At 42.7% G+C, this 144,179-nt stretch overlaps 1 protein-coding gene, 3 long non-coding RNA genes and 1 other non-coding gene across 5 annotated transcripts; all 5 read right to left on the bottom strand.

Moving 5' to 3' along the window:
• Positions 1–12,953: 12,953 nt before the first annotated feature.
• Positions 12,954–27,367, bottom strand: LOC132542787 (uncharacterized). Its single transcript, XR_009553761.1, has 2 exons — positions 26,612–27,367; positions 12,954–15,066 (listed from the first exon to the last, which is right to left on the bottom strand). It is a non-coding gene; the product is annotated as an uncharacterized LOC132542787 (long non-coding RNA).
• A 21,057-nt stretch (positions 27,368–48,424) lies between these two features.
• On the bottom strand, positions 48,425–88,159 carry KHDRBS1 (KH RNA binding domain containing, signal transduction associated 1). Its single transcript, XM_007534176.2, has 9 exons — positions 87,495–88,159; positions 65,729–65,853; positions 63,959–64,075; positions 60,476–60,622; positions 57,192–57,325; positions 55,096–55,297; positions 54,574–54,641; positions 53,107–53,165; positions 48,425–49,779 (listed from the first exon to the last, which is right to left on the bottom strand). Exons 1-9 carry the CDS (start codon positions 87,874–87,876, stop codon positions 49,682–49,684), a joined length of 1,332 nt encoding a protein of 443 aa, XP_007534238.1. The 5' UTR covers positions 87,877–88,159; the 3' UTR covers positions 48,425–49,681.
• Positions 88,160–110,881: 22,722 nt separating this feature from the next.
• LOC132542518 (uncharacterized) lies at positions 110,882–112,228 on the bottom strand. Its single transcript, XR_009553524.1, has 2 exons — positions 112,127–112,228; positions 110,882–111,225 (listed from the first exon to the last, which is right to left on the bottom strand). It is a non-coding gene; the product is annotated as an uncharacterized LOC132542518 (long non-coding RNA).
• Positions 112,229–114,650: 2,422 nt separating this feature from the next.
• Positions 114,651–119,312, bottom strand: LOC132542517 (uncharacterized). Its single transcript, XR_009553523.1, has 3 exons — positions 119,084–119,312; positions 116,017–116,085; positions 114,651–115,052 (listed from the first exon to the last, which is right to left on the bottom strand). It is a non-coding gene; the product is annotated as an uncharacterized LOC132542517 (long non-coding RNA).
• An 18,916-nt stretch (positions 119,313–138,228) lies between these two features.
• On the bottom strand, positions 138,229–138,335 carry LOC132532483 (U6 spliceosomal RNA). The gene has a single exon (XR_009544437.1). It is a non-coding gene; the product is annotated as a U6 spliceosomal RNA (small nuclear RNA).
• Positions 138,336–144,179: the final 5,844 nt, after the last annotated feature.

Genomic DNA, 144,179 nt, shown 5'->3' with positions numbered 1-144,179 from the left:
GCTGGGTGGTGGTGTACCTGCTTAAGTGCAGATGCAAGAATGAACAAAGACCCAGGTTCAGGACCTCTTTTCACAACCTTCAGGAGGGAAGCTTCATGGTGATGAAGCAGTTATCTCTCCGTCCTAGCTAGTAAAATTTTTTTTAAATGGGGTGGAGGATAGACAGCATAATAGTTATGCAAACAGATTCTCATGCCTGAAGCTCCAAAGTCCCAGGTTCAATCCCCTGCACCACCATATGCCAGAGTTAAACAGTGCTCTGGTAAAAAAAAAAAAAAAAATTCAAAAAATGTTTTAAAAACATTTAATTAATTCATCCTTGCACATTGTAACATGCTCTCAACAGGGTGTGTCACCACCTGGCCCCTAACAAACATGCAATTTTTTTTTTTTTATTTCTTGGGGGCCGGGCAATAGCGCAGCGGGTTAAACGTACATGACACAAAGTGCAAGGGCCAGCATAAAGATCCTGGTTCAAGCCTCTGGCTCCCCACCTGTAGGGGTGTTGCTTCACAGGCAGTGAAGGAGGTCTGCAGGTATCTGTCTTTCTCTCTCCATCTCTGTCTTCCCATCCTCGCTTGATTTCTCTTTGTCCTATCCAACAGCAATGACAATAATGACAACAACAATAATGACAACAACAAGGGCAACATAATGGGAAAAAGTGGCCTCCAGGAGCAGTGAATTTGTAGTGCAGGCACCTTCTTCTTCTAGCGTTTGCCCTTCTTCCGTAGCCAGTCAACAGCGTCAGGTTGAGCCTGATGTCTGCTTGTTGCTGGCTTTGAAAGTGACTGGGATCCATGTGGATTCAGTCGGCTAGGAAGGATCGTCAGTTTCCCCAATAAATGGGTACTCACGGGAAGCACCACGAGAAGGTCGATCCAATGCATCCCATGTGCAGGCACCGAGACCCAGCAATAACCCTGGAGGCAAAAATAAATAAACAAATAAATAATGAAAATGAAAAAATAAAAAAAAATTACTTTTTTTTTTTTACCAGAGCACTACTCGGCTCTGGCTTATGGTGGGGTGGGGGGTTTGAATCTGGGACCTTGGTGCCTCAGGCATGAGAGTCTTTTACATAACCATTAGGCTATCTCACTGCTGCCCAGATTTTAATTTATTTTCCAGAGCACTGCAGAGCTCTGGCTATGGTGGTGTCTCAGGCATAGAAGGTTTTTGAGAACCATTATGATATTTACCCCAACATAACATTTTAAAAAATGATTTACTGGGCTAGAGACAGCATAGTGGTTATTCAAAAAAAAATTTTTTTCTTTTCTGGGTATTGAGCCTGGGACCTCAGATCCTCAGGCATGAAAGTCATTTTCATTAACCACTGTGCTGTCTCCCCAGTCCCCAGTCCCCAAGAGTTTCCTTTTCTTTTCTTTTTTTTTTTTTTTTTAGTATTTTTCCCTTATTGGGGGATTAATGTTATACATGTGACAGTGTCAAAAATGCTTTTATGCATGAGGCATCAGACGTACCAGGTTCAATCCCCAGCACCATCATAAGCCAGAGTTGAGCAGTGGTGATTTAAAAAACAAACAAACTTTTTCCCCCCTCTTGTTGCCCTAGTTTTTTTTTTATTTTTATTTAAGAAAGGATTAATTAACAAAACCATAGGGTAGGAGGGGTACAACTCCACACAATTCCCACCGCCCAATCTCCATATCCCACCCCTCCCCCGATAGCTTTCCCATTCTCTATCCCTCTGGGAGCATGGACCCAGGGTCATTGTGGGTTGCAGAAGGAAGAAGGTATAGCTTCTGTAATTGCTTCCCCGCTGAACATGGGTGTTGACTGGTCGGTCCATACTCCCAGTCTGCCTCTCTCTTTCCCTAGTAGGGTGGGTCTCTGGGGAAGCTGAGCTCCAGGACATATTGGTGGGGTCTTCAATCCAGGGAAATCTGGCCGGCATCCTGATGACACCTGGAACCTGGTGACTGAAAAGAGAGTTAACATACAAAGCCAAACAAATTGTTGAGCAATCATGGACCCAAAGCTTGGAAAAGTGGAGAGGAAGTATTAGGGAGGTACTCACTGTAAACTCTAGTGTACTTCTGCTTTCTTACTTTGGTGCCATACTCCAAACTCAGTCAATTTCTGCTTTGCGTTTCTACTTCTTTTTTTTTTTTTTTACATGCATAACATTCCCCAGATTCCCATTTAACAATACAACCCCCACTATTTCATTCATCATTTTTCATGGACCTGTATTCTCCCCATCCACCTACCCACCCCAGAGTCTTTTACTTTGGTGTAATACTCCAATTCCATTTTAGGTTCGACTTGTGTTTTCTTTTCTAATCTTGTTTTTCAACTTCGGCCTGAGAGTGAGATCATCCCGTATTCATCCTTCTGTTTCTGACTTATTTCACTCAACATGATTTTTTCAAGGTCCATCCAAGATCGGCTGAAAACGGTGAAGTCACCATTTTTTACAGCTGAGTAGTATTCCATTGTGTATATATACCACAACTTGCTCAGCCACTCATCTGTTGTTGGACACCTGGGTTGCTTCCAGGTTTTGGCTATTACAAATTGTGCTGCCAAGAACATATGTGTACACAGATCTTTGTGGATGGATGTGTTGGGTTCCTTAGGATATATCCCCAGGTTCCTTAGGATAGATCCCCAGGGTCATAGGGTAGGTCCATTTCTAGCCTTCTGAGAGTTCTCCAGACTGTTCTCCACAGAGGTTGGACCAATTGACATTCCCACCAGCAGTGTAGGAGGGTTCCTTTGACCCCACACCCTCTCCAGCATTTGCTGCTGTTACCTTTTCTGATGTGTGACATTCTCACAGGAGTGAAGTGATATCTCATTGTTGTCTTGATTTGCATTTCTCTGACAATCAGAGACTTGGAGCATTTTTTCATGTGTTTCTTGGCCTTTTGGATCTCTTCTGTGGCGAATATTCTGTCCAAGTCCTCCCCCCATTTTTGTATGGGGTTATTTGTTGTCTTGTTGTTGAGTCTGGCAAGCTCTTTATATATGTTGGTTATTAAACTCTTATCTGATGTATGGCATGTAAAGATCTTCTCCCATTCTGTGAGGGGTCTCTTGATTTGGGTAGTGGTTTCTTTTGCTGTGAAGAAGCTTTTTAATTTGATGTAGTCCCATAGGTTTATACTTGCCTTAGTCTTCCTTGTAATTGGATTCGTTTCATTGAAAATGTCTTTAAAATTTATGCGGAAAAAAGTTCTTCCAATATTTTCCTCTAAGTATCTGATAGTTTCTGGTCTATCATCCAAGTCCTTGATCCACTTGGAATTTACTTTTGTATTTGGTGAAATACAGTGATTCAGTTTTATTCTTCTGCATGTTTCAACCCATTGTTTCCAACACCATTTGTTGAAGAGACTCTGCTTCCCCCATATAATAGTCTGGGCCCCTTTGTCAAAGATTAGATGTCCATACTTGTGGGGCCTGTTGCCCTAGTTTTCATTCTTGTAGTTATTAGTGTTGCTGATGTCATCATTGTTGGATAGAACAGAGAGAAATGGAGAGAGGAGGGAAGACAGAGAGGGGGAGAGAAAGACAGACACCTGCAGACCTGCTTCACCGCCTATGAAGTGACCCTCCCCCCCCCGCAGGTGGGGTGCTGGGGGGCTCGAACTGGAATCCGTAAGCCGGTCCTTGTGCTTTGCACCATGTGTGCTTAACCCGCTGCTCTACCGCCCCCCCCCAACATTTTTTTTTTGCCTTCAGGGTTATCACTGGGGCTCAATGCCTGCACTCAGTGCCTGCACTACAAATCCACTGATCCTGGAGGTTATTTTTCCCATTTTGTTGTTGTTATTGGCTAGGACAGAGAGAAATGGAGAGAGGAGGGGAAGACAGAGAGGGGGAGAGAAAGACACCTGCAGACCTGCTTCACTGCTTGAGAAGCTATGTCCCCCCTGCAGGTGGGGAGCCGGGGCCTCCAAAGGGGATTCTTATACTGGTCCTTGAGCTTTGCACTATGTGTGCTTAGCCCTCTTCACTAATGTCCAGCCCCCAAACCTTTTTGTTGTTGTTGTTGTTGTTAATGAGGAAGGGAGGGAGAGATAGATAGAGAACGACCATTAGATCATCACTCTGGCACATATGATATGATGCAAGAGACTGAATTTATGATGTATGCTCCATACTCCAAAGCTTTATCCACTGTACCACTTCCCAGGCCACAATAAACTTACTTACTTTCTCTCTCACTATCTTATTTTACTTTATTTTATTTTACCTCCAGGGTTATTGCTGGGCTCACTGCCTGCACTATGAATCCACTGCTCCCGGAGGCTATTTTTTCCCTTTTGTTGCCATTGTTGCTTATCATTGTTATTGTTATTATGTTATTGCTATCGTTGTTGGATAGGACAGAGAAAAATTGAGAGAGGAGGGGAAGACAGAGAGGGGGAAAGAAAGACACTTGCAGACCTGCTTCACAGCTTGTGAAGTGATCCTCCTGCAGGTGGGAACCGGGGCTTGAACCAGATCCTCCCACCAGTCCTTGTGCTTCTGTGCTGTGTGCGCTTAACCCAGTGCAGTCACCACCCAGCCCCCTCTTTTAATTTTTTTATTATCTTTATTTATTTGATAGAGACAGCCAGAAATCAAGAAGGAAGAGGGTGATAGAAAGTGTGAGAGGGCGGGGGGTAGATAACATAATGGGTATGCAACAAGACTGTCATGACGGAGGCTCCAAAGTCCCAGGTTCAATCCCCCTCACCACCACAAACCAGAACTGAGCAGTTCTCTGGTTAAAAAAAAAAAAAAGTGTGAGAGAGAGACACCTGCAACAACTGCTTCATGGCGAGCAAAGCTTTCCCCCTGCAGGAACTAGGGGACTAGGGGCTGTAACCTGGGTCCTTGCACATTGGAACATGTGCTTTCAACAAGGTGTGCCATCACCCTACGCCTCTTTCTTTTCCTTCCTTCCTTTATTCCTGGAAGACAATACAGTGCAAAGAGCCTTTCTGAGGTGCCTGAGGTGCCAAAGGCCCCAGGTTCAATCTCTAGTACCATCATAAGCCAAAGCTGAGCAGTGATTTGTTAAACATAATTAAAAAGTTATTTATTTATTTACTTTATCAAAGAGAGATATAGAGACCAGAACACTGCTCAGCTCTGGTTTATGGTGCTGCAGGGAACTGAACCTGGGACTTCAGAGCCTCTGTGTTAAAGTCTTTAGTATAACCATTAGCTGTCTCCTCAGCCCTATGAGCATATTAAAAAAGATTTCTAGGGGTCAGGCGGTAGTGCAGCTGGGTTAAGCACAAGGACCAGTGTAAGGATCCCGATTCGAGTCCCTGGCTCCCCACCTGTAGGAAGGTCGGCTTCCCCTCCTCTCTCCATTTCTCTCTGTCCTATCCAACAACAATGACAACAACAACAACAACAACAACAACAACAATAACAATAACAACAATGATGGCACAACAAGGGCAACAAAAATGGAAAAAATGGTCTCCAGGAGCAGTGGATTCACAGTTCAGGCACCCAGCCTTAGCAATAACCCTGGAGGCAAAAAAAAAAAATCCACCTCTCTCTTTTTTTTTTTTATTTAATTATTTATTATTTATTTATTTTGTTGCCCTTGTTGTTTTGTTGTTGTAGTTATTATTGATGTCATTGTTGTTGGATAGGACAGAGAGAAATGGAGAGAGGAGGGGAAGACAGAGAGAGGGAGAGAAAGACAGACACCTGCAGACCTGCTTCACCGCCTGTGAAGTGACTCCCCTGCAGATGGGAAGCTGGGGGCTTGAACAGGGATCCTTCCACTGGTCCTTGTGCTTAGCACCACCTGCGCTTAACCCGCTGCGTTACCGCCCGACTCCCTCACCTCTCTCTTTCTATCTCTCTCTCTTTCTCGTGTGTGTGTGTGTGTGTGTGTGTGTGTGTGTGTGTGTGTACGGGAGAGAGAAAACAACAGAGCATCACTCTGGCAGGTGAGATGCCAGGGATCAAAGTCCATACCCCAACATTTCCATTCACTGTGCAATCTCCCAAGACACTGCAATCAGCAATTTTTTTTTTTGCCTCCAGGGTTATCGCTGGGGCTAGGTGCCTGCACTACAAATCCACTGCTCCTGGAGGCTATTTTTCCCCTTTTGTTGCCCTTGTTGTTTATTGCTACTATCATTGTTACTGCTGCCATTGTTGTTGGATAGAACAGAGAGAAATCAAGAGAGGAGAGGAAGACAGGGGGGGAGAGAAAGATAGACACCTGCAGATCTGCTTCACCACTTGTGAAGTGACCCCCCTGCAGATGGGGAGCTGGGGGCTCAAACTGGGATCCTTAGGCGGTCCTTGTGCTTTGTGCCATGTGCACTTAACCCTCTGCGCTACCGCCCGGTCCCAATAAGCAATTTTTTTTTTAAGTAGGAAGTGTTTTAAATGTATTTAATGAGAGAGATACAGAAAGAAAGATACACACAGAGAGAGACCAGAGCACTGTTCAGCTCTGGTTTATGGTGCTGGGGACTGAATTTGGGGCCTTTGGTACCACAGGCATGAAAGGCTCTTTGCATTGTACTGTCTTAAGGTGGTGTGGGGGATTGAACCTGTGACTTTGGAGCCTCAGGTATGAAACTCTTTTTGCATAATAATTATTCTGTCTCCCCAGCCAGCAATAAACATTTTTGAGGAGCCAGGAGATGGTGAACCTGATAGAACACACATTTTGCCACACAGGAGACTCAGCTTGAAGTTCAAGAGTCTGTCTTATATGGAATCAACTTCTGGCTCCATCCTTAACTAGCTGAATAATCTTAGAAAGTTACTTAGAGGGAGCCGGGAGGTAGCGCAGCAGGTTAAGCGCACGTGGCACAAAGCACAAAGCACAAGGACCAGTGTAAGGATCAGGGTTCCAGCCCCCGGCTCCCAACTTGCAGGGGAGTCGCTTCACAGACAGTGAAGCAGGTCTGCAGGTGTGTATCTTTCTCTCCCCCTCTCTGTCTTCCCCTCCCCTCTCAATTTCTCTCTGTCGTGTCCAACAACAATGATAACAATAATGGTAACAACAACACCGATAAACAACAAGGACAACAAAAGGGAAAAAAAAAAAATTCAATTCCAGGGATCAAACTCAAGACTGTGTTTACTTATTTAGCCTCCAGTGTTATTACTGCTGGGGCTCAGTGCCTACACACATCTACTGCTTCCAGTCGCCTTGTTTTGACAGAGGACGAGGCACAGCGCAGCACTGCTCTACTGCTCGTTTCCCCGTGAGTGGGGATGGGAGCCTGAGCCCAGGTTACTCATGGCCATGTACGAGCTCTACTGGGTGTACAGCCATTCAACCCCTTAGCTGTTATTAAACTGAAAAACATTTTAAAAAAAATATTTATTTATGTGGTCCATGAGGTGGCGCAATGGCTAAGGCACTAGACTCTCAAGCATGAGGTCCTGAGTTCGATCCCTGGCAGCACATGTACCAGAATGATGGCTGGTTCTTTCTCTCCTCCTATCTTCCTCGTGAATAAATAAATAAATTATTTTAAAAATATTTATTTATTCTCTTTTGTTGCCCTTGTTGTTTTATTGTTGTAGGATTATCACTAGGACTTGGTGACTGCATCACAAATCCACTGATCTGGTGACACTTTTTTCTTTCCTTTTCTTTTTTTCTTAAAGATTTTATTTATTGAGAAAGAGAGAGAGAGAGAGAGAGAGAGAGAGAGAGAGAGGGAACCAGATATCACTCTGGTACATGTGCTGCCGGGGATTGAACTCAGGACCTCATGCTTGAGAATTCAATGCTTTATCCATTGTGCCACCTACTGGACCACTTCTTCTTCTTCTTTTTAAATATTTATTTCTTCCCTTTTGTTGCCCTTATTTTATTGTTGTTGTTATTACTGTTGTTATTGTTGTTGCTGTTGTTGGATAGGACAGAGAGAAATAGAGAGAGGAGGGGAAGACAGAGAGGGGAAGAGAAAAATAGACACCTGCAGACCTGCTTCACCGCCTGTGAAGCGACTCCCCTGCACGTGGGGAGCCGGGGGCTGGAACCGGGATCCTTACGCTGGTCCTTGTGCTTTGTACCACCTGCACTTAACCTGCTGCACTACTGCCTGACTCCCTTTTCTTTCCTTTTCTTTCTTATTTTGGATAGAGACAGAGCTGAACTGAGGGAAGGGGGGAGCTTAGAGAGCAAAAGGTAAACTTACCTGTAGCATTGCTTCATCAGTTATGAAGCACCCACTGACCACTGCAGGTAGGGACTGGGGGCTTGAACCTGGCTTCTTGCACATTGTAATGTCTGCTTTCTACCCAGTGCACCACTATATGACCCCTTTAACTATTATTTTTATTTTTTATTTATTCCCTTTTGTTGTCCTTGTTCTTCTTCTTCTAGCGTTTGCCCTTCTTCCGTAGCCAGTCAACAGCGTCAGGTTGAGCCTGATGTAAAGTTTCGAGACCTCCTTTGAATCTGGAGAGGTGGCAGTCGTTGACTATGTGGGTCATAGTCTGTCTGGAGCCGCAGGGGCAGTTCGGGTCGTCCCTTGCCCCCCAGCGATGGAACATAGCGGCGCACCGGCCATGGCCTGTTCGATAGCGATTGAGGAGGGCCCAATCATAACATGCTAGGTCAAAGCCGGGTTGACGCTTGCAGGGGTCTGTGATGAGGTGTTTGTTCTTTACCTCAGCTGACTGCCAACTCTGTTTCCAAGAGTCTGGAACAGAGAAGTTCAGTGTAGGCATAGGAGACCAGATTGGATGACGAGACGTTGTCCTTGTTATTTTATTGTAGTTATTTTAAATTATTTATTTATTTATTTTCCCTTTTGTTGCCCTTTTTATTGTTGTTGTAGTTATTATTGTTGTTGTTATTGATGTTGTCGTTGTTGGATAAGACAGATAAATGGAAAGGGGAGGGGAAGACAGAGAGGGGGAAAGATAGATACCTGCAGACCTGCTTCACCACCTGTGAAGGGAGACACCCCTACAGGTGGGCAGGAAGATAGACAGACCTGCTTCACAGTTTGTGAAGCGACTCCCCTGTAAGTGGGGAACCGGGGGCTCGAACCGAGAACCTTACAGTCCTTGTGCTTTGCACCACATGCGCTTAATTCGTTGCACTACCACCCGACTCCCCCTGTTGTAGTTATTATTGTTGTTATTGATGTCGTTGCTGGATAGGACAGAAAGAAATGGAGAGAGGAGGGGAAGACAGAGGGGGAGAGAAAGACAGACACCTGCAGACCTGCTTCACCACCTGTGAAGTGACTTCCCTGCTGTTGGGGAGCCGGGGGCTCGAACCAGGATCCTTACACGGGACCTTATGCTTTGTGCCACACGCGCTTAACCCACTGCATGACCACTCGACTCCCCCCCAACACACACTTTAACTATTATTAAAACATGGATATATTATGAGATACACAGAAAAGGAGAGTTTGAGGAATCTGAAGACATGGTACTGGCAGCTTTGTTCCAGTTTCCTAATGCTTTTTGTTTCTTCTGACAAGAAGAATACTTCATCTGATTTTTGCTACAAGGTGCCTGTCTTCTGATTTCCTTTTGTTTACTTATTTATTGATTGCTGGGGCTCAGTGCCAACACTATGAGTCCACTGCTCCTGGAGGCCATTTTTCCACTTAATTGTTTTTTTTTTTTACTTATTGGATAGAGACAACCAGAAATTGAGAGGGAAGGGGCGGTAGAGAGACAGACAACTGCAACACTGCTTCACCACTTGCAAAGCTTTCCCCCAGCAGGTGGGGAGCAAGGGCTCGAACCTGGGTCCTTACACTTAGTACTATGTGCTCTTAACCATGTGTGCCACCACCCAGCCCCCTATTCTCCTAATTTCCTGGGCCATTTTTCTTTCTTGTGTACACTAATCTCATTCAGCTGCTACATGGCAAGGTCACCCATCTACCCATTTTTTGTTGCACATTTGTCTTTCTCTGTCTCATTGCAGTTATTAAAATAGAACATGCAAAAACTTTGGAAAAAAACACTGCATTGTTTAGTGCAGGAGGTAGAGAGGTAGAGTGAAGTGCTGGGTGGTGGCACACATTACAGTGCTGGGTTAAGTGCACACATTACAGTGCGCGACGACCTGGTCCCCATCTGCACAGGAAAAGCTTCACGAGCAGTGGAGTGGTGTTGCAGTTATCTCTGTCTCTGTCCCTCTATCTTCCCCCTCCACTCTCCATTTATTTTAAATTTATGTTTAAGAATTTTATTTTTTTAATTAATTTTTTATTATCTTTATTTATTGGATAGAGACAACCAGAAATCAAGATGGGAGGGAGAGTTATGGAGGGTGAGAGAGAAAGAGACATCTGCAGCACTGCTTTGCCACTTGCAAAGCTTTCCCCCTACTGGTGGGGACCAGGGACTCAAACCCAGGTCCTTGTGTATTGTAACATGTGTGCTCAACAAAGTGTGCTACCACCTGGCCCCTCCACTCTCCATTTCTGTCTCTATCCAATAAATAAATACACTGACCAAGAGGTGAGAAATATCTGCTACATTCTTTACCTTTCTTGAAGCTTCCTCCCTACAATGGTCAGATAACTAGGCTTGGAAGCATGAAGTCCTGAGTGCCATATCCAGTACTTCATGTGCCAGAGTAATGCTCTGATTTCCTCTCTATTCTCTTGTGTTTATAAGTAAATAAAATCTTTAGGAGTTGGGAACAAGAAGTCTTCTCCTTGGTCTACAGTAAACCATTCAGGGTGGACAATTCAGTCTTACATTTGAGATTTTTTCTGCAATGCATATCTACACCAGCAGATGGAGCTCCACACAAAGGAATCAAAAGTCTCAGTCATGCAGGGAATTGAAATCTTGGACCCAATCCAGAGCTTCTCAAAAGGAACAGTAGGGAAGCAATCTAGGCACAGGAGCCTCTCTTCTTCCTTCCCCTCATGCTAGAGAGTGAGGTGTACCACCATAACATAGAGCTTAGAATTAGGTTTAATTAGTGGCTGCAGAGATGGCGCAGTAGGTAGAAAGCCAGATTTGCGTGCACTGGTGGTGATGGTGGGGGGCTTCCAGGTTAGATTCCTGGCATCACACATGCCAGAGTGATGCTCAAGGTTGTTTTTTTCCCCCTCTCTCATTAGTAAAAGCCTGGTTACAGTAAAGACCTCTATGATGGGGGTTAGAGGGTGAGGGCCAGATGTCATATGAGAGTCTGAGTTTCTGTATCTCAAGCTTAAAAAATAAAAAAAGCCACTTGTGCCAGACCAGGAAGGGGAAGTTGAAGGGAAGGCAGTGAAATATCTGGAATCTGAAGGGAAGGCAGTGAAATATCTGGAAGCTGAAGGGAAGGCAGTGAAATATCTGGAATCTGAAGGGAAGGCAGTGAAATATCTGGAATCTGAAGGGAAGGCAGTGAAATATCTGGAAGCTGAAGGGAAGGCAGTGAAATATCTGGAAGCTGAAGGGAAGGCAGTGAAATATCTGGAAGCTGAAGGGAAGGCAGTGAAATATCAGGAAGCTGAAGGGAAGGCAGTGAAATATCTGGAAGCTGAAGGGAAGGCAGTGAAATATCTGGAAGCTGAAGGGAAGGCAGTGAAATATCAGGAAGCTGAAGGGAAGGCAGTGAAATATCTGGAAGCTGAAGGGAAGGCAGTGAAATATCTGGAAGCTGAAGGGAAGGCAGTGAAATATCTGGAAGCTGAAGGGAAGGCAGTGAAATATCAGGAAGCTGAAGGGAAGGCAGTGAAATATCTGGCATATTTGGAGCAGCATATCCACATTGCACTAGGGCCCCGACCTAAATTTTAAAAACCTAGTAGAATGGGTCATGGGTCTAGCTCCTCTGATGACTCACTCACTCACCACCTTGTTAAAACTCTTGTACTTCTTCCTCAATGAGTTGACAAGCAGTGATTCTTCTGTTGCAGGTTTTCAAAAGGCCCAGAAATATTTACTTACTGAAGATCCAGGAGCTACTCAAGGTCAATTCTGGGCCTGAAGGAGTAGTAACAGCTCTGAGGGGCTCAGGAAAGGGAAGGTAGACAGAGCATCAGCTTGCAGAACTGCGGCAGCAAACACTGGCTCTCAGCCAAGTTTCATACTTGCTCCCCCAGGGTTGGCTCTGCTGCTAGGCCCTAGGCTGCCAGCCCCGCCTCCACACTCCCACCCCAGTCCCCTGAGAGCCTATCACCCTGGCAACAGCCAGAGAAAGGCCCAGCTAAAATATTTATGGCTCAAAACAGTCCAGATAGTAGGGGGAGAAGAAACTTGATATCATCGCCTCTGCTTGCTGGGGAGGTAACTGACATGCAAGGTAGCAGGGTGGGTGGATCAAGCCTACAAGTCAGGGTTCTTAAAATGAAGGTGGCAAGGAGGGAGGCTGTGTGTGACAGACATGACAGATGACAGGACTGGGTAAGGAATACAAGCTGCAAAAAAGAAGGATGGAAGCTCGAGTGTTGAGAGAGAGCATGTAGAGACTGCTCAGTATTTCATATGCTTCTCAGATCCTGTTCAGTTGATAGGATTAGCCTCTTTTATGGAGTAAACAGGCCCAGAAAAGTACACAGCAAGTGAACCAGGATTTGAATACAGATTTAGCTTTAGCCTGTAAGCATTCTTTAAAATTCTGTAGCTTCCAAGCAGATCGCTGTCATTTGGAGCTGAGGATATTGCTGCCTGGGAACCCAGAGCTGGCTCCTCAGTGCAACACAGGCTTGGCATCTCCATTTGTCTATGACTATGATGCCATCTGATTACCTTTTTGTTTTAAGAATTTGTTTATTTGTTAAGCGCAGGTGGCGTAAAGTGCAAGGACTGGCATAAGGATCCCAGTTCGAGCCCCAGCTTCCCACCTGCAGGGGAGTCACTTCACAAGCGGTGAAGCAGGTCTGCAGGTGTCTTTCTCTCCCCCTCTCTGTCTTCCCCTCCTCTCTCATTCTCTCTCTGTCCTATCCAACAACGACAACAATAATAACTACAACAATAAAACAAGGACAACAAAAAGGGAATGAATAAATAAATAAATATTTTTTAAAAGAATTTGTTTATTTATTCATTAGAAAGATAGGCAGAGAGAGAAAGAACTAGACACCACTCTGGCACATGTGCTGCCGGAGATTGAACTCGGGACCTCATGGTTGAGAATCCAATGCTTTATACACCGCGCCACCTCCCAGACCATGCCATCTGATTATCTAACTTACTACTTCAAACTCTTTCCCTGCCTGCTGAACTGAAACAGATTCTTGAATTTTAGATTAAGGAACACTGACCACAAAGTAGGCCCAGGAGAACAAGCAGTCAAGACAAATATGGCCTCAGTGTCCAGTCATGGACTGAATCTAAGTGTAAACATGGGGTGGCAAACTGGGTAACCTGGCACTTTTCTTAGTTTTAGCACTAAAGGCTCCATATTCTAGGAGACATATCAATCCTGGGTAAATCAAGATGTCCTGTTTATTCCTTTAGATAAACCTTTAACTCAAATATAATGCTTTACTGTATATGGCTGTGAGAGGTACAAACAGGTTAGTAGCATGACCTATAAAATTTGGTAGTACCTTTTTTTGTTGTTGTTGTTTGCTTGTTTTGTTTTTAATTCAGGTCAGTTATTTATCTTTCTTTTCTTTTTAAAATGTTTTATTTATTGATTCATGAGAAATGATAGGAGAGAGAGAAAGAACCAAACATCACTCTGGTACATGTGTTGCTGGGGATTGAACTCAGGACCTCATGCTTGAGAGTCCAGTGCCTTATCCACTGTGCCACCTCCCGGACCACTATTCATCTCTCTTGATCCTTGTTGCTCTGAGTACAAGGGACAGGATTAAGTTAAACAGTGCAAATAAATGCTTGATATAGTAGCTCATACAAAGCACCTAATCAATTAGGTGTATTTTATTTTATTTTATTTTATTTTATTTTATTTTATTTTATTTTATTTTATCAGAGCACTACTCAGCTCTGGCTTATGGTGGTGCTCTCAACTGAACCTGGGACTTCTGCAGATAGAGATAGTATAATGGTTATATGGTAAAAGGACTTTCATGCCTAAGGCACCAGAAGTCCCAGGCTCAGTCCCCAGCACCATCATAGTGGTTTATAAGATCAACATGCTGCATAAACCACTGTGTTGTTCCCCTACCCCTAAGTCAGCTATTACTTATAGCACTCAATAAGATAAAACAGGTGCAAGAGGTTAAATAAAAAAAAAAAAAGCAAATCAACGGACTTTAACTTCTCTTTCTGTTATACCTCAGAGTCTGCTAAGAATGAATCCAAACTCACTAGAATGTCTGTCTGTTTCTCCAAATTGTCTTTACCCTTGGATTCCCAATAGAAGAGTTAGACATTTCTAACTTCTCAAGAATCTCAGAGAAAAATAGGCCTAGGGTTTGGGTTATAGGAAACCAGAAGTCTATCAAAGGCTGATTTTCCAATATTTAAAGAGAAAACGTTAGGACAAACAGTTCAAGGAGCTACCAGAGTGGGACTATTCATCACTCGACCAAATCTTTACTCAGTTCCTCTGTGGCATATAATTTACTGGGGAAGGGCTATAGTACAGAGGTGTAACAGAAAAGACTTACCCTCCAGTATTTTCTTGGACAAGATTAGTAATCAACAATAAAGATTTAAAAAAAAAAAAAACAACCTTAGAGGTTAAATAACTTGCCTAGAGTAAATGAAATGTCCCACTTGGCTTTCCTCAGTCTGTTACAGAATTGGTAAGCAGTTGTTCCTCCCTTTGGTATTGCCCTCGGGTTTCTACACTGGCCTCCACTATGGCAAGGTAGACTGGTGGTTAGCCATTGCAGTCAATTTTGCTAGACTTTTATAAGGCAAGTAGACTAGGAGTGGCACAGTGAGGTTTGCCAGTTTCTTCAGATCTAGGTTATATTGGGGATACTGTTAGCACCCTTCAGCTCTTTAAAGTCTAAGTAGGTTTAACTCTTAACTCCATTTTGGGCCTAGAAACCTTAGAGGATTCTGGCTGGCTTTTCTATGGGTCCATCAAGCAGATTAAAGAGGAAAAGCAGGAAAAGATTGTTGATCTCCTGGGTTTCTCTTTGCTCAGCAAATGTCCTCAAGTCAGCCTTGACACAGCAGGTAGTACTGGTTTGCAGAGTCCTCTGATTACTGCAAAGACACAGGCAGGAAATTAAATATGAAGCTGCCATGTCAGGGGGGTTCCCAGTCTCCCATTTGGCCCGCTGCCTCCCTCATAATCTCATTCCATAGCACAATTCTAGTTGTTTCTTCAGTATCTGTAGGTATATAGATGGGTAGAAAATAGAAAACCGTAATTGCTGAGTTCTCGTTGCTATGTGTTAGGTAATGAAAACAGGAACTCTGGGTAGTGTGCTTGCTCTGTCCCGGGCACCACTCAGGCTGGAGTCTGATCCCCACCACACTGAAGGAAGCTTTGGTGACTTAGTGTCTCTTTCTTCCTTCCTTCCTTCCTTTCCTTCTTTCTTTCTTTCTTTCTTTCTTTCTTTCTTTCTTTCTTTCTTTCTTTCTTTCTTTCTTATTTCTTTTCTTTCCTCCAGGGTTATTGCTGGGACTCGGTGCCTGCACTATGAATCCACTGCTCCTGGAGGCCATTTTTTCCCATTGGTTGCCCTTGTTTCATTGTTGTAGTCATTATTGTTGTTGTTATTATTGATGTTGTCATTGTTGGACAGGACAGAGAGAAATGGAAAGAGGAGGGGAAGACAGAGAGGGGGAGAGAAAGACACCTGCAGACCTGCTTCACAAGTGACTCCCCTGCAGGTGGGGAGCTGGTGGCTCGAACTGGTCCTTATGCAGGTCCTTGCACTTTGCGCCACATGAGCTTAACCTGCTGCGCCACCGCCCAGCCCCGTCTGTCTTTGTCTTTCTACCAAAAAAGTCAGCCTGGAACAGTGAAGACCCAGTGACAAGAAAGCAAGGAAGGAAGGAAAGGAGGAAGAAGAGAGGGTAGGAAAGGGAGGAAGGAAATGAAGGATCAAATCTCATATTATTCATTCTTGGGCATGATCAATCCATTACAGAATCAATTTTTAGGACCTCTAGATATAAAAAGGGGGGAAATTTGCCTTCTTTGGTGTATTGAACCAAAGTAAAAGACTCTGGGGTGGGTGCGGGGGGAGAGTACAGGTCCTGGAAAAGGAAGACAGAGGACTAGTGGAGGTTGTATTGTTATGTGGAAACAACCTGCTTAGTGTCTGTCTTAATTACACTGTAAAGTTCATGAGATTGGGGATTGTCTTATTCAGCTACCACCAAATCTCTACTACCTAGTATACAATAGTGTTTCTTTTTCTTTCTTCTTCTTTCCTGTTGTCACAGGGGCTTTTACTGCTCCAGGTGAATGAGAGATAGAGGAAGATACCACAGCACTGTAATTCCCTTCAGTGCCATGAGTGCGGGTCCTGAACCTGGGTTGTGGACATGACAGTAAGCACACTGTCCAAGTGAGTTATCTTGCCAGCTGGCAGTAGTATTTAATTTATAACAGTGAATGGGAAAAAAGAGAGAAAGAAAGGAAGGAAGAAAGAAAGAAAAAAAGAAAGGAAAGAAGGAAGACATGAAAGGGGCTAGATGCACAAATCTCCTGAGAGCAGCTTTTAAACTATCATATTAATGGTCCAGTAGGTGTTGCAATATGCAAAGTGTTGGCTCTCAAGCATGAGGTCCCAACTTTGACCCCTGGCTGCACATGTAACAGAATGATATCTGGTTCTCTCTCTCTCCCTCTCTCTCTCTCTCCCTCATTAATAAAGAAATATGGGAGTCAGGAGGTAGCGCAGTGGGTTAAGCGCACATGGCGCAAAGCGCAAGGACCGGTGTAAAGATCTGGTTCAAGCCCTCGGCTCCCCACCTGCAGGGGAGTAGTTTCACAGGTGGTGAAGCAGGTCTGCAGGTGTCTATCTTTCTCTCCCCCTCTCTGTCTTCCCCTTCTCTCTCCATTTCTCTCTGTCCTATCCAATGATGATGATGTCAATAACAACAATAACTACAACAATAAAACAAGGGCAACAAAAGGGAATGAATGAATGAATGTATGAATGAATGAATGAATGAATTAGAATGTTTTAAAAAATAAAGAAATATAAGAAAAAAATCATATCAGAGCACAAGGTAAGTTTCTTATTTATTTATTTGTTTCTTATTTTTATTTATTTACTGGAAAGACACAGCCAAAATGGAGAGGGAAGGGGGTGATATGGCCAGAAGACAATAGAGTAGAAGGTCTCTAGTGTATGGATCTTCTATGCCAGTGAAGATTATCAGCTTCTCATTAAGGCCCTCCCCCCAAGAAAGGGGTTGGTTTGCTACATAAGCATAGTCTCTTACAGCAATCAGGACATAACTGGCATAAAAATCAGGACTAGGTACAAGTGCTCAACATAGGTCTTTGCTCTGAAGGCACTGGCAAAGACTAGACCAGGATACATAGGAACAAGCAGTTAGGCAGTGCAGTGCATTTCCCTCCTCCCCTCCCCCCCCACAACAGCGGCTGTCTCAGAGAGCTGTATCCAGCTTGTCTGCTCAAGGATATTAAATATTCATCAGATGCTTGCTAGCTTCAAACATGCGAGGACTATTAAACTGAAAGTAAGAGGTACTTAAGGGTCTGAAGAGAAGGCGATGGTTCTAATTCTTTTAAATTCCAGGATTCTGGAAACTAAGCAATAGGCATGCATCCACCCACTATGGACACCAAAGCTGGAACTACTTTCAGTATAATCTTGTGATCACTCTTTGTAGAGGAGAGATGAGAAAGTAGCTAAGTTTAAGTAGAAATATTGGGGTGTAAACTTAAGCTGTATGACCTTGCCCTTCATGTAGAACAGTGGTAGAAATTGCCCCACTCTCCAAAAGGAGGCTGGATCAACATACTCTGCCACTCGAGGAAGACAGGTCCTGAAATGAGTGCAGCTTAGAATGCTCCTAGCTCTGACCATGGAATGTGAGCTCAGACTGGTAGAGATGTAGAGGTTACACAGACTCCTGTGCGAAATATGAATAGTCATGGGCTCCAGGTAGGATTGATGGGGTTTACAGTTAATGGTATGTATATGCTTTTCATATATTTGGGAGTTACTTTCTGCCCTGATCCACCTTTCTGGTCCTATTCCCAACTCTGATACAATCTTTCCAGACAATTAAAAAAAAAATTTTTTTTTATTAATAAGAAAGAGGAGGAGAGGGAGTTGGGTGGTAGTGCAGCGGGTTAAGTGCATGTGGTGCAAAGAGCAAGGATTGGCGCAAGGATCCTGGTTCGAGGCCCCGGCTCCCCACCTGCAGGGGAGTCGCTTCACAGGTGGTGAAGCAGGTCTGCAGGTGTCTGTCTTTCTCTACCCCTCTCTGTCTTCCCCTCCTCTCTCCATTTCTCTCTGTCTTATCCAACAATAATGACGTCAACAACAATAACTACAACAATAAAACAGCAAGGGCAATAAAAAGGGAATGAATAAACATAAAAAAAAAGAAAGAGAAGGAGAGAAAGAACCAGACATCACTCTGGTACACGTGCTGCAGGGGATTGAACTCAGGACCTCATGCTTGGGAATCCAGTGCTTTATCCAACTGTGCCACCTCCAGGACCACCAGGCAATAACTTAAAATATATTTTTTTACTTATTTATTATTGGATAGAAACAGAGAGAAATTGAGATCGGTGAGGAAGGCAGAGAGGGAGAGAAATAGACACCTGCAGACCTGCTTCACTACTTGTGACGCTTTCCTCCTGCAGGTGGGGGACCAGGGGCCTGAACCTGTTTTCCTGTGCACTGTGATGTCGGTGCTTAACCAGGTCTGCTACCATCTGGTCTCCCTCTTCTTTTTCTAGCGTTTGCCCTTCTTCCGTAGCCAGTCAACAGCGTCAGGTTGAGCCTGATGTAAAGTTTCGAGACCTCCTTTGAATCTGGAGAAGTGGCAGTCGTTGACTATGTGGGTCATAGTCTGTCTGGAGCCGCAGGGGCAGTTCGGGTCGTCTCTGGCTCCCCAGCGATGGAACATAGCGGCGCACCAGCCATGGCCTGTTCGATAGCGATTGAGGAGGGCCTAATCATAACGTGCTAGGTCAAAGCCGGGTTGACGCTTGCAGGGGTCTGTGATGAGGTGTTTGTTCTTTACCTCAGCTGACTGCCAACTCTGTTTCCAAGAGTCTGGAACAGAGAAGTTCAGTGTAGGCGTAGGGGACCAGATTGGGTGACGAGACGTCAAGCGTTGGACAGGGTGGGCGAAGATATCCGCGTATATTGGCAGGTCCGGTCGAGCGTAGACGTGGGAAATGAACTTAGATGATGCCGCATCCCGACGAATATCTGGCGGGGCGATGTTGCTAAGAACCGGCAGCCATGGAACTGGGGTGGAATGGATGGTTCCAGAAATTATCCTTATGGAGGAATATAATTTGGAATCGACCAAGTGGACATGGGGGCTACGGAAGCATACTGGGGCACCCAGACAATAGTTAAAAAAATTTTTTCTTTTTTTTTTTTTTTACCAGAGCAGTGATCAGCTCTGGTTTACAGTGGTGCAGGGGACTGAATCTGGGACTTCGAAGCCTCAGGCATAACAGTCTGTTTGCATAACCATTATGCTATCTACCCCTGCCCAATAATTTTTTTTTAAAAAAAGAATTTATTCATGAGAGAGATAGGAGGGTAGAAAGAACCAGACATCACTCTGGTACATATCTTCCTGGGGACTGAACTCAGGACCTCATGCTTGAGAGTCTGATCCACTGTGCCACCTCCCGGACCGCAGCAATAATTTTTTTTTAAAAAAATTTATTTATAAAAAGGAAACACTCGGGAGTTGGGCGGTAGCGCAGTGGGTTAAGCATACATGGCGCGAAGAGCAAGGACCGGCATAATGATCCCAGTTCTAGCCCCCGGCTCCCCACCTGCAGGGGAGTCCTTTACTGTTGTTAAAATTCAGCAGGCTCTTGCTGGCCGGGCTAGCTTCATGGGCGGGTAACAGAGACGACCAGAGACATACGGCTGGGCAGGGAAGCTGTATTTCTTTATTCAGGAACAACGATTCATAAACTAAGACAAACTAATCACCAAACAGAACTCTGCTGTCTCTTTGCAGCGGCGCAAGCACTCTCTCTAACCCTTCAACTCTGGAACCCTCTCCAACTCTGGAACTCTCAAACTCTGGCGGGGTTCCTAGGGGCGGGGCCAAGTGGGCCCGCGAAACTAACTGGACTGATCCAATTCTCTTGGCGGGGGAGAACTAGAACCCAATGTAAAGCATACAACACTTTACAAGTGATGAAAAAGGTCTGCAAGTGTCTATCTTTCTCTCCCGTCTTCCCCTCCTCTCTCCATTTCTCTCTGTCCTATCCGATAATGACGACATCAACAACAATAACTACAACAATAATAAAAAGCAACAAGGGCAACAAAAGGAAATAAATAACTTTAAAAAAAAAAAAAAGGCAGTCCGGGAGGTGGCGCAGTGGCTAAGGGACTGGACTCTAAAGCATGAGGTCCTGAGTTTGATCCCCAGCAGTACATGTACCAGAGTGATGTCTGTTTTTTTCTCTCTTTCCTCCTATCTTTCTCATTGATAAATAAATAAAATCTAAAAAAAAAGGAAACACTCAAAAAAAAAAAAAAACATAGGATAAGAGGGGTACAACTCCACAGAATTCCTACCACTCCCAGACAATAATATTAGCCCACCTGCATGTTAGGTGTCCAGTCCAGGCAAAAATTTGTAAAGTCACAGGCCCATTGGAATATAGCTAAAATATACTTCCTAGCTTCTTCCAACATGAAGACCCCAAGTCTTTTTTTTTTAATTTTTTCAAAATATTTATTTGCCCTTTTTTTTTTTTTTATTGTTGTTGTAGTTACTGTTGTTGTCCTTGTTGGATAGGACAGAGAGAAATGGAGAGAGGAGGGGAAGACAGAGAGGGGGAGAGAAAGATAGCCACCTGCAGACCTGCTTTACCGCCCGTGAAATGACTCCCCTGCAGGTGGGGAGCTGGGGGCTCGAACCGGGATCCTTAAGCCGGTCCTTGTGTTTTGTGCCACGTGTGCTTAACCCGCTGCTACTGCCCGACTCCTAAAGACCCCAAGTCTTACCTGCTATACTTTTAGGTTCCTGATCATTAAACAATTTATTCTGCTTTATATCTTAATGCTTTTCAGCCACCAGTTGCAGATGCTACCATGATGCCAACCTGACTTCCCTGGGCAGATGATCCCACCAATGTGTCTTGGAACCCCACCTCTCCAGAGCCTTGCCCCACTAGGGAAAGATAGAAACAGGCTGGGAGTATGGATCAACCTTTCAATGTCTATGTTTAGCAGGGAAGCAATTTCAGAAACCAGACCTTCCACCTTCTGCACCCATAATGACCCTGGGTCCATGCTCCCAGAGGGATAAAGAAAAGGGAAGCTTCCAATGGAGGGAATGAGATGCGTAACTCTGGTGGTAGGAATTGTAGCCCTCTTATCCCACAATCTTGTCAATCATTATTAAATCACTTATAAATAAAAAATTAATTTATTGAGGAATAAAGTTATACATGTTTTAGTTTTTAATTTTTTTAAATATTTATTCACTTATTTCCCCTTTTGTTGCCCTTGTTTTATTGTTGTAGTTATTGATGTCGTTGTTGTTGGATAAGACAGAGAGAAATGGAGGGAGGAGGGGAAGACAGAGAGGGGGAGAGAAAGACAGACACCTGCAGACCTGCTTCACCGCTTGTGAAGTAACTCCCCTGCAGGTGAGGAATTTGTTTTCTTTTTTTTTTTTATTGGGGAATTAATGTTTTACATTCAATAGTAAGTACAATAGTTTGTACATGCATAACATTCCCCAGTTTCCCATATAACAATACAACTCCCACTAGGTCCTCTGAATCCTAGGTCCTCTGAATCCTTCTTGGACCTGTATTCTCCCCACCCACCCACCCCAGAGTCTTTTACTTTGGTGCGATACGCCAATTCCATTTCAGGTTCTACTTGTGTTTTCTTTTCTGATCTTGTTTTTCAACTTCTCCCTGAGAGTGAGATCATCCCATATTTGTTTTCTTTTTTTAAGAAAAGAAAAATAAATTAATAAAACACAATTACAGTAAAAATAAAATAAACAACAACAACAAGGGTAACATGGGCAACAAAATGGGAAAAATGGCCTCTAGGAGCAGTGGATTCAGAGTGCTGGCACTGAGCCCCAGTGATAACCCTGGAGGCAAAAAAATAAAATAAAATACTAAACAACCTATATGCATCAATTTACTGGCATAATTCTTCTCCTTTTTTAAAAAATTTGTTCGTGGAGATAGGAGGAGAGAAAGAGAAAGAACCAGATATCACTCTGTAACATGTGCAGCTAGGGATTGAACTTAGGACCTCACACTTGAGAATCTAATGCTTTATCCACTATGCCACCACTGGACCATGGGATAATTTTTTCTTCAAAGAGTTGTTTATGAGACATAAGTAGTGTCCTGCACATAACACTCAGAGCACAGAGTTAGAATTGAACTAAGAACTTAAATTATGATTATTTTTTTAAACCTGAGCACTGTTCAACTCTGGCTTATGGTGGTGCTGGAACTGAACCTGGCCATTTCTTACTTTTTTTTCCCCTTTCTTTCTTGTTTTTCTTTTTCTTTTTTTAAAGACTTTATTTATTCATGAGAAATGATGGGAGAAAGAACCAGACATCACTTTGGTACATGTGCTGCTGGGGACTGAACTCAGGACCTCATGCCTGAGAGTCTAGTCCCTTAGCCACTGAGCCACCTCCCAGACCACTCTTTTCCCCTATTTTTTATTTTATGTTTTTTATTGGATAGGGCAGAGAGTAATTGGGGGGGGGTGATAAAGAGGGAAGAGAAAAAGATAGTCATCTACAGACCTGCTTTACTGCTTATGAAACGAGCCCCCTGCAGGTGGGGGGCCAGGGGCTTGTTCTGCAATTCTTGTGCAGGTCCTTGCGCTTGATACTATGTGTGCTTAATGCAGTGTGTCACTGCCCTGTCGCGGTCCCCCTATTAACTTCTTTTGCATACCATTATGCTATATATCCCTATCCAGAAATAAGAGCTTAAAAATGAAGGGAGAAGGGGTGGGGTGGAGGCATAACTTGTTAAGTACATGTTATTACAGTGAACAAAGGACGGGGTTTAAGCCCCTGGCTCCCACTTGTAGAGGGAAAGTTTCATGAGTGGTGAAACAATGCTGCAGGTGTCTATCTTCCTCTTTCAATTTCTGGCTGTTTCTATCCAATAAATAAAAATAATAATAAACAAATGGAAAAGTGGCCTGGGAGGTAATGCAACAGATAAAGCACTGGAAATTAAAACATAAGGTTCTGAATTCAATCCCTAGCATCTCATGTGTCAGAGTGAAGTTTTGGTTCTCTTTTTCCTCCAGTCTCTCATAAATAAATAAATCTTTAACTGAAAATAAAAAATAACAATGAAGGGAGAAACTTTATTTAGAGTTTCATGTTTAAGGCACCAAAGGTTCCAGGTGCAATCCCTAGCATGACCATAAACCATAGTTGAGCAGTTCTTTTGGAAAAAGAGAGAAAAAAAAATTCCTCCAGGCGGCTCCCTGGCGGGGCCCTGGCAGAAGACTGGCTTTACCACTCTCCATTGGAATTAGCAGTAAAACCTGTGGCCAGAAGCTAGCTATTCTAGGGCCTATCAGTGGAATTGGCAGAAGAAAAACCTGTGGCCAGAGGCTAACAGGAGTCATCCTCTAAGTGGGAGAGACTTGGCCTAGCTAGCTAGTGCTGCAAATACCCAAGAACCATACAGGTCAAGAAGAAAAGAATGAAGGATGCCTGCATCCACCTAAGAGCCCTCCAGGCATTTGGTGTCTGGGCTGGCCTCCCTGCTCCAGAGGTACCTGACCTGGACTGGCAGTCAGCTAGGGCTTCCTGCAGAAGACAGCTGAGCTGAGCTGAGCCTTAAAGAGCAGCTGGGTGGCCTGGGGAACTTGATGGAAGGTGGAGTGGTGCAGTGGTGCATCTCCTGTCTGTCTGTCTGCTCTCCCTTTCTCACTCTGTATTTCACTCTAAAGAATAGAGCTGGAGAGATAGCATAATAGCTCTGCAAAATTTCATGCCTGAGGCTCCAAAGGACCCAGGTTGAATCTCCCACACCACCAGAAGTCACAGCTGAGCAGTGCTCTGGTGAAAGGGTGAAAGGAAGGGAGGAAGGAAGAACGAACTGGGTTGTCTTCTTCTATTTGTCTCAAAGACCAAAGAACCAGAAACCCCTTGCACATCTGGCTGTAGACCAGTGACTGAAGATGTTCCTGATTCTTCAAGCAGGGGCAGAGGGGAGGGGGCTCTTTAATGAAGAGAGCTGCAATCTCTCATTGTGGCGGGGGGAGGGTGGCACAGTGGATAAGCCACTGGGTTCTCCAGCACGTGGTAAATTCAATCCCTGGCACCACATATGCCAGAGTGATGCTCTGGTTCTCTATTTTTCTTTTCTTTTTTTTTTTTTTAAAGATTTTATTTATTTATTAATGAGAAAGATAGGAGAGAGAAAGAAAGAACCAGACATCACTCTGGTACATGTGCTGTTAGGGATTGAACTCAGGACCTCATGCTTAAGAGTCTAGTGCCTTAGCCACTGCACCACCTCCAGGACCACTGGTTCTCTATTTTTCAATCTCTCCTCCCCTGCCCTCCCCTTCCCTCACATACATAGATAAGAACTAATACTAAAAATGATAATGGTATATAGGAGGTAAATTCTCAAGCATGAGGTCCTGAGTTCTATCCCTGCTATCACGTGTACCTGAGTAATGCTCTGACCACCTCCCCATATTAATAAATAAAATCTTTTAAATAAATATAATTAAAATAATTATAAATAAAAAGACTTACTAATTCACAAGAGGGAGACAGAGCTAGAGCATCACTCTGGCATACGTGTTGCCAGGGATAGAACTAGAGCCCTCACCCCTGCAAGTCCTGTGCTCTCCCTGCTGAGTCACCACACAAGTTGCCAAGCTCTCCTTTAATGAAATTCAAAGAAACCACGTATCTCCTCCAAGATCACATAGGAAAGAGAGAGCAAAGTCTCCCATCCCCGAGCACAGAGCCAAGATGGCTGCATGAAGGCAAGCCCGGGGAACTTCTGCTCAAGAGACCTCTTCAGGTCCTGGTCTTCTTGACCAGAAAGGCGATTCCAGAGAACAAGAGGAGCCTAAGAAAAGGGAAGGCAAAGTCTCCCATCCCCATCTGCGAATCTCTAGTTTCTTTCTCAGGGACAATGGAATTTTCTTAGTATTTAACTAGATTTACTTATTATTTTGTGTGTGTGTGTGTGTGAGAGAGAGAGAGAGAGAGAAAGATAGAGAGCCAGGAGTATACCACTTAGCTATCCCCAAGGCTATGGTATTTATAGCCTTCTGGGTTTTTCCTGAGATATATATTTTTTTATTCCCTTTTGTTGCCCTTGTTGTCTTATTGTTGTAGTTATTATTGTTGTTGTCGTTGTTGGATAGGACAGAGAGAAATGGAGAGAGGGAGGGGAAGACAGAGAGTAGGAGAGAAAGATAGACACCTGCAGACCTGCTTCACCACCTATGAAGCGACTCCCCTGCAGGTGGGGAGCCAGGGTTCGAACCGGGATCCTTATGCCGGTCCTTGTGCTTTGCGCCACCTGCGCTTAGCCCGCTGCACTATAGCCTGACTCCCTTTCCTGAGATACTTTAAGCACCAGTGGCAGTCCAGAAAGCAGCACAGTGACTAGAGTACTGGATTTAAAATTACAACGTCTTGAATTCGATCCCAGGCAGCACACATGCCAGAATGATGGTCAGCTTCTCTCTTTCCTCTCTCTGGAGTTAATACTAATTACTTAAGAAGTACATAGAAACTTAAACATTCGGGAGTCAGGCGGTAGCACAGCAGGTTAAGCGCACATGGCGCAAAGAACAAGGACCAGCCTAAGGATCCCGGTTTGAGCCCCCGGCTCCCCATCTGCAGGGAAGTCATTTCACAGGCGGTGAAGCAGGTCTGCAGATGTCTGTCTTTCTCCCGGCACCCCCCCTCCCGTCTTCCCTTCCTCTCTCCATTTCTGTTCTATCTAACAACAATGACATCAATAACAACAATAATAACAATAAAACAACAAGGGCAACAAAAGGGAAAATAAATAAATATTAAAAAATTTAAAAAAAGAAACTTAAACATTCATCAATTAAACACAGATATCTTTTCTTAACATAATGGCGTTCCCACTATAATGGATTTTACCATATTTTTCTTCTTAATATTGTCATCAGGATCTTTGCCAGTTCAAAAAGTCTAAACTTGAAGGCTGGGGAGATAGCTTAATGTTTATGTAAAAAGCTGTCATGCAGGAGTCGGGCAGTAGTGCAGTGGGTTGAGCGCAGGTGGCCCAAAGTGCAAGGACCGGCATAAGGATCCTGGTTGAAGCCCCTGGCTTTCCACCTGCAGGGGAGTCACTTCACAGGCGGTGAAGCAGGTCTCCAGCTGTCTATCTTTCTCTCTTCCCCTCTCCTCTCCATTTCTCTCTGTCCTATCCAACAACAACGACATCAATAACAACAACAACAACAATAACTACAACAATAAAAAAAAACAAGGGCAACAAAAGGAAAAATTTTAAAAAGCCTTCCTGCCTGGATAGATATAGTCAGAAATTGAGAAGGTAAGAGGAGACAGAGAGAGACACCTGCAGCCTTGTTTCACCACTTGTGAAGCTTTCCCCTTGTAGGTGGGAACCGGGGACTCGAACCTGGGTCCTTGTGCATGGTAAGAATTTAAAGTGGAGAAGTAAAAGTTTTACTGAACAATTCCTTGGGAGCAAAGTTTCTATCAGTGAGACTCAAAAATTTTGTTGTGATTTAGTAGGCAGAGCTCAGAATTTGCAATATACAAGGTTTGATTCCTAGTGATACTTGCTACAGCAATGCTTTGGTTTCCACTCCCTTTTATTCATGAAGTAAATCTTTATTTTATTTTATTTTATTTACTTTAGTGAGAGATACAGAGAGCAGGGGAAGAGAGATCAGAGCACTGCTCTGGCTTATGGTGTTGCTGGGAATTGAACCTGGAACCTTGGAACCTCAGCCATGAAAGTCTCTTTGCATAATCATTAGGCTGTGCCCCCAGCCCGCATGAAGTTTTTTGTTGTTTTTTTTTTGCCTCCAGGGTCATTGCTAGGGCTTGGTGCCTGCATTACAAATCCACTGCTCCTGGAGGCCATTTTTCCCATTTTGTTGCCCCTGTTGTTACCCTTGTTGTTATTATTACTGTTGTCATTGCTGGATAGGACAGAGAGAAATCGAAAAGAGAGGAGACAGAAAGGGGGAGAGAAAGATAGATACCTGCAGACCTGCTTCAACTCCCCTGGACTTTTATGCTGGTCCTTGGGCTTCACACCATGTGCACTTAACCCACTGTGCTACCGCCTGACCCCCAAGAAGTAAATTTTAAAAAATAAAACCAAGTGGCCTGGGTGGTGACACAGTATGATAAAAGCATTAAAAAGTTTTTATTTGGGGGCCAGACAATGGCATACTTGGTTAAGTGCCCATATTACAAAACACAAGAGCCCATGCCCCAGCTCCCTACCTGCAGGGGGGACACTTCACAAGCAGCAAAGCAGGTCTGCAAGCGTCTGTCTTTCTTTCTATCTCCTCATCCCCTCTCAATTTCTGTCCTACCCAACAAAATAAAACAAAACAACCCCACCAGGAGCAGTGGATTATAGTGCAGAGCCCCAGCAACAACCCTTTTGATAAAGAGCAAGACAGAGAGATAGATGCGTACCTGTGGCACTGCTCCACTGCTTGTCAAACTCCTCCCCTGCTTGCTGGCTATAGTGACACATGTCCTCTACCAGGTGTGTCCACCACCTGGCCCACTAGATAAAGCACTGAACACAAAACTATGAGGTCCTGGGTTTGACACTGGTCCTGGCACTGCATATACCAGAGTGACGGACACACTGGTTCTCTCTCACCTTTCATCATAAATCTTTTTTTTTTTTTTGGCCTCCAAGGTTATTGCTGGGGCTTGGTGCCTGCACCATGAATCTACTGCTCCCGGAGGCTATTTTTTTCCCTTTTGTTGCCCTTGTTATTTTGTAGTTGTGGTTATTATTATTGTTGTCGTTTATGTCATTGTTGGATAGGACAGAGAGAAATGGAGACAGGAGGGGAAGGCAGAGAGGGGAGAGAAAGATAGACACCTGCAGACCTGCTTCACCACCTGTGAAGTGACTCCCCATGCAGGTGGGGAGCTGGAGGCTCAAACTGGGATCCTTATGCCAGTCCATGTGTTTTGCACCATGTGTGCTTAACCCGCTGCGCTACTGCCCGAATCCACCTTTCATAAATCTTAAACAAGAACAAGGGTGAGGGAGATAGCATGATTTTGTAAAATATTCACATGCCTGAGGCTCTTTAGTTCCAAGTTCAATCCCACCAAACTATTATAGACCAGAGCTAAGCAGTGCTCTGATTAAAAAACAAAACCAACCAACCAACCAAACAGGCTAGGCGACAGTCCACCTGGGAGAGCACACATTTTACCATGAGGACCTGGGTTTAAGCCCCTGGTGACAACAAGGAATCATTATGCAGTGGGGAAGCTTTACAAGCATTAATTTTTTAAAAAAAAAAAACTTTAAAAAAATATTTATTTATTCCTTTTTGTTGCCCTTGCCTTTTTTTTTTTTAATTGTTGTAGTTATTGTTGTTGTCATTGTTGGATAGGACAGAGAGAAATGGAGAGAGCAGGGGAAGACAGTGACACCTGCAAACCTGCTTCACTGCTTATGAAGTGACTCTCCTGCAGGTGGGTTGCCGGGGGCACGAACTGGGGTCCTTACGCCGGTCCTTGTGCTTTGTGCCACCTGCGCTTAACCCACTGCGCTACTGCCCGACTCCCACAAGCATTAAGTGGTGCTATGATGTCTTTCCTCTCTATCTGAAAACAAAAAGTCTGCTGGGAGCAGTGAAATCCCCCCAGTGACAAAAAACAAAAGGGGGCCAGAGATAGCTTACCAGCATATGCCTTGCCATGTGTCCACCCAGGTCTGAGCCCCAGAACCATATGGGAGATTCTATGGAAGTGGAAGAAACACCCATGCTGTGATGTCACTCCTTCTTTATCTGTAATAAATAAATCAATGAAAAATGTAAAAAAGGTGGCCTGGGAAGTGGTATAGTGGATAGAGTATCGAATTCTAAAGCATAAGGTCCCAAGTTTAATCTCTGACACTGCATGTGTCACTGATGTTCTGATTCTTTCAAATATATATATATATAAAAAGGGAGTTGGGCGATAGCACAGTGGGTTAAGCGCAGGTGGTGCAAAGATCAGGGTTCAAGCCCCCGGCTCCCTACCTGCAGGTGAGTCGCTTCACAAGAGGTGAAGCAGGTCTGCAGATGTTTATCTTTCTCTCTCCCTCTGTCTTCCCTTCCTCTCTCCATTTCTCTCTGTCCTATCCAACAACGACAACAATAACTGTCAGGCTGTGCTGTGGGGGAGAGAGAAGAGACCTAACAAATAACTACAACAATAAAAAACAAGGGCAACAAAAGGGAATAAATAAATATTTAAAAAAATAACAAGTGTCCTAGTTATGCATGCATGTATGTATCCCAGGCTATGCAAAAGCAAATAGGAGTTTTGGCCTTCAATTCAGGGTGGGTGAAAGAGATAGGCCTAGTATTCTACTGTCAAGTAGCTTATTTTACTATCAAGCAGCTCAAGTATCTGAGAAGGGATGATTCTCTTTTTTGAAAAGGTAAGGATGTTCAAATGGTCTTCAGGTATGAGGCAAAGAAGGAACATGAGGTAAGAGAATATTCCCTTTACTCTCCCACAAGAGTGGTATGGGAGGCTTATTCTTTTCTGTTTCTCTTATCTCCCTACTTGCCAGCATAATGGCAAACAGGTGCATTCAAGTCACTCTATTTCTAAAACCCCTAAATAGCACCCTGCACTTTATATCTAAAGTCCAAATTCCTTGCTTAACATGTGGCATTTTATAATCAGCACTAACCTACTCTTCCAGCCTCCAAATACAGCTAACATTTATTTGGTACTTACTGCATGTCACATTGAATGTTTTACATAAATTAGTTCACTCAATCTTTAAGACAATGCAATGCTAACCACTCTGTATGTACAGAATTTTTTTATATTTATTTATTTATTTTCCCTTTTGTTGCCCTTGTTGTCTTTTTATTGTTGCTGTAGTAGTTATTGTTATTGATACCATTGTTGGATAGGACAGAGAGAAATGGAGAGAGGAGGGGAAGACAGAGAGGGGGAGAGAAAGATAAGACACCTGCAGACCTGCTTCACTGCCTGTGAATCGACTCCCCTGTAGGTGGGGAGCCAGGGGCTCGGACCGGCATCCTTACACCGGTCATTGTGCTTCGCACCACCTGCATTTAAGCCACTGAGCTACCACCCGACTCCCGTATAGAATTTTTTTAAAAGATTTATTAGTGAGGAGGCAGAGAGAGAACCAGAGTATCACTCTGGATCATATATTGCCAGTGATTAAACTCGGGGTCTCTTTACACACTGTCACCTCCTAGGCCACAAGGCATAATCTGAACACTGTTCAACCCTGGCTTCTGTTGGTTCTAGGAATTGAACCTGGGACCTCTGAGAAATGGCTTAGCTGATACAGGACTTGCATGCCTGGGTTTGATGTCCACTATCACATAGGCTGCAATGGGGTTGAATTCTCTCAGTTATCAAACAAATACATGTTACTTGCAGTTCTACTGTTCCCTGGCTAACAATACCATTTGAGATGTTGAGAGACACAGGGAGAAAGAACATAGTACAATTATAACAACATGGGGCTTCCCCTTGTTCTATGACTAAAACCCAAAGCCATAGTTAAGGCCATACTCTACTGGGTGTCTCTCAGCTTCTAAAAAGAAAGATGAGTAAACCATGTAGTTTTTTTTTTAATATTTATTTATTCCCTTTTGTTGCCCTGGTTGTTTTTTATTGTTGTTGTTATTACTGTTGTTATTGATGTCGTCGTTGTTGGATAGGACAGAGAGAAATGAAGAGAGGAGGGGAAGACAGAGAGGGGGAGAGAAAGACAGACACCTGCAGATCTGCTTCACTGCCTTTGAAGTAACTCCCCTGCAGGTGGGGAGCCGGGGGCTCGAACTGGGATCCTTACGCCAGTCCTTGCACTTTGCGCCACGTGCACTTAACATGTTGCGCTACTGCCCAACTCCCAAGTCCATGTAGTTTTATGCTTTGCAGATGAAAGGCTTCAGGCCAGGAGGGAGTACATAAAATTTATCTGGAGGCAGGCAGGGAGGGAGAGACTGACTCACTCAGGGCCAGGGAGACAGTATAACGATTCTACAAAAGACTCTCATACTTGAGGCTTCACAGTCCCAGGTTGAATCCCCAGCACTTCCATCAGCCAGAGCTGAGCAGTGGCCTGGTTTCTCTCTGTAACTCTCATTAAGCATATACATGAAATATATTTCAAGACACACACCACAACACCAAAGCTTCCTTCAATATAGTGATGCACAGGCTCACACCCAGGTTGTGCACATGGCAAAGCAGAGCACTATCCACGTGAGCTAGTCCACTGACCCAGGAATTTATAAATTTAAAAAGTAAATTTATTGAGTTAAAGATTAAAGCAGGGCAGGGGTAGATAGCATAATGGTTATGCAAAGAAACTCTCAAGCCTGAGGCTCCAATATTCCAGGTTCAATCTCCCATACTACCATAAATCAGAGCTGAGCAGTGCTCTGGTTAAAAAAATAAAAATGAAAATAAAAAATAAAGCAAAGCACCTACCACCATTATCTCTACTCCCCTTATTTACCAGGTTCACACTGAGGAGCATTCTGCATGTATCTAAGCAAAATGTCCTTTGGATGCTAGGGAGACAGCACAGTAGTTATGCAAAAGACTGATGCATATGGCTCAGTTTCAACCCCCTGTATCACTGTGTGCCAAAACAGAACAGTGCTTTGGGAAAAACCAAAACCAACCAAACCCATCAACCAGCCAACCCCTTTGAATCCTAACTCTCAGGTTGCTGTCCTGAAACAAACTTTGAATCTGTTTATCTCTGATGACCAGACTCAAAGTTCCTGATGCATATTCTTTATCTTCGTTCGTTGAATAGCTTGGGGCAAAGGGATAAAAGGAGGCAAAAGTGAACAAATTCCAAGGCTATTTGAGTTATTTCTTTTCCTCCCTTTCTTCTTCTTTTTTTTTAAATTTAATTTTATATTTATTTATTTATTTATTCCCTTTTGTTGCCCTTGTTGTTTTATTGTTGTAGTTATTGATGTCGTCGTTGTTGGATAGGACAGAGAGAAGTGGAGAAAGGAGGGGAAGACAGAGAGGGGGAGAGAAAGACAGACACCTGCAGACCTGCTTCACCGCCTGTGAAGCGACTCCCCTGCAGGTGGGGAGCCGGGGCTCGAACCAGGATCCTTATGCCAGTCCTTGTGCTTTGTGCCACCTGCACTTAACCCGCTGAGCTACAGCCCGACTCCCCCTTTTTTTAAAATTATTTATTCATGAAAATGATAGGAGGAGAGAAAGAACCAGCCATCACTCTGGTACATGTGCTGCTGGGGATCAAACTCAGGACCTCATGCTTGGGAATCTAGTGCCTTAGCCACTGCACCACCTCCTGGACCACTATTTGAGTTATTTCTCTATCTCTAGGCAAGGAAGAGTGTCCCAAGCAGCAACCTTTATTGCTAAAAGCACCTTGAAGGCTTCATGAAAACTACAAAGGGGGAGGGGAGACAGGCATAGTGGAGCTCTGCCTCTGATTATCTGGAGAACTACATATGGCCAGCCATGAACAATCTCATTTTCACTTTAGCAACTTACAGAGTAACTCATAGGATAAAATGATATGGAGTCATGTCCTTGGATTTCATCCCTGACATCACATGAGATCACTAAGGGAATTCCAAGGACGGCGGAATAGTCCTGACATTACCTCTAACCTTCCTTCATCACTCCTCTAAAAGATAGAAACTCCCATTTCCTCTATAAAGCTTATATTTCCCACAGTCCTGGAACTTCTAGGGTGGGGCTCACTTTCCTGCATGCTTCTCTCAATTCATACCAAATGATATTGCATCAGCCGACCCCAACTAATCAATGTACCACCACAGCATGCTTCACTTCAGACTGTGTCCAGAGACATCAGGCATGGAATGTTAACCCTTAGCGGGCAGTCGCGCGGTAGCGCAAAGGGTTAAGTGTAGGTGGCACAAAGTGCAAAGACTGGCTTAAGGAATGTTAACCCTTCAGCCTCATTACTTGGGTGAGATCTTTCCTTTCATAGAATTCTCTAATTCCATTTCAGGTGAGGTTCACTTCCTAACAAAGTCCCAAAACCTAGATATAGACCAGGTCCCATGAGATAGGGCAAATGTTCACATGTATCCATAAATTAGGGCAAATATATACCTGAAAGCAAAAGTGTACAAGTCTGCACTGAGTCAGTATATGCAGCAAGTAGAAATACCCAAAAAGACATCATAAAATTCATAGTGTCTACTTAGACTTAGATACCCTCCTCACCTACTTCCTATTATACTTCCCTCCGTCACTCCAAAGCTAACCTTATCAAAGTAAGGACTACAAAAGCTGAAAAAGGGCAAGAGACTGGCATACTTTAACAATAACTACTTTAGTCACTCTCAGGCCACCCCATCAGCTGGGGCCCTAGTTAGGGAGTCCTGAGATTCCCAAGCAGACATGATGGGCCTCGACCTTGAATAAATCCCTCTCTCCATTGTTACTGGTCATCTCTATTAGGAACCACACAATAGACGCCTTTGTGGGCCCCGATGGGGTTGACAATATTTATACCTTTCCCGTATTTGGGAGATACTCTCTTCCCTGATCCAGTTTTCTGGTCCTTTTTCTAGCCATGACATCATCTCCCTAGACAATAACTTGGATCCACCTGCATATCAGATGTCAGGCTCAGAAAATAAAATAAAAATCTGTATAGTCATGAGCCCTTTGGAATATAACTAAAATAGGCCTACTAACTATCTACAAAATGGAGACTCCCTCCTCCCCCAACTCTTCATCTGAACTATTCCAGCCTTTAGGTTCATGGTTAATCAACAATTTAACTCTTTTTTCAGCCACCAGGTTCCAGATGCTAACATGATGCCAAGTGGACTTCCCTGGGCAGACGACGCCACCAATGTATCCTAGAGCCCCGCTTCCCCAAAGCCCTGCCCCACTAGGGAAAGAGACAGGCTGAGAATATGGATCGACCTGCCAATGCCCATGTTCTGCGGGGAAGCAATTACAGAAGCCTTCTACACCTCATACCCTGGGCCCATACTGCCAGAGGTATGAAGAATAGGAAAGCTATCAGGGGAGGGGATGGGATAGGGAGTTCTGGTGGTGGGAATTGCGTGGAGTTGTACCCCTCTTATCCTATGGTTTTTTTTTTTTTTTTATACATCCTATGGTTTTTGTCAGTGTTTCCTTTTTATAAATAAAAAAAAAAAAATTGGGCCAGGAAGTATAGTGTTATGCATGTGTAAGGTCCTGGACTCACTCCCTCATACCCACTGAAAACAAAACAAGGGGGGCCAGGTGGTAGCACAGTGGGTTAAGCGCACATGGCACGAAGTATAAGGACTGCCATAAAGATCCCGGTTCAAGCCCCTGGCTCGCTTCACAAGCGGTGAAGTTGGTCTGCTGGTGTCTTTCTCACCCCATCTTCCCATCCTCTCAATACCTCTGTCTTATCCAACAATAGCAATAACAATAATAACTATGATAGACAACAAGGGCAACAAAAGGGGAAAAATAGCCTCCAGGAGCAGTGGAATTGCACCAAGCCCCAGCAATAACCCTGGAGGCAAAAACCATAAAGGCAATAACCAGGAAATAGCTCAACTAGTAGAGCATTGGACTTGAAGCCTCAAGTTTTTTATTTGATCCCCAGCACTTGATGTGTCAGAGTGGTGCTTTGGCTTTTTTGCTCTCTTTTATCAAATCTAAAATGAAGAAAAGGTATAGGAAGAAAGATGGTAGCACACCCAATAAGGCACACGCATTACTATGTGCAAGAGCTCAGGTTCAAATTTCTGGAGTATGTAAATCTGAAGTCGAGGAGGACAGGGTCAAACTATTTTTTTGTTTTGTTTTGCCTCCAGGGTTATTGTTGGGGCTTGGTACCTGCACTATGAATCCACTGCTCCTGGAGGCTATTTCCCCCCTTTTGTTGCTTATTGTTATTGTTGTGGGGATCTGGGGGCTTGAACCAGGATCTTTATGCCGTTCCTTGCATTTTGTGCCATATGCGCTTAACCCACTGCGCTACCGCCCAGCCCCCCCAACTATTTCTTAAAGCCCCAGGAGTACTGCCTTGCCTAATTTGTTATTGAAAACCCTTGCCTTTTGGATGCATAATTTTACTGTGTTCATCTTCAAATGGCCATTTTCCTTCTCTTCCAAATTTCTGTCTTATGAGAACGTAAGTCCCTGGAGTCAAGGCAGTCTTTAGACCTTAGCATGACTTCATCTCAGTTCAATTACGTTGTCAGTGACATTTCAAAATCCAGTTAGGCTCATAGAAAATGGAGATGAGGATTCAAATGTGCTTTTGTTTGAACATAATTCAACTCATAATACCCTAAATACTACAGACTTTACCATATGTCTCGATCAATATAAACTCATACACAATTCAAACAAATCAAAATACTTTTTTATTCAGCCTTTCTTTAAACTTTTTATTTTTAAATTTGCTTTTCTGGTTGATGCAGGCATTTATTGATAAATCCTGAGAGGAACTGACAGGGAAGAGGGAGAGACACCTGCAGCAGTGCTTCATCATTCACAAAGCTTTCTTCTTTGCAGGTGGGGAGCAGTCTTTTTAAAAATTTTATTAATGAGAAACATAGGAAAGAGGAAGAACCAGATAGCACTCTGGTATTATGTGCTGCCAGGGATTGAACTTGGGACCTCATGCTTGAGAGTCCAATGCTTTATCCATTACATCAGCTCCTGGACCACAGGAGCAGAGGCTTGAATGCAGGTCCTTGTGCAAGGTAATGTGTGCTTTACTGGATGTACCATTGCCCAGCCCCCTTAAAAAAAATTTAGAGGCGGTTTTATTTTATTTATTAGAGACAGAAATTGAGAGGGGATAGGAGGTGAGAAAGGGAGAGACAACTGTAGCCCTGCTTCACCACTCATGAAGCTTTCCCCCTACAAGTGGGGACCAGGGGCTTGAACCTGGATCCTTGAGCACTGTAATGAGTGCTTAACCAGATGCGCCACCATCTAGCCCCTTAATTTTTTTTTTTTTACTATCACATGGTATTTTTTTATTTGTTTTTTTTGTTTGATGTCAAGTATGGGAATATTTCCTTCTCTTCTTTTTAACCACAGCCCTGCTCAGCTCTGGCTTATGATGGTGTGGGGGATTGATCCTGGGACCTCAGAGCCTCAAGACATGAGTCTATTTGCATAACCATTACACACTATCTCCTCTATCCTCTTCTAAAAAATATTTAATAATGAGAGGGGTAGTAGGGAGAGAGAGAGAGAAAAAAAAAAAAAAAAACACCAGACATCACTCTAGTACATGAACTGCCAGGGATCAAACTCCAGACCTCATGCTTGAAGAGTCCAATGCTTTACCCACTGTACCACCTCCTGGACCAAATAAGGAATTAAAAAAAATTTTTTTTTAATTTTTACTTGTTTATTGGATAGTGACAGCCAAAAATTGAGAGGGAAGGGGGAGAGAAATAAGAGACCTGCAGCACTGCTTCACCACTTGCAAAGCTTTCCCCCTGCTGGTGGGAACTGGGGGTTCAAACCCGAGTTCTTGTGCATCATAACTTGTGCTTAACCACTGTGCCACCACCTGGCCCCAAAAATATTTTGGACAGATGAAGCACTGCTTTTCCCCTGCAGGTGGGGACTGGGGGGCTCGAACCTTGGTCCCTGCACATTGTAGCATAGTGTGCACCACCATCCAGCCCAAGATACATTTTTTAATTTTTAAAAATTTATTCCCTTTTGTTGCCCTTGTTTTTTATTGTTGTAGTCATTATTGTTGTCGTCATCGTCAGACAGGACAGAAAGAAATGGAGAGAGGAGGGGAAGACAGAGGGGGAGAGAAAGATAAGAGACCTGTAGACCTGCTTCACTACTTGTGAAGCAACTTCCCTGCAGGTGGGGAGCTGGGGGCTCGAACCGGGAGCGCTTCACGCCACATGCGCTTAACCCACTGAGCTACAGTTCAACTCTCCCCTTACAATATTTTTTATTCTCTCCTCCTATCTTTCTCATAAATAAATTCTTTAAAAAAAAAAAGTGGTCCAGGAGGTGGCACAGTGGATAAATTGGACTCTGAAGCATGAGGTCCTGAGTTCAATCCCCAGCAGCACCTGTACCAGAGTGATGTCTGGTTCTTTCTCCTCCTATCTTCCTCATAAATAAATTCTTTAAAAAATTGTTTTAATGTTTTTAGTACTAGATTGTAAGATAACAATGTGTACTTCTATACTACACCCACTGCCAAAGTTTAGTAAATAGTTAATGGAAACAAGAACCATCAACAATTCTGTTCTTTCTACATTACATTTTTATAGGCCATTTACTACTGACTTTGGAAATAAGATTCCAGTTCAGGGAAAAGGAAAGTGAAGAATGAAATAATCAACAGCTGGTGGGGGAGATAGCATAGTTGGTATGGCCCCAGGTTTAATCGGATTAGCAAAGGTCACTACTTTAACTATGTTACAAGCTTTCTAAAGATTAATTCCCTATTTTATGCCTTTATAGTGCATAACTTGTCCATTTCTTTTCTTTTAAAAATATTTTATTTCGGGGCTAGGTGGTGGCATAGCTGGTTGAGTACATGTTGCAATGCACAAGGATCCAGTGATCCTGCAGGGGGAAAGCAGTGCTTCATCAGGGGAAAGGCTTCCTGAGTGGTGAAAAAGTGCTGCGGGTGTCTTTCCATTTCTCTCCTACTCTATAATCTCTTCCCTCACGATTTTTGGCTGCCTCTATCCAATAAATAAGTAAAGATAATAAAAAAAAAAAAATTTGCACCAAAGTAAAAGACTCTAGGGTGGGGGTAGGGGAGAGTTTAGGTCCTGGAATATTATGGCAGGAGGACCTAGAAGGGGTTAGTTTGTTATATGGAGGGGGTCAGGCAGTAGCACAGCGGGTTAAGTGCACATGGTGCAAAGCACAAGGACTGGCAAGGATCCTGGTTCGAGTCCCCAGCTCCTCCACCTGCAGGGGAGTCGTTTTCACAAGTGGTGAAGCAGGTCTGCAGGTGTCTGTCTTCTCTCCTCCACTGTCTCCCCCTCTTCATTTCTCTGTCCTATTCAACAACAATGACCAATAACAGTGACAATAATAACTACAACAATGATAAAACAACCAGGGCAACAAAAGGGAAAAAATGGCCTCCAGGAGCAGTGGATTCATGGTGTAGGCACTGAGCCCCAGCAATTACCCTGGAGGCAGAAAACAAAAACTGTTCTGTGGAAAACTGAGCAATGTTACACATGTACAAACTACTGTATTTTATTGTTGACTATAAACCATTAATCCCCACAATAAAGAAAAAAACATATTTTAGTTATTTTAGTGAGAGACCAGAGCACTGGTAAGCTGTGGTGCTTAGGATTGAATCTGGGACCTTAAACACCTCAGGTGAGTCTTTTTGCATAATCATATGCTCTCTCCCCATCCCGTCTCCTCAGCTCAGTTTATATCTTTCTGATATTAACATAGTCCTATAATCAAGGATCCATGTAGGAATAATTGCTCCCACTAAGTTTAAATGAAGTTTATTTCTTGTTCATTTTCAATCACTTGTTTCTGAGTATTTATTGCCAGTTATATGTCAAACACAAGGAAATAAAAATTTAAAATATGAATAAACCTATATCTAAGGATTTCTGATCATTTTCAAATTTGCTATATGTATATATATATATATATATTAAATAAATGTCTCCTTTTTAAAAATATTTACTCATTCCCTTTTGTTGCTCTGGTTGTTTTATTGTTGTAGGATAGGACAGAGAGAAATTGATAGAGGAGGGAAGACAGAGAGGGGAGAGAAAGGTAGACACCTGCAGACCTGCTTCACCATATGTGAAGTGACTCCCATGCAGGTGGGGAGCCGGGGGCTTGAACCGGAATCCTTACACCAATCCCTGCGCTTTGTGCCACTTGTGCTTAACCCGCTGCGCTACCGCCTGACTCCATATATATATATATTATCTCAAATTGCTGTTTGTTTTCTTTTGTTATATCAGTCACATTTTTTCTTGATTTTATTTATTCATGAACAATAAATCTTAAATCACTTTCACAGTAGTACCTTTCACATTTCAGGTTTTCATTTACTTGTGGTCATTCACAAGTCAGAAAATACAAACAAATGATATTTTGAAACAAAAGATATTTTGAAAGGAAAAAAATTCACATAACTTTGATTATAGTATGTCATTATAATAATTGTATTTTGTTTTGTCTTTTTTTTTTTCTTTGCCTCCAGGGTTACTGTTGGGCTCAGTGCTGCACTACAAATCTACTGCTCCTGTTGTTTTTGGATAGGACAGAGAGAAACTGAGACAGGAGGGGGAAGACAGAGACACTTGCAGACCTGCTTCAGTGCTTATGAAGCGACTCCCATCCCTTAAGGTGAGGAGCTGAGGGCTCGAACTCGTATCTTGCGCTGTTGCCTTTGCACTATATGTACTCAACCCAGTGTGCCACCATTCACCCCCCATAATCTGTATTTTGTTATTGGTGATTGCTATACTCCCAGTAAAGTTAGAAAGAACTTGGTAACTTGATTATTAGCCTGGGATTTAGTAGTGCACCAAGTTAAGTGCATATGGTGCCAAGTGCAGGGACCTGCACAAAGATCCCAGTTCAAGCCCCTGGCTCCCCACCTGCAGGAGGTTGCTTCACAAGCGGTGAAGCAGGTCTGAAGATGTTTGTCTTTCTCTCCCCTTCTCTCGATTTCTCTCTGTCCTATCCAACAATAACAAAAAAAGGCAACAAAATGAAAAAATGGCCTGCAGGATCAATGGATTCATAATGCAGCACCAATCCCCAGCAATAACCCTGGAGGCAAAAAAAATTTAAAATACAGCTTAATCAATAAATTCTAGACTGTACAACCTATTCTAAGTAGTTAGAATGTGAAAGACACAGCCAAACCTTTATCACTACAGGTTATCAAACAGAACACATCCATAAAAACAGAAAGTAGTAGCTAGGAGAATTGGGATTTACTACTGTGTGTTTTGGGATTTCTTTCTAGCATAACAAATGTTCTGCCATTAAATGATAGTTGTACAGTTTTGGGAATATTGAAAAATCTATTAAACATATTACTTTTTTATACATGTGAGATTTTACCTATACCACACTGATTTTTAAAAAAGATTTTATTTATTTATTAATGAGAAAGATAGGAGGAGAAAGAACCAGCCATCACTCTGGTACATTTGCTGCCGAGGACTGAACCCAGGACTTCATGCTTGAGAGTCCAATGCTTTATCCACTGCACCACCTCCTGGACCATGTGATTTTTTAATGTTTTATTCCTTTCTTATCGCCACAGGGTTGTTGCTGGGTTTTGGTCTTTGCATGACAAATCCACTATTCCTGGTGGCTATAATTACTATTTTTTTTACAATTTTTTATTTATTGGATAGAAACATAGAGAAATTGAGGGGGGAGATAGATACCTTCTGTATTGCTTCACTGTTCATCCCTTTTAGGTCGGGACTGGGGACTTGAACCAGTGTGTTCTTGTGCACTATAGCATGTGTTCATAACAAGGTGTGCCACTCACTGCCTGGCCTGGTTTTTTTTTTTATTATTATTTCTGATAAAAAGGACACACACACAGACACACACACACACACTGTACCAGTTTTCTTAGTGCTGTGGCACTCCAATATGGTGCTGGACTTTGATCCGAGGTTGAATGCATGTCAGAGACTACTGGGTAAGTTATCTTTTGGCCCAGAGCTTTAAATTGCTAAATTCTATATTACTGTAAATTTTATCTCTAAAAAGGCAGAACCAAACCAGATAATCCTTATTTACTGTTTATGATATTAAGATACACTCAGTAAGGGGCTGGGTGGTGGCACACCTGGTTGAGCGTACATTACAATGTGCAAGGGACCCAGGTTTGAGCCCCCCAGTCTCCAACTGTAAAGGGAAACCTATGTGAGTGGTGGTGATGCAGTGCTGCAGGTGTCTGTCTCTAGTCCTCTCTATCACCCCCTTCCCTCTCAACTTCTGTCTCTGTCTATCCAGTATTAAATAAAGTTATGGCCAATAGCTTTTTTTCGGCCTCTGGTTGCTGTGGCTTGATACTAGCACTATGAATCTACAGGTTCTGGGTGCTTCCCTCCACCCCCAATAGGAGAGAGAAATTGAGAGGGTAGAGGGAGAAAAAGATAAGACAACTGCAGACCTGCTTCACTGCTTATGAAGCGACATTTCCGCCCCTTGGCCCTCAGGTGGGGAGCCAGAGGCGTGAACCAGGATCCTTGCTTGGGTCATTAGGAATTGTACTATGTGTGCTTTTTCTTTTTTTTTTTTAACCTTTTGTTGCCCTTGTTTTTTATTATTATTATTATTGGATAATAATAATAATATTATTGGATAGGACAGACAGAAATGGAGGGGAAGACAGAGAGGGGGAAAGAGAAGACACTTGCAGACCTGCTTCACCACTTGTGAAGCCACTCCTCTGCAGGTAGGGAGCCGGCAGCTCAAACCGGGATCCTTATGCCGGTCCTTGTGCTTCGAGCCACGTGTGCTTAACCCACTGGGTTACCGCCCGAATCCCACTGTGTGCTTAACCTGGTGTGCTACCACCCGACCTCTCATGTCTTTTTTAAAAAACATATATTTTAAAAATATTTATTTATTCCCTTTTGTTGCCCTTGTTGTTTTATTGTTGTAGTTATTGATGTCGTTTTTGTTGGGTAGGACAGAGAGAAATGGAGAGAGGAGGGGAAGACAGAGAGGGGGGAAAGAAAGACACCTGCAGACCTGCTTCACCACCTGTGACGCGACTCCCCTGCAGGTGGGGAGCCGGAGGCTCAAACTGGGATCCTTACCCGGTTCTTGAGCTTTGCACTACATGTGCTTAACTCACTGCGCTACCAACTGACTCCCCTCATATGTCTTTTCTTCTTTTTTTTTTATTGCCACCAGGGTTATTGCTAGGGCTTGGTGTTGGCACTATGAAACCCAGCAGGCATTTTTCCCTTTATTTATTTTCCTTTTCTTTTGTTTCTTACTTGATAGGACAGAAAGAAATTGATAGGGGAGAGGTATAGACAGGGAGAAAAAGCTTGCTCGTAAAGCTTACCCTCCTGCTGGTGGGGAGTGGGGACTTGAACCCAGGTCCTTGAGCACGGTGTAGTGTGTGTGCTTAACTTGGTGCTCTACCGGCTGTCCCCTATCTCTCTCTCTCTTAAGCATGATCGTTAATTTATGATTTTATTGTCTTTGGAGGGGCCTTAAGATATTTTTGCCAGGACATATATATTTCTGTAACTTAAGTGCAAACCTTACATCCTGCCCTCTTTTAAAAATATTTTGTTTATTTGCTTTAATCAGAGAGAAAGAACAGAGGGGCAGGAGTAGATAGCATAATGGTTATGCAAAGAGACTCTCATGCCCGAGGCTCCAAAATTTCAGATTCAATCCCCCAGTACCACCATAAAAACCTTAGGTAATCTGTGAGAGAGAGGGAAGGGGAGGCGGAAGGGGAGGGAGAGGGAGAGACAACGAGAGAGAACAGAGCACTGCTTAGCTCTGGTTTATGGTGGTGCAGAGGATTGAACCTGGGACATCAGAGCCTCAGGCATGAAATTCATTTGCATAATCATTATGCTGTGTCCCCTGCCCATTCGTCTCCCTCTTTAGTGCTCAAAAATGTACAGTAAGGGGAGTCGGGCGGTGGCGCAGCGGATTAAGTGCAGGTGGCACAAAGTGCAAGGACCGGTGTAAGGGTCCCAGTTCGATCCCCCGGCTCGCTTCACAGGCGGTGAAGCAGGTCTGCAGGTGTTTTTATCTTTCTCTCCCCCTCCTCTCTCCATTTCTCTCTGTCCTACCCAATAATGATGATAAGAGCAACAAAAAGGAATAAATAAATAAATAAATAAATTTTTAAGTACAATAAGAAAAATAGATTAAAAAAATGGATTTTAGGGGGCCATGTGGTAGTGCACCTGGTAAAGCACACATAGTTTGAAATGCAAGGACCCACACAAGGATCCTGGTTTGAATCCCTGGCTCCCTACCTGTAGGGGGGGTTGCTTTGCCAAGTGGCAAAGCAAGTAAGTATGCAGGTGTGTCTATCCTTTCCCCTCCTCTCTCGATTCCTCTGTCCTACCCAATTAAAAAAATGGCCTCCAGAAGCAGAATTTGTAGTGCAGGCACTGAGCCCAGTGATAATCCTAGAGAGAGAAAAAAAAAAAAGGATTTTAGTGAGTGTTTTTTATTTTATTTTTTCATTTTTTAACCAGAGCACTGCTCAAGCTCTGGCTTATTGTGGTGCGGGGGACTGAACCTGGGACTTGACGGAGCCTCAGGCTTGAAAGTCTGTTTGCATAACCATTATGCTATCTACCCTCGCCCTGTTTTTTCCTAATAAATGTTATGCCATAATCCTCTTATGATCTGACACTGCTCCATTGCCATCCCATTCATAAAGATAATCTTTAATAAAAGAAGTTGAATTTATAAGCATCTTAAAATGGGGCAAGGCCAGGCAGGGGTGCATCTAGTTGGGCACAGACATTATCGGCGTCTAGGACCCAGGTTCAATCCCTCAGCCCCACAAGCAGGGGAAGCTGCATGAAGCAGTGCTGTAGTTGTCTCTGCCCCTCAATTTCTCTGTCCTATCAACAACAACAAAAAAGATAACTTGGTCCCTACCAGCAGGGGCAAAGTTTCACAAGGGTGAAGTAGTGCTGCAGGTATCTCTCTCTCCCTTTTTTTTTTCTTTCTTTACCAGAGCACTGCTCACCTCTGGCTTTTGATGGTGTGGGGGATTGAACCTCGAATTTAGGAGCCTCAGCCATGAGAGTCTCTTTGTATAACCAATATGCTATCTACCCCCACCATCTCTCTCTATATATCACCCCCTCCCTCTCAATTTCTGGCTATGTTTATCTAATAGAGACAATTAAAAAAAATTATTCAAAGAAAAAAAATTTTCAAAAAAGGTAACCTGGAGGATATGTAGTAAAAAAAATAATGTGTGTGTGTGGGGGGGTGGGCGGTAGCGCAGCAAGTTGGGCGCATGTGGTGCAAAGCACAAAGACCCATATCCCAGTTCAAGGCCCCAGCTCCCCAACTGCAGGGGAGTCACTTCATAAGTGGTGAAGCAGGTCTGCAGGTGTCGATCTATCTTTCTCTCCCCCTAAGTGTTCCCCTCTTCTCTCAAGTTCTCTGTCCTATCCAACAATGAACGACATCAACAACAATGATAACAATGACCACAACAAGGCTACAACAGCAAGGGCAACAAAAGGGGGGGAAAATGGCCTCCAGGAGCAATGGATTCATGGTGCAGGCACTGAGCTCCAGCAATAACCTTGGAGGCAAAAAAAAAAAAAAAAGAAGTATACAAATCACAAAGACTTTGCAAATGTGCAGTCAGTCCATCATGTCTTTGACAAAGATGCATATATTGCTTCTTAAAGCCTCGACATTTAGAGGCTCCTGTCTAACAGCAAGTTTTGGAAAATGATCTCTGAAGTATATTACACTGTCAATGACTTTATATTATTGTTAAATTTGATTACTTTATTAATGAGAAAGAGATAGAAAGTGGGGAAGAGAACCAGAGCATCACTCTGGCATATGTGAATCTGAGGACTGAACTCAAAAGACTTCATGCCTGCGGGGTCTAACAGTTCTAACTACTGCACTATCTCTGGGACTGTTATTTGTGCCTTTGCTTACTGAGTTAGATTTTCCCCCTTAGTATTCTTTTCACCCAAACAATCCACTAAATAACAGAGGGAAGTGGGTAGTGGCAGATAGCATAATTGTTGTGCAAAGAGACTCTCATACCTGAGCCTCCAAAGTCTCAGTTCCCGAGCACCACCACAAGCCAAAGCTTAGCAATGCTCTGGTAAACAAAAACAAATGGGGGGGTGGGGGTGGAGAGACGCAAAGGGAAAAGCCATTCAGTTGTTCCTGATGGTTTTAAGAATCAGGAATGATGGCATCAATAACAACAACAATAGTAAAATCAACAAGGGCAACAAAAGGGAAAATAAATAACTAACTATAAAAATTTTTTAAAAAAAAAAACGTTGTTTTGATAACAGATAACCTTGGGCTTGACTATATGTCATACCAATTAGGTCCTTGAAGTCATCATTTGTACTTTAAAATCACTTTTATTTTTAAATTATCTTTATTTATCGGATAGAGACAGCTAGAAATCAAGAGGGTAGGGGGAAGATAAGAGAGGGAGAAAGGGAGACACTTGCAACACTACTTCACCACTTGCAAAGCGTTCCCTCTGCAGGTGGGGACGGGGGCTCAAACCTGAGTCTTTGTGCTTTGGAACATGGGCTCCATCCAAATAACCCCCCCCCCCCGCCACACACACACTAAGCCCTAACCCCCACTTGTACATCCTTGAGAAATTTATTAAAATCTGCCAGCCAGTTACTTCTATAAGGCATGGACATTACTGGATAATTGCTTTTAGGCTACAGGGTATCTTCTTTACTTTCCTATTTTAATATCCTGATTTCCTTGAGGAAATTTTTCCTTGAGTTTCTTTTCCTACTACAAACTTGCAGAGTATGGGTATGTAATTCAAGTTAATCCATCCTGACACTGAGTCATTTAAACCCAAATTTTTAGTTGAGGGAGAAGGAAACCACACACAGCCTAAGCAGCAATACTTGTCTTCACAACCATTCCTTTGGTCGACCAATGCTGCCCTCATTGCTTGCAGCTACTCTTTTTACCAAACCAAATTCTCTAGCTTTCACACCTGGAGCCCCCAACATCTTTTTAATAAATTCTTGTTTAGTATGTTGAGAGATTGCATATTGTTGTTTTTTTTAATTGTTGTTGTAGCTAATGTTGATGTTGTCATTGTTGGATAGGACAGAGAGAAATGGAGAGAGGAGGGGAAGACAGAGGAGAGAAAGATAAGACACCTGCAGACCTGCTTCATTGTCTGTGAAGCAACCCATCTGCAGGTGGGGAGCCGGGGGCTCGAACCAGGATCCTTACGCAGGTCCTTGCACTTTGCACCACGTGAGCTTAACCGCTATGCTAGCGCCCGACTCCCTGCATAGTGGTTTATGCAACAGACTCTCCTGCCTGAGAGTTGGAGGTCCCTAGTTTAATCCTCAACACTTAAAAAAACCCAGAGTTGAGCAGTGCAGTAGCAAACAAAACAGAAACCTTTTGATTTATATTAGCCAGCTACTTGTTGCTTACAACCAATAAACTCCAAGTGAAACTCCTTATCAAGTTTATAGGGTAGAATAGAATTGGTCTCTAAGCTGACACTATCTAGTCATTACAAATAAACTCAGTATGAACTAAATGAGCACCACCTACTCATGGTCATGTTGTAAATATGGTACAAGTGACATGTAAAAAAAGATTTGGGGCCAGGTGGGTGGCGCACCTGGTTAAGTGCATGTTACAATGGGCAAGAACTCGGGTTCGAGTCCCCAGTCCCCACCTGCAGGGGGAGAGCTTTGTGATTGGTGAAGCAGTGTTGCAGTTGTCTCTCTCTCCCTATCATTCTTTCCCTCTTGATTTTTTGCTGTCTCTATCTAATAAATAAAGATTGAAAAAAAAAAAGACTTTTTTTCTTTTTCTACCAATTACCAGGTTACTTCCTGGCAAATGATTCTGTTAATGATAAAAAGTCCCACATTGTTAGTAGAAAACCTTAACGCACCTGACAAGGGTCTTCACCACCCATTCTAGTCCAGGAAATGCCTAAGGTGCCAATTACCTGAAAATGGAGAAGTAAGAGATCAGTCTTTTGAAGAGGAAATTTTAAAAGACATATATAATAAAAGATAGAGGTCCTGCATGCAGTTTATACATTACAGGAGAGAAACATGCAACTTTTAAAGAATTTTAAGTAACATTTCATTGTAAGTAACAGTATGGGAACCTGTAAGGGCTCATCTTTGTACATTTTTAAACAGCTGAGCAGAAAGCTTTACTTTGGGGAGCATCAGATCTAATCTATAGTCATTGAAATTTTACAATGTGTCATTTAAGATGTCAGACTCTGTGCCCAGGTTACATTACAGATCACTTGTGATGGGCAGGATTATTAAGAGTTATGGCTAATTTATGCGGCAGCATATGGTTTTTCTTTTTACAGCTATTTTTATTAAACAAGTTTTGCAAAGTTTTAACATTAAAATTAACAGCTAAAGAACTGTTTATGCAAGCTGCTGTCACAGTTTATGTAAAAGAGAAATATGTGCTATTAAAATCAGACATTTAGGTTACCTTTGGTTTTTTGCGATGCATGTTAGCTTTACACATCCTGATTCTCTTGCGATAATTTTCCTTTAAAAAGGGGGGTATAGAGTGATCTCTTTTCATCAAAACAAGACATAATGCCCTGAAAGCTGACTTCAAACCATGGTTGAAAATTCAGTTATTTACACTTTATCACAATCTACAAATACATTTTTGTTGGTGTGTTTTTAAAAGAAAAAAATGTTCATCATGCACTGCTGCAGGCAGCTTGGCACTTCATACAAGAGGATTTTTCACCCCCGAGCAGTTTAGGTGGCTCCCTTACGGAAGGCATGAGAACCTTGAGAATTAACAGAGGAATGGAAACAGGACCAACTAATTCCATCACTTCCTCTCTTGGTCTTTTAGGAAGGAATTCAGAGCCAGCCTGTAATGCCAGATCCTGCCCCAACCAGTTATTTAATAACAGCATTTCTGGGATTGGAAGGGAAACCATTAAGGGCACCCAGGGTTTGCTGCATTGTCATATCTAAAAGCAGGTACTACCTCTTTTCAAGCTTATAAAGATTATTTGGTGTCACTCTAAGAGCTCTAGGGGCTCTCCTCAAATGGTGCAAACTAGAGTGGCTGGCACTTTAAATAGTGAGGCCTATCCTCAATGGAAACCTATCCAAGTTTTGGCTCAACTGGGTTTTTCTCTTCAGAAATTATAACTATGATAAGGTTGGATAAAACTGCTTTCAACAACTTCCAGGGGGTGAAAAAGCTTTGGTTATTTTTAAACTAAAACTTAACAACTCAATAAACTTTTTTTTTGGTAAACTTAAAATAAAATCCCCACCACCACTTTTAAGAATGTCTCCAACTTTTAACAAGCCCATTAACTTTAGAGTTAATTTAAGTTTATTTGAAAGAGAAAACTATTTTATTGTCCACCCAAAAAAAATGACAATTCATCACATTTACTTTGATTAAAAAAGGACTAAACTTTATTGACAAACTGCTGCAGACATTTTGACATAAGTTTAAGCTACCTATTTAGGCAGACTTACACATGTAGCATTTAATCTTCCAAGAACAAAATGGGAGGACGGTACAAATCCAATTAGGACTTTAACGTATGTACAAAGTGGATTTTGATTCCTTTTTCATTCAGCTGCAGTGTCCCTTTTTATATCATGCTAGTGTTGAGACATACTTGACTAGCTACCCCAGAAACAGTTCAATATTGACAACCGTCAACTTGAGAAAATCATCAGCTTTTGGCCCCTATGTCCAAGTGAGTATTTTCATGGAGTGCAGATTCTCAGATGGACAAAATACTTTGTCTTTTTTAAATACTGAAAATTTACTTGTTAGTACTATTACTAAGAAAAAAACCTGTGCACTGTTGAAAAGCCCTGCATCAAATTCAATTCAGGTGGCCAGCCCCTCTCCCCCAATCAGTCTCTTCAAAACTTATTTCCCACTAAGTATCTCTCAACACTGTATGTCTGGGGCTAGATTTCAAAACCCACATAATGAAAAAGTCAGTTTTACAAACCTAATTTTGTTGTTGTCTTTTAAATCAATTAACGTTAAAAATTGCATCAACTATTTAATTCATGAGGATCTTTCATATTAAAACTTAACCTTAAGATTCAACCGCCAGGTGCTTTTAAAGGAAACATTTTTAGAAACATCTGAGCTCACTTTTACATGGTGGCACCTAATGCCGTTAACGTTTGTGATTTTAAATCTTAAACAGCCCTGAATTTTGAAATGTAGCCTAGTTTGGGATTCTGCAACTACAACTTTACGGGATTGCCTCAAATCAAAACTAAGAGAAAGTTAACAAGTCTTAACTTCAGAACCTTTAAGCAAGCAATGCCACTTTTGAAACTAACAGGTCTGTGTTTTTTTTTTTACTCAACTTTTTTTTTATTATAAAAGGTACATTTCTGTTTATATTTAAACAACAAAGAAAAAAAGCATCTACACACTTAAAAAATTAATTCGATATTCCTAAGTCTATTTTAACTCATTTTTAAAATACTACATACAGAAGCCAGAATGCAGAGTTAAGAATGGAGTAAGGTTGGGGAGAAGAAAGGGAGCACGAAGAAAAACACTTAGACAATTACTTGTCTGATGTGGGTAAAGCAACAGGAATCCTGGGAGATACAAGAAATCAGTAACAACTTTGCTCATAACTGATATTTTCCCCTCATGTTTGTTTTTAATAACGTCCATATGGGTGCTCTCTGTATGTCCCCTTCACTGGCCTAGCTGGAGGGGCCTTCAGCGATGGCCTGGTCCCATTCCAGTCGTCTTGGCCTGTGGGAAAAGCAAGAGCAGTTCATAAACTATGTGCCAAAGGTATTCTGGGATGAGCATGGGTAAGTAACCTATTAAGGAACAAAAAACTTTTACCCCCAATGTTTGCCACCTCCCTGCTGCCTTGATTTTCATTCTATTTTGCCTTTCTGAGTCACTCATTCAATTTCCCAGTTTTTTAAAAAGATTTTGTTTATTTATTTACCCTTTTGTTGCCCTTTTTAAAAAATTGTTGTTGTAGTTATTATTGCTATTGTTGGTGGATAGGATAGAGAGAAATGGAGAGAGATGGGGAAGAGAAAAATAGACACCTACAGACCTGTTTCACCACCTGTGAAGGGACTCCCCTGCAGGTGGGGAGCTGGGGGCTCGAACCGGGATCCTTATGCAGGTTCTTGCGCTTTGTGACGTACACTTAACCTGTTGCGCTACTGCCCAATTCCCCAATTTCCCAATTTGTTTTGAACAGGAGGACCCAGAAGGAAAATACTGCAGAAAAAGCCTGGAGTACTCATAAGACAAGAAGCCTTCCACAAGTAACAAATTCTACACTGGATCTAGCCCTCAAGCTGAATAAATTCAATACCTAGTTTGAGATAATGAAGAAATAAATCTCAGTGCATCTACAATGCCCTTTCCTGTTCCCAAATAAATTTAGCAGGAGCCTCCAGGTTAAAGTGTTAATATCTGGAAATCTTCTGGACTGGAATGAATAGCAATTTACTTTTCTCTGTGAAGCACTCTCTGACACTCTGGGAAAGCAAGCATGGGCTACAAACTTCATCTCTACCAGCAAAGCTTGTTGACTTCCTTGGCAGAGTAAAGGGACTATCAATTGTTGTCTATAGCAAATCTTTACTGATTAAGAAAATTCATAATGTCCTTTCTTATACCAATACTTCACAGGAGTCATACAACATGACTGATATCCTAAAAGTAGGTTGCTTCTGTTACAGGGGAAAAAAATGAGTGAGGACCACTTAGTTCCACAGAGCTGATATTTTTATGAAATTTGTTTATAAACTTATTTATACTTTACCTATACCAATTTCTCAAGTTTTTCAGTTCCCTACATTCAAAACATCTCTCTTCATCCTCTATGAATCTAAACTCACATGTTATTTGATTATTAATATTCCTAATATAATAAGTGATATGTCCATCACTTTCCAAGTGACTTTTGGGTACAGTATGACAGTTTACTTTCTAATTCTATTAACAAAGGCAGAAATCAGAACAGGTTAACCATGGCAACATCATACCAAGAGCCCAAAAACAGTCTTCCTCTTTCAATGTAACCTTTACTCTGGCAAAACAGAAATTTATTTCTGTTTTTAAATTTATTTCAGTCAAACATATACTGAGGCCCCATTGTGCTAACTCTCTGATGGAAGAAAATATCCAGCAGCAATCATACCATCCTTTTAAATAGTGGCATATGAGCAGAACAGTGCAGGATTATTGATGGCTAACTATCCAGTACCACTTAACTAGAGTGGGTGAAACAGTTTCATTGAACAAGCAGCTGCTTAGCTACTATATATTGTACTGAGGAATTGAGCTCAGCCTGTTTATTTGTAGAAGGTCCTAAGAAAACTTCCAACTTTTCAGCTAGGTGAAAGGGGAGACTATCAGCTAGTATTCTAAGGTGGACTGTTAACATCAGAGTCTCTCTCTCTCTTTTTGCCTCCAGGGTTATTGCTGGGGCTCAGTGCTGGCACTATGAATCCACTGCTCCTGGAGGCCATTTTTTCCCTTTTGTTGTCCTTATTGTTTTATCATTGTTGTTGTTATTGCTGTTGTTGTTGGATAGTTCAGAGAAATCGAGAGGAGGGGAAGACAGACAGAGGGAGAAAAAGATAGACACCTGCAGACCTGCTTCACCACTCGTGAAGCAACACCCCCCTGCAGGTGGGGAGCCAAGGGTTCAAACTGGGATCCTTATGCCAGCCATTGTGCTTTGCACCATGTGTGCTTGACTCCTGCGCTACTGCCCGGCCCCCTAGTATCTTTGGAATTCCCTTAGGTATATAGATAAAAAAACTCAGATTAAAAAGGCTCCTCTCTATATCGACTGCACTTCCTCTGGGGCCCATTAACACAGGGTTCTAGTGGACAATCCTGAGCTTGTGGCTCCAAGAAAACATCAGAGAAGAGAGTTTAGTTCTACTGCTGTTTCAGTATCTATGGGGATCACGAACTGAGCTAAGCTATATTCAAGCCAGCAGAATTGGGGCCTGGTACTGCCTGAAATTAGTTGTACCCACTCACACTCAGCCCATCCCCCAAATCTCTGATCTCAATTTAATAGGCATTATTTTCATCCCCTACTTGCTCTTACTAGCTATGTGCCATCTAGGTCACTTTCAGCTAGCAATTCCTCTGCACTGAGATTCTTGTGGTTTAAAACCATTTTCATTACTACTACCATTACTATTTTGACCAGAGCTCCACTTAGGTCTGGCTACTCTTGATGCCAGGAATCAACCCTGGGACCCCTCACAGGCCCACTTAAAAAAAAAGGGGGGGGTTGGGTGGTAGCGCAGCGGGTTAAGTGCAGGTGGTACAAAGGACCAGCATATGGATCTGGTTCAAACCTCCAGCTCCCCACCAGCAGGGGAGTTGCTTCACAGGTGGTGAAGCAGGTCTGCCGGGGTCTTTCTTTCTCTTCCCCATCTCTCTCGATTTCTCTCTGTCCTATCCAACAACGATGACATAAAAAACAATAATAACTACAATAAAAAAAGGGCAACAAAAGGGAATAAATAAAAAAGAGGTGAACATAAGAGTCGACTGAGATTAAGCTGTTATCTAGCAATGTGATCTAGTATCAGTAGCCAAGGCCTAACACCATAGCCGAGCAGCCCAAGCCATCTCTTCAAGTGGGTGCTGGGGTGGGGGAATCAACATTACTTTAGGCCTTCATGCAAGCAAGTCCTGTATTCCACCACTGAGCTATCTCCCCAATCAACTTATCTTAACTTTTTTCCTCCTCCAGGGTTCTTGCTGGGGCTCAGTGCCAGCACTACTCCTGGTGGCCATTTTTTTTTTTTTTTTTCTATTTTATTGGATAAGACAGAGAGAAACTGAGAGGGGAGGGGAAGATAGGGAGAGAGAAAGATCGTGAAGCATCCTTGCTGCAGGTGGGGAGTGGGGGCTTGCACCTGGATCTTTACACTTCATACTATGTGCACTTAACTGGATGTACTATTGCCCAGCTTTCTCTTAACTTTCTAAAAGTTTCTCCATAGGTATGACTGTCTGACCCCTCAATAATCTAGGCACTTAACTTGTACATTCTGCAAAACCATAGACATTAAAACATACCATAAGCTTCATAAGAATCTTGAACTTCCCCATGTCCATAGTCATAATATTCCGAGTCCCTAAAAGACAAAGACATAGTATTAGTTATTTTATTAGAATAACTGCTTAAATTTCACCTTTATCCCAACTATTTTCATCATTTCAGTCAGTCTAATATATGGATAATGTAGGAACATGTTCATCTGCACCATAAACAAACATGAAAATAACTACTGTTGCCACTTTAGAATTATGAAATGCTATTATTGTATTTTATTTTATTTATTAGACAGAGAAATCAAGATGGAAAGGGTAGATAAGGAGAAGGCCACGCTTGTAGCATTGCTTCACTGCTTGTGCCCCCTGCAAGTGGGAACCAAGAGGCATTGTAGCATTTATATTCTATTCTACCATGTGTGCCACCACCCAGCCCCTACACTGAAGCCTGAGATCCAATTATTAAAATTTGCAGATGCATGTGTATGCATTCCAGATACTAATAGCAGAGGAAATATCACAAAACAGGTGAGAAACCTTTTATTTAAATCTTTTATTCAAATATTTTTAACACCAACCATGGGGCCTTCAAATTACCAATTTAAAAATTATCACTGGGGGTCGAGCGGTAGCACAGTGGTGTTAAGCGCACGTGGTGCGAAGTGCAAGGACCAGCGTAAGGATCCCAGTTCGAGCCCCCAGTTCCCTACCTGCAAGGGAGTAGCTTCACAGACAATGAAGCAAGTCTGCAGGTGTCTATCTTTCTCTCCCCATCTGTCTTCCCCATCTCTCTCTATTTCTCTGTCCTGTCCAACAACAATATCATCAATGGCAATAATAATAATAACCACAACAATGATACAACAAGGGTAGCAAAAGGGAAGAAGAAGAAAAAAAAAGCCTCCAGGAGCAATGGATTCGCGGTGCAGGCACCAAAACCCATCGATAACCCTGGAGGCAAAAAAAAAAAAAAAAAAAAAAAAAAAAAAACCACTTAAGTGGTCTGGAAGGTACTGTATAAAGTGTTGCACTCTCATGCATGAGGTCTTGAGTTCGATCCCCCGGTAGCACATGTACCAGAGTAGTATCTGGTTCTTTCTCTCTCCTATTCCTCTCATTAAAAAACAAACAAAAGTGGTCCAGGAGATGGCATAGTGGATAAAGTATTGGACTCTCAAGCATGAGGTCCTGAGTTCAATCCCTGGCAGCACATGTACCAGAATGATGTCTGGTTCTTTCTCTTTAATAAATAAAATCTTTAAATAAATAAAACAAAACAAAAAAAAGCTTTGTAGTTATTAGCTTAACAAGTGTAAAATATATACACATATACAGATTTCACAGGCCATATGGGTGGACATTTCCCATGTCTGTCCTAAAAGATGAACTACACTAATCTTTAGATTTTTGCTGCATAAATCAGTTTCTTTGAATTCCCTATGACCCATCCAATAATAAAGCACAAAATAGCACTTTTATTGACTGACTCACCCTTGGCTCTGGCTATAGTAGCCTTCGTAGCCTTCATAACTCTGTTCTGCATATGTATCATCGTATCCCTAGAAAAATAAAATGAAATAGAAAGTCAGAGTCACAGAGAGGGTTATATCCCATGAGATTACAGCAGATTTCTAGATTAAGAACATGAAAATTCCTCCAAAATGTTAACATCCACTTGGGAAAAAAGTCAAAGAGAAAGGGTTATTAAAAAAGAAAAAGAAGAAATGAAAGAAAACAAAAAAAACAAAAACAAACAAACAAAAAAACCCTTTCAAGTGTGGGCAGAAAATAAGAAACTAAAGTGAACCTTGGAAGTACTGGTGGGAGATTCCTTGGTAAAATACTATGCACATATCAAAATCATACTTTAAATAAACAAATAAATATGTCAGCTCCCAATTCTTAAGGGCAGCCTGACATCTAGCGACATCTAGGGTTAAGTACCTCCTATTCAACTTCCTTTGATAACTTTTTTTAGGTATCAGGAAATGACACATTGCTCAAATTTCTTACATATTCTTCATATGTTTCTGGTGCAGGAGGTGGAGGCAAAGGTATTCTCTGGATGCCTGCTGTCCGTGCTCTTGGTGCTGGAGCACCCCTCACAGTAGGTGGAGGTGGCACCCCTCGAGTCACAGTGGCACCTCTGGTGATGGCTCCTCTCACTGGTGTACCACGCACTAAAGCCCCCCGAGGTGGTCCAACTCCACGGCCCCTATAAAGAGAGTTTGTTTATTATTTGCTAGGACAGAGAGAACTTGACAGTGAGATCGGGAGAAAGACACCTACAGAGATACTTACAGCTCTGCTTTAATATTCTGAAGCTTCTGTCTTGCAGCTGAAGACCAGAGGTTTGAACCTGTGTCACTGTACTTTGTAACCTTTCACTAAGGCAGGTATGCCACCACCCAGCCCAAGAATTTATTTAAGTTTAGATTTTTATTTATTTTAATTAATTTATTTTGCCTCCATGGTTATTGCTGGGGCTTGGTGCCTGCACGAATTTACTGCTCCTGGAGGTTATTTTTCCCCTTTTGTTGCCCTGGTTGTTTCATTGTTGTTGTGATTGTTGTCATTGCTGTCGTTGTTGGATAAGACAAAGAGAAGCTAAGAGAGGAAGGGAAGACAGGGGGAGAGAAAGACACCACCTGCAGACCTTTTTCACTGCTTGTGAAGAGATCCCCCTGCAGGTAGGGAGCCAGCGGATGAAACCGGGATCTTTAAGCCAGTCCTTGCACTTTGCGCCATGTGTGCTTCACATGCTACACTACCACCCAATCCCCAAGAATTTATTTTAAACGGGGTTTTTAACAAAGAGGTTGTTACTTTGATGCTGATTTATTTGTAGATTTAAGTGCTAGGTTAAGATTTTACAATGTCTTAAATGTATGAGTGGGTCATAAGCCAGAGCTGAACAATGCTCTTGGTCTGTCTTGCCTTCTGTTATCACTCTCATTAAAATAAATAAATAAAATGTCACTGGGGTAAGCACATATCTAATGAAGTGCAAGGACCCACACAAGGATCCCTGTTCGAACCCCAGCTCCCTACCTGCAGGGAGGTTGCTTCACAACGGATGACAGGTCTGCAGGTATCTATCTCTCCTTTTTCAATTTCTGTCTTATCCAATAAAAGGGGAGGAGAAAAGGCTGGTAGGAGCAGTGGATTCATATTGTTGGCACTGTGCCCCCACAATAACCCTGGAGGCAAAATAATAATAATAATGGTGCAGGAGATAGTATAGTGGTTATGCAAAAAGACTTTCATGTCTGAGGATACAAAGTCCTAGGTTCAATCCCTAACGCCACAATAAAAACCACAGTTGAGGGAGTAGTGCAGTGGGTTAAGCACAGGTAGCGCAAAACACAAGTACCAGTGTAAGGATCCCAGTTTGAGCCCCTGGCTCCCCACCTGCAGGGGAGTCACTTCACAGACAATGAAGCAGGTCTGTAGGTATTTTATCTTTCTCTCCCTCTCTCTGTCTTCCCCTCCTCTCTCCATTTCTCTGTCCTATCCAACAATGACATCAATAACAACAGTAATAACTACAACAATGAAACAAGGGCAACAAAAAGGAATAATTAAAAAAAAAAGTCTAGTTTAAAAAAAAAAGAAAAGAAAAAATGGACACTAGGAGTCATAGATTCCTAGTGCTGGCACTGAACCCCAGAGATAATCCTGGAGGGGGAGAAAAATAAAAAGAAAAAACTGTTCAAAAGCAGAAACAACTAATTATTGCCAAAGTGTCCAAGATACAGAATTCCATTCTTTTAATATATATATATATATATATATATATATATATATATATATATATATATATATATATTATTTATTATGGGTAGAAAGAGAGAGAAATTTAGAGGGATGTGGGAGATAGAGAAGGAAAGAGGAAGAGAGACATCTGAAGCCCTGCTTCACCACTTGTGAAGCTTTCCCCCTGCAGTGAGAACCAGGGACTTGAACCTGGGGCCCTGTGCAGTGTAATGTGTGCACTTAACAAGGTGTGCCACTGCCTGGTCCCTAGAATTCCATTCTTAATACTACACGTAAATTCTGATACTGGCAACTGAAGTGACAACCTCTTTCTAGTTGTCTATTATTTTTACCTAGGGACTGGAGGAGGCGGAGGTGCAGCTCCCCGGCCTCTCACTGGCACTCCACGTCCTCGAGAGGGCTCTGGTACTCCATTCAAGTAGGAGAGCTCTAGAAATTGCTCCTGGCAGATATCATCCATCATGTCCTAAAATGAAAGATAATGAGCAGTAGTATTGTACAACATCATACTCTGCTGAAAGTAATCTAGCCTGTATGATCCGTAGATGGTAAGAATAAATTTGAAAGCTCAGATGAAGTCCCAGGTCACTCATTTTATTAAGTCAAATGGCACTCTACCTGTCACTTATTTGAGGAAAAGTATTGATAGTGGACTCATTATTCAGATGAAGCTCTTTAAGATGAGGCCCCTACTCAGTTCTCCAGATCACAACAATCTACTCCTTTTAGACTATGCTGAGAACAACTTGTAGTTCAGAACTTGACTTTTTTTTTAACCAGAGCACTGTTCAGCTCTGGCTTATGGTGGTGCAGGGGTTTGAACCTAGGGCTTTGGAGCCTCAGGCATGAGAGTCTGTTTACATAACCATTGTGTTATCTACCCTCTGCCCAGACCTGACATTTTTTATATACCCATTTTTCTTTAAATAATTACTGAGAGAGGGGAGGAGGGAGGGAGAGAGACAATTTAAATATCACTCTGTTACAAGTGATACCTAGGGTCAAACTTGGAAGCTTACACTTGACAATCCAATCTTCTAGCAACTGACCTATCTCTATCGCCTGGGCCACCACATCTATCCTTTCCCCCCTTTTAAGACTTCTTTGTTGACTGATGAGAACACCAGAGAGAACCAGAGTATTACTACGGCACATCTAATGCTGGGGAATGAATTTGGGACCTCATGTTTGAAGCCCAACACCACCATCCACTGTACCACCCCCAGAGGTGTCCACCATATCCATCCTTCTTTCTTAAACTTCATTTTATTTAATTTTTTTAGTGTTAGGGTGTGTGTCCCTAACAGAGCACTACTTAGCATTGGTTTATGGTGGTGCTGGGGATTAAATCTGAGATCTCAGAGTCTGAGACATGAGAATTTTTTGCATAACCACTATACTGTCTCCTCAGCCCACCATTCATTCTTACAAATAATGTCCTCTTCCTAAAAATGACAAAAGCTATGATATCACTAAGTCCTATGCACTGGGCACTAAATAATATACTTTGTATAGATATTTCAGCTTAAGAAAATAGTTATGAGTATAAAGCAACCAGTCTAAGACCACAAAGGATATGTACATTTGGACTTTTAAAATTTTTTTTAAATATTTATTTATTTTCCCTTTTGTTGCCCTTGTTTTACTGTTGTAGTTATGATTGTTGTTACTGATGTCATTGTAGTTGGATAGGACAGAGAAATGGAGAGAGGAGGAAAAACAGAGGGGGAGAGAAAGATAGACACCTACAGACCTGCTTCACCACTTGTGAAGCGGCTCCCCTGCAGGTAGGGAGCTGGGGGCTCAAACCGGGATCCATACGCCGATCCTTGTGCTTTGCGCCACATGCGCTTAACCCACTGTGCTACCACCCAACATCTGAATTTTGATTCCTCAGACTATACTGCCTTTATAAAACCACTCTTGTAAGACAATCTAATTATTACCGCTTCTGAAACCCCCGATACCACCCCCTACTCTTTCTTCTTCTCCCAAAGTGCCATGTAATTTCCCCTAGCTAAGCACTTACCACATCATTTTTAAATTGTTTTTCATATTTTTCTCACTAGATTGTGGACTCTTCAGGAACCATTTTTCTAAGTTTAGGCCTTATAAAGCCAGAGACTTAACATATGTTTGGGATGAACAAGAAACCCAAGGATGGGAAAAATTAAATGAGTGTTTGCTTCAGCAGCACATTTACTAAAACTGGAACACAGAGATTAATATGGCCTCCACACAAGGACGACAAATTCTTGAAGCATTCCATATATATATATATATATATATATATATATATGTATGTATAAAAAATTTAAGAAAGGAGGCATTAACAAAACCTTAGGATAGGAGACTTACAACTCCACACAATTCCCACCACCCGATCTCCACATCCCATCCCCTCTCCTGATAGCTTTCCCATTCTCTATCCCTCTGGGAGTATGGACCCAGGGTCGTTGTGGGTCCATATTTATTTTAAGAAAAGAAAAAAGAAAGATGAAGTGATTATTTATCCAAGGTGATGCAGGTAAAGCTACCACCCCCAAATCAGTGCTCTTCCAGAGGCTTTGAACCCGGGTCCTTGCACATGGTAGCATGTGCACTAAGATGAGTACACATGCTAATCTGATCTCCTTAGGCATTAACATAATCTTTCTATTACTGTTCTTTAGGTTTCAGAGTCTGAAAGATACACCCACTGAGTGCAGAGGATATACATGTCATTTTCCTATCATATTCTGAATCCTCATTAGTATCAAAACACGTTAGTTACTTCAACAAAGACCTTGCTTCTCTCTTTTTCTAGTTAAAAATTTGGCCAAAGGGCTGGGTGGTGGCACACCTAGTTGAGTGCACATGTTACAATGCACCCAAGTTCATGTTCCCAGTCTCCACCTGTAGGGGGAAAGCTTTTCGAGTGGTAAAGCAGTGCTGCAGGTGTGTCTTTCTTCTCCTCCCCTCTTGATTTTTGACTCTATCTATCAATAAACAAAGATTAATTTAATAAATAAAAATTTGGCCAAGAGCCATGAAGCTCCAGCAATAAACAAATAAGCTGGGAAATAGCTCACTTAATAAAGTGTGAGGACTCAGGCTGGAGGCCCTGGCACCACACAAACACCTTTACCAGGAGTACTTTCATGGTGCTGCAATTATTTCCCGTCTCTCTTTTCCCGTTTTTACCTGGAACTAAAGGGAATGGGGGGGGGGGAGAGATTATGCTTGGGGCAGTCAAGCTGGGTAGGTGCAATGCTCCAGGAGGAAAAAAAAAGCTACAGGTTCAATCCCAAGATCAGTCATGTCAGAGCTGAGCAGTACACATTGATCTCTCTCTTTCACAATAAGTAAATAATTGGGAAAGCAGAAAAAGAAGGGGGAAATGCTCCTGTACATGCCTTACCTGTATAAAACCCTAGGTCTAATCCCTGATGCTGTATATAAACTAGGAAGACAAAAGCAACAAAAACATTACAGAAATGTCAGAGTAGTGCTTTGGTCTTTTCCTTAGTTAAAAAAAGAACAAGAAGGAGAAAGAAGAAGAAAGAAGAAGGAGAAGAAGCAGCAGCAGCTGCTCATCCTCCAGTTCTCTTCTGCTCACAAAGATAAACCTACTTACTGGTACTAGAAATTTCTTAACTTCCTCCATAGCATGGGCCATAAGAGCATATGCCTCACATGGGGGTCCAAAGACTTCAATGAAGACATGCAGATCCATATTCAAATGGGCATATTTAGGGTCTCCACCTTTGCGCAGTTCTTCCTCCTATGGAATAAAGTAGAAAATCAGCACATTACAAGGACTAAGGAGAATGACGACACCTTGACTAGTAGGCCAAAGGGACAGAAAAAAATAACCACAACATCTAAGGACAATGATAAAGTATAACAAGAATGGATATGGAAAATATATACAACCTGCATTTGATCTGCTGCAAAAAGTTAACTGTTATCATGAATCTTTGGTATATTCTTATTTATTTACTTATCTATCTATTGGGTAGAGATAGAACAGTGTGCCACTTGGTTTTTTTTTATTTTATTTTATAGAATGGATATATATATATACCTGTAGCACTGCTTCACCACTAATGAATCTTTCTCTCTGCAGGCTGGGGCTGGGGGCTTGAATCTAAGCTCTTTAATTGTGTTAAATGGTATGTTGGGGAGCTGAGTGGTAGCGCAGCAGGTTAAGCGCAGGTGGCGTGAAGCACAAGGACCTTTGTAAGGATCCTGGTTTGAGATTCCCGGCTCCCCACCTGCAGGGGAGTCAGCTCACAAGTGATGAAGCAGGTCTGCAGGTGTCTTTCTCTCCCCCTCTTCTATTTGTCTCTGTCCTATCTTAACAGTGATGGCATCAATAACAACAATAACTACAATAATAAAGGCAACAAAAGGAAATAAATATTTTTAAAAAATTAAAAAAAAAAAAACGGGGTCGGGCAGTGGTGCAGCGGGTTGAGCGCACGTGGCGCAAAGCACAGGGACCGGCATAGGGATCCCGGTTCAAGTCCCCAGCTCCCCCACCTGCAGGGGAATCGCTTCAAAGGCGTTGAAGCAGGTCTATAGGTGTCTGTCTTCCCCTCCTCTCTCCATTTCTCTCTGTCCTATCCAACAACGAATGACATCAACAATAACAATAATAACCACAACAAGGCTACAACAAGGGCAACAAAAGGGGGAAAAATGGCCTCCAGGAGCAGTGGATTCATGGTGCATACACTGAGCCCCAGCAATAACCCTGGAGGCAAAAAAAAAAAAAATCCAAAAAAAACAGGTTTTTAACCACCCAGTCCCCCACATGGTATGTTTGTAAGAGCTCTTAAGCTCCTACTGGGGTCAGGTGGTGGTACTCTTGGTAGAGAGCACACATCACCATGTATAAGGGCCTGAATTTAAGTCCCTGGCCTGCACCTACAGAGGGGAAGCTTCAAGAACGGTAGAACAGTGTTGCACGTATCTTTCTCTCTCTCTCACTTCTCTCTCAATTCCTGTTTATGTCTTAGTTTATAAATATAAAGTTTATAAATATAAGTTTATAAATATAAAGACAGATAGCTGTAGACATGATGGTTGGCCTGTGTCTATAGCCTTAGGGGAACTGTGGTGGCTTGCAGTGGGGAGAGGGAGAGGAAGATTCAGAACTCTGTTGGTGGGTATCGTGTGGAACAAACCTCTGTTGACATATAATTTTGAAAATCAATATTAAATCACTAATAAAATAAATAAATAACAAAATATTAAAGAAAGAGTGTGGGCAAGAGCCCTTATTAAAAGGTATATAGAAGTAGCCCAGGAGGTGGCATATTGGATAAAGGGTTGGACTCTCAAGCATGATTCTCTATGTTCAATCATTAGCATCTCAGGTGCTCTGGCGCTCTCCCCTTCCCCCTGGTGGTGGTTCCAGACTCAAACCTGGGTCTTTCTTTGTACATAATATGTACACTGTAGTTGAGTCACCTGCTGGCCCCCAAATACTTTCTTTCTTTTAAAAATTTTTTTTAGTTTTTTTTTAAATTTATTTTCCTTTTTGTTGCCCTTGTTATTTTTCATTATTATAGTAGTTGTTATTGTTGTTAGATAGGACAGAGAGAAATGGAGAGAGGAGGGGAAGACAGAAGCGGGAAAGAAAGACAGACACCTGCAGGCCTGTTTCACCTGCAGGTGGAGCTGGGGGCTCGAACCAGGATCCTTTCATCAGTCCTTGTGCTTTGCACCATGTGCGCTTAACCCACTGTGCTACTGCCCGACTCCCTCTAATTTTTAAAAATATTTATTTTCCCTTTTGTTGCCCTTGTTTTTTTGTTGTTGTAGTTATTACTGTTGTTATTGATCTCGTCGTTGTTAGATAGGACAGAGAGAAATGGAGAGAGATGGGGAAGACAGAAAGGGGAAGAGAAAGACAACTGCAGACCTACTTCACCGCCTGTGAACTGACTCCCCTGCAGGTGGGGAGCCAGGGGCTCCAACCAGGATCCTTCCTCTGGTCCTTGCACTTTGTGCCACCTGCACTTAACCCACTGCGCTACCGCCCCCCCCCCCCCCAACACTTTTTTTAACCAGAACACTGTTCAGTTCTGGCATATAGTGGTATGGGGGATTGAACCTGGGCCTCAGAGCCTCAGGCACGATTTTTTTTTTTTATGCATAACCCCCCACCCTACTTTCTAGAGTGGCACTGAGGAATGAACCCATGCCCTTGCACAAGTATGATAGCACTGAATGGCTTCCCAGGAACATTTTTTTCTCTTTCTTTCTTTCTTTCTTTCTTTCTTTCTTTCTTTCTTTCTTTCTTTCTTTCTTTCTTTCTTTCTAAGGGGGAGAGAGAGACTAAGTAGGAGGAGAAATGGGAAGACAGATATACACAAAGAAGAAAGGGAGAGACAGAGAAAAGAGATCCAATAGTACCCCTTCACTATTCACAGATCTCTCTTGGTACAATCCATGGTAGTAACAAGGCTCAAACCTAGGGTCTCAAGCACAGCAAGGTTTATAATCTGTCTTGTGAGCTACTTCCCATCCCAGGAGTCTCAAGTGCTCAATACTAATATAAGGTTTTGTTTTGTTTGTTGGCCTCCAAGGTTATTGCTGGGGTTTGGTGCCTGCACCACGAGTTCACTGCTCCTGGAAGCCATCCCCCCCACTTTTGTTGCCCTTGCTGTTGTCCTTATTATTGTCATGTTATTGTTGTCATTGCTGTTGTTGGGACAGGACAGAGAGAAATTGAGAGAGAGGAGAGGAAGTGAGGGGGGAAGAGAAAGATGCCTACAGACCTGCTTTACCACTTGTGAAGTGACCCTGCTGCAGGTGGGAAGCTGGGGGCTCAAACTGGGATCCTTAAGCAGGCCCTTGTGCTTCGCACTATGTACACTCAACCTGCTGCACTATCACCCAGCCCCCAAGGTTTTTTTTTTTTTTTTTTTTTTAAATCAGGGTACTACTAAGCTCTGGCTTATGGCGGTGGTGGGGATTGAACCTGACTATATGAAGCTTCAAACGTAACCACTATGCTATTTCCCACACCCAAATAAGGCATCTGTATTGGATCCAGGGTTATTGGAAGGCATTAAGGTATCACCTCTCCTCACTAATGTCTCCTTACCTTGGCTTTATCTCTCATTGAGCCCTTTCCCAGTACAGATATCTTTGCACCGGTTTCTTCTTGCAGTCTTTTAATCGTATTCCCTTGTGGTCCAAGGATCTTTCCCACAAAATTGAACTGTAGAAAATAAAGAGATTTCTAAATATGCATTTCCCCACAATATAGTTCCAAGTATGATCTTATCTAGTTGTCAACCATTTTGTAAAATAGATGAGGTGTATAGAGGATATACTGATAGTGATTAGCTTAAGGTGGTCTGGGAAGTGGTGTGACAGATCAAGCATTAGACTCTCAAGCATAAGGTCCTGAGTTCAGTCTCTGGCAACACATGCACCAGAGTGATGTCTAGTTCTCTCTCCTCTCTTACTTTTCTCATAAATAAATAAACAAATAAAAATCTCTTAAAAAAAAAAAAAAAAGGGCAGCTCCTAGATTTCACTTTAGGTTTCCTGACGTAGTGTGGTGCCTTATTTATTTATTATTATTTTTTATGTTTTTTTTTTTTACCTTTTTTTATTGGGGAATTAATGTTTTACATTCAACAAGTGTGGTGCTTTTTTATTATATGATATTGCAATCTTTAAACTACTTATAACTAATTACTTTTGGGGGAGGAGGGAGGAAATGGAGAAGAAAAAGAAAGTGTTTATGTATTTGCTTGCCTCCAGGGTTATCACTGGGGCTCAGGGCCAGGACTATGAATCCACTGCTCCTAGAAGCCATTTTTTTCCCATTTTTAATTCATAGAACATAGAGAAACTGAGAGGGGCGGGGGAGATAAAGAAGGACAAAATCACCTGTAGACCTGCTTCACTGTTCATGAAGCGTCCCCCCTGCAGGTAGGGAGCCAGGGATTCGAACCAGGATCTTTGCACTTTGTACTATGTGCATTTAATGTGTGCACCACTACCTGGCCCCCTTAAAAGATAGCATTTATTTAGAAGTAAAAATAAAGGGGTTAGGAGGATGGCCTAGATTGTAGAGCACATGTTTTGCATGCATGAAGGTTTGCTCTCTGGTGCCAGATACAACAAAGTGGTGCTCTGGCTGTCTTACATTAAAATAAACAGAACTTTGAGTAATAAATTAACATCATCCAGTAAGGGTTGGTGCCAATGTCCCTTTACTTAAGAGTTCAGGTGGTCTTTTGACAGAAAGTTGTTACTTCAGCGTTTGGTTTGGTTTTGTTTGAATTTGGAGTCAAACAAATTTGGGAACTCTTTTTATTTATTTATTAATGAGAAGGATAAGAAGAGAAAGAATCAACATCACTCTGGTACATGTATGTGCTGCTGGGGATTGAACCTGGGACCTCATGCTTGAGGGTCCAATGCTTTAGCCACTGAGCCACCTCCTTGACCACTTGATAAAAGAAATTTTCTTCTGACCATACTTATGTTACTAGTTACAGACTGTGATGTTCTAACTACTTGAAATAGGTACTGCAAGTGTGGAAGAGAATAGCAACAGGCTGAAGCTTTTTTGAAAAGAATAGTCTTTTTTATTGTCTGTATCTTATTGGATAAATAGCCAGAAATTGAGAAAGGAGGTGGAAATAGAAAGGGAGAGAAAAGAGACCCCTGTAGCCCTGTTTCACTGTTTGTAAAGCTTTCCCTCTGCAGGTGGGGACTGGAGGCTTGAACCTGAGTCCTTGTGCACTGTAACATGTGCGCTCAACCAGGTACTTAAACTTTTGATGCATAACCATCAAGTCTTTAAAATAGTCCATCACTCTCATACTTACAAAAAAAAGTGAGGTATTCTGCTTACCTTGGGATACTGTTTGACAGGTATCAGGACCCGCTCCTTCAGCTTCATATTCTTGTGAGAAAATAAATCTAAATAATTTTCCTCATCATCCTTTTTGGAATCCCCTTTCTGAATCTTCTCAATTTCTAAATAGTACAAACAGAAAAACAAATAATTTTTAGAAATATAATTTTAGTACAGGTAGGGAAAAATAAAATTTTAAGTCTTCCTAAAGTAGTAACATAAATTACAGTATAAAGGGGGCTGGGTGGTGGTACACCTGCTTAAGTGCACTGCTTAAGTGCAAGGACCTGGGTTTGAGGCCCTGGTCCCCACCTGCAGGAGGAAAGCTTAGTCAGTGGTGAAGCAGTGAAGGTGTCTCTCCTTTTTTTTTTTTTTTTAAATCTTTATTTATTGGATAAATACAGCCAGAAACTGAGAGGCAAGGGGGAGTTGTAGAGAGAGAGGGACAGAGATACACCTGCAGACCTGCTTCACCACTTGTGAAGCTCTTCCCCAGCAGGTGGGGACTGGAGGCTTGAACTCAGGTCCTTGCGCACTGTAACGTGTTTGCTCAACCAAGTGTGCCACCACCCGGCCCCTCTTCTCCTTCTCTATCACTCCTTTTCTTCTCAATTTCTGGCTCTCTCTATTCAATAAATAAAGATAATAATTTTTAAAAAATCAGTGTAAATAGACAATTTAAATGATTACGCTTATTTCAGATAGAAACTGACTAAAAACACCCAAGTTATATAAAGCTGACCATGAAATTCAAAACCTTCTTTTCTGGGGTTGATCTTTTCTTTCCCCCAAAAATCTATTATATTTCATTAGTGAGAGGAAGAGATGGGGTGATCCGGGAAGTGGCACAGTGTATAAGGCATTGGGCTCTCAAGCATGAGGTCCTGAGTACAGACCTTGGTAGTACACGTACCACAATGATGTCTGGTTCTATCTTTCTCATCAATAAATAAAATCTTAAAAAAAAAAAAAAAAGAAGGGGTGGAAGAGAGAAGCAAATAATTAAATGTAAAGTATGTGTACATAATGTCTAATTCTTAAGAAGGATTTATACAGTCATTGTTTCTTAGTATGAATTCATTATTCCTAAAGAAAAAATTATTCCTAAAGAAAAAGGTACTTTCAATTACAGGTTGTGCTACTTTCATCACACAGAACCCCAAACTCTAAACATTTATCAGTAGAGAAATCCATTCATTAATTCATTCTTTCACTGATTGCAAATGCTTGAGAATTTCAATGCACAAAAAAGGCATTACTTAATTACAATAAATTTGGTGAGGATCAGACACTGATTCTGTAAAGTGCAGGACATGAGAAAAATCTAAGATATAATAATCTACTAGGTTTATTTTATTTTTACTTATTTTTTATTGAGGGTATGGCTTACAGTAATCTTTTATTAGTCTTTTCACCATACCTGTGATCAAAGGTCTGTGTCCCACCCCCACAGATAACCAATATTCTCCCAGTCTTAATAAAGGTTGACATTTTTTTTCAGATGTGTATGTTTAATGTTCTACATTCATAAGTGAAAGCATTCTATAGTTGTTCACCTTCTTTTAAATTTTTTTAATATTTAATTATTTACTCCCTTTTGTTGTTCTTGTTGTTTCATTGTTATAGTTATTATTGATGTTGTCGTTGTTGGATAGGACAGAGAGAAATGGAGAGAGGAGGGGAAGACAGAGAGGGGGAGAGAAAGATAGACACCTACAGACCTGCTTCACCGTCTGTGAATCGACTCCCCTGCAGGTGGAGAGCCAGGGGCTGGAACCGGGATCCTTCAAACTGTCCTTGAGCTTTGCGCCATGTGCGCTTAACCCACTGTTCTAACACCCCGCCCGACTCCTCACAATATCATCTTTTTGTTTCTTTAAGAATGCCCCTGCTATTTTTATATAGTTCCATATGAATCTGGCAATTAAATATAAATATAGATTGCATTTGGCAGGATTGTCATTTTAATATTAATTCTTCCAATCCACAAACGGGTGTTCTTCCATTTCTTTGAATTTTTCTTGAAAAGGTCCCTCATCTTTGTTATACTTCTAGGTATTTTATTGTTTTGGATTCAGTTATAAACAGGATTGCTTCCTTCAGTTCCTTATCCTTTGCCCCCTATTTTGCATAAGGAAATGTGGGGCTGGGTGGTGGTGCACCTGGTTGATCGCACATGCTACAAAGCGCAAGGACCTGGGTCCCTACCTGCAAGAGGAAAGCTTTGCAAGTGGTGAAGCAGTGCTGCGGATATCTCTGGCTCTATCTCCCTTCCCTCTCCATTTCTTCCTGTTTCTATCCACTAAATAAATATTTTTTTTAAAAAAGCCAGAATATAGATAAATATTGATTTTGTAACCTACTTTACTAAATTTGATTTCCAGTAGTTTTTTGGCAGAGGTTTTGGGGTCTTCTAGGTATAACAGCATATTATCTGCATATAATGATAATTTAACTCCTTTCCAATCTGAATTCTTTTGATATCTCATTCTTTTTTTTTTACCAGAACACTGCTCAGTTCTGGCTTATGGTGGTGCTGGGGATTGAACCTCGGACCTCAGAACCTCAGGCTTGAAAGGCTTTTTTGCATACCTTTCTGCTGTCTCCCCAGCACTGATGTCTCATTCTTACAAGACTATAATAGAACGACTTCTAGGACTATGCTGAATAGAAATGAGATTGGAAATCCTTGAATAGTTCCTGATTTTAGGGGGAAAGCATTCAATTTGTCTCCATTGAGTATAGTGTTGGCCATGGGTTTGTCATATATTGTCTTTATTATGTTGAGGAATTTTCCTTCTACTCTGTTTCTTTTTTGAATTTTTAATTAATTTATTTACTGGTGGTCCAGGAGGTGGTGCAGTAGATAAGGCATTGGACTCTCAAGCACGAGGTCCTGAGTTCACTCTCCAGCAGCACATGTACCAGAGTGATGTCTGGTTCTTTCTCTCTCCTGTCATTTTTCATGAATAAAATCTTTTTTAAAAAATTATTTACTTATAAAATGGAAACACTGACAGGACCATACAACTCTCTCTCTCTTTTTTTTTTTTGCTTTTTAAAAAAATTTTCATAGTGATTTAATGATTGACAAGATTGTTGGATAAGAAAGGTACAATTCCATACAAATCACACCAAAAGAGCTTCATATCCTGACCCATCCATTGGAAGCTTTTTTTTTTTTTAAAGATTTATTAATGAGAAAGATAGGAAGAGAGAAAGAACCAGACATCACTCTGGTACATGTGTTGCTGGGGGTTGAACTTAGGCCCTCATGCCTGAGAGTCTAGTTCCTTAGCCACTGCACACCTCCTGGACCACACTTCCCTATTTTTTATCCCTCTTGGAGTACAGACCAAAGATTTTTATGGGGTGCAGAAGGTGGGAGGTCTGGCTTTGTAACTGGCTTCTTCTACACTGGACATGGGCATTGACAGGTCGATCCATAACTCCAGTCTGTTTGGGCTCTGGGGAGGTGGAGTTTTAGGACACATTGGTTATTTGTCTGCCCTGGGAAAGAACTCTCAAATTTCTTAAGGCCTTTATCATAAATGGTTGTTGGACCTTATCAAATGCTTTTTCTGTATCAATTGGTTAGATCATGTTTTCTTTTTTCTTTTTTGCTTGCAGTTATTGTTGGGGCTTGGTGACTGCACTAGGAATCCACTGCTCCTAGAGGTCATTTTTCTTATTTTGTCACTGCTGTTGTTATTGCTGTTGGATAGGAGAGAAATTGAGAGAGGGAGAGAAAACAGAGGGAGAGAAAGATGATACTCTTGCAGACATGTTTCACTGCTTGTAAAGTGACACTCCTGTAGATGGGGACCCAGGGGTTAGAACTGGGGTCCTTACACTGGTCCTTGCACTTTGTGCCTAGCCTAACCCTGTGCACTACTGCCCGGCACCCAGATCATGCAATTTTTATCTTTCTTTTTGTTTACATGGTGGATTACAATAATTGACTTGCAGATGTTGAACCATTCCTCTTTCCCAAGGATGAATCCCACTTGGTCTTGATGGATTATTCTCTTAATATATTGTTGAATTCGACTAGCCAAGATTTTGTTGAGGATCTTTCCATCAATATTCATCAGGGATATAGATCTATAGTCTCCTTTTTTTTGGTGGAATCCTTTCCTGCTTTGGGGATCAGAGTGATATTAGGCTCATAAAATGTGTGTGGGAGTGTTTCCTCTTCTATTTTCTGGAAGAGTTTGAGGTGAGTGGGTGTTAGTTCTTTGAATATTTATAAAATTCATTAGTATAGCCATCATGGGGAGGCTTTTGATTACTCTTTCAGTTTCTGCATTAGTGATTGGCCTATTACGTTTATTTGCTTCCTCTTGCATCAAGGTTGGCAGTTGTTAGGACTCTAAGAATGTGTCTATTTCTTCTAAGTTGTTGAATTTAGTTCCATATAGATGCCCATATAGTCTTGCATGATCCTTTTTATCTCTGTCTCATCTGTTGTAGTATCCTCTTCCGTTTCTTAGTGATTTAACCATAGCTTTCTCTCTCCTCTTAATGAGTATAGCTAGTGGTTATCTACTTTACTTATACTTTCAATAAACCAGCTCTTGGTTTCATTAATCTTCCTGATGGTCTTGTTTTCTAGTTCACTAATTTTAAATATTTGTCTCCTGCTGACCTCTGGGTCTTTGTTGCTGTTTCTAGTTGGATCAGTTGGGTTGTTAGCTGGTTTTAGCGATTTCTCCCCTTTATGAATGTGGGCCTGTATTGTTAACGGACTTCCCTCTCAAGACTGCTTTTGATGTATCCCATAGGGTCTGATAACTGGCTTCTTCATTTTCATTGATATTAAGGTGTCGTTTTCTCCAGGCTGGCTTCACGGGCGGAAGACAGAGACGACCAGAAACTTGTGGCTGAGCTGAGAACGCAGTTTAATCTTTATTCACGAGCGAATGATTCAAAAAACTAATCTGAACTAATCACCACACCAATCTGTCCTGCATCTTTCTCCTCCGGCGGCAGAGTCAGGAACTCAGGAAGTATGTAGGGTAGGGGGTGGGGAGAAGGAAGAAGTGTGAAACTAGCAAGGGCTAAACCAAATCTCCCGGAGGTGGGGGGAGTGAGACCAAACCAATGTAACAGAAAAGACCATGTAAATATACCACAGTGTCAAGCAATGTAACAGAAGCAGAACTAGATCCCAGAAGCAGAACTAGAAGCATACCAACATTAAGGAAATTCTTAATTTCTTTTTAATTTCTTCAATGACACATGTTAATCCAGAAGCATATTATCTAGTCTCCAGACCTTGGGGAGTTTTTCTTTTTGTGGCTGATTTCTAGCATCATATCGTCATGGTCTGAGAAGACGCTTTTTTTTTTTTTTTTTTTAAATATTTATTTATTTATTTATTCCCTTTTGTTGCCCTTGTTTTATTGTTGTAGTTATTATTGTTGTTGTCATTGCTGGATAGGACAGAGAGAAATGGAGAGAGGAGGGGAAGACAGAGAGGAGGAGAGAAAGATAGACACCTGCAGACCTGCTTCACCGCCTGTGAAGCGACTCCCCTGCAGGTGGGGAGCCGGGGTTCGAACCGGGATCCTTATGCGGGTCCTTGTGCTTTGCGCCACCTGTGCTTAACCCGCTACGCTACAGCCCGACTCCCGAGAAGACGCATTTTATGATTTTAATATTCACATATTTGTTTAGGCTATTTGTGACCCACCAAATGGTCAATCCCTATGAATGATCTGTGTGTACTTGAGAAGAATATGTATTCCATTAGGTTTATACAGCAGAGCTACCAATCTATGAAGCTGGCAACACAGGTTAAATGATATGCTAGGAGTAACAACAGAGATGGAAGCAGAGTATTCACACAATGAACATCAACTCAGGGGCTGGGTGGTGGCACACCTGGTTGAGTGTATGTAGTACAATGTGCAAGGACCCAGGCTCAAGCCCTTGGTCCCCACCTACAGGGGGAAAGCTTTGCAAGTGTTGAAGCTATGTTGCACGTTGTCTATCTCTCCCTATCACCCCCTTCACCTTCAGTTTCTAGTTGTCTCTATCCAATAAAATAAATAAATAAATATAATACAAAAGAAGTTGAACGCTAACTAAAAGGTCATATGGTCTATTGACAACTATCAAAATAATATATATTGATTTTACCAGAGCACTGCTCCATCGTGGTTTATAGTGGTGCTGGGGGAATGAATGCAGGACCTGAGAGTCTCTGGTGTGAGTCTTTTTTTATAACCGTTATGATATCTCCCTCACCCCCAAAATAAATAGCACATTCTAGATAACACAAAATATTCTTTTCTTTAATATTTATTTATTTGTTCCCTTTTGTTGCCCTTGTTGTTTTATTGTTGTAGTAATTATTACTGATGATGTTGTTGTTGGATAGGACAGAGAGAAATGGAGAGAGGAGGGGGAGACAGAGAGGGGGAGAGAAAGGTAAACACCTGCAGATCTGTTTCACTGCCTGTGAAGCGACTCCCCTGCAGGTGGGGAGCCGGAGGCTCAAACCAGGATCCTTATGCTGGTCCTCGCACTTTGTGCCACCTGTGCTTAACCCAGTGCGCTACTGCCTGACTCCTCAACACAAAATATCCTATTATTATGTTTTTATTTTCTGTAATTTTAAGGCAAGAGTTGCCAAATTTCAGAATCATCTGGAGGGCCTGTTCAACAGGATGGCTGGGCCTCAACCCTAGTCTGAAGTTCCTAATAGAATTCACATTTCTGGGGTCGGATGGTGGCACACTTGGTTAAGTGGACACATTATAGTGCACAAGTACCTAGGTGCAAGCCCTTGGTCCCTACTTGCAGGGGGAAAGCTTCACAAAGTGGTGAAGCAGATCTTCAGGTTTCTCACTCTCTCTCCCTCCACACTTCCCTCTGATTTTCTCTGTCCTATCAAGTTGAATGTTAAAGTTATTTTAAAAAACTGCATTTCTAACAAGTGATCAAGTGATGATGATATTGTTGTCTTTAGAACCACCCTTTGAAAACTACTGGTTAAAGGCATAAAGATGTACTGGCCAGGAAGGCGGCACAGTGCCTGGAGTCTGAATTTGATCCCTAGCATCAGTGATACTCTGGTGTTCTCTCTCTGTATCTATCTATCTATCTGTACATATACATATACACACACATACACATCATGTTAACAATAGATGAAAAGAATGTTAATTTGACCAACAGACTTCAAAACAGTTTAACCTTCCAAGTGAAGATTTTATTTAAAAGCTTATTTTAGATATAGTATATAGTGAACTTACATATTTTTAAAAATTTATTTTCCCTTTTGTTGTCCTGGTTGTTTTTTTTTTTACTGTTGTTGTAGTTATTGTTGTTGTTATTGATGTCGTCATTGTGAGACAGGACAGAGAGAAGTGGAGAGAGGAGGGGAAGACGGGGAAAGAAAGACAGACACCTGCAAACCTGCTTTACCGCTTGTAAAGCAACTCCCCTGCAAATGGGGAGCCAGGGGCTCGAACCGGGATCCTTATGCCGGTCCTTGTGCTTTGCACCACATGTGCTTAACCCACTGCGCTACCGCCTGACTCCCACATATTTATTTTTGACAGCACACTATTTCGTCCTCTTACTAACAATTAAAACTGTTAGTCATATTGTTAAATTATCATCATTTTATTGAGAAAATGATGACCACAAGACTATTGTCATAAGTGCAGTTCCATATATTCCCTTCATATTCCATATATTCACCCTTCACCATCATCCTGTTTGATCAGAGTACTAGATCCCCAACACCTACCCTCTGTCTCCTGAGTCCTGGGTCTGCTGTGATAGACCAAAGTCCACTAAAGTCTCAAAGTATTATTTTAAAAGGTTTATTAATGAGAAAGAAACAGAGCATCACTCTGGCATATATGACACCAAGGACCACTTATGCTTACAACTCAGGCACTCTATGCACTGTTCTACCTCCAGGGCCATGAAGTTTCAAAATACTCTTAACCTTTCCTCCTATGCAAAGAATTATAAATAAGTCTGGTTCACAAGTCTATATTTCACTGTATGAAACAGAAGATAAATTTGATCTCACGGGAGTTGGGCGGTAGTGCAGCAGGTTAAGCGCATGTGGTGCAAAGCGCAAGGATCGGCTTACAGATCCCGGTTCAAGCCCCCGGCTCCCCACCTGCAGGGGAGTCACTTCAAGGTCTGCAGATGTCTATCTTTTTCTCCCCCTCACTGTCTTCCCCTCCTCTCTCCATTTCTCTCTGTCCTATCTAACAATGACATCAATAACAACAACAATGAAAAACAAAGGCAACAAAAGGGAAAATAAATATAAAAAAAATTTTGAGCTCACAAACAACAGACTAAAGGGCAGGGGTAGACAGTATAGTGGTTATGTTATACAAAGACTCTCCTGCCTGATGCTCCCAAGTCCCAGAGTCAATCCCCCACCTACCGTAAACCAGAGCTGAGTAGTGCTCTGGTTAAACTAACAAAAACAGACTAAATGCTTCACTCAGTACTCTGTTTTCTACTTTACTTGTGGCATATACTGACTTCTACTCCTTCCCACAGATTGCTATTATTTAACTTTCCTTAATTACTAAGTTTTAGCCTGCCATCCTTGAATCTCTTTGAGTTTCCAGTTCTGGAAAACTGGGTGAGTACCTTTTCCATGCTATAAGCCCTAAAAAAACAAAGATGCTACATTTCTGATCAGAAAATATCATTGAAGAACTTCTAAAAACATGGAACAATGGTGTATTGCACTGAAGGAGTGTGTGTGTGTGTATTTGTGTTTTCAGGTCTTGGTGTGTGGTGGTGGAGGACAACCTAGGCTGGGGGAGAGAATGTTTTGCAGAAAACTGGGAAATTTTTACAAATGTACCAACAACTGTATTTACTGTCAACCATTATTCCCAATTAAAACATACATTCACACACAGGAAAAAAATTACATACCTTAGCTCCTTTAACTTATATTTCCCTGTGTATCCTAACTGCTACCACCTAGGTTAGTTAGTTCCAGAGATTTAGTCAACCCAAGAATATCAAATCTCTTCAAGTGTTGTATTCCTACAGGAAGAGGGGCTGCAAAAACTGAATTCATTACAAAGATATATCTTTTTAATTATTTATTTTATTTATTTATTCCCTTTTGTTGCCCTTGTTGTTTTATTGTTTGTAGTTATTATTGTTGGTGGTGGTGGTTAGGACAGAGAGAAATGGAGAGAGGAGGGGAAGACAGAGAGGGGGAGAGAAAGATAAGACACCTGCAGACCTGCTTCACTGCCTGTGAAGCGACTCCCCTGCAGGTGGGGAGCCGGGGGCTGGAACCGGGATCCTTACACCCGTCTTTGTGCTTTGAGCCACCTGCGCTTAACTCGCTGCGCTACCGCCAGACTCCCACAAAGATTTTTTTTAAGTTTTTCTTTTCTCTTTTTTTTTTTTTAAAGAATTTATTTATTCATGAGAAAGATAGGAGGAGAGAAAGAACCAGCCATCACTCTGGTACATGTGCTGCCAGGGACTGAACCTCATGCTTGAGAGACTAGTGCCTTAGCCACTGTGCCACTTCCCGGACCACACAAAGATATTTTTATGTGTAATGTAATGCACCCAGTGAATTAAGATTTTGCTACAAATGGGATCATTTCCCCCTTGAATTATATCTTAGGTATTAGACTCATTTTGTCAAATTTATCTTAAAAAAAAAAAAAAAAACTATCAGGGAGTTGGGCGGTAGGGTAGCGCAGCAGGCTAAGCGCTTGGGGTACAACAAAGTACAAGGACCAGCGTAAGGATCCTGGTTCGAGCTCCCAGCTCCCTACCTGCAGCAGAGTCGCTTCACAGGTGGTGAGGCAGGTCTGCAAGTGTCTGTCTTTCTCTCCCCCTCCTCTCTCCATTTCTCTCTGTCCTATCCAACAATGGAAACAATAATAATAACTACAATGATAAAGCAACCAGGGCAACAAAAGGAGAAAAAAAAAAGTCTCCAGGAGCAGTGGATTCGTGGGCACTGAGCCCTAGCAATAACCCTGGAGGCAAAAAAAAAAATCTATCCAATAATTAATAAATTTAAAAAAAAACTCAAAGAACAAATTAAATAAAACTGAAATTTTAAAGATAAAGATTAGGGCAATTTAACTTAGAAAGCAAAAGACTGAGGCGCATTGAGAAGGATCACCACCAATGTTCAGAAAGACTGAAAACATCTATTCAGTGTCTACTATTATCAAACACCATAGAAACAGTATCTCATTTATCCAAATAATCTGATGATGTAGCTACTCTCATTAATAAAATAAATAAAATCTTAAAAGGGGGAGGTGAGGTAACATTAACACTCAACTTCCTTTAACAATTCATATGACTTTTATCATTTCCAAATTTAGAAGGCTCTGTCATATATTTTTTCTGTTGGTATCACCTTTTGGAATCACAAGTTCAGTAAATTATCTTGTTATTAAAAAAACTAGTTTCAAATAAAAACACAGAACAGGTTCTTATAATTTTTTTTTTTGGAGGGGGAGTGGTGGTTACAAAACCCTGAGAATCTAATGAAAGTGACAAACTTACTCCTCTGCCCAGAAGATATACATATAGTATTTCATATACAGTGTTGGCTAAATTGACGAGTAAAAAAATATCCCTCAATGGCAACACAGAACTTTAGTGGTGTGAAAGGAATTATACAGGGTGGAATTATACCTGTTATCTTCTAATTTTGTAAAACAGTATTAAATCACACACACACACATATATATATATATATATATATATATATATTTTTTTTTTTTTTTAAATAACTCACTTTAGGTAAAACCCTATTAGGGGGCAGGAGTAGACAACATAATGGCTATGCAGACAGACTCTCATGTGTGAGACTCCAAAGTCCCAGGTTCAATCCCCTGCACCATCATAAGCCAGAGCTAAGCAATGCTCTGGTAAAAAACAAAACAAAGGGAGTCGGGCAGTGGCGCAGCAGGTTAAGCACACGTGGCGCAAAGCACAAGGACCGGTGTAAGGATCTTAGTTCCCCATGAGTCGCTTCACAGGCGATGAAGAAGACCTGCAGGTGTCTAACTTTCTCTCTCCGTCTTCCCCTCCTCTCTCCATTTCTCTCTGTCATATCCACCAACAGCAACATCAATAACCACAACAACGTTAAACAACAAGGGCAACAAAAGGGGGGGCACCCTTCTAGGGCACAGCTTAGGTATCAGAACTTAAAACAAACTATTTTTAGTAACTGTCTATATGAGTTTGAAAGAGGACTCTTAACCCAGGTCCCACTTGCTTTACATGTATTTGTATGTGTGGTTTTTTTTTTTCTTCTTTTTTTTCCCCCCACCCCTGTATGTGTGGTTTTATACAATTTAATCAGATTCATGTGACAACTATTAGTTAAGAAACAGAACGATTCCATCACGATTTCTTACATTACTTTTTTAAAATTTATTTATTGGGGAATTAATGTTTTAAACAGTAAATACAATAGTTTGTACATGCATGACAGTTCCCAGTTTTCCATATAACAATACAACCCCCACTAGGTCCTGTCATCCTTCTTGGATCTGTATTCTCCCCACCCACCTACCCCAGTCTTTTACTTTGGTACAATATGCCAATTCCAGTTCAGGTTCTACTTGTTTTCTTTTCTGATCTTGTTTTTTCAACTTCTGCCTGAGAGTGAGATCATCCCATATTCATTCTTCTGTTTCTGGCTTATTTCACTTAACATGAATTTTTCAAGGTCCATTCAAGATTGGCTGAAAACGGTGAAGTCACCATTTTTTACAGCTGAGTAGTATTCCATTGTATATATATACCATAACTTGCTCAGCCACTCATTTGTTGTTGGACACCTGGGTTGCTGGGTAGCTTCCAGGTTTTGGCTATTACAAATTGTGCTGCCAAGAACATATGTGTACACAGATCTTTTTAGATGGGTGTTTGGGTTCCTTAAGATATATCCCCAGGAGAGAAATTGCAGGATCATAGGGTAGGTCCATCTCTAGCCTTCTGAGAGTTCTCCAGACTGTTCTCTACAGAGGTTGGACCAACTGACATTCCCACCAGCAGTGCAGGAGGGTTCCTTTGACCCTACAACCTCTCCAGCATTTGCTGCTGTTACCTTTTCTGATGTATGACATTCTCACAGGAGTGAAGTGATATCTCATTGTTGTCTTTATTTGCATTTCCCTGACAATCAGACTTGGAGCATTTTTTCATGTGTTTCTCGGCCTTTTGGATCTCTTCTGTGGTGAATATTCTGTCCATGTCCTCCCCCCATTTTTGGATGGGTTATTTGTTGTCTTGTTGAGATTTGCAAGTTCTTTATATATTCTGGTTATGAGCCTCTTGTCTGATATATGGCATGTAAAGATCTTCTCCCATTCTGTGAGGGGGGGGGGGTCTCTTGGTCTGGGTAGTAGTTTCTTTAGCCATGCAGAAGCTTTTTAATTTTATGTAGTCCCATAGGTTTATGCTTGTCTTAGTCTTCTTTGTAACTGGATTGTTTCATTGAAGATGTCTTTAAAATTTATGCGGAAAAAGAGTTCTGCCAATATTTTCCTTTAAGTATCTGACAGTTTGTGGTCCAACATTCAAATCCTTGATCCACTTGGAATTTACTTTTGTGTTTGGTGAAATATAGTGGTTCAGTTTCATTCTTCTGCATGTTTCAATCCATTCTTTCCAACACCATTTGCTGAAGAGACTCTGCTTACCCCATTTAATTGTCTGGGCACCTTCGTCAAAGATTATATAGATGTCCATAGGTGTGGGGGACATTACTTTTTTTTAATCCAGTCAAATCCCTTCCTCTCCCCCCAAAAATTTGTAGCATATTACCTTTTTTAAAAAAAAAAAAAAAATTAATGAGGTGGAGCAAGAACTAGAGTATCATTCCGGTACATGCAATGCTGGAGATCAAACTTGGAGAGCATCATGCTTGAGAGTCTAAGGTTTTATCCATTGCACCACCATACATATAATGATTTGAGATTGGCTTTTCACTCAGCATAAATCTTTTGACATCGTCCCAAGTTGTTGCATTCTTTTTTAAAAATTTTTAAAAATATTTGCTGGATAGAGACAGTCAGAAATTGAGAGGGAAGGGGGTGATAGAGAGGGAGACAGAGAGACACCTGCAGCACTACTTCACCACTTGTGAAGCTTTCCCCCTGCAGGTGGGGGCCAGGGGCTTGAACCTGGGTCCCTGCACACTGTAACATGTGCACTTAACCAGGTGCACCACAACCTGGCCCCAGTTGCTGCATTCTTAATTTTTATCTTAGGTATGAAAACAAGATTTTATTTTGTAATGTATTTATTTTCACCATAAGTGTTATTATTGGGGCTTGATGCCTGTACAACTCCACCACTCCTGGCAACCACTGCTCAGCTCTGGTTTTATGGTGGGTGCTGGGAATTGACCCAGGGACCTCAGAACCTCAGACATGAGTATTTTGTATAACCATTATGGTATCTACCCGGACCAAGATTTAATTTCCTCAGGATGAGTTTTTGTTGCCTCCTGGGTTTTTGCTGGGGCTCCACACCTACACAATGAATCCACTGCTCCTAGAGGCCATCTTCTCATTTTGTTGCCCTAGTTGTTGTTATTACTGTCATTGCTGCCATTGCTGTTGTTGGATAGGACAGAGAGATATTGAGAGGAGGGGAAGATGGGGGGGGAAATGGGGGGAAAAGATACCTGGAGACTTGCTTCACCACTTGTGAATCAATCCCCCTGCAGGTGGGGAGTGGGTGGCTTGAACCGGATTTCTTGAAGATTTTATTTATTAATAAGAAAGATAGGAGGAGAGAGAAAGAACCAGACATCACTCTGGCACATGTGCTGTCAGGGATCGAACTCAAGACTTCATGCTTGAGAGCCCAAAGCTTTTTATCACTGCACCACCTCCCAGACCATATGAACCGGGATTCTTAAGCCAATCCTTGTGCTTTGCAACATGCAACATGTGCACTTAACCTGCTGTGCTACCACCTGGTCCCCCAGGATTAGTTCTATAAAAAAACATGTTTAGTTTTATAAAAACAAACCGACATCAATAATAACAACAACTAAAGCAACAATCAAAAGACAACAAGGGCAACAAAACGGAAATAAAAACAATTAAAAAAAAGAAAGTATGTTCTATACAAATGCTATTCAAGGACTGATAAAATCACTTTGTATAGTGTGCTGCTTTGTTATGTGCCTAGTCCCCACCTCCCCACCATATTGAAGGAAGCTGCAATGCTGTAGTCTCTTTCACTCTCTGCTTCTATCTAAATATGTAAATATATAAAGCAAAAAATGTTAGGGGCTAGGCAGTAGTGCACTTGGTTAAGCACACATATCACCATATGCAAGGATCTGGGTTTGAGCCTCTGATCCTTAAGTAGTAAAGCAGTTCTGCAGGTTATCAATCTTTCTCCCTCCCTCTCAAATTCTGTCAATTAAAAAAAATAGAAAAAAATGATAAAAAATGCTATTGTACTATATATACATCCTTATAAGCCTTGTTTTTTTCACTTAATATTAAATTTCTAAGAGTCTTCCATGTTGTTCATAGTATTACTCTTCATTTACATGTATGTAATATTTCACTCTATAAACTTCATAGTAGGGAATCAATGAAAAACAAGTTGACCATTTGTACCATCTTATGAATAAAAGCATTCATGTGCAAAGTATTTTGCGGTTATTCCTAGGTGTAGCACTGCTAAATTTTAAGACTTTCAAACATTAAGCTTTCAGATGAGGGAATAGGTTGTGCCTCACCTAGTAGAGCACATCATGAACAAGGACCTGGACTGAAGCACCACCCCACCACCTATCTCCACCTACAGGGGGCAAGCTTCCCAAGTGGTCAAGCAGTGTTGCAGGTGTCTCTTCTCTCTCCACCTAGACTTCTCTTACTCACAAAGAAAAAGGAGGCCACCAGGAGGAGTGTAGTAGTGCAGGCACCCAGCCCCAATAATAACATTTATGGTGAAAATACATTACAAAAATAAAATTTTGTCTTCATACCTAAAATAAAATATACTACCTTTTTAAATTTTTCTTTTAATTTTTATTATTGGATAGAGACTGAGAGAAATTGAGAGAGGAGGAGGATAGAGAAGGAGGCAGAGCGACACCTGCAGCTCTACTTCACCACTCGTGAAGCTTTCCCTTTGCAGGTGGGGACCAAGGGCTTGAACCTGAGTCCTTACACACTAATTGTGTGTGTGCGTGCATGTGCTTGGGGCCACCACCTGGCCCCAAGATTTTTCTAATTCATATCCTCCATAACCAAAAATCCTGTCTAATTTAATTTTTGTCAGTGCTTTAGGTTTTCAGTTTTTCTCATTTACCTTCATTTGTCTTTTTAGCTACTTGATATTAAACATGTCAAGATGAAAAGACAAACCTAGTTAGAATTTGGGAAAAAAAAAAAACAATGTTAAAAGTTCTGACATATATTAAATAAATAAACTATGCACCACTCCCAGCAGCCATTGTTTTTCCTCCCCCCCCCCCATTTATTTGATAGGACAAAGAGCAATTGAGAATGGAGGCAGAGGTAGAGAGATGAAGAAAAGAGACACCGAAGCACTGAAATTTTCCCCTGCAAGTGGAACCGGGGCTTAAATCTGGGCTTTTTTGCATATGGCATTATGGGCACGCAAAGGAGCATACCACAGCCTGGCCCCAGCATATTTATTTTATATTCAGATTACCTTCACTAAAAACTTAAGTTGACAATATGTGATTACAACATTCCTCATCTGTAATATGACATAAAAATTATCCTGCCTCAGGAAGATTAAAGAAATACCATTATCTCATGACACAAATTACATGGTCTACAAAGGTTATTGTTTGTCATGATTATTCACACATTTTTTTTTTTTTTACTACTTACTCAAAAGCATCTGATATATTTTTCTTTCAGGGGGAAAGGTGTAAGGTAGGACCACAGCACTAAAGCTTCTTTTTTGTTTAATTATCTTACTATTTATTATCTTTATTTATTGGATAACAACAGCCAGAAATCAAGGGGGAAGGGGAGATATAGAGGAAGAGAGACAGAGAGACACCTGCAGCCCTGCTTCACCACTTGTGAAGCTTTCCCCATGCAGGTGGGGACCGGAGCCTCAGACCCTGGTTCTTGCACATTGTAACGTGTGCTCAAACAGATGCACCACCACCTGGCCCCTCTGACGCTTCCTTTAGTATTTGAGGGCAAGGCAGAAACCTGAGTTGTACACATGGCAAAGCAGTGCATGTGCTACATTTAGTACATTTTTTTTTACTTTTATTTTCCCTTTTGTTTTTTTTAATTGTTGTATTATTGTTATTGATGTCATCACTGTTAGACAGGACAGAGAGAAATGGAGAGGACAGAGAGAAATGTTAGACAGGACAGAGAGAAATGGAGAAACAGAGAGGGAGAGAGCAAGACAGATACCTGCAGACCTGCTTCACCACCTGTGAAGTGACTGCCCTGCAGGTGGGGAACTGGGGGCTCGAACCGGGATCCTTATGCTGGTCCTTGAGCTTTGTGCCACTTGTGCTTAACCCGCTGCGTTACCACCCAACTCCCAAGTACTATTCTTTTTTTTTTAAGTATTTATTTTATTTATTCCCTTTTGTTGCCCTTGTTTTATTGTTGTAGTTATTATTGTTGTTGTCGTTGTTGGATAGGACAGAGAGAAATGGAGAGAGGAGGGGAAGACAGAGAGGAGAGAAAGATAGACACCTGCAGACCTGCTTCACCGCCTGTGAAGCGACTCCCCTGCAGGTGGGGAGCCGGGGTTCGAACCGGGATCCTTATGCGGGTCCTTGTGCTTTGCGCCACCTGCGCTTAACCTGCTGCGCTACAGCCCGACTCCCCCAAATACTATTCTTAAAAATGAGATCATTTGTGAATTTTTTTTCTACTGATAACAGCTAGTATGGCAGAAACCTACTGATCTGTACATCTTTTATCATCAGTCACCCTACTGGCCACTTTCCTAGGTAAACAACCATAATGTTAAGCAAAGAGTGAAAGTTTCTGCCTCTTTGCTAATATTTATACTTATATTTATACCTACATTGGTCAATAATCCCTGTTCTATTTCATTTCCTGGTTTCAATAGATATTGCTAGGCCTGTAAAATGAAATGGGAAGATATATTCCCATTGTACATTAAAAATTGAAATAATTATATTTACTATTTTGAATTGTAAACAGATTATTTGTTTGCCATTCAGTACTTTTTGAAGAGATAATTCTTGTGTCTTTTTAAGATCTTCTGGTCAAAATGTTTACTACTGCTGAATCATTTGTACTGATTTATCTTTTTTTCTTTTACCAGAGTACTACTCAGTTCTGGCTAATGGCAGTGCAAGGGACTGAACCTAGGACCTCAGAGACTGAGGTATGAGAGTTTCTTTGCATAACCATTATGATATCTACCCCTGCCTGGTTTATCATTTTTTTTCTCCAAATGGAAAAAGTAGAAAAAGAACACTGACAGAAATGAAAGTACTTTATATTTATTATGTAAGTAACACAAATAAGAAAAATTATTTTTGCTGTAAAAAACAAGCGTAAGTATATTCATCTTTGTATGTATGCAAGTTTACTTAATTTATCAACAAGTTTTGTACTCCATTTGGCAGCCTGGAGGTAACTCAAGAACAATATAGCATGTGCTTTGCATGCATGACAATGGGTTCCAGCCCAGGGACTGCAAAAATGATCACCATACTCTAACATCACCTTGTTTAATACCAAGTCTATATTCAAAATTGAAATCCCTCAGAATTGTATCTTCATTTTTCCATCATGCAATGAAGATGAACATTCATTCATAAACTGACAACTCACTCTTTCAACATAAGCAGACAGCAAGAAACAGGTGGTAAGAGTGAACAAAGCAGGCAAATGGTTCTTCTCCTGTTGGAGCTGCTATTTTAGCAGTAAAAAGTTTGAGAAGGGTGGTCTGGGAGGTAGTACAATGGCCAATGTGTTAAGACTTTAAAGCAGGAGGTACCAAGTTTGATCCCCAGAATCACAGGTACCAGTGATGATCTGGTTCTCTTTCCTTCTCTATTACATAAATATGTAAGTAGTCTGTCTTGTGGTACCTACATCATAGGAAATGGGCAGAGGGGCCTAAAGATGTCCCAGTTCCACATGCTTGCTTCTATTCTCTGGGTTTCTTTTGTATATCGACCTTGTCAACCTTCATTACCTAGTCACTAGCACTCTAATGATTTTCAAACATTTTCTTTTCGTGCTTTGTCCAACTAGTATAAACTATATATTCAAGCACTTGTTGCAGGTACTATAATGGTGGGGTGGAGAAGGGTAGGTATGCTCTAGACTCAGATTTGTTCCAACTTTCAGTTGTTTACTAATCTTGTTACCTTAGGCAAATTATTTAATCTGTGTGTCTCGGTTTCTTCATCAGTAACCGTGAGTAGTAAAATCCCCAAAGTAAGAGTGAGTAGTAAAATCTCCAAAGTAGCGTCATAAAGACTAATTATCTGATGTAACGTGCTCAGACCAGTGCCTGGCACAATGCACTACTAGCTATATTTTTCTTTCTCTTTTTTTTACCGAAGCACTGGTCAGCTATGGCTTATGGTGGTGCGGGGGATTCAACCTGGGACTTTGAAGCCTCAGGCATGAGAGTCTCTTTGATTAACCACTATGCTAGCTACCCTCCGCCCTAGCTGTATTTTTCTTACAGTATCCTTGTCAAAGCTTAAATACCACTCTTTTATCTTCTCAGTGTTTCACTTCCTTAAACTTAGTTGAAATCATTAGACTTATTTTTCTGGGTCATTCAAAAATACTTTAAAGTTGAGCTGAATGTCTTTCAAGACTCACTCAAAGGACCTGATGGTAGCACACCTGGTTCCCCCGACCTCCAGGGATGAAGCTTCATGAGCAGAGAAGTGCTGCAGGTGTCTCTCTCCCTCTCCCTCTCAATTTCTACCTCTACCCAAAAAGTGAGTAATAATAATAATAATAATAATAAAACTCACTCATACTAAGTATCCACATTAACTATATTCTTCAACACAATAGTATTATCTCAATTCCATTTTTCCAATTAAGAATTCAGTTTGGTGGTCCGGGGGTGGCATAGTGGATAAAGCGCTTAATTCTCAAGCGTGAGGTCCTGAGTTCAAACCCTGGGAGCACATGTACCAGAGTGATGTCTGTTCTCTCTCTCCTCCTATCTTTCTCATCAATCAGTAAATAAAATCTTAAAAAAAAAATTCAGTTTGGCGTGTGTGTTGGGGGGAGGGGACATTAAAAAAATATTAAAAATCTACAGAGCACTGTTTATTAAAAAGATCAATTGTGGGGCCAGGTGTTGGCAAACTTGGTATAATGCACAAGGACCCAGGTTCAAGCACCCAGCCCTAATCTGCAAGGGGAAAAGCTTCACAAGTGGTGAAGCAGTACTGCAGGTGTTTCTGTCTCTCTCCTTCTCTACTCTATCTCTCCACTCCCCTCTTGATTTCTGTTTCTACCCAGATAAATATAATTAAAACATCAATTGTAAGGCTTGGGGGGTGGTGCAGTGGACCAAGTGCTGGACTCTCAAACATTATATCACAAGTCTGATCCCCAGCATTATATGCACAGTGATGCTTTAGTTCTCACTCTCTTTTATCAATAAGCCTCTATAAAATAAGTCAGCTAGGGAGCCAGGCAGTGGCATACCCAGTTAAGTGTACATGCTAGCATGCCACCAATGATGGAGGTTCTAGCCCCCACTCCCCAACTGCAAGGGGGATGCTTCACAAGTCAAGTAAGTCTGAAGGTGTCTCTCTCCCTACCCTAATTTCTCTCCATCCAAACCAAATAAATAAATTTTTTTAAATGGAACATCAATTTTGATGTTTATCCTTAAAAAAATAATCTATTGTAAAAGACCACCACCAAATTGAGAACTTATGTGGTAATAAAGGCCAAAAAATATTTTTACAGATTATTCATTTACAACTAGAAGAAAACTACAGTGACAAGTTATTATCTAATAATTACAGATGAGGTTACTGTGAGGTTCAGGAAGGGGCGGGGGGGGGGGGGGTACAGTCAGTCTCATGTTGCCATGCCCAAGGACTAAGGCTCACACCCCTGGTGCCCACCTGCAGGGGAGAAGCCTCATTAGCTGCAGAGCAGTGCTGCAGGTGTCTCTCCCCTTCCTCTTTCTCTGTATCAGTCACTATGTGTGTGTGGGGAAGGGGGCAGCACCAGGAATGGCTGTATGGTCCAGGCATTTAGTCCCAGTGATAAGCAATCAAACCAACCTTTGAGTTCTAAAGTTTGGTATTTTATTCTAATACACATAATATGAAAAGCCGGGGAATTTTAAATTAGACAGTTAAGTCACCTTTACCATCCAGTCTGACATTCCTAACTGTATACAATTGTTCTCAGAGTCAATCATATACCTGGTGGTTGCTATACTCAAGACATGAAAAATATTTTTTCAAAGATTAAAAAAATCCCTAGCCCTCAAAAAACCTGCCAAGAGAAAAAAGTGACCAGTAATTTCAAATAATCCAATTGTTACAGAACAAAGCACCGAGCTGAAAATACAAGCAGTTCATCTGAATGTTCTTATTCTTCGTTACCATGTGCTTTGTGCACTGTATTTAAAAACGAAGAACCTTTACCAGTGTTGAAATAGAAAACAAAGAGAGGTAAACAGTATTTCAAAAAACTATCTGCCCATTATTTGAACCTTGTTAGGGTCCAACCATTCATTCAGTGTTAACGGCTGTGAATTTTTACTTGCTTATTAGCATGTACATATAAGATATACTTAACAAACAATGTCTAACTAGAAGTGATGACAAAACAAACGGCTTCAGGGAGAAATAGCAGAGATTGGGTGATTGGCCGATACTCAGCAAGAAAGAAGCGCTAGTCTGCAGACAGAGAACAAAGACTACTTCTATTATATCACTACTAAAGAAAAAAATACGAATCAAGGCCTTTAGGCATAAGCGTCGTGTGGCTTCTCAATTTCTGCACAATTTGGTGGGGAACGTCATGCCAACCACCGTCCACCTCCCCATCATCCCATTTCACCGCCCCTCGGTAGGTCCCCTCCCCACAAAGCGGTGAGGGCCAACACTCATAGTAAAACACAGGGGCTCAAGCTTCCAGCTCTGTAGTAATCACCATTTTACCCTCGAAGTCGGACATCTGCTCGGATACCCACAGGTTGCTCCTGGAGCCTCAGAGTAACTCAAGCTCCAGTCACTCACCCGGCCCTGCCTGCCTGCCTGCCTCCCTCCCTCCCTCCCTCCGCCCCTCCCCGCTCAGGCTGTCTCTTCACCTCCTACACCCTCGGATTAAGAACCTACCGCCACCTGCGATATCCGAAAAGCTTTTTTTGGAGGAGGTGTGTGCGTGAGGGACGGGGAGAAGCAGAGAGGCTGGCTTCTGGAAGAGTCTGAGCCTCGGAGAGCGGGGCGGCTAGAGCAGGAGGGGGGAGGCGGGGGGCGGGGAGCGGGGAGCGGGCGGGCATTCCAGCACGATCCAGCAAGACTGCGCGCTAAGGGATCGCCGAGCGGCCTTCGGGCCTCCGCTGCAGCCTAGAAATTTCCCCTCGCACTCTGAGCCGCGATGGGGCTGTGAAACCTAGGCTCCTGAAGACGGGGAGAGAGCGGGAGCTCGACAGGGCCCGGCTCCCCGGGGGCGGGAACCCGGGGAACAAAGCCACCGCCACCCCTGCCCCGGGGGCCGGGGGCCCCAGAGGCACCCGCGAGGCCGCCTACCTGCCGTCAGCAGCTGCATGGCGTGAGTGAAGGACGGGTCGAGCGAGTCCTTCTCGGCCATGAGTTCGGGCAGGTACTTGTTCTCCGGCTCCATCTTGACGGAGGCAGTGGCCGAGGGCGGCAGCAGCGGGGTCGGCGCCGGGCCGCCGACTGTCGCATCGGGACCGGTGGCCGAGGGCGGCAGCAGCGGCGGTGGCTGCGTGGCGGGCGAGGCCCGGGCGCCCCCCCGAGGCCCCCCTCCGCCACCCCGGGACCGATGAGGCAGCGGCGGCTGCCGAGTCGGAGGCTGACGCACTGACGGGTGGGCACCTGAGGGGTCCTTGGTGCAGTTGCGGCCCGAGCAGCGGCTCAAGCGCGCGGTGGGGTCTTCCCGGCGCTGCATCGGGAAAGATGTGCGATTCAGGGATCGAGGAAGCGACGCGGCGGAGGCCGGAGCGGCAGTTGGCGGGGGAGAGAGAGAACGGGAACGACGGAGCTCGAAGCCGACCCGAGCGACCCAGCGAAAGAGAGCACCGGAAATGAGGCGGCGCGCGTGCGCAGCCAGCCACCGGCACCGCCCTTGGGTCTCTCCGCGGAGAACAAAGTCCCAAGTCGGGCCACCGCGCCTGCGCACCGCCGCCAAGCCCCAAACAGGTCGCCTCCTCAGCTCTCCTTTTCCCTCCGAGCCGACCAGGCCGAGGCCTTGTGCGCGTGCGCGGGCTTGGCTGGCTGCATTCGTTTTCTTTTCCACGTGACCCGGCGCTAGCGGGACACGTGTCTCCTCCGTCTTCTGGCTGCGTGCGCGGAGAGGGCGGGGGCTGTGGAATGTCTTTGTCTGCGCGCGGGGCCCGCGGAGTGTGGGGCGGGAGACCTGTTACTCGCGGGGCCACGCCCCCTCCAACGGCCGGGCGTCCGAGGGGCCTGAGCGGCGGGACCCCGCGGTGTGAACGGGCGCAGAGCCGGGGCCTAGGGGCCGCCGGCAGGGGTGGGAAGACGGAGAACTTAAGTCATCTGGGCTGGAAGAGAGGCGGGAGGCAGCTTGGGCCCCCAGAAGAGAAAGGACGCAGGAGGGACGACTAGAGGAGAGTCTGACGTAGGGCTGAGGGGTGGAGACGCGGAAGGCAGGCTTGGAGGGAGAGAGTGAGGAAGGAGGAGGGGGGGAGTGCAGGCCGTCGCAGGCGAGCGGGAGCTTGGAGCCGTGGACCACAGCCCAAGGAGTCTCTGCCCCACGTCTCTTTCCCGAAAGGGAACCAACCAACCAAACAAACAAAAAGCCTTTTCTCTTCTGGCTGTGAAAGGCCCTGCCGTTCCGCAGGCCCCTGTGGAAGTAGCTGTGCGGCCCGAGTCAAAATGTCCACCTTTTGTCTTGCATTCCCTCCCCCCAGATAATGTCTTGAGTTGAATACGCAGTTTCTAGGTCAGCCTGGAAATGAGGGATTACTTTACGCAGCCAGAGATAAGGGCATTGTTACTTTAATGGTAATACGTTGTAAATTTATCTGCCACGGAGAACACTCATTCAGTTTCAAGTGCCTATAAATTTGAGGCGAGGGTAAAGCCGCTGGTGAGAACTCCCTGTCTGTTTTGGTTTACCTCTTTCTCTCCCAGCCTGCTTTCAGCTTCCATTCTGGAAACAAGTCCTTTCATCTCGCAGCAGGGATTATTTGATTTAGTTAGCCGTGGTGGGTAGTGGGGCCGGTAGGGTGTAATGTTTTTGAATAATCCTAATGAAGAATGTAATGCATCAGGGGCCAAAAGACAAGTGGATGTTGAGGTTGAAGTTTCAAGCAGAGGTTAGATTTCGAAGGCAAAGGGAAACCTGAATAAATGAGCAGAGGTGAGAATGTCAGAGATGCACCTAAAAACGTTGAAATCTAGTTGTGAAGTAATAGGTGGATTGAGAGAGCAAATACAAAGAGGAGGAGGATAGTGGGTTAAAAAGGATCTATTCTCTTGCAGCTCGTTTCTGCTGCTGTCTTTGAAAAATCCTGCCTGCATGGTATCACAAATGACTGTTGTGTCCTTCCTCTGTAGCGAGATGCCCAGTACCTTGAACTGAGGCTAATAAAACTTTGATAAAGAAGTGTCAGAGAAGGAGCTCAGTAGTGGTGTCTGGGTTTCTAGACTAAAGTCAGCAGTCTAGCTGGGCAGTTGTCAAACCTTCACTTACTTTTTCTGAGAGTGGGATTGCAGGAAGGTTTAAGCTTTTGGTGAGAAGCACAAAAAGTAACCTCAAAGATGGTGGGTTTGGGGGTTGCCAGTATTTACCAAGTAAGTGATGCAACAGCCTTCCAGAGTGCAGGCGGGTGGTGTGTGTTGCCTGTGTCTCTCTGTGTATAACAGCATGACCTTGTGAAATGACCCTCACTAGAGTGAGGCAAACAAATGAGACCCCAGCAAAACCTTGTCTTCTCTCTGTGTCATGAAGAAAACCACAATTTATCTGAGATTGGGTTTCCTCTACTACACAGTGGGGGTAATGTCATCTACCTTGCAGAACTGCTTGTGAATATTAACAAATATCGATGTAGACCTCCTGACACAGCTTCTCAGCACAAGTGATTTCTACTGTGACCCATAGTGCCTAATGAAGGTTTCTAGGTATTTTCATGTTGGCTATTCGTCTGATGGGCTTGTTCTCCAGTCTCTCATTTTTACTATTACTAGACTTTGTGTTGGAGACAGGAGGTTTCAAGAATACTGTTCCTTCCATCCTTTTTTAAAATTATCTTTAGTTACTTATTGGATATAGACAGCCAGAAATCAAGAAGGAAGGGGGTGATAGAGACACCTGCAGCCCTGCTTCACCACTCACAAAGCTTTCCCCCTGCAGGTGGAGACTGGGGGTTCAAACCCGGGTCCTTGTGCACTGTAACATGTACACTCAACCAGGTGCGCCACCGCCTGGCCCCCCTTCCATCCTTTTTCCTCCCATCTAGTCACCCAGATGTGGGATGAAGGAGCAGTTAAGAGCATGATGACTGAGTTAGGTCTGGATTTTTGGCTCTATTATTATTACTATTATTAGATAGAGACAGCCAGATATTGAGAGGACAGGGGTGGATAGAGAGGAAGAAAGACACAGACCTGCTTCACCTCTCCTGAAGCTTTCCTCCTGTAGGTAGGGGGCTGGAGGCTTGAACCTGGGTCCTTGTGCACTGTAATGTGCACTCAAACCAGGTGTGCTACCACCCGGCCCTTTGACTCTTTTACCGGCTGTAGGATAGAGAACTTTAATCAACCCTAGTCTGCCCCTGCTCCTGTTAGGATAAAGCTGGGGGTAGTATATAGCAGTACTTCTTCAGGGCTGTTACGATTTAAAGTGTCTCTGTTAAGCATTCAGCAGGAGGTAGGGTTGAGAGGTGGCTGTTAGTTAGGTGCTTGACCAATGATAGGGCCACTATTATTACTGCACTCACTCTGTGTACCTTATTTGCATGAGATCCCTCTCTGGAGGGGCTAACTTAAACTGTGTGATCTCAGTAGATGGAAATCGGCAAGCCCTGTTTACCTCCATGCTTTGAAACCTGTTCCTGGGAGAAGAGTGGCTATAGCCTTGGGCGCAGGAGTTTTCTTTTAAAGGTGTAGTTTATATTTTATGCTAGATAGGTAGAGAAGTCAGAGCACCACTCTACATGCACCACCACGGCTCGAACCTGGAACCTCAGGCAAGTGAGACCTACACAGTATCAGTTGAACTATCTTCCAGGCCCAGCAGAGAGTTTCTTTTTCAAGAATGTATGTAGTACAATGTTCTATCTAAAACAACTACTTGTGCCAAATATGTGAAAGGTGGGGAAAGACATGGGGGCTGAAAGCCAACTATTTATATATTTATTTTTAACCAAAGCACTGTTCAGCTCTGGCTTAGGATGTACAGGGGATTGAACCTGGGAGGTTTTTTTTTTTTTTTTTTTTTTTTGTCTCCAGGGTTATTGCTGGGGCTTCATGCCTGTACAACAAATCCACTGCTCCTGGAAGCTATGTTTTTTTCCCCTTTTGTTGCCCCTGTTATCACTGTTGTTACTATTATTGTTGTTATTGCTGTCATTGTTGGAGAGGACAGAAAGAAGTGGAGAGAAGAGGAAAAGACGGGGAGAGAAAGATAGACACCAGAAGACCTGCTTCACTGCTTGTGAAGCGACCCCCCTGCAGGTGAGGAGCCTGGGGCTCAAACCTGGATCCTTATGCCAGTCCTTGCACTTTGTGACATGTGCGCTTAACCTGCTGTGCTACTGCCCAGCCCCCTGGACCTGGGAGTTTACAACCTTAGGCATGAGACTCTCTGCATAACCAATATTCTATTTACCCCCACCCTTAACATTAATTTTTTTTTCATGCAGGCAGGGAGACAGTATAATGGTTATGCAAAAGACCTCATGCCTGAGACTCTGAGGCTCTGAGGTCCCAGGTTCAGTCTCCAACACCACCAATAAGCCAGATCTGATTAGTGTTCTGGTCTATTTTCTTTATCTCTTTCATTAAAATAAATTTTTTTTAATTTCCAAATTTTTTAATTATAGAAAGTGCTTCTAGTTCTAAGAAAAATCCAGCCAAAACATTGGCACAAAGTGAAATTTAAAATTGCCTTAAAACTTTTCTAGATTTTATTTATTTATTAATGAGAAAGATGGAAGAACCAGACATCACTGTGGTACATGCGCTAGTAGAGATTGAACTCAGGACCTCATGCTTGAGAGTCCAATACTTTATCTACTGTACCACTTCCCAAACCACTCCTTAAAACATTTTGCATAACCTTTATGCTATTCTCCAGGCCCAGTCTCCCTGGAATTTTTTACTTAGTTTTAAAGGAAATATTCTGTTCCCCTTTCCTCAGTATATATAAATCTACCTCAGGTGTGTGAAATAGCTCACTTGGAGTGCACTGTTTAGATAGTGCATGACCCATGTTCAAGCGGCTCCCCACAGCATTGAAGAAAACTTTGGTGCTGTGTTGTATGTATCTATCTAAAATCAATCTTATCTCATTTTCATGTTTGTATATTATTATAAGTTGATTCCGATTTTTTTCAGTATCACAAACCATACTTTCATAAGTATCCACCACACCATTTTTGTAGGGTGTGTGTGTTATGCAATAATGGTTATGCAAAGAGACTCTGATGCCTGAAGTTCCAAAGGCTCAGGTTCAATTCTAGGAACCACCATAAGCTAGAACTCAAAGCTGAGCAGTGCTCTGGTTAAAAACTAAAAAAGAGGGGGTCGGGCGGTGGCGCAGTGTTAAGCGCATGTGGCGCAAAGCGCAGGGACGGCGTAAGGATCCCTGTTCGAGCCCCCGGCTCCTCACCTGCAGGGGAGTCGCTTCACAGGTGGTGAAGCAGGTCTGCAGGTGTCTATCTTTCTCTCCCCTTCTCTGTCTTCCCCTCCTCTCTCCATTTCTCTCTGTCCTATCCAACAACGAGTTGCGTCAACAAGGGCAATAATAATGACCACAACGAAGCTACAACAAGGACAACAAAAGGGGGGAAAAAATGGCCTCCAGGAGCGGTGGATTCATGGTGCAGGCACCGAGCCCAGCAATAACCCTGGAGGAGGAAAGAAAACAAAAAAAGAAGAAAGAAAAGAAAAAAGAGGGAGTCAGGCAATAGCGCAGCGGGTTAAGCACACGTGGCGCAAAGCACAAGGACCAGCCTTGCAACAAGGACCAGTTCGAGCCCCTGGCTGCCCACCTGCAGGGGAGTCACTTCACAAGCGGTGAAGCAGGTCTGCAGGTATCTTTCTCTTCCCCTCCTCTGTCAATTTCTCTGTCCTATCAACGACGACGATGACATCAATAACAACAATAATAATTACAACAATAAAAATAACAAGGGCAACAAAAAAGGGAATAAGTATTTTTTAAAAAGTTGTGTACTGGTATCTATGGGATATATTTAACATAAGTGTCAAGTAGCAAGGTAGACAATATCTTCTTTTCTCACCTTCACATTACTTCTGGGTACTGTTCCCCCATATTTTTAGTCCTTACCAATGTGGTAGATGAAAATAGCATCAGTCAGGTTCAAGCTCCCAGTCCCTACCTGCAGGGAGGAAGCTTCACAAGTGGTGAAACAGTGCTGCAAGTGTCTCTCTACCTCTCCCTCCCATTTCAATTTTGTTTCTCCTATCAAATGGAAGGAGGGAGGGAGGGAGGGTGGGAAGGAAAGAAGGAAGGAGAGAAAGAAGAAAGGAAGGAAAGAAGAAAGGAAAAAATAGCATGAGATTCAACAATGTATAAATGTCCCTGCCCTCAAGGAGTTCACTTATTGGAGTCAATTTTGTAAACCAAGACTTACCATTTACTCATTTCCTCCTCAGTATTAAAAGTGTTAGGGGACTATAAACCAGTGCTATGTAAGGAGTGACCAGCTGAATTAGGGAAGTTGGATTTTTGTGAAGTTGCCAGGTATGTGTGTGTAGGGTGGGGTGAAGTAGGGGTTAGGGAGGACAGGGCATTTAAAAATCAGGAATTCATCAGAGTTTGCTCCCATGCCTATATGCTGTCCTCCAAGAAGAAAACTATTTTGAGGGGCTGGCTGGTGGTGCATTTAGTTGAGTGCACATGTTACATTGTGTAAGGACCCCAAGTTCGAGCCCCAGGTCCCCACTGCAGGGGGAAAGCTTTGCAAATGGTGAAGCAGTGCTGCAGGTGTCTCTCTTCCCTTCTACCTACCCTTACCCTTTCGATTTCTGGCTGTCTCTATCCAATAAAGATAAAATCATTATTAAAAGAAAATGGGGGCAGGAGGTGTCGCACCTGGTTAAGCGCTCACATTAAAAAAAGAAAATGACTTTGATAGGCTTATCAAATTAAAAAAAAATTGAGATGTTTGCCAGAATATAAACAATGGGAGATATCATACACACCTATATTTCATACTAGGTGTGGTACGGGAGGTGGCGCAGTGGATAAAGCACTGTACCCTCAAATATGAGGTCCCGAGTTCAGTCCCTGGCAGCACATGTACCAGAGTGATGTCTGGTTCTTTCTCTTTCTCTCTTATCTTTCTCAGTAAATAAAATCTTAAAAAAAAAAAAAAAAAAAAAGCCAGGTGGTGTACCTGGCTGAGCACACATGTTACAGTGTATAAGGACCTGAGTTCAAGCGCCCAGTCCCCACTTGCAGGGGGAAAGCTTTTTGAGTGGTGAAGCAGTTTTGCAGATGTCTCCCTATTTCCTCCTTTCCTCTTGATTCCTGGCCTGTCTAATAAATAAAGATAATAAATTTTTTTTTAAATCTTGATGATTTAGGAGGTGGCACAGTAGATAAGGTGTTGGACTTGAAAACATGAAGTCGTCCTCAGTTCAATCCCCAGAATTTGAAATTCATGTGCCAGAGAACTCTGGTGTTCCATCTCTTTCTTTCTCTCTCTCTCTCTCTCTCTCTCTCTCTCTCTCTCCCCTGGAGGCTATTTTTTTCCCATTTTGTTGCCCTTGTTGTCATTATTGTTGCCATTGCTGTTGTTAACATTAGATGTTCTAGGAACCCTGGCCACTTCTCCCAGAAATGACTTGTTTCTGCCTTTAGAATTCACTGCCTCTATCTCCACTGGGCATTTTGCTGCATTTCTGATTTTACAAGCATTTGACTTAGTGATTCTATTCTAGAGGGATGGTGCTCATGGGAGGACATTGAAATAGGGTGGGGAAAGGACAGTGGAAGCTGAAGGAACCTAGAGGGTTGCTTGACTGAGCTCACTATGCAGGAAGAGAGAGAATTTGGGACTTTCCCTTATACTGTGTCATATTTTCTGGTGGTGGTTACTTTGTTCCAAGATAGAAGGTTCTGTCAGCAACCACTCATGGGTGAGGGTCATACCAGGTTCTGGAAACTCAGTTCCCTTCCTCTTGCCTTTTCAAGCAAAATATTCCTGCTGTTGCCAGCTTCTGGCTACCTCAATCTTCTTTTTTAAAAATTTTATTTTTATTTATTATTGGATAGAGACAGAAATTGAGAGGGAAGGGGAGATAAAAAGGGAAAGAGATAGGGATGCAGCCCTGCTTCATCATTTGTGACACTTTCCCCTGCAGGTGGGGATGAGGGGCTTGAACCTAGTTCCTTGCTTATTTTTTAAAGTTATCTTTATTATTGGATAAAGACAGCTAGAAATTGAGTGGAAGGGCGAGATAAGGAGAAAGGCAGAAATCACCTATAGCACTGCTTCACCACTCGTGAAGCTTTCCCCCTGCATGTGGGGACTAGGGGCTTGAACCTGGGTCCTTGAGCATTGTAATGTGTGCTCAACCAGATTTGCCACCACCCAGCCCCTCTTTTTTTTTTTTTACTACACTATGAATACACTGCTCCTGATGGTCATTTTTCCCCATTTTATTGGATAGGACAGAGAGAAATTGAGAAAGGAGGGAAAGATAGAGAGGGAGAAAGAAAGACACCTCCAGACCTGCTTTACCACCTGTGAAGCAACCCCCCTGCAGGTGGGGAGCTGGGGGTTTGAACTGGGATCCTTGAGCAGGTCCTTGCTTCGTATTATGTGTGCTTAACCTGGTGTTCCACTGCCTAGCCTCCCTTGCTTATTATAATGCATGTGCTTAATCAGATGTGCCATCACCTGACCCCCAATTTTTCTTTTAATTTCCTTGCTACATCATTTGAATTGCTTTTTTCTATTTTTTTTCTTTTACCTCTAGTGTTATTGCTGGGGTTCAGTGATGGCACTATGAGTCCACTGCTCCTGGTGGCCATTTTTTCCTTTTTATTGGATAGGACAGAGAGAAATTGATTGAGGAGAGCAAAATAGAAAGGGAGAGAGAAAGAGAGAAATCTGCAGATCTGCTTCACTGCCTGTGAAACGTTCCCCTCCTACCCCACAGGTGGTGAGCTGGGGGCTCGAACCTGGATCCTTGTGCAGGTTCTTGCACTTTGTACTATATGTGGTTAACCTGGTGCACCACCGCCCAGCCTCCCAGCTGTTTCTTCCTTTCTTTCTCTCTTTTTAAAATTTTTTTAAATTATCTTTATTTTATTTGATAGAGACAGCCAGAGATCAAGAGGGAAGGAGGTTCTTCTTCTTCTAGCGTTTGCCCTTCTTCCGTAGCCAGTCAACAGCGTCAGGTTGAGCCTGATGTAAAGTTTCGAGACCTCCTTTGAATCTGGAGAGGTGGCAGTCATTGACTATGTGGGTCATAGTCTGTCTGTAGCCGCAGGGGCAGTTCGGGTCGTCTCTGGCTCCCCAGCGATGGAACATAGCGGCGCACCGGCCATGGCCTGTTCGATAGCAACTGAGGAGGGCCCAATCATAACGTGCTAGGTCAAAGCCGGGTTGACGCTTGCAGGGGTCTGTGATGAGGTGTTTGTTCTTTACCTCAGCTGACTGCCAACTCTGTTTCCAAGAGACTGGAACAGAGAAGTTCAGTGTAGGCATAGCGGACCAGATTGGGTGACGAGACGTCAAGCGTTGGACAGGGTGGGCGAAGATATCCGCGTATATTGGCAGGTCCGGTCGAGCGTAGACGTGGGAAATGAACTTAGATGATGCCGCATCCCGACGAATATCTGGCGGGGTGATGTTGCTAAGAACTGGCAGCCATGGAATCGGGGTGGAATGGATGGTTCCAGAAATTATCCTCATGGAGGAATATAATTTGGAATTGACCAAGTGGACATGGGGGCTACGGAACCATACTGGGGCACAGTATTCTGCAGTGGAATAGCATAATGCCAGAGATGACGATCGTAGTGTGGAAGCGCTCGCGCCCCATGAGGAGCTGGCCAGTCTTGCAATGATGTTATTCCTCGCGCCCACCTTTGCTGCAGTTTTTATGAGATGTTTGTGAAATGACAGAGTGCGATCGAGAGTAACGCCAAGATAGACTGGCTGGGCTTCATGCCGGATTCTCATATCGCCAAGCTGCACATTAAGCTCACGCGAGGCCGAGGCATGGTGTAGATGGAAAACAGATGATACCGTTTTTGCAGTGCTAGGGATTAGTCGCCATTTTTTACAGTAATCAGATATCAGAGACATGTCTTTCGTGAGTGTTTCCTCGAGGATGTCGAACTTGGATGCCTGAGTTGCACAGCAGATGTCATCGGCGTAGATGAACTTCCTTGAAGTTTCTGGGAGGTCATTGATATAAATATTAAATAGCGTAGGAGCCAGAACAGAGCCCTGGGGGAGGCCACTTGAGACAAGTCTCCATCTGCTAGACTTGTCACCCAGATGCACCCGGAATCTTCTGTTTTGGAGAAGAAATGATATAGTGTTGGCCACCCATGGAGGCAGGCATCTTGAGATCTTGACTAGAAGACCACGGTGCCAGACCGTGTCATAGGCTGCTGTGAGATCAACAAAGACAACACCCGTCTTTAAATTCTTCTGGAATCCATTTTCAATGTAAGTTGAGAGGGCCAGGGCTTGTTCACAGGTAGATCTTCCTGGGCGGAAACCAGCTTGGGCGGGTGATAGGAATTTCTCTGTAAGATGAGAAATACGTGACAGAAGCAGCCTCTCAAGGAGTTTGTGATAGAGAGGGAGAGAGAGAGACATCTGAAACACTGCTACACCACTTGTAAAGCTTTCCCCCTGCAGGTGAGGACCAGGGGCTTGAACACAGGTCCTTGTGCACTGTAATGTGTGCGCTCAACCAGTTGCACCACCACCCGGCCCCTCTTTCTCTTGTAGGGAACTATTTCCCTATTTTAAAAATTATTTTTATTGGATAGATACAGAAATTGAGAGGGGAGAGGGACATAGAGGGAGAGATGCAGAGAGAAACCTGTAGCCCCTGCTTTACCACTTGTGAAGTTTTCTGCAGGTGGGGACCAGGCGTTTGAACCTTGGTCCTTGCACACTATAATGTAAGCACTTATCCAGGTGCACCACCACCTGATTTGTTTCTTTTCTTTCTTTCCTCCTCTTCCTCTTTTTTTTAATACTTTATTTTGTTTTTTGAGAGACACAGAGAGAGACACACAGAGAGAAACACCAGAGCACTGCATAGCTCAGGTTGTTTTTATTTTTTATTAATGAGAAAGATAGGAGGAGAAAAAAAAGAGCTAGATATCACTCTGGTACATGTGTTGCCAGGGATTGAACTTGGGACCTCACGCTTGAGAGTCCAACACTTTACCCACTGCACCACCTCCTGGACCACACTATTTTTAACCAGAACACTGCTTAGCTCTGGTTTGTGGTTGTGCAGTGGATTGAACCTGGGACTTTGAAGTCTCAGGCATGAGAGCCTCTTTTCTACCCCCTGCCCCTGAATTTTTTTTTTTAACCAGAGCACTGCTCAGCTCTGGTTTATTGTAGTGCAGGGAATTTAACCTGGGACTTCGGAGGCTCAGGCATGAGAGTCTCTTTGCATAACCATTATGCTATTTACCTGCCCCCTGAACTGTTTCTTCATTAAATTTTTAAAATTTTTCTTACTATCTTTATTTATTTGGTAGAGACAGCCAGAAATTGAGAAAAAGGGGGAAATAGCAACAGAGAGACACCTGCAGCACTGCTTCATCACTTATGAAGCTTTCCCCATGCAGGTGGGAACCAGGGGCTTGAACCCAGGTCCTTCTGCATTGTATCGTGCGTTTAACCACATGTGCCACTACCTGGCCCCTAAAATTTCTTACATTACCTGAATTTAGTTCAGTTTCTTGCTGAGACTCAACCATTTAAAGGTGAGCTACAGAATTCTGGAAGTTATGTCTATTGTTACAAAAGCATATCAAGGGGCCAGGCAGTGGTGCACCTGGTTAAGCACACACATAACAGTGCACAAGGACCTTGATTCAAATCCCCTCTCCCCCACATGCAGGGGGAAAGCTTCATGAGTGATGAAGCAAGGCTGCAGATATCTCTCTTCCTCTCTATATCTCTTCCTCCTTTCTCAACTTCTCCCTCTCTCTACCCAGTAATAAATCAATAAAAAATAAAGATGGCATAAAAAAGTGCATTAACTCGTGTCAATAGTACTATAAGTCATTAAACCCCCACCAGCCCCAATAAAATTCTTTTTCCCCTTTTGTTGCCCTTATTGTTTATTGTTGTTGTTGGATAGGACAGAGAGAAATTGAGAGAGGAGGGGAAGACAGAGAGGGGGGAGAAAGACACCTGCAGACCTGCTTCACCGCTTGTGAAGCGACTCCCCCTGCAGGTGGGGAGTTGAGCTCCAATGGGGATCCATAGGCCGGTCCTTGCTCTTTGCGCCATGTGTACTTAACCCACTGCGCTACCAACCAGCCTCCATAAAATTATTTTTAAAAAAAAGCTACAAAAGACTAAGAAGATTAAATTTGTCATTATTATTAAGCACTTACTGAGTACTTACTACACGCAAATTAGATTTGGTGTATAAAGATTAATGCCAGTTGCTGCTCCAGCATATAAACCAGTGGGAGCCAGATTTGTTCACAAACTGCATAATATGGCAGATGGTCCCTGATGGACTTGTCAGTGTGCTGTGGAACAATGACCAAGGAGGTGGCTTAGCATAGCTGGAGAAATAGCCAGGTCTTGTTCTCTCTCATATGCATGTAATCTGCTGATTAGTGTCAATAGGCTGCAGCTGTGTAGGACCTGGGTTCAGACAGTGGCAAGAACACAGCCAGACCTAGGAAGTGCTAGGGGGTAGCGGCCACATTGGGGATCTCCATGAGGCTGCAAAAGGAGGGAGAGTCTCCTCAGGTACATTTTATGTATTTATAGGAGAGGGAGACGGGGAGTGAAAGATAGACACCTGCAGACCTGCTTCACTGCTTGTGAAGCTACCCTCCTGCAGGCAGGGAGCCGGGGGCTCGAACCGGGATCCTTACTACGGTCCTTGGGCATTGGGCAATGTGTGTTTAACCCACTGTGCTACCGCCCAACCTCCCCTTTTTCAAAAATAGGGGTTACTGGGCAGGAGATTGTTTACTAGTTATGTAAAAGACTTCCATGCCAAGGAAGTCTCGTGTTTGATTCCCAGCACCAAAATAAACTAGAGGTGAGCAGTGTTCTGGTAACATGTATAAATAAATATTATGATGGTTATAGAGTTGCTGTTATGATTAAGTGTCAATGTATGTAAAAGACTGTACAGTGTCTTCAACAAAAGATTGAGATTATTATGGTCCCAGGTGTCCTATAGTTTAAACATTCCTTTTGCAGTCTTGCTCATTTGCACAGCCAAATAGTAATTTAAAAAAAAAAATTTATTCCCTTTTGTTGCCTTGTTTTTTTTTCTTATTGTTGTATTTTTGTTGTTATTGATGTCATCGTTGTTGGATAGGACAGAGAGAAATGGAGAGAAGAGGGGAAGACAGAGAGGGGGAGAGGATAGACACCTGCAGACCTGCTTCACTGCTTGTCAATTGACACCCCTGCAGGTGGGGAGCCGGGGCTCGAGCCGGGATCCTTATGCTGGTCCTTGTGTTTTGTGCCACCTGCGCTTAGCCCGCTGCACTACCACCCGACTCCCTCTCTTGTATCTTTTTAATTTTTGTATTTATTTATTGGATAGAGAGAGCCAGAAATTAAGAGTGAAGGGGGTGATAGAGAGGAAGAGAGACAGAAAGACACCTGCAATGCTGCTTCACCACTCACAAAGCTTTCCCCCGCTAGGTTGGGACTGGGGTCTCAAACCTGGGTCCTTGTGCATTGTAGCTAACATATGCACTCAATCAGGTACACCACTACCCGACCCCTCTCTCCTTTTTTCCTTTCCCTCTCAATTTCTCTATTATATAAAATAAACAAAGTAAAGAGAAAAAAAAAGACTTTTTCTCATCTAAAATGTGATGGATGAGACCAATTATTTTTTAATTGATGAAAGTTTCATGTAATTAAATATGTAATACAAATGAAAAGAGAATGGAAGGGAGTGATGCTTATGGCAGACTTCAGAGAGGAGGAGATTGATTTGAACCTTCAAGAAAGAGTAGAAGGAATTCATGAAGTAGAGAGGGGAGAGAGTAAAACATAATCACAGAATATCTTAGCTTTTGTTCAGATCATTGTAGTATCTCCTCCACACCTTGCCCTGTAAATTAATTTATTGATAGCATCATGTCAGAAAACATGCATTGAATCTCTGCTTTATGCCAGTGTAATAGATACTAAGACCGTTAAAGTCAGAGTTCCTGCTCTCAAAGCATTTCTAGTCCCACTGAGGAGTAAAAACATTCTCAGAAGAGTTAGCTCATGGTTAAGTGACAATGGATTTGGTTCATAAAAGAGCAAGGAAAACTGAGTATACTGTCAAAGTTTGTGCCTGGGAGCCCTGGGACAGTAATGCCATTTATAAAAATGTTAAGCTTAAAAAAAAAAAAAAAAGAGCAGAGGGTAGACAGCATAATGGTTATGCAAACAGATTCTCATGCCTGAGACTCCAAAGTCCCAGGTTCAATCCCCCGCACCACCATAAGTCAGAGCTGAACAGTGCTTGGGTTAAAAAAAAAATAATAATAATAAATAAATAAAGGAGGAGGCTGTTTTGGAAGCAGATATACTCACAGTAAAACATCACAGTCTATGTAAAATTATTACTTGCTGGGGCCAGGAGGTGGTGCAACTAGTAGAACATGCTTATTACAGTACACAAAGACTGGGGTTCAAGCTCCCAGCCCCACCTATAAGATAGAAGCTTCATGAGCAGTGAAACAGTACTGTATGTGTGTGTCTCTCTTTCCAATTCCCTCTTCCTTTTCAATTTCTCTGTTTTTATCCAATGTAAATAAATATTTGGGGCCAGGTGGTGGAAAACTTGCTTAAGTGCACATATCACCATGTGCAAGTACCCAGGTTCAAGTCCCCAATCCCCACCTACAGGGAGGATGCTTCATGAATGATGAAACAGGTCTGCAGGTGTCTATCTTTCTCTCTCCCTCTCTATCTCCCCTTCCCTCTCAATTTCTCTCTGTCCTGTCAAATAAAAATAAAAATAGAAAAGAAAAAAAAAAAAAAAGAAAGGAAATAGCCACCAGGAGCCATGGCTTGTTGTTGTTGTTGTTGGATAGGACACAAAGAAAATGAGAGAGGAGGGGAAGATAGAGAGGGAGAAGAGAAAGATAGACACCTGCAGACCTGCTTCACCGCCTGTGAAGTGACCTCCCTGCAGGTGGGGAGCCAGGGGCTCCAACCAGGATCCTTAAGCTGGTCCTTGCGCTTCGTGCCATGTGCGCTTAACCCACTGCACTACTGCCTGGCCTCCTCCAAATAATTTTATTGAGGGAAGAGATAATAGTTTACAGTACAATTGTTGATACATGGGAACAATTTCTCAAGACACCCTTTGATAGATGTCTACAAAGAAGCTGGAGGTTTCTATTGTTTCTTCAAAATTTCTCAAAGGAAATTTCTGGGACCCGATAATGCTTCAAAGCTTTCTAAGTCCTTCATTGTATAAAGTCAGTATCCTCTTCCTGGGTCATTTTCAGTGGTTCCAGTGCTGAGATTCTGCCTACAAACTATAAAATTTAGTATCATTCAAAACTGCTCTACTAATTTACAGTTCTCTCTTTATTACATTCCTTGCTTCACCTTAGGGGCTGAGAACAATGTATTTCTTTTGAACTTGCTTTTCATTAAGGAAGGAGAAAGCATGAGAGTTCATTTACTCCTCTAATTTTTAGAAATGCTCCAGCAGAATCAGGCATTTCTCGTTGGTTGGTGCCTCATCCTGGCAGCTCCAGTGGGCGGCATCCCTTTTCCTGTCTAAATGCTGTTGGTAGAGTCTCTGGCTGGCTGACAGAAGTAATAAAGCATTTGCCTGGCAGTCAGGGGTGGGGGTGGGGCTGCAAGGCAGAATTCTTTTTTTAAAAAAATATTTTTATGGGAGTGGGCGGTGGCACAGCGGGTAAAGGGCAGGTGGCGCAAAGTTCAAGGACAGGCATAAGGATCCAGGTTCGAGCCCCCGGCTCCCCACCTGCAGAAGGTTTGCTTCACAAGCGGTAAAGCAGGTCTGCAGGTGTCTATCTTTCTCTCCCCCTCTCTGTCTTCCCCTTCTCTCTCCATTTCTCTCTGTCCTATCCAACAACAACGACATCAATAACATCAACAATAAAACAATAAGGGCAACAAAAGGGAATAAATATTTTTAAAAATTTATTATTGGCTAGAGACAGAGATAAATTGAGAAGGGAGGGGGAGATAGAGAGGGATAGAGACAGAGAGATAACTGTAGCCCTGCTTCACCACTCCTGAAGCTGTCCCCTGCAGGGACTTGAATCTTGGTCCTTGTGCAGTGTAATGTTCGCACTTAACCAGGTGCGCCACCACCTGGCCCCACAGGCAAAATTCTTTTTTTTTTTTTCAATTACTTTATTGGGGAATTAATGTTTTACATTTGACAGTAAATACAATAGTTTGTACATGCATAACATTTCCCAGTTTCCCATTCAACAATACAACCCCCACTATGTCATTTATCATCCTTCATGGACCTGTATTCTCCCCACCCACCCCAGAGTCTTTTCCTTTGGTTCAATACGCCAATTCTAGTTCAGGTTCTACTTGTGTTTTCTCTTCTGATCTTGTTTTTCAACTTCTGCCTGAGAGAAGGCAAATTTCTTAATTCTGTCTCAGAAACCTTAACCTTAGTTGTGGCCTGGGCAAGACCTAGCAAAGGCAGTGATTTTTTTCTATTGTCACTAGGGTAATTTATGGGGTATCTACTACTCCCTAGAGCCTTCCCCCTGCCTTCTATTTGATGGGACAGAGAGAAATTGAGAAGGGAAGGGGAGATAGAGAGGAAGAGAGCGTGCAGGGTGGTGGTACACCTGGTCAAAAACACTGTGGCCCATGTGCAAGCACCACAGTTCAAACCCCCAGACCCCACCTGCAGGGGGGAGTCTCCACAAGTGGTGGAGTTGTACTGTAGGTACATCTCTCCCTCTGTTACCCCCTCCCTTCTCAAATTCTCTCTGTCCTGTCAAAGAAAAGGAAATAAAAGAAAAAGAGAGGAGATTGGGAAAGGAGGGGAGGAGAGGACAAAAGGAAAAAATGGCCATCAGGAGTCATGGATTTGTAATGCAGGCAATGAACCCCAGCAGTAACAACAGTGGCAGATGAGAGGAGAGAGAGCGAGAAGAGAAAGGTACTATGGAGCAGTTTTGAAATTTACTCATTTCAGGGGGGCTTGGATGGTGGTGCACTGGGTTAAGCGCATATAGTACGAAGAGGAAGGACCTGAGCCCCCACCTACAGAGTATGCCTCATGAGCAGTGAAGCAGGTCTGCAGGTGTTTGTCTCTCTCCCTCTATATTTCCCCTTCCTCTCTGAGTTTCTCTCTGTCTATCCAATAAAAAAGGAAAAATTGCTACCAGGAGCAGTGAATTCGTAGTGCTGGCACTGAGCCCCAGTGATAAACTTGGAGGTAAATAAATAAATAAATAAATATAAATGTACTCATTGCACAGTGTGGATTTATTTGATTTTATTCTTTTCTTTCTTTTTATTTCTTTATTGGAGGATTAATGGTTTTTAAAAATATTTATTCCTTTTTGTTGCCCTGGTTGTTTTATTGTTGTAGTTATTATTGTTGTCTTCGTTGTTGGATAGGACAGAGAGAAATGGAGAGAGGAGGGGAAGACAGAGAAGGGTAGAGAAAGACAGACACCTGCAGACCTGCTTCACTGATTGTGAAGCGACCCCCTCTGCAGGTGGGGATTCAGGGGCTCGAACCAGGATCCTTAGCCGGTTGGGGGGATTAATGTTTTACAGTTGACAGTAAATACAATAGTTTGTACATGCATAACATTTCTCAGTTTTCCACACAGCAATACAATCCCCACTAGGTCCTCTGTCATCTTTTTCCAGGACTTGTACTCTCTCCCCACCCCACCTCAGAGTCTTACTTTGGTGCAATACACCAACTCCAGTCTAGATCTGCTTACTGTTTTTTCTTCTGATCTTGTTTTTCAACTTCTGCCTGAGAGTGAGATCATCCCATATTCAACTATCTGTTTCTGACTTATTAACATGATTTCTTCAAGCTCCATCCAAGATGGGCTGAAAACGGTGAGATCACCATTTTAAATACCTGAGTAGTATTCCACTATGTATATAGACCACAACTTACTCAGCCACTCATCTATTGTTGGACACCTGGGTTGCTTCCAGGTTTTGGCTATTACAAATTTGCAGCAGTGAACATAGGTGCACACAAATCCTTTTAGATGGGTGTGTTGGGTTCCTTAGGATATATCCTAATTGCAGGGTCATAGGGTAGGTCTATGTCTAGCCTTCTGAGAGTTCTCCAGACTGCTCTCCACAGAGGTTGGACCAATTGACATTCCCACCAGCAGTGCAGGAGGGTTCCTTTGTCCCCACAACCTCCAGCATTTGTTGCTGCTACCTTTTCTGATGTATGACATTCTCACAGGAGTGAAGTGGTATCTTACTGTTGTATTTATTTATTTTATTATTTTATTTGATAGGATAGAGAGAAACAGAGGGAGAGGGAGAGGGAGAGAGAAAGAGCTACATCTACAGCACTACTTAACTGCTCATGAAGCCCCCCCCCCCCCCCCCCCCGCAGGTGGAGTCTGCATGTTTGAACTCTGGTCCTTTGTACTTATGCAATCAGATGCACTGACACTCTGCTCTCAAAGGCAGGAGGGGCAGTGGTCTGGGAGGGCAGGTGGCAAACTTGGAGATCACTCTGTGGGGTTCTAAATAGAACTGAAAATGAGCTCAGCTGATGCTGTGTGGTTCCTAGGCCTGAGCAAGGAGCAGGGGACCAGACCAGCCATCTCTCTCCCCCATGTTTGTTAATCAGAGGATTTCAAGAAGAATGTCAGCCTTCCTGAACTGTTATAATTTCAAAACCCCCCCACACTAAAAAAATAATTTCAAACCCTCTGCTGTATAATGGAGTGGTTCTCTCCACAAATGGTCAGAGCAGATTTTTCTCTAGACGATTGTTGTTCCTCTCCCCACTGCTAGAAAGAAAAGGGAAATGGAAGGGGGACCAGTTCTGTTTCTGCCCAAGTCAGTCAGGGTGGCCTGGCCTGTCCCAGCCATTGGCTCCTTCATCTGCTCACACTTCTCACAGGTTGGCTTGGTCTCAGGTATTTTAGTGTCCCCAGGGGCTGAGGCTGTGAAGAAGGCAGGAACTGTTCCATTTACATTTTTCTCAAAAAACAAAAAGAAAGAAATGGAGAAACAAAGAAATAAAGAGGAGGAAGATGGGGAGGAGGGGGAGGGAGGGGGCTGAGAAGAGGGGGAGGAAGGGGGCTGGGAGGAGGGGGAGGAAGAAGGAAAAAGAAAGAGAGCAGCTCACTCTGCCTTAGGCTAGACGTTAGCAGAAACACTGAGCTAGGCTTGGGAAGAACATACAGGTGGTTCTTCTTTTTCTCTGGAAGATTAACAGCCACTATAGAAAAAAAATGGTTGGAAGGTAGAAGAATTCAATGCCTGTGAGATTGCTCACCTAAAAGAGCACATGCTTTGCCATGTAGGAGATCCATCTTTGAGCCCCAAGATACTGCATGGAAATACTATTTCAGGGCAGAGGTTAGATACTGTAATTTTAAAAAATATTTATTCATTCCCTTTTGTTGTCCTTATTGTTTTATTGTTGTTGTTGGGTAGGACAGAGAGAAATCAAGAGAGGAAGGGAGACAGAAGGGGAGAGAAAGATAGACACCTGCATACTTGCTTCACCACTTGTGAAGTGACTCCCCTACCAGTGGGGAGCCTGGGGCTCGAAACTGGATCCTTACATGGTCCTTGTGCTTTGCGCCACGTGATCTTAACCCACTGTGCTACCACCTGACTCCTGATAGTATGATAGTGCAAAGACACTCTCTTACCTGAGGCTCCAAAGTCCGAGGTTCAGTCCCCTGTACCACCATAAGCCAGAGCTGAGCAGTACTTTTAGTAAAAAAAGAGATGGGAGAAGAGAAAGAAAGAAAGAAAAAGAAAGAAAAAAGAAAGCAAGAAAGTTGGGCAGGTTAAGCGCAGGTGGCAGAAAGCGCAAGGTGGTAGAAAGCGCAAGGACCGGCATAAGGATCCCGGTTCTAGGATTCTAGACCCAGCTTGAGAGGCAACACCCCAGCTGGCAGGGAGCCAGCTGGCACTTTGGCACATTTAACCAGTGGCTGCTGCCCCCCCACACCACCCCCTGCCTCTATAACCAGTGCTCAGCCTCTAGTTTATGGTGGTTCGGGGGATTGAACCTGGGACCTGGAAGCCTCAGGCATGACAGTCTGTTTGCATAGCCATTGTGCTATCTCACCCATCCAATAAAACAAATCTAATACACACACACACACACACACACACACACACACACACACACACACACACACACATATAGCCATTATGGAGAGAAGGTAGTGGGGATATTCAGTAACTTCTTTTATATATAATATATTTTTATTTTGCTTTTTGTTGCCTTTGTTTTATTGTTGTTGTAGTTATTGTTGATGTCGTAATGTTTTAGATCTTCTAGGAATTTATATAATGTTATATATATTCCTCAGGAATTTTCTCTTTTTTAAAAAAGTATTATTTTGTTATCTTTATTTATTTATTGGATAGAGACAGCCAGAAATTAGGAGGAGGAGGGGAGATAGAAAGGGAGAGAAACAGAAAGATACCTACAGCACTGCTTCACCACTTGCAAAGCTTTCCCCCTGCAAGTGGGAACTGGGGGCTTGAACCCAGGTCCTTGCGCACTGTAATATGTGTGCTCAACCAGGGGTGCCACCACTCACCCCCACAGAAATTTTCCATATGTATCCAAAGTTTAAATATGTATATATGACCTTCCTTGTAAAAATGAGGTTATGGTAGTCAACAATTTGTTTGGCTTTATATGTTAACTCTTTTTTTCAGCCACCAGGTTCCAGATGCTAACATGATGCCAACCGGACTTCCCTGGGCAGACAATTCCACCAATGTGTCCTTGAGCCCCGCTTCCCCAGAGCCCTGCCCCACTAGGGAAAGAGAGAGACAGGCTGGGAGTATGGATGGACCTGCCAACAACTATGTTCAGCGGGGAAGCAATTACAGACACCAGACCTTCCACCTTCTGCACCACCATAATGACCCTAGGTCCATACTCCAAGAGGGTTTAAGAATAGTTTAATAGTTTAATAGTTTAAAGCTGAGAGCCCAGTGGTAGCGCACCTAGTTAAGCACAGGTGGCGTAAAGCGCAGGACCAGCATAATGATCACTGTTTGAGCCCCAGGGTCCCCCACCTGCAAGGGAGTCGCTTCACAGGTGGTGAAGCAGGTCTCCAGGTGTCTATCTTTCCCCCTCTCTCTCTGTCTTTCCTGCCTCTCTCCAATTCTCTTTGTCCTATCTAATAACGACGACATCAATAACAACAATAATTACAACAATAAAAAGCAACAAGAGCAACAAAAGGGAAAATAAATAAAATACATATTTTTCAAAAAAGAATAGGGGGAGTTGGGCTGTAGCGCAGTGGGTTAAGCGCACGTGGCGCAAAGAGCAAGGACAGGCGGAAGGATCCCGGTTTGAGCCCGGTGGCTCCCCACCTGCAAGGGAATCTCTTCACAGGCGCTGAAGCAGGTCTGCAGGTGTCTTTCTCTCCCCCTCTCTGTCTTCCACTCCTGTCTCTATTTCTCTCTGTCCTATCCAACAAAGACGACATCAATAACAACAACAATAATAACTACAACAACAATGAAAAACAACAAGGGCAACAAAAAAGAAAAAAAAAGGATGGAGGGGTGGGAGTCGGGCAGTAGCACAGCGGGTTAAGCACAGGTGGCATAAAGCACAAGACCGGCATAATGATCACGGTCTGAGCCCCAGCTCCCCACCTGTAGGGGAGTCGCTTCACAGGCAGTGAAGCTGGTCTACAGGTATCTATCTTTCTCTCCCCCGCTCTGTTCCCCTCCTCTTTCCAGTTCTCTCTGTTCTATCAAACAACGACATCAATAACAACAATAACTACAATAACAATCAAGGACAACAAAAGGGAAAATAAATAATAAAATATAAAAAAGAATAGGTGGGGAGTTGGGCGGTAGCGCAGCGGGTTAAGCACAGGTGGTGCAAAGCGCAAGGACCGGCATAAGGATCCCAGTTCCAGCCCTCTGCTCCCCACCTACAGGGGAGTCTTCACAGGTGGTGAAGCAGGTCTGCAGGTGTCTTACCTTTCTCTCCTCCTCTTTGTCCTCCCCTCCTCTCTCCATTTCTCTCTTTCCTATCCAACAACGACAACAACAATAAAAATAAAATAAAAGGCAGTCAAAGGGAATAAATATTTAAAAAAAAGAATAGGAAAGCTATTAGGGAAGGGGATACCGGTTCAAACCCCCGGCTCCCACCTGTAGGGGAGTCGCTTCACAAGGGGCTCCCACCTGTAGGGGAGTCGCTTCACAAGCGGTAAAACAGGTCTGCAGGTGCCTTTCTCTCCCCCTCTCTGTCTTCCCCTCCTCTCTATTTTTCTCTGTCCTAACAAAGACTACATCAATAACAACAATAAAACAACAAGGGCAACAAAAGGGAAAATAAGTAAATAAATAAATGTTAAAAAAAAAAAGAGCCCATGCCAAAGGACAATTTTTTAAAAAGATTTGTCACTATTAGAGTGATGGGAAGAGGAAGAGAACAAGAGCATCACTCTGGTACTGTACTGCCAGAAATCAAACTTGGGACCTCATGCTTGAGAGTTCAATACCTTAGCCACTGTACCAACTCCATTATTTTACACATCTCTTGGTGGACTTAATAATTTATTTCTCAGGTGGAGGAGATAGTATAATGGTTATGCAAAAAGACTTTCATGCCTGAGGTTCCAAAGTTCCAGGTTCAATCCCCAATCCCCGCACCAGTATAAGCCAGAGCTGAGCAGTGCTATGGTAATAAATAAATAAATAAACTAAATAAAAATAATTTATTTCTCTTGAGTATATAAATGTAACTTGACAATTTGGAGCCCCTGGGTCAACCGGCTTGAAACCTTCTTAACTTTTCTGTTAAGTTACCTAATAAATTCCCTTTTGCTTAAGTCAATCTAAATTGGTTTCAGTCAATTGCAGTCAAAAGTGTGCTGACTAGTATGCTCACCTACAAATAAGGTCACTTACTAAACTCCACAAAGGTGGTAGAACCTGTTTTGACACAGGAGTTCAGCAACTAGGGGGGCTGTGCTAGGTCCTTGCTCCTGACTTTCCTTGATATCAACCCACCTTCTTTAAGTCTACCCATGGTGGTCTCTTTTATTAACATCTATTTTCTTGATTACATGTGAGAGCTTCATTTGAGACAGAGAGAGGAGAGGGTGAGAGAAGTGAAAGCACACTGTGGTACATGTGGTGTTGGGGATCAAGCTGGGAACTTTAGGCATGTGAGTCCAATGCTTTACCCATTGCGTCATCTTCCAGACTGATGTAGTTTCTTTTTTTAACTGGATAAAACGAGATGATTTCTGTGAGACATTTAGCTCAGTGACAGTGATGGGTACACAGAAGACACTCAGCAAATATGAACTGCTATTATTAGCTCCTTTACATGTAGATGTTCTTCTGAGGAAAACCATCACAATAGCAGGAGTTTGTAGAGTCAGGCGGGTTCATGAGAAAGACTTTATGAGGGGCTCCTGAGGTTTTTCAGGAGATTTGAAAAGTGATAAGGAAACCATTCTGACAAAAAAAAAAATGTTTTGGAGGAGGGGGTGTTTGGGGAAGAAAGAAGAGGGAACAGGTGTGAGCAAAATGAGATACTTGGATACAGCTCAGCTTTGTCCTCAGGGTACTGTTGGGTCCTTGCCATCAGTAGGGAATCCCAGAAGCTTCTTGGCATGGCTGCAGAAGGAAACAGACATCTCCTATGGAGAGAAAAAGAGTAGTCAAAAATGTGCTGTCTGCTGATGCCCCAGATTGGACCAAGCTAGCCAGCAGACAAATTTTTGCGGGAGCAAGGGAGCTGGCACGAAGGCCTGAGGGTCAGCTCAGGACTCTTTGGCCATGTAGGTAGCTGGGCTTCTTTCTCCCTGAAAACTTAGTAGGGCCGGTGTCGTAACTTCTTCCTAGACACCAAGATCCCTAGCTCCTATGAGATCTTTTCTAGGACTTCCACAATTATTTATATTATTTTTATTTTGAAGAACTAAGTCATCCATTACACGTGCATGTCTTCTCTACTTTGAACCATTTTTTCATTCACATAGAGAGAGGCATACAAAAAGAAAGAGATGAGAGAAGAGATGCCACAGCACTGGAGCTTACTCTGATGCCATAGCATTCCCCATGTGGTGCTGGGGCTCAAACATGGACCACACAAGGGACTGGGTGGTGGTGCACCTGGTTGAGTGCACATGTTACAATGTTCAAGGACCCAGGTTTGAGCCTCTGGTCCCCACCTGCAGGGGGAAAGCTTTGCAAGTGGTGAAGGAGTGCTGCAGGTGTCTCTCTGTCTCTCTTCTTCTCTACTTCACCCTTTTCTCTCAATTTCTGACTGTCACTTTCTAATAAATAAAAAATTATAATAAAAATAAAACAAAAAAGCTGTGAACTACACTCAAGCAAGGCACATGCCCTACCTCGTGGGCTATCTCATGGTCCTATTTATTTATTTAAATATTTTTATTGATTTAATTATGATCAACAAGTTTGTTGGATCAGAGAGGTACAGTTGGGGGCTGGGCAGCAGCACAGCGGGCTAAGCATGCATGATGCAGAGCGCAAGGACAGGCATAAGGATCCGAGTTTGAGCCCCCGGCTCCCCACCTGCAAGCTAGTCGCTTCACAGGCGGTGAACCAGGTCTGCAGGTGTCTGTCTTTCTCTCCTTCTCTCCATCTTCCCCTCCTTTCTCCATTTCTCTCTTCTATCTTAAAAAAAAGAGGGGTACAATTCCATACAGTTCCCACCACCAGAGTTTCGCATCCCACCCCCTCCATTGGAAGCTTCCCTATTCTTTATCCCTCTGGGAGTACGGACCCAGGATCATTAGGGATGCAGAAGGTGGAAAGTATGGCTTCTGAAATTGTTTCTCTGCTGGACATGGGCGTTGGCAGATTGATTCATACTCCCAGCCTGTTTCTGTCTTTCTCTAGTGGGGTAATAATAGTAATTATTATTATTTTATAAGAGAGAGCAAAAACAGAGCACTGCTCAGTTCTGGCATATGGTAGTGCTGGAGATTAAACTTGATTCTCTGGGGCCTCAGGCATGCAAGTTAGTGCTCTAGCAGGTTGAGCTATCTCCCTGGTCCTAAAAAATTATTTATTTTCTTTTAAAAAAAATTTATTTATTTCCCCTTTTTAAAATATTTATTTATTCCCTTTTGTTTCCCTTATTATTTTATTGTTGTAATAGTTGTTGGATAGGACAGAGAGAAATGGAGAGAGGAAGGGAAGACAGAGAGGAGGAGAGAAAGACAGACACCTGCAGACCTGCTTTACTGCTTGTGAAGTGACTCCCCTGCAGGTGGGGAGTGGGGGGCTGAAACTGGGATCCTTACACCGGTCCTTGTGCTTTTCGCCACATGTGCTTTTAACCTGCTGCGCTACTGCCTGACTCCCTTCTCTTGTTTTTTAAAGTTATTTATTTTCCCTTTTGTTGCCCTTGTTGTTTTATCGTTGTAGTTATTTTTGTTGTTGTTATTGATGTCATCGTTGTTGGATATGACAAAGAGAAGTGCAGAGAGGAGGGGAAGGCAGAGGGGGAGAGAAAGACACTTGCAGACCTGCCTCACCACTTGTGAAGCAAAAAAAAAAATTTCTTTATGTGTTGCTTGTTATTAGTGGCTTAACAGTGTTTCACAAAATTATAAAAGTTTATGGAGTGGTCTGGGAGGTGGGACAGTGGATAAAGTGTTGGACTCTCAAGCATGAGGTCCTGAGTTAAATCCCTGGCAGCACATGTACCAGAGTGATAATCTGGTTCTTTCTTTCTCTCTCTCTCTCTCTCTCTCTCTCTCTCTCTCCTTCTATCCTTCTAATAAATAAATAAATATATATTTTTAAAAATCTTGTGGTCTGGGAGGTGGCACAGTGAAAAGGCTTTAGACTCTCAAGAATGAGGTCCTTAGTTCGATCCCAGGCAGCACATGTGTCAGAGTGATATCTGTTTTTTTTCTCTCTTCTCCTATCTTTCTCATTAATAAATAAATAAAATATTTTAAAAAATCTTATGGATGTATTCTTATACCCACATGTGGTGTATTAACTCACTAAACACTCACCCAAAGTTCTACATATGTATCTCTCTGCCCCATAACCACTATAGTTTTCACAGTGTCCAAAAGATAGTTTGGTTATAATTTCCTTTTTGCAAGATCATTTGTTTTAGTAATTCAAATTACACATATGAGTTAAATTTTTTTTTCAAAGAATTATTTATTTATGAGAAAGAGAAATTGAAGAGAAACAGAGCACCATTCTGGCGCATCTGGTACAAGTGCTTGAGAGATCAATGCTTTATTCACTGCGCCACCTACTGGGCAGTGAATGTAAAAAAATGTTAAAAGATGTATTGACTTTTTTTTAAATATTAATTTTATTTATTTATTCCCTTTTGTTGCCCTTGTTGTTTTATTGTTGTAGTTATTATATTTGTCGTAATTGTTGGATAGGACAGAGAGAAATGGAGAGAGGTGGGGAAGACAGAGAGGGGGAGAGAAAGATAGACACCTGCAGGCCTGCTTCACCGCTTGTGAAGCAACTCCCCTGCAGGTGGGGAGCTGGGGGCTCAAACCGGGATCCTCATGCTGGTCTTGTGCTTTGCGCCACCTGCGCTTAACCTGCTGTGCTACAGCCCGACTCCCAGATGTATTGACTTTATATGAGAAAGACCAAAATACTGCTCCTTTTTCTTTCTTTTCTTTTCTTTTCTTTTCTTTTCTTTTCTTTTCTTTTCTTTTTTTTTTTTTTTTTTTTTACCTCCAGTAGTATCGCTGGGGCTCAGTGCCTGCACCATGCATCCACTGCTCCTGGAGGCCATTTTTTTCCCTTTTGTTGCCCTTGTTTTATCGTTGTTGTGGTTATTATTATTGTTGTTATTGCTGCCATTGTTGGATAGGACAGAGAGAAATGTAGAGAAGAGGGGAAGACAGAGAGGGGAGAGAAAGATAGACACCTGCAGACCTGCTTCATCACCAATGAATCGAACCTCCTGCAGATGAGGAGCTGGAGGCTTGAACTGGGATCCTTAAGCAGCCGGTCCTTGTGCTTGGTGCCATGTGTGCTTAATCCAGTGTGCTACAGTCCGACCCCCACACTGCTCCTTCTTATTCATGCCAGGGTTGGAACCAGGACCTCACATATTTAAGCCATATACTCTACCCACTGAGTTATTTTTCTTTTCTTTACTTTTTATTTATAAAAATCACAGGATAAGAGTGGTACAACTCCACACAATTCCCACCACCAGAACTCCCTATCCCATCCCATGCCATGATAGCTTTCCTATTCTTTATCCATCTGGCAGTATGGACCCAGGGCTATTATGGGGTGCAGAAGGTGGAAGGTCTGGCTTCTGTAATTGCTTCCCGGCTGTACATGGGCATTGGCAGGTTGATCCATACTCTCAGCCTGCCTCTCTCTTTCCCTAGTGGGGCGGGGCTCTGGGGAAGCGGGGCTCCAGGACACATTGGTGGGGCCATCTGCCCAGGGAAGTCCGGTTGGCATCATGGTAGCATTTGGAACCTGGTAGCTGAAAAAGAGTTAAGATATAAAGCAGAACAAATTGTTGATTAATCATGAACCTAAAGGCTGGAATAGTTCAGATGAAGAATTGAGGGGTCCTCCATTTTGTAGATAATTAGTAGACCTATTTTAGTTATATTCCAAAGAGCCTATGACTATACTAGTTTTTTTTTTTCTGAGCCTGACATCTAATATGCAGGTGGATCCAAGTTATTGTCTGAGAATATGATGTCATGGCTGGAAAAAGGACCAGAAAGCTGGATCAGGGAAGAGAGTAGCTCCCAAATATGGGAAATGTGTATAAATAGTGTTGACTGTAAACCCAATCGATTTGATCTGATCTGGGACCCATATTCAGGTTAGCAGCCTAAGTGACCTCTGCATATCTGTACATCTGAGCTCACATTCTGTGGTCATGAGTAGGAACATTGCAAGCTGCCCCAATTTCAGGACCCATCTTCCTCAGGTGGAAGATAGAGTATGTTGTCCAGCCTCCCTTCAGAGATTGGAACATTCTCTACCATTGATGATCCCATTTTTCTTTTTCTATTTCTTTCTTTCTCTCTCTCTCTCTCTCTCTCTTCCTCTCTCTCCACCAGGGTTATCACTGGGGCTCAGTGCCTGCACAGTGAATCTACTGATCCTAGTGGCCTTTTCTTCTTTTCTTTATTTAATTTTGATAAGACAGAGAGAAATTGAGAGGGGGAGGGGAGATAGGGAGAGAGAATGACACCCGCAGCACTGTTTGACCACTCCCCCTGCAGGTGGGGAATGAGGACTTAACCCAGGGTCCTTGGGCATGGTACTATGTGCACTCTTCTGAGTGTGCTACCACCCCGTCCCCTGAGTCACCTTTCTGACCTCGCAAAAACTATTCATGGAACAGTGGGAGAGACAGCTAGAATGGGCCATGCTACCTTCTTGGTAGATAATTTATCTTCCATCTACCCCTGCAAAAATTCACACTTGACCCTGTCCTGGGTCTGACTCATTGAAAGACTTGTTTGCCTTCTGACTTCTGGCTGGACTCAACTAACAGTCTGTGGATGAGAGGCAAGAGGATAGAGGTCAGGATATTTATTCCCCTGGCTCCTTTCACAGGCTGACAACATGTCTTGATTGACAAGCACTGCTCTTCTAAGGAGGCCTCTTTTTCAAAACTCCCTTCCCTAGGGTTCAAGTAAATATCTCTCCTCTGCTCCTTTGGGCCTAGGGGTGGTGACAACTCCTTAACTGTTACTAGCCCAGAGTCACAAGCTATCCCTTGTGGTTCTCCTACACTGGCTATGCCATCATAAATAAACCCTTTCAAATTATTCTAATTTGAGTGTACCATCTGTTTCCAGCTGGGATCTTGACTAATGCATTTGCCAAATAAGGAGGCTTTTGGTTATCTTGAAAGAGAGAGAATGTGAATTATTGCCTCATGCCTCCAAAACTTGAGATACAGACTTTAGATATGTCTGTTCAAATGTTTAAGCAAGAGCTTAAAGCTTGTAGGCTTCTGTTTCTTTTCAGAGACTCTTCCAATATAGACTTCAGCTGTTTTCTTTGGGTTTGCTTTGCACTCCTATACTTTCTCCACCCAGCTCTAAGATTTCACCCTCTCAGTGTCAAAGCTAAAGATAGGCTCCTTTTTTCCCTCAGTGAGTTCACCAGAATTCTAACATTCTTCTCATGGACTTTGTATGAGTCACACATCCACTCTGAGGCCAATCCCTGTTACCAGAGAGAGAGCATAAGCAATTGACCAGACCTGGGTCACATACCTGGAGCTTGAAATACAGGTGTCAAACCCACCTAAGTCATATGGCCTAGAAATGGGAAAAGGGCGTTCCCAAAAGAGCATGCTGATATTCTAACCAAAGGTGGAGCCACAGAGGGCCAGGTGGCATCCATCATACCTGGGAATGCACAAGGGCCTGAATTCAAACCCCAGCTCTCCACCTGTACTGGTGGGAAGCTTCAAGAGTGGTAAAGCAGTTTTGCAGGTGTCTCGCTTCTTCTTTTTCTCTCTTTATTTTTTAATTGTTTTTAAAGATTTTACATGAGAAAGATAGGAGGAAAGAAAGAACCAGACATCACTCTGATACATGTGCTGCTGGGAATTGAACTCAGGACCTCATGCTTGAGTGTACAATGCTTTATCCACTCTGCCACCTCCCAGGCCACTCTTTTTAATTAATTAATTAATTAATTCCCATTTGTTGCCCTTGCTGTTTTATTGTTGTAGTTATTGTTGTTGTTGATGATATCATCATTGCTGGTTAAGACAGAGAGAAATGGAGAGAGGAGGGGAAAACAGAGAGGGGGGAGATAAAAATAGACACCTGCAGATCTGCTTCACTGCTTGTGAAGGGACTCCGGGGGCTCGAACTAGGACCCTTATGCTGGTCCTTGTGCTTTGCACCACCTGCATTTAACCTGCTGCTCTACTGCCTGACTCCCTCTTTTTAAAATTTTTTTGTCTTTATTTATTTATTGGCTAGAGACAGTTAGAAATTGAGAGGGAAAGGGTGATAGAGAAGGGAGAGAGACAGAGAGACACCTGCAACATTGCTTCACTGCTCGCAAAGCTTTCCCCTTACCGGTGGGGACCAGGGCCTTGAACCAAGGTCCTGTGTATTGCAACATGTGCACTCAACCAGGTGCACCACCACCTGTCCCCCACCCCTTTATCTTTGTTCGGAAAAAATAAAGGCTGTCAGAAGTGGTGGATAACTTTTGGTGGTAATTTTTAAAAAGATGGAGGTGGGAGGCAGGCGGTGTGCAGGGAGTTGAGCGCACGTGGTGCAAGGCGCAAGGACCAGTGTTAGTGATCCCGGTTGGAGCCCCGGGTTCCCCACCTGCAGGGGAGTTGCTTCACAGGCGGTGAACCAGGTCTGCAGGTGTCTGTTTTTCTCTCCCTCTCTCTGTCTTCCCCTCCTCTCTCCATTTCTCTCTGTCCTATCAAACAACAATAATACTAACAGTAATAATAACAACAGCAATGATAAACAAGGACAACAAAAGGGAAAAAAAATAGTCTCCAGGAGCAGTGGATTCAGAGTGCAGGCACCGAGGCCCAGCAATAACCCTAGAGACAAAAAAAAAAAAAAAAAGATGGAGGCACAGATACTGAGTAAGGCAAAGCCATGAGTCTATTCTATTTGACCATGTGAGTTTGGATGAGTGACCTAGCTTTTGTATCTTCTCCTTTAAGAGTACTAAGAATAGCTAATATTATTGAGCAGTTAGTATGTGCCAGCCCCTACACTAAGGGTTTTAGATGAAGCTTCAATAGGAACCATTATTTCCCTGACTTTGCAGATGAGCAAACCAACACTCAGAAAAATACAGTTGCTTTCCTATGAGTGGCAGAGCTGGAATTTGAAGTCAGATTTATCTGATATAAGGATGTGTATCAAATTGCTTCTCACTGTGGAACAGCTTGCAGGGCTTTTGTTAGGCTTAAAAGAAAAATAATGAAAAAACTATACCCAACATTTATTGTGCTCTTACTGTGTATCAGGCCTTGGGCCAACTGCTCTACATGAATTTATAGCTCATCTTTGCATTAACAGTCTTAGTCATGTAAACACCTAGCACAACTTCTGACTTCAAGAGGAATTTAATAGTAGTTTCTCAGATGCTCCCTGACCTACCTTCCTTCCTTTCTTCCTTCTCTCCTTCCTACCCTCTTCTTTTTAAAAATTTCTTTATTGGGGGATTAATGGTTTACAGTCAACAGTGAAATATAGTAGTTTGTAAATGTGTAACATTTCTCACTTTTCCACATAACAATTCAACCTCCCCACTAGGTCTTCCTCTGCCATAACTTTTCTCCCTTCCTTCCTTCCTTCCTTCCTTCCTTCCTCCCTCCCTTCCTTCCTTCCTTCCTTCCTTCCTTCCTTCCTTCCTTCCTCCCTTCCTCCCTCCCTCCCTTCCTTCCTTCCTTCCTCCCTCCTTCCCTCCCTCCCTCCCTCCCTCCCTCCCTTCCTTCCTTCCTTCCTTCCTTCCTTCCTTCCTTCCTTCCTTCCTTCCTTCCTTCCTTCTGACCTTCTCTTCATGTTGGGTCAAAAATCTGTCTGGTATTTGTTGTTCCAAGTTCCTTGATGTTGCAGGAGGTCTGTGGGCTATTTCCTTGCTGCCTGGAAGCTGAAAACAACCAGACTCTGGGCCTATAAGAGACTGGAAAAATCCTATTGGGGACATGGCTCAATCAGAAGAGACCAAGTGTGAAACTAGGCCTCTGGGAGTGATGTGATTAACACCACTGCATCTGTGTTTTTTTTCCTGATTAATTTTGGATACTTTTAAACATCTCTGGGGCATTGGGGTTTACTCTGTTAGGGAAGTGAGAGTTAGAAGGTTGATGAGTCAAGCAAGTTGCACCAGATACATGTTCTGGTTTGCTCTGTAAATCATCAGAGTATTTACTAGGCCAATTGTCCATTACCTTTTACTTTTTTTTTTTAACCTAGGAAAAAAGTGGAAGCCCCCTTTCCTTCTTTCTTTTAATATTTATTTATTTATTTATTTATTTATGACACACAGAGAGAAGAGCACACCAGAGCATCACTCTGATGTATCTGATGCTGAAAACTGAACTTGGGACCTCATGGTTGAGAGTTCAATATATTATCTATTATGTTGGGACACACACTCTCTTACCTTTTTTTAATTCCCTTTGTCCAACTAGGTACCAGGACCTGATTACTCTCTCAGATAATTGAATTATCTGACAAGGTTGCTTATTGAAGTCTTTGATTAAGTGGTCCAGGGGTGATACGGTGGATAAAGCATTGGACTTTCAAGAGATCCTGAGTTAAGTCCCTGGTACCACATGTACCAGAGTGATAGCTGGCTCTTTCTCTCTCTTTCCTCCTATATTCTTCATGAATAAATAAAATCTTAGAAAAAATCTTTGATTAATTACTTTCCATTAGGATTATGGGTAGGGGATACATCATTTCTTATATTTCCTAGAACTAAATTGAATTTAGGGGGCAAGTGGTGACACACTTGGTTGAGATCACTCATTACAGAAAAAAAGGACCTGGGTTAAAGCCCTTAGTCCCCATCTGCAGATGGGAAGCTTCAAAAGTGGTGAAGCAGTGTATTATATTTATTTATTTATTTTTTAAATTTGTAGTATATTTATTTTATTGTTACCTTTATTTTACAAAATTACATGTCAACAGGGGTTTAAATCCACACCATTCCTACCACCAGAGTTCTGAGTCTTTAGTCTCCTCACTGCAAGCCGTCACAGTTCCCCTAAGGTTGCAGACATGGGCCAACCATCATCTCTACAACTATCTGTCCACAGTTATACATAGTTGCCCCCCTTTTTTTCTGATCCAATCCTCTCTTCCCCTCCAAGCTACTCATGACAGCATAGCTACCTCCATATGTCCCTTTCCTTCTCTCTCTCTGGGTGCTGATGGAGCTGGAATGCAGAGTCCTCTTATCTTCCTCCTATCACTTCTCCCCCCTGGGAGTATGGATCAAGGTTGTTTATGGGGAGCAGAAGGTAGGAGTTCTGGCATCTGTAATTGCTTCTCCGCTGAACATGGGTGCTGACAGGTTGATCCATACCCCCAGCCTATTTCTGTTTCCCTAGTGGACCAGAGCTCTGGAGATGCTAGGGTCCAGACCACATTGGTGAGGTTGTCTGCCCAGAGAAGTCAGGATGGAATCATGGTATCATCTGTAACTTGGTGACTGGAAGGTGTCATGACCTAAGTTGAGACAAGATGGTTAATGAACAGGAACCAAAAAGTAAGAGTAGAGCAGATGAACTTAGGAATTTTAGGGTAGAAGAAAAATAGGAAATCCATTTCAGGCATGCTCCTTGAGGGCACACAACTGTGGTAGATTTGCTTGAGTGTGATAGCTAGCCTGAAGTTGGATAAGAATATTGTCTGAGAGGATGGTGTCAGAGTAGAGGAAAGGGCTAGAAAGTTGGATTAGGGCAGAGAGTAGCTTCCGTTCCTGAAAAAAAAAATCTGTGGCTAAAACTATTTACCTCCATCCACTTGACCCAGGGCATAAATATATCTTTGGGATGCATTGGATTGACCTTCTCGTGGTGCATCCCGTGAGTACCCATTTATTGGGGAAACTGACGATCCTTCCTAGCTGACTGAATCCACATGGATCCCAGTCACTTTCAAAGCCAGCAACAAGCAGACATCAGGCTCAACCTGACGCTGTTGACTGGCTATGGAAGAAGGGCAAACGCTAGAAGAAGAAGAATATATCTTTATATTTAGCACCATATCCTGTGTAACCTCTAAATCCCTACTAGTCTGAGATCACAGCTCATGGTCACAGCTGGAAACATTGCAGGCTGCACTTATTTTAAGACCAGTCTTTCTCAAGTGGCAGAGCAGGATACCCTCAGCCTTCCTTTGGAGACTGGGGCTATCCCTACCGTCATTGCTTTATGGTGAGGACAAGGTCCTGGGAGGGCCCATCTTTACTTATTTTATAGAGACATCCAGAAATCAAGAGGGGGGAAGGGAGATAGAGAGGGAGAGAGACAGAGAGACACCTGCAGCATTGCGTCACCACTTGCAAAGTTTTCTTGGGTACTTGTGCACTGTAATATGTGCATTCAACCAGGTGTGCCACTGCCCAGCCCTCCCTCTTTCTGTCTCCCTTCCCTCTCAATTTCTCTTTGTCTCTATCCAAAATAAATAAATATCATTTAAAAAATAAATTGAATCTAATAGTAGTGATAATATATTTACAACTTCCTGTAAAGCAATTATTTTATTGATCAACAGATTTAATTCTTGGAACAATCTTATTTCACTTATATTTATTAATTTTGACCAGAACACTGATCAGCTTTAGCTTATGGTGGGTGGTTCAGGGGGATTGAACCTGTTTTTTTTTTTTTTTTTGCCTTCAGGGCTTTCATTGGGGCTCAGTTCCTGCGCTAAGACTCCACCGCTCCTGGTGGTCATCCTTTTTCCCATTGTTGTTACTATTACTGTTGTTGTTGTTGTTACTGTTGTTGTTGGATGGGACAGAGAGAAGTTGAGAAAGAAGGGGAGTTAGAGAGGGGGAGAGAAAAAGACACCTGTAGGCCTGCTTCGCCGCTTGTGAAGCCACCCTCCTGCAGATGGGGAGCTGGAGGGCTTGAACCACCATCCTGCACTTCATGCGCTTAACCCAGTGCACTGCTGCCTAGCCCTCATTATAGCTACTGTTTGTACTCCCATTTTGCAGAAGAGGCCAGTGTGACTCTTGGTAAACTGGGTGATTTGTTGAAGGTCACAAAGCTAGAAAACGACTAAATGCTAAGCTAACAAGTAGCTGGACTCAGGGGCCGGGCGGCTGTGCACTGGGTTAAATGCACATAGTACAAAGCATGAGGACCAGCTCAAGGATCATGGTCCCAGTACACAGTTCCCCACCTGCGAGGATGGGGAGATTGCTTCACAAGTGATGAAGCAGGTCTGCAGGTGTCTATCTTTCTCTCCCCCTCTCTATCTTCCCCATCCCTCTCAGTTTCTCTCTATAACCTATCCAATAAAATGGGGAAAATGGCCCCCAGGAGTAGTGGATTCGTAGTGACAGCACCGAGCTGTCGTTTTCGACGGGTTAGGTTGTTTTCTCCGGGCTGGCTTCACGGGCGGGTAACAGACGACCAGGGACTCATAGTTGAGCTGTAGGCAGTATCTCTTTATTCATGCAGGACGCAGCACAATCTAAGACGAGCTAAGTTAAACTCAAAGTACAGTACAGTACTCTAAAACTCACAATGCTGTCTTTATATATACTTCCCAAGTAGGGTGGAAACAAGATGTGACGTAGAGAGGGTGGAGAGAAAAGTGACTGGCGATAATCAGAGTGTGACAAAGAGGGGATCAGGGTGTGACAAGGAGGGGGGGTGGAGCAAAAACATATCATGAAACAGTGGGGATTGAACCAATGCCCTGGAGGGAGGTGCTTGTTAACAGCGGTTATATAAATAGAATAGTGTTAAGCAGGGGGGATTTAAACCAAATGAAACAGAAGGGGTCTCATGCATACCAACACCGAGCCCCAGCGATAACCCTAGAGTGGATGTGGTGCAAAGCCCAAGGACTGGCATAAGGATCCCAGTTCAAGCCTCTGGCTCCCCAACTGCAGGGGAGTTGCTTCACAGGCGGTGAAGCAGGTCTGCAGGTGTCTATCTTCTCTCCCCCTCTCTGTCTTCCCCTCCTCTCTCCATTTCTCTCTGTCCTAACAACAACATCAGTAACAACAACAACAACAATAACTACAACAACAATAAAAAACAAATAGGGCAACAAAATGGAAAATTTTAAAAAATTTAAGTGTTTTATTTATTTATGATATAGAAGGAGGAAGAAAGAAAACATGTGATGCCTGAGATCAAACTGAGAAACACATGTTTGAGAGTCCAAGGTTTTATTCACTGTATCACTTTCCAGGTTACTCTTTTCCTTTTTTGAACCCCGAGCCCTGACCTTCTGAGCTAGCTAGTGGTCAGGAAAGCACTCCACCACTTGCTGTAGCACTCAGGATATAGCATTGGCTGGGAGCCTCAAGCTTGGAGTGGGCAAAATTGTCTAGTCATTAGGCTGAACCTGGCAAACCAAGATCCTATCCTGTTTTGAAGTGGGGTGCTAACCTATTAGTGGTAGTGTTCCACACAGTAAAGACTGCAAGGGCAGGCAGAAATCACTTTTAAAAAAAATATCTATTTATTTATTTATTTTTATTGCCCTTGTTGTTTTATTGTTGTAGTTATTATTATTGTTGTTGGATAGGACAGAGAGAAATGGAGAGAGGAGGGGAAGACAGAGAAGGAGAGAGAAAGAGAGACACCTGCAGACCTGCTTCACCGCCTGTGAAGTGACTCCCCTGCAGGTGGGGATCCAGGGGCTCGAACCGGGTCCTTACACCTGTCCTTGCATTTTTGTGCCACGTGCACTTAACCTGCTTAGCTACCTCGGGACTTCCCAGAAATCACTTCAATGGGGATGACCTGGACTGTCAATGTGCACTGAGTGTGCACTGTTTTGCTGGATCAGACTCTGACCTGTTGTGACCAGGAGAGGGCAGGAGTGTGCTGCCTAGAATTTCAGCCATGGCAGACTGCTGCTGTGTGAGTTTCTGTCTAAAACAGCTTCACTAAGGCCTAAACAATCAGGTAAATAAATTTCCCTATTCCTGAAGAAGGAAGATGTGTTAGAAGGAATCTGGTAGAATGTGAGAAAATAAAATCAAAGCAGCCCATTCCCCAACTCTTCTGATGAAAATAGCTTTATCTTTTTTCATAAGGATAATGCACATTACAATACAACTTTGAATGATAGATAGAAACACAAAGGGAGTCGGGCGATAACGCAGCAGGTTAAGTGCACGTGCCGCAAAGCACAAGGACCCGCATAAGGATTCTGGTTCCAGCCCCCGGCTCCCCATCTGCAGGGGAGTAGCTTTACAGGGGGTGAAGCAGGTCTGCTGGTGTCTATCTTTCTCTCCCCCTCTCTGTCTTCCCCTCCTCTCTCCATTTCTCTCTGTCCTATCAACAACGACTACAACAATAAAATAATAAGGGCAACAAAATGGAATAAGTAAATAAATATAAAAATATTTTTTTAAAAAAAGAAACACAAAGAAGGAAAAAAAAATGACCCCAAACTCCATGACCCGAGATGTTCATATTTTTGGACGGTATTTTTGAAACCTACTTAAAAAAAAAAAAAAAGATTTGGAAAATGTTCTATCTATCCTTGTCAATACCCTTAATGATAGAGGCCTCAGGACTTGTACTTACATAAATGCTTCTTGAATTTTTCCACCCAAGTTACCCTAGAGGCGGGGAAGATGAATGAATGTATTGCTAGGCTGGTGGAAGGTGAAACCATGTGTGCCTTACTGGTGTGTAAGAGAGCAGAAGAAACTTCTTTGAAATATTGAGTCTTTACCTTAAAAATCCACACAGATTTTGCATTATACCCTATAGCATTTTGCATCCTACTCCATGCCTATTTTTGTTTTAAAATACTATGTCCTTTCACCTCCAAGTCTTTATAATTAGCCTTTCTTTCTTTCTTTTTTTTTTCTTTTTTCTTTCTCCACCCACCCGCCCTCCCTTCTCCCTCTCTTCCTACCTCCTTATCTTCCTCCTTCTCTCCTTCTTTCTCTTTTCCTCCTTCCTCCCCCTCTTCCTTCCTTTCTCCCTCTCCCTCTCTCTCTTTCCAGAGCACTGCATAGCTCTGACTTACAGCAGTGTGAGAGATTGAACCTGGGGGGGAGGGGGAAGCAGGCTGTAGCAGCAGAAAGCTAAGTGCACATGGCTGCAAGGCGGTCACTTCACCCACCTGCCTGGGAGGGAGGGCTCAATTCACAAGCGGTGAAGCAGGGCTGCAGTTGTCTCTCTCCCTTTCTTTTTTTTTAAATTTATTTCTTTATTGGGGAATCAATGTTTTACATTCAACAGTAAATACAATAGTTTGTACATGCATAACATTCCCCAGTTTCCCATATAACAATACAACCCCCACTAGGTCCTCTATCATCCTTCATGGACCTGTATTCTTCCCACCCACCCACCCCAGAGTCTTTTACTTTGGTGCGATATGCCAATTCCATTTCAGGTTCTACTTGTGTTTTCTTTTCTGATCTTGTTTTTCAATTTCTGCCTGAGGTCTCTCTCCCTTTCTATCTCCCCCTCTCTTCCCCTCCCAATTTCTGCCTTTATCCAATAATAAATTAAATAAATAAATAAATAAATATTTTAAAAGACATAAAGCAGGACAAAATACAAAAAATAAAAAAGAATAGAACTCCAGAATGGACACTCAAAAACAAATGAGCAAATAAATAATGCTAATGATGAGAGGTAGTGCAGTGGCTATAGTGTTGAGCAAGAGGTCCTGAGTTCAATTCCCGGTATCACATGTGCCAGAGTGATGCTTTAGTGATGATCTCTATCTCATGTTAATAAGTAAATAGATCTTAAAAAAAAAAACAATAAATATGACTGGGAAGAAAGCATAGTGGTTATGCAAAACACTTTTGTTCCTGAAAGTTTCCAGGTTCAGTCTCTGGTACACCATAAGTCAGAGCTGGTCAGTGCTCTGATTAAATAAACAAAAAATAAAATAAGTGCCCAGGTGGTGGTGCACCTGGTTGAACGCACATGTTGCAATGCACAAGGACCCAGGTTTGAGGCCCTGGTCCCCACCTGTAGGGTGAAAGTTTTGCGAGTGGTGAAGCAGTGTTGCAAGTGTCTCTTTTCTCTCTTTCCTTCCCTCTCAATTTCTGGCTGTCTTTATCCACATAAATAAATACATAAAGACAATAAAAAATAATAATTTATTAAGAAGAAAAAAATGAAAAGAGTTGTCCCTTTAATATTACTTTCTTTTAATATATATATATATTTTTTTTTTCCCTGTTGCTGCCCTTGTTCTTTTTTTAATTTTATTGTCTTTATTTGCTTATTGGATAGTAGAGACAGCCAGCATTTGAGAGGGAAGGGGAATTAGAGAGGGAGAGAGACAGACATCTGCAGCACTGTTTCAGCACTTGTGAAGCTTTCCCCCTGCAGGTGGGGACCAGGGGCTCGAACCCAGGTCCTTGCACATTGTAACATGTGTGCTTAACCAGGTGCTCCACCACCGGGCCCCGTTGCCCTTGTTTTTTTGTTTTTTTAAAAAAATATTTTCTTATTCCCTTTTGTTGCCCTTGTTGTTTTCTTGTTGTAGTTATTGTTGTTGTTATTGACGTCATCGTTGTTGGATAGGATAGGACAGAGATAAATGGAGAGAGGAGGGGAAGACAGAGAAGGGGAGAGAAAGACAGACACCTGCAGACCTGCTTCACTGCCTGTGAAGCAACTCCCCTGCAGGTGGGGATCCGGGGACTGGAATCGGATCCTTACGCATGTTCTTGAGATTTGCACTTGCGATACCGTCCAACTCCCTGCCCTTGTTTTTTTATTGTTGTAGTTATTATTGTTGTTGTTACTGATGTCGTCGTTGTTGGACAGGACAGAGAGAAATGGAGAGAAGAGGGGAAGGCAGAGAGGGGGAGAGAAAAATAGACACCTGCAGACCTGCTTCACCGCCTGTAAAGCAACTCCCCTGCAGGTGGGGAGTCAGGGGCTCAAACCCAGATCCCTACACCAGTCCTTGCGATTTGTGCCACGTGTGCTTAACCCGCTGAGCTACCACCCGACTCCCTTAACATTACTTTCTTTGCCCTCTCTGGGACATACCACTAGGCTGGCTCAGGCTAGGATCTCCTCCTCCTTCAGCACTCAGCATATATTGAGTACATGACTTCTTGGTGCCCAAAATTAGTGTACTAAGCTTATTATTAATTATTATTATTATTATTATTACCACCACTAGGGCTATTGATGGGGCTCTGTGCCTGCACAATGAATCCACTGCTCTCAGCATCCATTATTTCTCCCCAAATTTTATTTCTTCCATTTCACTTGATAGGACAGAGAGAAACTGAGAGAGGAAGGAGAGATAAAGAGGTAGAGAGAAAGATACCTGCAGACCTGCTTCACCAGCCATGAAGCTTCCCCCCATGCAGGTGAGGAAGAGCAACTTGAATCTGGGTTCTCATACATGGTAAGGTGTGCCACTGCCTGTATCTCTCCCTACTCTCAGCTGTTCTTTCCATATTACTTTATTCTGTTTTCACAACAACCTAACAGGGCAAGCACCATTGTTCCCATTATAAAGGTGAGAAAGTCTGCTCAATGATTCAGGTGTTTTGACCAAGATTATACAGCTTGTTGTTAGACATAGGGGTTTCTTAATTCAGAGAAAGATCCATGGTCTTTGTCAGTCTAGTGAACAGAACACCTTTGTTGTAGGATGACTGTCTAAAAATCTTCTAGTTACAAGTAAAAATAAAAACAAAACAAAAAAACAGAACTGTAGTCCGGGAGGTGGCGCAGTGGATAAAAGTGTTAGACTCTCAAGCGAGAGGTCCTGAGTTCAATCCCCAGCAGCACATGTACCAGAATGATGGCTGGTTCCTTCTCTCTCCTCCTATCTTTCTCATTAATAAATAAATAAAATCTTAAAAAAAAAAAAAAACTAGTTATTTTAAGATTTTTTCCCCTCCAAGGTTATTGCTGGGGCTTGGTACCTGCACCATGAATCCACTGCTCCTGGAGGCTATTTTTTCCCTTTTGTTGCTCTTGTTGTTTTATCGTTGTTGTTGTTGTTATTATTATTATTATTGTTATTGATGTCACTGTTGGATAGGACAGAGAGAAATGTAGAGAGGAGGGGCAGACAGAGAGGGGGAGAGAAATATAGATACTTGCAGACCTGCTTCACCACCTGTGAGGCAATCCCCCTGCAAGTGTGGAGATGGGGGCTCAAAACGGGATCCTTACACAGGTCCTTGGGCTTGGCGCCATGTGCGCTTAACCTGGTGCACTACCACCAGACCCCAAGGGTTTTTTTATTGTTGCTGTTGTTGTTGCTGTTTGTTTGTTTGTTGTTGTTTTTCTGTCTCTAGGGTTATAACTGGGGATGCCTGTACTACAAATCCACTGCTCCTGGAGGCCATTTTTTTCCTTTTGTTGCCCTTGCTGTTTAGTATATTTGCTGCTGAAGTGAGCACTGCCCTTGTTGTTTATTGTTGTTGTTATTATTATTGTTATTGCTGTCACTGTTGTTAGCTAGGACAGAGAGATATCGAGAGAAGAGGGAAGAGAGAGGGGGAGAAAAAGACACCTGCAGACCTGCTTCACTGCTTGTGAAGTGACCCCCCTGCAGGTGGGAAACTGGGGGCTGGAACTGGGATCCTTGCACCTGTTCTTACGCTTTGTGCCATGTGTGCTTAACCTGCTGCGTTACCCCCCCAGGCCCCTGTTGCTATTTAAGAGAAGGTTATACTGAGGGAGAGAAGTATATGAACACTGAGAAATCTCAAGAAACCAAGGAGAGAAGTAATTAGTTTCATGAGGAATGAGGATGCAGTTCTCTTTCTCTATCTCTTCCCTCTTATTTTTCTTTCCTTTCCAAGGAAGTCATGGACTCTACTCTTTCCTTCAACGAGTGCATCAACCTCCTTCTTTTGTAGTAGATGAGTGCCTCTGTTAATCCATGAATGTGACCTCCTCACAGCTCCTAATTTTCCACCCCTCAGTTTAAGCATGTAGCCCAGACTGAAGTAGAATTTCTCAGACCTGAGTCCAAAATCTCAAAGGAAAGAGAATCAATTGATGATATTGCCGTGCAGATTCACTTCAGGTTCAACCTGTCGTTAACTTTGGAAAGTTTCAGTAATATAAACATAGCTGATAGGCCAGTGTACTGGTGAGAGGCAATTTTTTTTTCTTTTTAAAGTTGCCCCCCCCTTTTTTATTGTTGTAGTTATTATTATTATTGTTGTTGTTATTAATGTCGTTGTTGCTGCATAGGACAGAGAGAAATGGAGAGAGGAAGGGAAGACAGAGAGGGGAGAGAAAGAATAGACACCTGCAGACCTGCTTCGCCGCCTATAGAGCAACCCCCATGCAGGTGGGGAGCCGGGGCTCCAACCTGGGTCCTTGTGCCGGTTCTTGTGCCAGTTCTTGGGCTTTGCTCCATGTGCGCTTAACCCGCTGCGCTACCGCCGGACTCCTCGAGAAGCAATTCTTTTTTTTTTTTTTTTCATTAAAGGTTTTTTAAAATATTTATTTAAGTATTAAATAAATATCTTTTGTTGCCCTTGTTGTAGCCTTGTTGTGATTATTATTGTTGTTGTTGATGTAGTTTGTTGTTGGATAGGACAGAGAGAAATGGAGAGAGGAGGGGAAGACAGAGAGGGGGAGAGAAAGATAGACCCTGTAGACCTGCTTCACCACCTGTGAAGCAACCCCCCTGCAGGTGGGGATCTGGGGGCTCAAACCAGGATCCTTATGCTGGTCCTTGTGCTTTTCGCCACCTGTAGACCTGCTTCACTGCTTATGAAGTGACCTCCCTGCAGGTGGGGAGACAGGGGTTTGAACTGGGATCCCTACCCTTTGCACTATGTGTGGTACCACCTGGCCCCCTGAAATTTAAATATTAAGTGATGATCTTTTGGATGTAAATGCCCATTTAAAGGAAGGGAACTTCTTGTCTTTAACAGAATAATCAAGGGTCAAAGGTAGGACTTTATTTATTTATTTATAATTTTTAAATATTTATTTATTTTCTCTTTTGTTGCCCTTGTTTTTCATTGTTGTTCTAGTTATTATTGTTGTTGTTATTGATGTCCTCGTTGTTGTACAGGACAGAAAGAAATGGAGAGAGAAGGGGAAGACAGAGAAGGGGAGAGAAAGATAGACCCTGTAGACCTGCTTCACCACCTGTGAAGCAACCCCCCTGCAGGTGGGGATCTGGGGGCTCAAACCAGGATCCTTATGCTGGTCCTTGTGCTTTTCGCCACCTGCACTTAACCTGCTACACTACCACCCAACTCCCAGGGCTTTATTTTTATTTTAATTTTTTATTATCTTTATTTATTTAATGGGTAGAGACAGCAAGAAATCAAGAAGGAAGGGTGATAGAGAGGGAGAGAGACAGAGAGACACATGCAGCACTGCTTCACCAGTCCCAAAACTTTTCCCCTGCAGGTGAGGTCTGGAGGCTTGAACCTGGGTCCTTGGACACAACTATGTGTGCTCAACCATATGCGTCACAACCCAGCCCGAAAGGTAGGGCTTTAGAGACAACAACACCCACTTGCTCAGAAAAGACTATTAGGCACCTATCTCTTTCCCTTTCTCAGCTAGACCTTTTTCCATGCTTGCTTCATTCCTAAGTAGGCTTTCTTTCCATAGTGGTCATGTGGCAGTGGCAGCTCTATTCTCATGACTTAGCCTCCTCTGTGGAAAGCAGGTTTCTCCTTTCCATGAGTTTCTGCTCCGTTTGGCTTTGAGTTGCAAGCCCATCTGGAACCAATCTTTGTGGCCAGGGGATAGTTGCATCTTATAGGACAACTCTGGGCCACATGACCATTCCTAATGCGGAGGTGGGTCAGCCTCACTGAGCTGGGAAAGGACTGTTTCCCCAAATGAACCCTGGGGTACTTACTGTTAAGAGAGATTCCAAAAACCTATAGTTTCTAAAATGTGTGTTGAGAGTTACACCAATAGCCTCAATATTTGGAAAGGATTGTGGTGGAGAGCAAGAAGATGTCTTTATTTGTTTCATTCAATATATCTTTGTTGAAGGTACTCTAATTGCTCAGCTTCATCTTGGGCTTAGGAAATTGCGGGAGTGAATCACACACCAAGTTTCTTGCTCTCATGGAGCTTTGAGTTTCAAAAAGCACCCCAACAAATACATTTTTCTTGTGCACATACTATGTATAAAACACTACATTCCAACTCCACTTTCTTCCCTCCCTTTGAAAAAAACATGTGACTTTTTCCTCTTGGAGTGTGCAATAAACCAAAGCAAAAAGTTGTGATGAGTAATAGAAGCAAGTGGTAAATATTCAAAGAGTTATACAAACAAGGAAGTGTTCTGGGAGAGGAATGAGCTGAGAAAGAATACCATACTACTACTAATGCCAATGGTAGTAATAATGACTAATACTTATTCAGTATTTACTGGGTGCCAGACATTGTGCAAGAGCTTTCTGAGCAATCTCTCCTTTCATCCTAATAAGCAAATTCATTTTTTAAAAATTCAAAAAAATTTTTTAATTTATTATTTATTTTCCCTTTTGTTACCCTTGTTGTTCCATTGCTGTTGCTGATGTCATCATTGTTTGGATAGGACAGAGAGAAATGGAGAGAGCAGGGGAAGACAAAGAGGGGGAGAGAAAGATAGATACCTGCAGAACTGCTTCGCCGCCTGTGAAGCGACTCCCTTGCAGTTGGGGAGTTGGGAGCTTGAACCAGGATCCTTATGCCGGTCCATGCGCTTCACACCAATAAATAACCCATTTTACAGAAGAAGGAACTCAGACTCATAAAGGTGAAGTGTCTTACTCAAGTGCACACTGTTGGGGGAGTTGCAGAAGCAGCACTTGGACCCAGGTGTGGCTTCAGAGCCCATAAGCTTAACTACTTAATGGTCCTGACCATGGTAAAAAGGGCAGGGAGTACTGAAGTATCAGGCAGTGTGAGCATATACCTGGACAGCAAAGAGCGAGTAGGAACAGTCATTGTTCTTTCTGTCTAAGCTGACAGTTTTCTCTGCTTCTCCATACGTGTAGCAGAAAGTGTTCCAGTTTGGGGTCCAGTGTCTAAACTTGACTTCCTAATGTTGATTACAAACTGACAGCCTCTTAGGTAAAATCTAATATTTAAGATATATTGAACTCGTGACATTTAAAATAATGAATTGGTGGCCAGGGAAATAGCTCAACTGGTAGAAGATCTGACTTTCATACTTGAGTTTCCTGTTTTGATCCTTAGTGATTACATGTATTGGAGGGTTGCTCTCTCTCTCTCCTCTGTTATAAAGAAAATAAATTAAAAATTATTAGTTATTTAATATTTGTTTAAAAAATTGTAAGATTGGGTGGAGGGTAGATAGCATATTGATTATGAAAACAGACTCTCATGCCTGAGGCTCCAAAGTCCCAGGTTCAATCCCCTGCACCACCATAAGCCAGAGCTGAACAGTGCTTTGGTTAAAATAAATAAATAAAAAAATCTTGGATGGACCTTGAAAAAATCATGTTGAGTGAAATAAGTCAGAAACAGAATATGGGATGATCTCACTCTCAGGCAGAAGTTGAAAAACAAGATCAGAAAAGAAAACACAAGTAGAACCTGAAATGGAATTGGCGTATTGCACCAAAGTAAAAGACTCTGGGGTGGGTGGGTGGGGAGAATATAGGTCCATGAAGGATGATAAATGACATAGTGGGGGTTGTATTGTTAAATGGGAAACTGGGGAATGTTATGCATGTACAAACTATTGTATTTACTGTTGAATGTAAAACATTAATTCCCTAATAAAGAAATAAATTTAAAAATAATAATAATAAATAAATAAGACACAAAACACACCTACATATACACACAATTAAAAAAAAGTAAGATGGGGCTGGGTAGGTAGTACAGTGGGTTAAGCACACATTGTGCAAAGCAGTTCCCCACCTGCAGTGGGTCTTTTCACAGACGGTGAAGCAGGTCTTCAGGTGTCCCTTTCTCTCCCCCCTCTCTGTCTTCCCCTCCTCTCTCAATTTCTTCTGTCCTATCCAACAATAATGACAGCAATAACAACAACAACAGTAAATAACAAGGGCAACAAAAGGGGAAAAAATGGACTCCAGGAGCAGTGGATTTATAGTGCAGGTACCAAACCCAGCAATAACCCTGGAGGCAAAAAAAAAAAAAAAAATTTAAATTGTAAGATAGCAGGGATACAATTCCACACCATCCCCACCACCAGAGCTCTGTGTCCCCATTTCCTCCATTGGAAACTGCAGTGTTTCTCCCATGGTCACAAATATGTGTTGACTATTATAACTATTTGTCTGTCTGTCTGTCTGTCTGTCTGTCTGTCTATCTATCTATCTATCTATCTATCTATATTTTTGCCCATTTTTCCCTATGGTCCTGCCTTTTCTTCCTTTCTAAATCACACCTATACCTATTACTACTTCTGAATGTCTTTCCTCTTTTCCTCTTCTCTCTCTGGGTCCTGATGGAATTGTGTTTCAGAGCCCTCTGGTCATCTTCCCCTAATTCTTTTTATTTTCTTTCTTATTTTAATCTTTTATTTATTTATTATTGGATAAATACAGAGAGAAACTGAGAAGGGAGGAAGATAGAGAGTAAAAGAGACAGATAACTGCAGCCCTACTTCATCACTCATGAAGCTTTCCTTCTGCAGTGGAGACCAGGGGCTTGAACCCAGGTCCATGTATATTATAATGTATGTGCTTTAACTGGTGTACCACCACCTGGCCCCTGAACCAGAATTCTTTTTGTGGTGTAGATGGTGGGAGTTCTGGCTTCTGTAATTGCTTCTCTGCTGGACATGGGCGTTGACAGTTTGATCTGGCCTGTTTCTATCTTTCCCTAGAGAAATATTTCACCTGTTGGGGCATGTACCTTGCTATCCTGTAACCTAAGTTCAAGTCTTGGCACAATGTGAGAGGTGCTCCGGTACTGGAGAAAGCTCCTCTGTCTTTCGCTGAGTGAAAAAGTGACCTGTGATAGTAAAATTGCACATAGTGAGGCCTTGACTCTACAAAACAAACAGACAAAATCAGCCTGGGAAGTGGCAGAACAAGTGGGGCTCTGAGCTTGCAGCATGAAATCACAAGTTCTATCCCTGGTACATGGTACATACTGCATATGCCAGAGTGATGTTCTGGTTTTCCTCTTTTTCATTAATACATAAATATTTTTAAATGAATTGTAAGAAGAATGAATTCATGCCTAACATTCAAAAATTGGGAAAGTTAACATAAAAATTTGAAAAATCAGGATATCTTACAACCTGTATTTCCATAGCAACCATGTGTTAGAGCAGAGTAGCAGCAGTTACTGTCAGACAAGGCACACTCCCCATTTGCCACAATCGCTCACTTCCCACTGGCTCTCCTTGGGATCTTTCACTCATTTTCTTCATCTCCTTAGTCTCCTCCTCCTCCTTTTTTTTTTTTTTTTAAGATAATGAGAAACATAGGAAGAGAGAGAAAGAGCCAGACATCAGAGATCACCCTGGTACATGTGCTGCAGGGGACTGAACTCAGGACCTCATGATTGAGAGTCCGATGCTTTATCCACTGTGCCACCTCCCGGATCACTCTCATTCTCCTTTTAATTTTCTTTTCTTATTTTTATTTTATTTTTTTGCCCCTGGGGTTATCGTTGGGACTCTGTGCCTGCACTATGAATCCACTGCTCCTGGAGGCCATTTTTCGCATTTTGTAGCCCTTGTTGTTGTTGTTATTGCTAGTATAGTTACAGCTGTTGTTTTTGTTGTTGGATAGGACAGAGAGAAATCGAGAGAGGAGGGAAAGACAGAGAGGGGAGAGAAAGACACCTGCAGACCTGCTTCACTGCCTGTGAAGCAACCCCCCTGCAGGTGGGGTAATTTTCCTTTAAAATTTTTTTTATTGTTATCTTTTATTTATTGGATAGAGACAGCCAGAAATTGAGAGGAAGGGTGAGAAAGAGAGGGAGAAAGACAGAGAGACACCTGCAGCCCTGTGTCACCACTTGTGAAGCTTTCACCCTACGGATGGGAACCAGGTACTTGAATTTGGGTCCTTGTGCACTGTAATATGTGCACTTAACCATATGTGCCACCGCCTGGTTCCCCCTTCTTTTAAGTTTCTAAAGACACAAATTTAAAGCTTTATTGATGGGGAGAAGAAGTTTAAAAAAAAGAAAGCCAGAGGGGTCGGGTAGTGGCAACCTGGTTGAGCACACAAGTTATAGTGCTCAAGGACCCAAGTTCGAGCCCCTGGTCCCCACCTGCAGAAGGCAAGCTTTGCAAGTGGTGAAGCAATGCTGCAGGTGTCTCTCTGTCTCTCTCCATCTCTATCACTGCTTTCCCTCTTGATTTATGACTGTCTCTATCCAGTAAATAATTTAAAAAAAAAAGATAATGCAAAAAAAAAAAATGATCAAGAAAGAAAGCCAGAGCTTCACTCCGGCACATGCAATGCTGGGGCTTGAAATTAGGACCTCCTGCATGAGAGTTCACCCCTATATTCACTGCCCCCTCCCCTTCATCCAGGCTGCAGTTTCACTTGTTTTCATCACTAGTGCAACCCTTGGGTACATTTGGATGAGTCACTATGTCCCAGAGTGCTAGAGTTTCAGAAAACAGATTTTAGCCCAGCTTGGGCCAAATGTACACCTGTGGTTTTAGAGTGTGGTGGCAATGGAAGCACTGGCTTTTAGTGAGGTCCACTTGGGGTCAGGACACCTCTTCAGCAAGGTCTGTAGGTAACAATAGGTTTTCTGAAAAAAGATTGTGGTGGAGGAGATAGCATAATGCTTATGCAAGATTCTCATGCCTGAGACTCCAAAGCCTCAGATAGAACCTGAGTTGAGCAGTGCTCTAGCAAAACAAAACAAAACAACACTGGAAAGATTATAATTGGGGGAGTCAGGCCATAGCACAGTGGGTTAAGCGCACGGCTGCAAAGCATAAGGACCGGCTTAAGGATCCCGGTTCAAGCCCCCCGACTCCCCACCTTCAGGGGAGTCACTTCACAAGCGGTGAAGCAGGTCTGCAGGTGTTTCTCTCTCCCCTTCTCTATCTTCCCCTCCTCTCCCCATTTCTCTCTGTCCTATCCAACAACAACATAACAATAATAACTACAACAATAAAAAAAGGGCAACAAAGGGGAATAAAATAGAAAGATTGGGTAGATATTCCTAGTTGAGTCTAGTACCAAGAAAGAAGAGAATAGGTCTGGAGCCCAGTCACAAAAAGAGTAATAATTTCTGCTTCAGATCGTGATGACAGCCTGAACTGAAGCAAAAAACAGTAGGAATGGGGGTCGGACAGTAGCACAGCGGGTTAAGTGCACGTGGCCCAAAGCGCAAGGACCTGCATAAGGATCCCGGTTGGAGCCTCCCGCTCCCCACTTGCAGGGGCGTCCCTTCACAGGCAGTGAAGCAGGTCTGTAGGTATCTATCTTTCTCTCTTCCCCTCTGCTCTCCATTTCTCTCTGTCCTATCCAATGACGACGATATCAATAATAACAATAATAACTACAACAACAATGAAAAGGGCAACAAAATGGAAAATAAATAACTATAAAAAACAAACAAACAAAAAAAACAGCAGGAATGGCAGAAAAGGAAAACACTTTATAAAAAAGTAAGCACTTAAGCACGGGAGTTGGGCAGTAGCACAGCGGGTTAAGCACACATGACACAAAGCACAAATGACCGGTGGAAGGAACCCTGTTCGAGCCTCAGCTCCCCACCTGGAAGGGAGTCGCTTCACAAGGGCTGAAGCAGGTCTGCAGGTGTCTATCTTTCTCTCCCCCTCTCCGTCTTCCCCTCCTCTCTCCATTTCTCTCTGTCCTATCCAACAACGACATCAACAACAATAATAACTACAACAATAAAATAACAAGGGCAACAAAAGGGAATAAATAAATTAATTAAAAGAAAAAAAAGTAAGCACACGGTGATCTGTGAGCACAGGAGAGAGGAGACAAGAGGTGGGGGTAGATAGTATAATGCTTATGCAGACTCTCATACCTGAGCTTCTGAAGGTTCAATCCCCTATACTACTATAAGCCAAAGCTGACCATTGCTGGTGAAAAAAAAAAAAAAGTAACTTTTGAGGGGGATAGCCCAGTGAGTAGAATGATGAAGATCTAAGTTCATTCCCTGGCATCCCATGAGCAGGATGCTCTGATTCTGTCTCTTTTCCTCTTTCTTTCTCTGTTTCCTGTTAATAAATAAATAAAACTTTTTTCTCCCAAGAATGATGTTTGAATCTCTGTCTTGGGTCACAGGGTAAAAGGTAGTACCATTCATCAAGGTGGAGAAGATCAAGAACGCTGGGGGAGGAGAGGTCTGAAGGAGATAAAGAGAACAGTTTTGAGATATGGAACTTGTGCCTGAGGTCAAGTAAGTAGAGTTACTTGATAGACAGGTAGCATTTGGGGGGAAGATCTGAACTGGAGATAGGGTCTGGAGAGTCACAGGTAAAGAGGTAGAAGTTAAAGACACAGGCACAGATTAAAGCAGGGAGTACGAGGAATGAAAAGGGAAGAGGGCTAAGAACAGAACCATGAGAAGTAGCATTTGTGAGATAGAGGGCAAACAGTGCCCCAGGCCACTAAGTCTGGTTGCAGAAAGGGAAAGAGAACCAGGGAGTCTGGAAAAGAGACCAAAAGAAGTGAGCTCATTTCACATTTTTTAAATATTTATTTATTTATTTTCCCTTTTGCTGCCCTTATTTTTCATTGTTGTTGTTACTGATGTCATTGTTGTTGAATAGGACAGAGAGAAATGGAGAGAGGAGGGGAAGACAGAGAGGGGAGAGAAAGATAGACACCTGCAGACCTGCTTCACCACCTGTGAAGCGACTCCCCTGCACGTGGGGAACCGGGGACTCAAACCAGGATCCTTATGCTGGTCCTTGCGCTTTGCGCCACCTGCGCTCAACCTGCTGCACTACCGCTTGACTCCCACATTTCATATTTTATATGAAGACTTTTTTTAAAAAAATTTTTATTTATTTTCCCTTTTGTTCCCCCCTCCTTTTTTTTTCAAATAGCACAAGAATATGGAACACTTCACGAATTTGCCTGTCATCCTTGAGCAGGGGCCATGCTAATCATCTCTGTATCGTTCCAATTTTAGTATATGTGCTGCTGAAGCGAGCACCCCCTTATTGTTTTTTATGGTTGTTGTAGTTATTATTGTTGTTGTTACCGATGTTGTTGTTGTTGGATAGGACAGAGAGTAATGGAGAGAGGAAGGGAAGACAGAAAGGGGGAGAGAAAGATAGAAACCTGCAGACCTGCTTCACAGCCTGTGAATTGACTCGCCTGCAGGTGGGGAGCCGGGGGCTCGAACTAAGATGGCCACCTGCACTTTGCGCCACCTGCACTGAACCTGCTGTGCTATGCCCGACCTTCATGAAGACTTTTTATTATTTTTTTTTTATTTTCCTTTTTGTTGCCCTTGTTGTTTTATGGTTGTCATACTTATTGTTGTTGATGTCGTCGTTGTTGGATAGGACAGAGAGAAATGGAGAAAGGAGGGGAAGACAGAGAGGGGGAGAGAAAGACACCTGCAGACCTGCTTCACTTCCTGTGAAGTGACTCTCCTGCAGGTGGGGGGGCGGCGGCTTGAACCAGGATCCTTACGCCTGTCTTTGCTCTTTGCAGCCATGTGTGCTTAACTTGCTGCGCTACCGCCCGAGCCCCCCATGAAAGCTTTTAAAAATATATCATGAAGAGTCCACAAGTACCACTCCAACATATGCCAGGGGTTGACCCTGGGCCTCACATACAAGTTCTGTATTCTCTGCCCTGCCCTCCCCCACAACTCACCTTTCCAGCTGTAGGAAGGATAGTTTCTTTTTTTTTTTCTTTTAATTGATTTCTTTATTGGGGAATTAATGTTTTACATTCAACAGTAAATACAATAGTTTGTACATGCATAACATTCCCCAGTTTCCCATTTAACAATACAACCCCCACTATGTCATTTATCATCCTTCATGGACCTGTATTCTCCCCACCCACCCACCCCAGAGTCTTTTTTTTTTAATTCATTTTTTAAAATTTATTTCTTTATTGGGGAATTAATGTTTTACATTCAACAGTAAATACAATAGTTTGTACATGCATAACATTCCCCAGTTTCCCATTTAACAATACAACCCCCACCTTGTCATTTATCATCTTTCATGGACCTGTATTCTCCCCACCCAGCCACCCCAGAGTCTTTTACTTTGGTGCAATACACCAATTCCATTTCAGGTTCTACTTGTGTTTTCTTTTCTGATCTTGTTTTTCAACTTCTGCCTGAGAGTGAGATCATCCCATATTCATCCTTCTGTTTCTGACCTATTTCACATAACATGAATTTTTCAAGGTCTATCCAAGATCGGCCGAAAATGGTGAAGTCACCATTTTTTTTTTTTACAGCTGAGTAGTATTCCATTGTGTATATATACCACAACTTGCTCAGCCACTCATCCGTTGTTGGAAGAAGGATATTTTCTAAAATGAGAATGACTTGGTCAAGTGTTTGGCTCAGTAGGTACAGTGCAGGCCTTGTGTGCATGAAGTCCAAAGCTTGATCTATAGGACTACATATACCAGAGTGATAGTCTGCTTCTTTTTATCTTTCCTTGATTTTTTTTTTTTGTAAGATGGAGTTATGCTATGGATAAAGTGCTGGACTTATGCTCTGATTCTTTCTCTCATAGAGAGAAATAAATAAATAAATTTCAAAAGAAGAAGAGGAGGAGGATTTGGCAATTAAGAGTTCATACATGAAGGGGGGTCTGGAGAGATAACTCAGCCAGTAGCACACATTCTTTACCAAGTGCTAAGATTAGGGTTCAAGCCCCCTGGATATCTGGTAGGAATACCATGCAGAAGGGAAGCTTCATGGGTGGTGGAGCTGTGCTGTACTGTCTCTCCTTCTTTCTCTGCCTCTCTCCCCCATCTCTTATTACATATAACATATTACAATGCACATGTTCTCAAGATCTCCAGGTTCAAGCCACCAGTTCCCACCTGCAGGGGGAAAGCATCAGGAGTGGTAATGCAGTATCACAGGTGTCTCCCTTTCTTTTTTTTTTTTTCTTTTGTTTATTTATTCCCTTTTGTTGCCCTTGTTGTTTTATTGTTGTAGTTATTATTGTTGTTGTTATTGATGTTGTTGGATAGGACAGAGAGAAATGGAGAGAGGAGGGGAAGACAGAGTGGGGGAGAGAAAGATAGACACCTGCAGACCTGCTTCACCGACTGTGAAGTGATTCCCCTCCAGGTGGGGAACTGGGGGCTCGAACCGGAACCCTTACACTGGTCCTTGCGCTTTGTACCCTCTGCACTTAAACTGCTACATTACCGCCTGACTCCCATGGTGTCTCCCTTTCTATCTCCCCCTCCCCTCTCAATTTCTCTCTGTCTCTATCCATAACAAAGAATACATTAAAACAAAACAAAAATGAGTCTGCCAGAAGTAATGGAATTGTATAGGTGAGAAATCCCAGCAAAAAAAAATAAAATAAAATAGAGAAAAGTAAACAGGGACCAACCAGGGGAGAGGAACCCCCCTACAAGTGGGAAGCTGAGGGCCCAAACCAGGAGTGATCCTTCTGCTGGTCCTTGCGATTCATACTATGTGTACTTAACTCAGTGCACTACTGCCCAGCCCCCAATAAAATAGATTTTTTTATAAAGTCTGTATTTTTTAATCATCTTTATTTATTGGACAGAGACAGCCAGAAATCAAGAGGGAAGGGGGTGGTAGAGAAGGGAGAGAGACAGAGAGACACCTGCAGTCCTGTTTCACCACTTAGCAAAGCTTTCCCCTTGCAGGTGGGGACTGGGGGCTTGAACCTGGGTCCTTGATCATTGTAACATGTGTGCTCAACCAGGTGTGGCACCATCCAGCTCCAAAATAGATTTAAAAATTTTTTAAAAATATTTATTTATTTATTTTCCCTTTTGTTGCCCTTGTTGTTGTAGTTATTATTGTTGTTATTGATGTTGTCATTAGATAGGACAGCGAGAAATGGAGAGAGGAGAGGAAAACAGGGGGGAGAGAAAGATAGACACCTGCAGACCTACTTCACTGCCTATGAAGCGACTCCCCTGCAGGTGGGGAGCCAGGGGCTCAATCCAGGATCCTTAGACCGGTCCTTGCACTTCAAGCTACGTGTGCTTAACCTGCCGCGCTACTGTCCAACTCCTAGATTTTTTTTTTAAAGATTTTATTTATTTATTAATGAGGAAGATAGGAGGAGAGAGAAAGAACCAGACATCACTCTGGCACATGTGCTTCTGGGGATCGAACTCAGGACCTCATGCTTGAGAGTCCAAAGCTTTATCACTGCACCATCTCCTGGACCACATAGATTTTTTTTTCAATAAGCCTTTTTTTTTTTTTGCCTCCACGGTTATTGCTGGGGCTTGGTTCTTGCACTACAAATCTGCTCCTGGAGGCCATTTTCCCTATTTTGTTTCCCTTGTTGTTACCCTTGTTGTCCTTATTGTTATTGTTGCCATTGCTGTTGTTGTTGGATAGGACAGAGAGAAATTGAAAAAGGATGGGAGATAAAGAGGGGGAGAGAAAGACAGACACCTGCAGACCTGCTTCACTGCCTGTGAAGCGACCCCCCCTTCAGGTGGGAAGCTTGAACTGGGATCCTTACACCAGTCCTTGCGCTTTGCCGTCATGTATGCTTAACCTGCTGTGCTACCACCAGACCCCAATAAAAGTTTTTAAATAGAAAGAAATAAGGAGAGAATTTATACCTTAAAGCAAAAGTGCACAATAGTGTCAATAATGCAGCAAGTAGAAAGACCTAAAAAAGACACCATAAAGTACCTAATCAAATAGTTTCTATTTAGACCTAGATGCCTTGCTCACCTACTTTCTATTACACTTCCCTCAATCACTCCAAAGCTAACCTTGTCAGACAAAGTAAGGACTACAAAAACTGGATAAGGGCAAGAGACTGGCATACTTTAATGACGACTGTTGTTGTTGTTGTTTTTAAAGATTTTATTTATTAGAAAGATAGGAGGAGAGAGAGAAAAAAACAGACATCACTTTGGTACATGTGCTGGTGGGAACTGAACTCAGGACCTCATGCTTGAGAATCTGATGTTTTATCCACTGTGCCACCTCCTGGACCACTAATGATGATTCTTCGTTCACTACCAGGCCACTCATCACCTGGGGCCCTAGTCAGGGAATCCTGGGATTCCCACACAGACATGATGGGCCTAGACCTCTAACAGATCCCTCTCTCCACGGTCACTGGTCATCTCCATCAGGAACAACATAATTGGACCCGTTTGTGGCCCCACAGGACCTTGCCCTCAATGTGGATCAACAATGGTAGGGACTGTTCCATTCTCAGAAGGGAAGTTGGGCAACATATTCTACCACTCAAGGAAGATGGGTCCTGAAATTAGTGCAGCCTGGAATGTTCCTGGCCGTGACCACAGAATTTGAGCTCAGAACTACAGGGATGCAGAGATTACATAGGCTCCTTTGCTGAATATGGGTCCCGGATCAAATTGATAGGGTTTACAGTCAACAATATTTATATGCTTTTCCCATATCTGGGAGCTACTCTCTTCCCTGATCCAGCTCTCTAGTCCTTTTTCCAACTATGACACCATCTCCCCAGACAATATCTTGGGTCCACCTGCATGTTAGCTGTCAGGCTCAGGTAAAAACTAGTATAGTCAGGGCTCTTTGGAATATACCTAGAAAAGACCTACTAGCTTTTTCCAAAATGGAGACCCCAAATCTTCATCTGCAATATTCTTGCCTTTAAGTTCATGATTAGTCAACAATTTGTTCTGCTTTATATCTTGATATCCCTTTTGTTGCCCTTGTTGTTTAATGTTGTTGTGGCTATTATTATTGTTGTTGTTATTGATGTCATTGTTGTTGGGTAGGACAGAGAGAGATGGAGAGAGGAGGGGAAGACAGAGAGGGGGAGAGAAAGATAGACACCTTCACGCTTGTGAAGCGACCCACCTGCAGATCGAACCTGGATCCTTGTGCCAGTCCTTGAGCCTCGTGCCATGTGCACTTAACCCATTGCACTACCGCTGGCCCCCCAAAATGCCCTTTCTTTTATGAAGCAGTAATTGTAACATATTATAGGACCCAGGTTCAAGCCCCTGGTCCCCACCTGCAAGGGGTAAGCTTCACAAGTGCTGAAGTAGGGCTGCAGGTGTCTCTCTGTCTCTTTCCCTCTCTATCTTTCTTTCTCCTCTCAATTTATCTCTGTCTCTATCCAATAAATAAATATATAAAAATAAAATGATTTTTTAAAGACCTGAAGCTAAATTACATTTGGAATCTGTGAATCAAATATTTTTCTAGGCCCAAGGATAAAACAAAACACATAAGCATGAATGACTTTTTAAAAAAATTTTTTTATTTATAAAAAGGAAACATTGACAAGACCATAGGATAAGAAGGGTACAGCTTTGCACAATTCTCTCCACCAGACCTCTGTATACCATCTCTTCCACTGTTAGCTTTCGTATTCTTTAACCCTCTGGGAGTATGGACCCAAGATCATTGTGGGATGCAGAAGGTTGAAGGTCTGGCTTCTGTAATTGCTTTCTCGAAGCATAAGAGATTTTGAAAGAAAAACAATTCGATACCCTCTCAACACTTCTGATTTCTGGTTCACAAACCATCTTAGAATACCTCAAGTTCCATATATACTTGTTCTCCTATGCCCAGGAAATGCAGCAGTGAAGAAATAACGGATAGGAGTGATGTGGGGGGGGGGGGGGGCAAAAATCAATCAGGTGCCATCAGGTGCCATTTTCACAGACCTTTAAAACAGAGCGATTTTAGTCATGATTGGGTTTCATGACCAACGGCAGCTGCAGAGCCTCTGATGGGAATGTTGGTGCTTTTCTGGCTTTTTACTGAGTGGGTGGGAGGGGAAAGAAAATGGTTTTCTCCCTACCTTTCCACTTAAAGAAAATAGAAGCAATGAAAACGAAA

This window comes from Erinaceus europaeus, chromosome 13 (assembly GCF_950295315.1).
Source record: "Erinaceus europaeus chromosome 13, mEriEur2.1, whole genome shotgun sequence".
NCBI lineage: Eukaryota > Metazoa > Chordata > Mammalia > Eulipotyphla > Erinaceidae > Erinaceus > Erinaceus europaeus.
The sequence above is the reverse complement of the archived record's forward strand: the minus strand, read 5'-3'. Positions and strand labels throughout refer to the sequence as shown.

Bases quoted from the DNA above. Each gene is read 5' to 3' on its own strand.
- KHDRBS1 (XM_007534176.2), bottom strand. From the start codon at position 87,876: ATGCAGCGCCGGGAAGACCCCACCGCGCGCTTGAGCCGCTGCTCGGGC. The intron at 60,623-63,958 runs GTAAGGAGACAT...TTTATTCCATAG, and splicing joins CAATGAGAGATAAAGCCAAG to GAGGAAGAACTGCGCAAAGG. The intron at 49,780-53,106 runs GTATGTTTTAAT...CTTTTCCCACAG, and splicing joins AGATTCTTATGAAGCTTATG to GCCAAGACGACTGGAATGGG.